The sequence below is a fragment of the Narcine bancroftii genome, chromosome 6 (genome assembly GCF_036971445.1).
Source record: "Narcine bancroftii isolate sNarBan1 chromosome 6, sNarBan1.hap1, whole genome shotgun sequence".
In the NCBI taxonomy this organism is placed as follows: domain Eukaryota; kingdom Metazoa; phylum Chordata; class Chondrichthyes; order Torpediniformes; family Narcinidae; genus Narcine; species Narcine bancroftii.
In genome coordinates, this window is record NC_091474.1 from 157,597,448 (window position 1) to 157,717,746 (window position 120,299).

Below are 120,299 nucleotides of genomic sequence, written 5' to 3' on the forward strand. Positions count from 1 at the left end.
GAGATATTACAGCATGTCTTCTTCATGTAAGTGATTGTGTCGAGCTTCTCCACATCAACAAAGAACCACCTAGTGATTTATGTCACCTTTTACAGGCTGATTTGGAACAACCAGGAACATAACCAGCTATGTTTGTGGCAGGAATGCTCACTATCTCTGTGCAAATTGAAAGTCAATTTGCTGGATTAAATTTCAAATAAATTATTTGCAAAGTGACAAATATTTTCACTTTCACAGTGGAAGCTGGAAACAGGAACAATCGATGGGATGTGCTTGAATTGCTCCTTTGCACAAATAGACACATCTCGGCATTGTCACCAGCCAAGAATTTACTGCAATAGCTATTCATCCATTTTTGCATAACTGAATATTTTTGACTGCATTCGGGTTTCCTGGTAGTGGCTATGATGCATTCACTCAGTTCCCAACCCATCCCCTGACCCCTACATTCACTCTTCAAATAGATGATCAGGTGAGAGGCAATTTGCTTGAGGACCAAGTGTAACATTCTGGCTAACTCATGCCTCCTTATAAGATCCTAACCACTGACATTGAACTTGCCTACTCCACAAGTCACACAATAGCAAGGGTTTCAATGTAACACAGGCCTTTCTGGCATCAGGGACTTAAAACAACATAACCAAATGCATTATGCATTAAATACTTGTCTCTCTTAGCTGTCTTTTGGAGATTGATTATAATTCTTTTTTTCCTTCATGTCGATTTTTTTTCAAGATCAGGTAGCAATGCTAAAGAGTAACATAATTAATCAGTGATATTGTCATTGTGAGATGGCTCCAAGCCTAGCACCAGCACACATGCTTGTACCAAGAGTATATGTAGTGAAGTTGATGTACAAATAGAGGGGTTTTTTTTGTTGAATTATTGCAGGAATGAGGGATTGAGATGAGGATTAAAAAAAAACTTAAGTATGGCAGGGTTTGAATTTCCTATCATGTAATTGCACAAGCAATGGTTATAAAATGTGCTAGGATTTAGGGAAGAAAAGCTATTTGCAAAATCCTTTGAATTCAGTCAAAAGGAGCTTTTTTGTCGCCTGTCTGGAAGTCTAAAGCTCTGAAATACTTAAGTGTGAGAGCCTTATAAAAATGCAACAAGGCATAAAAGAATAATGAAGACAATTTTCCTAATAAACATTACCTGTGTAAAATCAAAATGCAAAAGGGAGCAACATTATCTAAAGAATTAGTCATTTTAGTTAAAATTAGTATTTTAAAAATTTTAATTTAGACACGGTAACAGACCTGTCTGGCCCACGCCATGGGCCTGTGCCACCCAAATACACCGATTAACCTACAACCCATGTACGTTTTTGAAAGGTGGGAGGAAACATGGGGAGAACATACAAACTCCTTACAATGTTGGATTCTAACCCAGGTCACAAGTTCTGCACTAATCATGTCACTCAATAGCTTGTTATGATTGCAGTACATTGAATGATACACTCTTTAAAAATATTCAAGTTTATATGATTACACATGTGCGTATACAACAAAACAATGTACTTCTGGACCATAGTGCACACACACAGTACACATAAACAACATATATACATAACGATCCAAAATAAATATATAGAAAAATAATTTATGGTTTTCTAGGATTGCCCATCAATCTCACTGGCTGCAGGAAGAAGCTGTTTCCCAGCCTGGCAGTTCTGGTTTTTATGCTCCTGTACCTCTTTCTTGAAGGTAATGTCTCAAAATTTAGTTTAGTTTGGTTAAGTTTAAATGTGCTACATAAATAAAGTGCTGTACAGATCATAAATTATGTCTTAACTTAAGCAGCTATTTAAAATGCAATATAAAACCAGTACTAGTGGTTTAGAGTTGTACATACAACATGTAACAATCAGCAATCACTTCCAAATACCTGCGAGTAAAAGTACAACTTAAGCCTGGATTTAAGAGTTAAAGGAAGGGGCTGATTTGATGGAGGGAGGAATGTTGTTCCACAGTTTGGGGGCTGCAATAGTGAAGGCGTGATCTCCCCTGAGTTTGTGATTTGAGAGTGGAACAAACAAGCGCCCTAAATCGGCCTATCTGAGGGGTCTTGAAGTGGAGTAGGGCATTAGGAGATTGGTACTGTAGAAGGGGGCTAGTTCATTAAGAGCTTTGTTAGCAAACTGGAGAACTTTACTTTGAGCTGTACTGGCAGCCAGTGAAGTGAGGCAAGAATATGGGGTGATATGGACCCTCTTGGCTCCTGTCAGGAACCTTGCTGTCGCATTCTGAACCAGTTGCAGATGGATAATGACGATTGACTAATTCCCGTATAAAGAGAATTAGAGTAGTCTAAATGGGAGAAAATGAGGGCTTGGATAATTTTTTCAAGGTCTTTCAGCACCAGGAATGATTTGATTTTGGCAATGGTGCGGAGCTGGAGAAAGCTAACTTTTACTACTGCATTGACTTGTTTGAAGGTGGAATTGAATATCACACCAAGGGATTTGACATGTGGTTTAATGAGGGTGGATAAGTTATCAAGGGTATTGGAGATCATTTTGGTGGAGTTGGGGGGGGCCAAATAGGATTATCTCAGATTTGCATTCATTTAGCTGCAGGAGATTTTGAGCCATCTAGCACTTTGAGGCTGGTCATCTTTGCTTGATCATTGGGCTTCATGGGGAAGTGGAGCTCAGCATCACCAGTGTAGCAGTGGAAGGAGATGCCGTGGTTTTAGATGATATGGCCGAAGAGAATGGGGCCCAGAATAGACCCTTGTGGGCCCTCACAGGAAAGGGTAGCAGATGAGGCTGAAAATTTGCCCATGTTGACTGAGAAAGTCCTCTCACTGAGATAAGATTTAAACCAGTTCAGGGCTGTACATCGACACCGACCCTCTGCTGAATGCGATCCATTAAAATAGTGTGGTCCACAGTATTGAACGCTGCACTAAGGTCCAGGAGAATTAGAATGGCGAAGCTCCCTGAGTCAGTGGCGAGGAGCAAGTCATTGTATACTCTTAGTAAGGCTGATTCTGTGCTGTGGTAGGCCTTATAACCTGACTGGAATCTTTTGGATATGTAATTTTGATGTAGGTAGGGCAACAATTGGCTAAGAACAACTTTTTCGAGACCTTAGACAGGAATGGAAGTTTGGAAACAGGTCTGCAATTTAATTCAGATACTGTGGACTGGATAGTAAGGATCCTTGATGATTCTGAGCTCTATTTAAGCACTGTTCCCTGTAGATATAATCTATAGAGGGAAAGGCAACCCCTGTGACCGCCTCAGCAGTTTCAATTACCCTCTGAGTTGATGCTTTGCAGCTACCATACCTCACAATAATGCAGCCAGCCAGTCACACTGTTAGAACGTTAAACGTAAAACGTTAGAATGGTTGCCCTCCTCAACCTCCTGAGAAAGTGTAGGTAGTAAGTTCCTTACTAATAAGGAAGTGTTGTGGATCCAGGAAAGATCAACCTTTAAATGGATGCCAAGAAACTTTGTGCTCCCTATTCTCTCAACAATGGAGCCATTGATATGTAGTGGGGAATGATCCTTCAGCCTCCTGAAGTTCCTAATCAACTCCTTTGTCTTGTCCGTGTTGAGACTGAGATTGTTGCTCTTGCACCAATGTACAAGCCTTCCAACCTCCTCTCTGTAAGCCAAATTATCATTGTTGCCAATGAGACCAACTACCATTGCGTCATTCACAAACTTGATGATTCTGTCAGAGAAGAACCTGGCAGTATAGTCATCAGTGAGCAGCATGCACAGTAGTGGGCTGACAACTCAGGCCTGAGGCACAGTGTGATGAGGCTTGAGGTTTTGCTGCCAACCCAGAAAGAATGTGGACTTTCATTCAAGAAGTTCAGGATCCATTTGCAGAGAAGGGCATTGAATCCCAGTGAAGACAGTTTATCCACCAGCCTCTGAGGTATGATTGTGTTGATTGCTGAGCTGGTCAATGACAACACCCGGGCATATGAGTCATCCTTTTGGTGGATCAGAACAGATTGGAGGGTCAGTTTGGCCGATAGGCAAACTTGAATGAGTCCATTGTTGCTGCTAGGTGTGCTTTGATACACTCCAGTACCAGTTGCTCCATACACTTCGTGATCATGGAGGTCAGTGACACTGTTAGTAAATCTTCCTTTCAAAATAGGAGTTGTAAAAGGGACGTCAAATTGCTACAAAATTTTCACAATGCATCATGAATTTTATGTTCAATTTGAAGTCTTGATTTTCAAGCACTCTTTTTCTTCGACAAAGGTTGTGCTAGCAAATTGAAAACAATAAATAATGTCATAATCAAGGTGTACTGTTTGATCCATGTTTCCAAGGTCTCTTGTATTTTTCCTTTTCAAAGGAATTGCTTCAGATTTAACATAATTATTATTTCATTAATGACATGTGAATTAAGAGTTTTGTATTATTGTCAGAATTTAATTTCCTTGTAGCAACGATAATCTTGCATATTTGATTCATTCCTCAGCCTGGACATTTATTCAGTCCTGGAACAAGGGCCCATTCTTGTTCTTGTGTTCAAGACAAAGGTTCCAATGCTTGTGTAGGGGTGAAGGAAGACTCGCACACCAAGGTGTCCTGGGTAAACTTGTACCTCTCACTTTATTCATTTTAGATTGGTCACAGTGTTTGAGCGACCGAAAGAAAACAGACACACACACCGAGAGCACTTCAGTTTAAACAAGTCTTTATTACTAAATCTAAAGCTGAATTCAAACTACAATATGCAAGCCCTTCCCAATTATACTTATCAACGCCTGGACTGGTCCCAACTGCCAAAGCGAGGCAACGACTGTACACTTGTAGTAGGTTGTCTGGGTGCCGGTAGCAGCTTCTCCACCTCCCCCAACTAGGACGTTGGTTGGAGTCTAGAAGTTCTTCTTGCTGAGATGTTGCCACCTCTCGGAGAGTCTCAAACTTCAGCAGTGGGACCATGGCTTATATTACTCAAAAGTTGTTTACTTCATAGCTTATCTCTTTGAATAAATTAATTACCTTCAAGGTCTCCTGACAGTCTGCAACCAACAAAAGACAACTGCATCCCTGGGCCCCATGGTGGAATTTAGATTGTTTTCTGATGCAACTGCATCCCTTCTTGCATAAGCTGGTCTAAATCCTCCATTACACAAGGGTGTGTAATCGACACTGACTTTATTGCACTGCAGCTCTGCCTTTTATAGGCAGCCGGTTGTGTCACCACCGGGGCATGGCTTGAGCCAGGCCAGCTGCTGATTGGGCGGACCCAGATTGGACCCCCGCAATCTGTTGGCTGTGATTGGCTGATTTGACCACTATTCCTGTGGCCTATAGGAGTGGGTGTCTCATCCTGCGCCCTGTTTGCCTGATTGTCATGTTTGACGACTGATTGTTGTGTCGGCTTGTGAGCGCACCCCCCCCCCCCCACCCCGAACCAGCGATCAGGACAGTCTTTTGGCAGCCAACCCCTGCACCATGGGGTTGGGTGAGTAACTGGCTGGTTAACATCCAAATGGGCTGGGTTTCAGCCGGTCGAGTATGAAGGTCACCTCCCTGCCGCCAATGTCCAATATACAGGTGGAGCCATTGTGTCTGCTGATGTGGTATGGCTCTTCATGATGCCGTTAAAGGGGTGGCCAATGGGCCCCAAATCGGATGAAAACATAGTGACAGTCTGCACAATTTTTTGGGACTAAGGTGTTGGCTTATCCATGAGCTCTGGGCTTAACTGGGGCTAGTGAGACCAGACACTCACACAGATGTCAGATGTTAAGTGTTCATGGACCCTGAAACGTGCCACCAAAGTGTTCAGTAATCCCGTGCACATATCACAGAGATTTCAGTTGGCGGGACAGCCTCTGGCTATCTGGTCGACCACAGTCATAGATAATGTGCACCTATGGATACAGGTAAGGGCCCCACAATGTCCATATGCACGTTGCTCAAATGGTGGTGTGCTGGTTCGAAAGGCTGTGGAGGGACTTTAATGTGGGTCTGGACCTTGGATTCCTGGCACTGAGTACATGTTTTGGTTTACTCAGTGACCTCTTTATAGAGATCGTGCCAGACATACCTGTTGGCCACCATTCTCTGTAGTCCTGATAGCGGGGTGAGTCAAATTGTGAACTGAATCGAAAACTCTCCTCCTCCATGTGACCGGAATGACAGGGTGTAGTTTACCAATTGAGGTGTTGCAGAGCAGCGTGTGGTTACCCGGGGTAATCTGGATGTCTGCCAGTTGCAGGCAGGTAAGTACTATTCAGTACGCCTATATGTCAGTGTCTGCTTGTTGCACATCTGCCAGGGCCGCATAATCAATACCCGGGCGGGGTCGTGTACTGCTAGGATAGCAGGATGGGATAGGGCATAGACTACCACATTTGACTTGCCAGCGATATGTTCAATGTCCATCAAAAATTCAGATATGTAGGACAGATGCCACTGTTGCCTGGCCTGACACCTTGCTGAAAGCAAAGGTAAGTGGTTTGTGATCTGTGTAAACTTTGAACTTCCTGCCCTCCAAGAAGTAACGGAAATGCTGAATTGCCAGGTAGAGGGCTAACAGCTCCCTATCAAAGGCACTGTACTTGAGCTCTGGTGGTCTGAGATATTTTCTGAAAAAGGCCAGCAGTTGCCATATCTGTTAACCAGTTGCTCAAGTACACCCCCGACCGCTATGCTAGAGGTGTCTACCGTGAGGGTGGTTGGGGTGACAGTCCTGGGATGCACAAAGAGGGTGGCTTTAGCTAGGGCGTCTTTGGTTGCTTGGAAAGCCTCGGTCACCTTCTGTGTCCATTGAATGTCTTTACTGGGCCCTGCCATGAGGGGAAATAACGAACTCATGATGCGGGCTGCTGCAGGTATGAAGCAATGATAAAAATTGACCATACCTGCAAACTCTTGCAGTCACTTCAAAATCATTAGTCTGGGAAATGAACGAATAGTGCCCACTTTAGTGGGTAATGGCCTAGCCCCCATGTTGGTCAGTGCAATGGCGCAGGAAGTCAATTCTCTTGGCCAAATTGGCACAGCCCGATTGATGGTTAAACCGAACTCACTTAGCCTGAAGAACAATAGTCATAAGTGAGTGATGGTGTGGCTGGCTATTAAAATGTCAGAGGTAGATGAAGGTGAAGTGCAGATCCCAGCCCACTATGTCCATCGACCTCTGGAAAATTTGAGCCACATTTTTCAGCCTGAATGGCATGCGGAGGTATTCAAACAATCCAAAGGTAATTATGACGGCAATTTTGGGATAATCATCGGGGTGAACTGGATCTGATGATAACCCCTGATGAGGCCCACCTTAGAGAATATCCATGCCCCTTGCAGGGTAGCCGTGATGTCCAGGATATGGGCCACGGGATATCTGTTGGGCATGGTGGCCTCATTAAGGTGGTGATAGTGTCTGCACAGCCTCCAACTTCCAGCTACCTTAGGTACCATATGGAGGGGGAAGGCTCATGGCCTATCGGAGCACCACACAATGCCAAATTCCTCCATTTTTCGAAACACTTCACTAGCCAGGTTGTTTCTTGGTGGGGGGGTGGGGGGAAAGACACTGTGCATGGAGGGGAGGGCCCTCAATAAAACTTGGTGTCTCACCCTGTGTTTGGTTTCTGCTGAGCTGAAATGGGAGATAGTGACGGAGGGGAATTCCCCTAAGACTCAAGCGAATTTGTTGTCGGCAGTACTCACAGAGTGCAGATGGGGGTTGTAAGTTCAGGGCTCTTGAGCAAGATGTCTGAAATGTCCAGTCATGTACCAGCCGACGTCCCTTAATGTCCACCAGTAGCAAGTTGGTTCTCAGGAAATTGGCACCCAATAACAGTTGTACATCCAGGTGAATTGTCTGTCCCCAAAGTGGAGGGGAATTGTACGGGTGCCAAATGTCCGAATGCTGGAGCCGTTTGCCGCTTGAAGCTCTCGGTCCACTGTGCCATTGTGGGCTTCTTGGCTGGATGGGGAAGGACGCTGTACTGTGCTATGGTGGCCACCAAGAAATATTGGCCCAGTTGGGAGACTTGGATGTGGAGGAGGCTATGCAGTTGGCCGGTCATCACAGTCATCAATGATGGCTAGCCTTGGCTTTTCCCTGGAATGTGCAGGGGGAGCAGCATCAGTGTCTCAATACCCCACCGACGGGAGGCATCGATCAGGTGGTCAGTCGGTTGATGGGCTTCCTGGCCAGGCAATGCTGATGAGGTGGCATCACCTGTTCAAGCGAAATGCAGGTGCCCCTCATCACTGCCCATGGCATGTCTGCTCAGGCAGCCACCCTCCTCGTGTTGTCAAAGTCTTCCTCTGCAATGAGCAGCCAGATGTATTCAGGCAGTTGCTCAGAAAAATCTGCTGGAACAGCGGACAAGAGGTATGGCCATCGTTGAGAGTCAGCATGTCGCTCATGAGGGTGGAAGAGACACTGTCCCCCAAACTGTTAATATGCAGCAGTTGGGCCGTACCCAACACCCATCCCTGCATTCTGTGACTCACTGTAACCGCACACCCTGCACTCTGTGACTCACTGTAGCCCTGCACTCTGTGACTCACTGTAACCCTGCACTCTGTGACTCACTGTAACCCTGCACTCTGTGACTCACTGTAACCCTGCACTCTGTGACTCACTGTAACGCTGCACTCTGTGACTCACTGTAACCCTGCACTCTGTGACTCACTGTGACCCTGCACTCTGTGACTCACTGTGACCCTGCACTCTGTGACTCACTGTAACCCTGCACTCTGTGACTCACTGTAACCCTGCACTCTGTGACTCACTGTAACCCTGCACTCTGTGACTCACTGTAACGCTGCACTCTGTGACTCACTGTAACCCTGCACTCTGTGGCTCACTGTGACCCTGCACTCTGTGACTCACTGTAACCCTGCACTCTGTGACTCACTGTAACCCTGCACTCTGTGACTCACTGTAACCCTGCACTCTGTGACTCACTGTAACGCTGCACTCTGTGACTCACTGTAACGCTGCACTCTGTGACTCCCTGTAACCCTGCACTCTGTGACTCACTGTGACCCTGCACTCTGTGACTCCCTGTGACCCTGCACTCTGTGACTCACTGTAACCCTGCACTCTGTGACTCACTGTAACCCTGCACTCTGTGACTCACTGTAACCCTGCACTCTGTGACTCACTGTGACCCTGCACTCTGTGACTCACTGTGACCCTGCACTCTGTGACTCACTGTAACCCTGCACTCTGTGACTCACTGTAACCCTGCACTCTGTGACTCACTGTAACGCTGCACTCTGTGACTCCCTGTAACGCTGCACTCTGTGACTCACTGTAACGCTGCACTCTGTGACTCACTGTAACGCTGCACTCTGTGACTCACTGTAACGCTGCACTCTGTGACTCACTGTTACGCTGCACTCTGTGACTCACTGTAACCCTGCACTCTGTGACTCACTGTAATCCTGCACTCTGTGACTCACTGCGACCCTGCACTCTGTGACTCACTGCGACCCTGCACTCTGTGACTCACTGTGACCCTGCACTCTGTGACTCACTGTAACCCTGCACTCTGTGACTCACTGTAACCCTGCACTCTGTGACTCACTGTAACCCTGCACTCTGTGACTCACTGTGACCCTGCACTCTGTGACTCACTGTGACCCTGCACTCTGTGACTCACTGTGACCCTGCACTCTGTGACTCACTGTGACCCTGCACTCTGTGACTCACTGTGACCCTGCACTCTGTGACTCACTGTGACCCTGCACTCGGTGACTCACTGTGACCCTGCACTCGGTGACTCACTGTGACCCTGCACTCGGTGACTCACTGTGACCCTGCACTCTGTGACTCACTGTGACCCTGCACTCGGTGACTCACTGTGACCCTGCACTCGGTGACTCACTGTGACCCTGCACTCGGTGACTCACTGTGACCCTGCACTCGGTGACTCACTGTGACCCTGCACTCGGTGTCTCACTGTGACCCTGCACTCGGTGACTCACTGTGACCCTGCACCCTGACTCACTGTGACCCTGCACTCTGTGACTCACTGTAACCCTGCACTCTGTGACTCACTGTAACCCTGCACTCTGTGACTCACTGTAACCCTGCACTCTGTGACTCACTGTAACCCTGCACTCTGTGACTCACTGTAACCCTGCACTCTGTGACTCACTGTAACCCTGCACTCTGTGACTCACTGTAACCCTGCACTCTGTGACTCACTGTAACCCTGCACTCTGTGACTCACTGTAACCCTGCACTCTGTGACTCACTGTAACCCTGCACTCTGTGACTCACTGTAACCCTGCACTCTGTGACTCACTGTAACCCTGCACTCTGTGACTCACTGTAACCCTGCACTCTGTGACTCACTGTAACCCTGCACTCTGTGACTCACTGTAACCCTGCACTCTGTGACTCACTGTAACCCTGCACTCTGTGACTCACTGTAACCCTGCACTCTGTGACTCACTGTAACCCTGCACTCTGTGATCACTGTAACCCTGCACTCTGTGACTCACTGTAACCCTGCACTCTGTGACTCACTGTAACCCTGCACTCTGTGACTCACTGTAACCCTGCACTCTGTGACTCACTGTAACCCTGCACACTGTGACTCACTGTAACACCCACCCTGCATTCCGTGTTAATTTGTAAAAAAAATTGTGGTCTGAAGCTGGAATAGATAAAGGAATGCAAAATAATGGTGGCAAACCAAGGATTAGTCTGCTGCTAAAATAAGGGACATGATTGATTGAACAAGCAAGTTTGGAATTTAACATAAAAAGCAGATGCATGCTGTGATCAGTGGGCAGTCATTTTTGATTGCCTCAGCTTTTGTTTGCAAATAAAGGCTTTAAAGATTTTTGAAGAAATCTCTGCATTTCCTGACTAATTTTTGGGCATCAAAAAACCACAACATCCTTGGCCTCAAGATGGCTGGCCTCAACCCTTCATAGTATCGTTTGCCTGGGAAGATGATGTTTGGAGTGCAGTCCAAAATGGCGGCCCACATAATTTGCACATGGCATCACTGGAGTGCAGTGAAGATGGCGCCAATTGCGCTGCCTAGAGTGGCAAATGTCCTCTTGTGGAGCTGCTAGATCTCGTGGATGGTTTGGACTGGCAAACTCCAGCATCCTTGGCAGGGCAGCGTTTCCTTGGATGCTGACCTTGCCTACAAAAGTAGCACTTAGAGAAATTGCCCGCAATAGCAGCCAAGGTCAGAGCACTAGAGTAATGGGACAGTGGAGGGGACCAGTCTCTCACAGGTGGGATGATGCCCCATCCCAGGATAGCGACACCTGTGGCATCTGAGTTCTGTAGGGCCACTTCCAGGTGGAAAAAGGGGTATTACTCCAAAGTTTGCCAGTCCAAACCATCCGCGAGATCTAGCAGCATCGCGAGAGGACATTTGCCTCTCTGGGCAACGCGATTGGCGCCATCTTCGCTGCACTCCAGTGATGCCCTTTACAGAATGAGAACTTTTTGCACCAATAGCCATTGTTGTATGTACCCAGAGCGGACACTAGCCACGTATGCATCTCTGATGTGGTCCTCTGCCAGGGCCTTACAGTTGCACGCTCTCTGCAGGATCTGGAGAGTCCACAGGTACTTGGCGCTTGACTCACCAGGTCACTGTTTTCTGGTGGTCCAGGAGATGCCTGGTGTAGACCTCATTAACCTTCCTGTGACACTGGGCCTTGAGGTCTCCATAGCTGCTTGGTTTGAGCTGGCTTCGGTGATCATCGGGAACACTCGGGGCCCGACACATGATAGTAGTAGTCTCAGTCGATTAGCGTTTGTGGTGATGGCGTCCGCGGCCACCACCAGGAGGTTTTCAAAGCAGAAGAGTCAAAGTTTGAACATGTTCGGAGTGTCTGGCGTCTGGGGTCGATGCCAACGTTCTCAGGTTTCAGATACTGTTCCATGCTTGTTTTTGAACTTTGTAGTTGATAAAATTGATATACCATCAATAATCACAAAAGGCTGATGTTGTGAAACTTACCACAATATTAACAACTAAAGACTGGAACAGCCATCAACTTCATTGACTGATTGAAGCCAAGTGAAAGGGTAACACGCAAAGGACAAAGGGGAGGCTCAGTCTCAGGAGGCGTGTCCGGCCGGCAGCAGCCTTCCACCCTGCACACAGCATGTTGCAGCCGCTCCCAGTGGGGAAGAGATGCAGGCGTATCAGAGACAGTTTCAGGTCGGAAGCGCTGCCAGAGCTGACCAAGGAAGAATGGATGGAAGGGAGCGCACGGCATGAAGTGGCGAGCTCCGGAATGATGACACAATTTCGCCCCGCGCGACCCGAAGCAGGAACCGGCCCATCGCTGGATCTCCCCAATCCCAGTGACGGTGGGTGACGAAATTGAAATGAATGTGTGACGTCATGAAGGGCGGGGCGCCTGCACTGTCATCCCATTGGTCGGCTCCTGTGGATGCCCTCCGTCGCGCTGGGATTGGAGGAGGCGGGCTGCCAATCGGGTGACGTTTTGGTGTGCCCAGTCAGGTGGCGGAGAGAGGCTGTGGGTGGCAGGCGGCGAACGGGATCAGTGATGGCGCTGAAGACGGCCGGTGGTCGTTTTTACAGTACTCGCTGCTGCGTCTTCTGCCATGTCCGCACCGGGACCATCATTCTCGGGGCCTGGTATATGGTGAGTGAGCGGCGTGTGCGGGGGCGGGAGGAAAGGTCTCCTCGTCGGCCGAGTCTCTCAGGCCCGGGCCGCTGATTCTGCCTGGAGGAGGCGGGCCCGATTGGAGCTCGACTCATTTCGATGTTCAAGGCAGTGTGGCTTCTTTCTCAGTGTCTTGCCCCTTCTGACGCAGCGCAGTGGTTTGGTTATGTCTGCATCTCGGTGAATCCGAATCTGGCACCCATAATGGCTTCAGAGTTCCCCTTATTTTGAGAGTCCCTGGTTCTCTTCCTTTTGAATGATAAGATTGCACCTAATTTTAAATTTGGGTAGCCATACTTAAGTTTGGCGTTTGGTTCTCTACTGCTTATGTAGTGAATGAAAGTAACTGATTAAAAAAAATATACATTTAAAAGTACTTGTGTCTGCATTTTTTTGTTTGTTGCTATGCTGGTCCCACATACCTACTTGCTATTATTGATTTCTTTTTTTTAAACCCCCCCCCCCCCTTCTCTTGGGTTTGCAGTTGTTTTATCTGACTTGGGAAATGTGCGCTTTGTGACAGATTATGTTGCGTTTGCATCGTATATGTTTTTGGGAGATAAATTGGGGCAGGTTTTTTTTGAGTAGGTCACATGCAAACACTTTAAAACAGATTTTATTTAAAATACTGGAGCTCTGCTCATGCGAGATGTGTCGGCCCCCAAGCCTTTGCAAAAGCTTTGGAGGGTGCCCAAGAGACTTCGCTGATGGATTGTTGTTTACAAAAAGGCAACCGGTGAAAGAACTTGTCAGAGATGCCATCTGTCTGCAGTGGAACTTGTTGTTCTAAGAGGGTCATGTGGTCAGGGAGGGAGAGAGAGAGACACACACACACACACCCACAGAGATCAGTTCTGCAGTTTTACGGTCAGCAGCAGCAGCTGACACTGGAACAAGACAAGCTGGCAAGCTTGTGGAAAACCTCATTTGGAAGACAGGTGGTGAGTGCTTCGTTCAGCCTGGTCAAATCCCTTGTGGTTCATGCAAGAGGAGAGGACTGGCTGTCGAATGTTTCACTTGAAATAAGAGAAAAAAAAACTCTGGTGACCTGAAAGAAAGAGGTTATTACTGGAGAACCCTGAGGGGGGGGGGGGGTGTTTCTTTGGCAAGACACTGAAGTGGGTGATTTAAAAAGGAATGTCCAGCGAACAACAAATCTCTCTCTGAAAACCAACAAGAACCTTCCTGAGTGGTAACCATTTACCTTTCAAGCCTCAAAGTGTGGTGAACTTTTTAAATGTTAAATTATATTCACAGTGTAAGACAGGGGTGGCCAAACTTGCTTAATGTAAGAGCCACAAACAATAAAGCTCAGATGTTTGAGAGCCACAGGACAAGAACAAAATTCACACATACGTTTTTATTGTTACATACACATTTTGTAACAAATTTTAAGAAATGCATATTAAATTCAATAATATTTATTCATGCATGCCGTTTTTAAACTGTTAATTTGTATTAGTTTCAATTATCACAAAGACACAAATATGTAAAAGTTGGCCAAAAGATGAGATATTTTAATCAAATTTCCACCTTAGTCTTATTATAATTATATTTTTTATGACTAAAATACAATGCTACAAATATCAGGCTATTAAAGACACGAGTCGGGCTGACGAGGGAGAGAGACTGGCAGTGTCTGGCGGGCAGGAACGGGGGAGAGACCGGCAGTGCGAGTCGGGCAGGCGAATGGGGGAGACTGGCAGCACGAGATGGGCGGGTGAATGGGAGAGGCCGGCAGCGAGCCGCATATTAAAGGTCAAAGAGCTGCATGTGGCTCGTGAGCCGCGGTTTGGCCACCCTGGTATAAGAATTGCCTGCAACCAGTGAACTTGGAGGAATGAGAAGTGAGATTGAACTGGGAGTCAAAAAACTTTTCTGAACTTACACACACATGTGTGCTTAGAATTAGAAGAGGGTTAAGTTAGTTAAGTCAATAGTGATAAGTTAAAGTGTGATTCTGTTTTCATGTTTAAAGATAATTAAAAACAACTTTTGTTTAAGTAACCATTTGTCTTGGTGAATATCTATTGCTGCTGGGTTTTGGGGTCCTCTGGGCTCGTAATAACCTTCAACAGGTTTGTTTAAGAAATGAGGACAATAGAAGGTCTATCAATTGGAAAGATCATGCTGGATCCTTTACCTCTGCTTAATTCCTTCACTAATCCCGTTATCATTTAATGGTTAAAAATAAACATGATTTTGAATATATTTGGCAACTGTGCATCACACCCCTCTTTAGAAAAATAGTTCCACAGATTGACTTTTTTTTGAGACTATGATCTCTAATTAAAGAAAAATATCAGCTCCACATCCACCTGTCAAGTTATTAAGAATTTTGTAATTTTTAGCATAACACTCTGGATTTTAAAAGAATAAAGTTACACGCCTAGTTTGTTTAAACTCTTCTGAAAAATCTGTTGTCCTCTGAGCCAACTTTGTGAATCTTGGTTTGTGCTTTATCTTGAACACATTCTGTAGTCGGGAGACCAGACCTGTAAACAATTTTCCAGAATGAATATCCCTGGGGCTTCATGATTAATGTAAAACATCTCTACTAATGTTCTCAAATTCTCTTGTAACAAAAATTGTATTTACTTTAACTGCTTGCTGAACCAGTGAATAGATCTATTTTTTCACTTGCCTTGTGCATAATGTTTGGAAAATTTGGCCTAAAATTTGTTTTTTTTGAATATTGATGATGCTTTTTGATGTTTTTATTCTATTACCATCAAATCACCATTTTAACAGCATCATGTGGACATAGAAAAAGTAATTTAATCTAAACTTTGGCTGGTATACTGCACTAGCATTATTTGTCATGCCATATTGGGTATTGATACTTTGCAACTGTTATTTACATTACTATGGATTTGTTTCTCATGGTGGAATACTATGCAGCATTTTTAATGTTTGTGATTAAAATGTCCCAAAGACTTGATCCACTAAGATTTAAAATGCAAGCAAAGTTTAGTTTGTCACAGAATACCTAATACAGTGAGAAGGGTTCTTTTGAAAACAGATGATCTCTTGCAGGAGGATGAAAGCTGATCTTGTAGTGGTGTACAAAAGTATGAGAGGACTAAATTGGGTGAATACATTCTCTTACTCAGAATAGAGGAAATGGTAACTAGGTGACATCAATTTAAGGTGAGATGGGGAAGAGATTTACCAGGAACTGAGGACCAGTTTTTAAAAAAAAACACACAAAGTGGAGGGTGTATGAAACTGGCTGTTGGAGTGGGTGGTTGAAGCAAGAAATATTTCACAGTTTAAGAAAAAAAAATTGGATGGATCCAATTTTAGACGGATATGGGCCAAATCTAGAGAAGTGTGATGACTTGGTGGAACATTTTGGTGGGCGTTGGGCTAAAGGGCCTGTTTCCATGCTCAATGACAAAAATGAAAAGTTGTGTATAGAGTGCAATTTCAATGTAGGAATACAATGAAAAGGATCAAGTTACACCAAGCAAGGGCAGAATGAGAGCAAAGTTATAGGGTTCATTCAGAATCCTGATTGTGGCAGAGAAGAAACTATTAAACGTCCTTCCCAGAAGAGAAGGTTTAAATGTGTATCTGGCGTGTGATGAGTCTTTCAGTATGTTAACTGCCTTTCCTAGGCAGCTAGAGATGTAGATAGGGGAGGGGAGGACAAGTTTTGTTATGTTCTGAGCTACATTCACTATCTCTGTAGTTTCTTCCAATCTTGAGCAGAGCCACAATTTACCTATACCACACCATGATGCATCTACTAAATATACTTTGATGGTCCACCTGTAGAAGTTGTTGAGGGACAGGGGGGAACATGCTGAACTTCCTTGGTCTTCAGAAACGTGGATGCATTAGTGCCAGATGTGCTTGTCCCAGGTCAGGTCATTGAAGTTATTTATTCTAAGATTGAAGCTGTTGACTCTTTTTGACATTGTGGTGTGGACTCTGCATCTTATCCAAAAGTGAATGATCATCTCCTTACTGATGTGGAGAGGGTTTTTTTTTGGCATAATGTCACTGGATTTTCAATCACTTTCCTGCATCATGACTCATTATTTTATACCTGGGCCCCGTCTATGGTATTGTTGGCAAATTTAAAAATGGGATTGAAATGGTATTTTGCTGTGCAGATGCATGTTGAGGGAGTATAATGGGGTGCTGAGTACACAATCTTGAGGAGCTCTGGTGTTGAGTGTGATCATGGAGGAGAGGAGATGTTGCTCATCTGGTGAGACAGGAGGTTGAGAATCCAGTTGCGATTTTAGGGGGGGGGGGGGTGAGGGGAGGAATGCCGAGGCCTAGATCCTGAAATATAGTGTTGTCAAAAATCAGTTCATAATTGGGTAGTCAGGTACCAGATAAGTGAAGTTTTATGGGCCATTTTTTTAAAAATGTGAATTTAAGCATTGGTTTTTCTGATAATTGTCTGTTTTTCTCCATATCAAGATGTGAGTATCTTTGGAGGTGTGCTCCTTGTAATATGTGAACAATTTACAATTGATTTGCAAAATTGAATGTTGTATCACTGAATGTTTCAGGGCTAAGCATTTAAATGTAGCATCACTTTGCAATGCATAATATGGTAATTTTGCCAAATGTAACATTAATTTTATAATACACTTGTGTTACATTGCTCTTTTGTAGAATCATTAAAAGAAGAGGTTAAATGGTAACTGTCTTACCCTGGGTAGTGTAATATACATGGTATTAATGCTTTCCTCCTCTATGCAAAGCTTTCTGATAGCCTTTCATCCTTGACAGATCTATGCTCAAACTCCATTCCTCTTTATTGAATGAAATGTTACACTCTAAAGTAAATATTGCTGAGCTCCATGAGTAAATTTCTGCTCTGTCAGCCAACATTTCAAAATTTTCATTTGTTTTTTTCTTTACTGTAATTATATTTTTTGAATAGGTGGTGAATTTGCTGATGGGCATTTTGCTGACTGTGGCAGTAACTCATCCAGAAACTGTGCCCCCACTGGATATACAGTATGAAGTTATTGGAAACTACTATTCCTCAGAGAGGGTAACAGGTATGGAAAATGTTAACTGTTATGATCTTCATTAGATCCATACAAGATGATTCAAAATACAAATCAAGTTATCATGCCCTTTTCCTCCTTGTGATTAAGCAATTGGGAATGTCCTCCTTTTCCATCAATTGCCAAAGCAATTCTTGTTCCAGATGCTCATTCTTGTCATTGGGAGACCCTGCTCTCTTGAGGAGAGTGAAAATCCAATTCATGAACTTTTTTTGAAGAAGAAAAATCCACATTTTGCTAATTTGGGGATTGTGTGTGGGGGGGGGTATTTTCATTTGCATGGACTGACTTTAAGGTGAATTTCATTACCAGGCAAAATAGTTTTTCTAATCTGTTTTAAATGCAAATTAAATTGGTCACCAATCCTCTGAACTCTTATGGGAAATGTAGTTCAAATCCATGGATCTACCAAGTTGAAATAATTAATTGAAAATACTCAAAGTAGTTGGTCAAAATAGTTTACCTGCAACAATTGCATCAGTGAGTTTGAGGAATATTTATTAATACATTTTGCTCCAGCAGAATTCATTTGCATTTAAATTTCCTTAAGCATGCATTAGGAAGTCAGTAGCGCCATTGCGCATGTTTGTAAAAAGTTTCCCCAAGCAGTTCATAATATGGACATATTCAACATAATCAACATATAAAATTTTTGCCAGAGAAAGATATAAATTGAAGTATGTTAGTTTCAGACCAAAATCAATGGCATTTGGATTATATTATTACGTAGGAGACTTACAAGCCTGAAAAAAAGTCATTTGATTTCTGTTGCACCAGAGTAATGAGATTTTCTATACAGAGGATTTGACGTGTCCAAAGGCACAGTACATCCACAACCCCACCCCTTGAATTTCTCCAAGTTGACCTTACAATTGTAACTTAGTAGTCCTTTGTCTAGAGTACATGCATTAATAAATAGTGGTTGGGGGGGCGGGAGGAATAGGAGAAACAGGCATATGCTTATTTTGTTTTGACTTCTGATAAACGGGCAAGATAAAAAGCTGCTTTGAACTGTTAAAGTTGCTGTTATACATCTTATGGGCGAGTGCTTAAATTCCACCTCAAGGATGAAAATCCCAGGTAGTTTGGATCTAAAGGTACTAAGGATAAAGTTTCACCTTTGGAGGTGCCCTATAATCAAATTAGATGCCAATTTAAGGATCTATCCCTTCTGATGCACAAGGAAGTCGATATTCATCCTTGGGCAAATAATCACAGGGTAAAAACATAATACTTCACCATCGTTATATTGTTTGTAGAACTTGGCACACAAGTTCCCTGTCATGTACTCCAAACTGCACGTTTCAATACAGTTTGTCTCAAGACGATTTAAATACAAATGGGAAAGTTACACATCATGTACTGAAGATTTGATTTTGGGAACTAGGTTCAGTTCAGACCACGACTTGTAGGTGAAAATGTTATGAGCCCAGCAACCCCAAAACCCAGCAACAATAGATATTCACCAAGACAAATGGTTACTTAAACAAAAGTTGCTTTTAATTATCTTTAAACATGAAAACAGAATCACACTTTAACTTAACTAACCTAACAACCCCCTTCTAATTCTAAGCGGATGTGTGTGTAAGTTCGGAAAAGTTCTTTAGTTCACAATCCAATTTCACTTCTCATTCCTCCAAGTTCACTTGTTGCACGCAATTCTTACACTGAGCACGGAATTTAACATTTATAAAGTTTACCAGGCTTTGGTGCTTGAAAGGTAAATGGTTACTGCTCAGGAAAGTTCTTGTCGGTTTTCAGAGAGAGATTTGTTGTTCAGGGACATCCACAACTGATGTACATCCATCAGCCACTTCAGTGTCTTGCTGTTGAAACTTGACCCTTCAGAATTCTCCAGATGATAACCTCTTTCTTTCAGGTCACCACAGAGTGCCTTTTTGTTTCTCTTATTCCAAGTGAAACCTTAGACAGCCAGTCCTCTGCTCTTGCATGAACCACAAGGGCTTTGACCAGGCCGTCTTCCAAATGGGTCTTTCCACAAGCTTGTCAGCTTGTCCTGTTCCAGTCCCTGCTGCTGTTGCCAACTGTAACACTGCAGGACTGATTTCTCCCTCCTTCTGAGAGAAAGCCTGTTTGACTCTTTCTGCTTGCAAAAGCACATGACCCTCTTAGAACATCTCCAGACAATCTGTGGCTCCAACAAGATCTTGCATCTGTTGCCTTTTGTAAACAACAATCCATTAGTGAAGTTTCTTGAGCACTCTCCAAAGCTCTTGCAAAAGCTGTGGAGCTGATATGTCTAGCATTAGCAGAGCTCCAGTATTTCAAATAAGATCTGTTTTAAAGTGTTTCTATGTAAACTAACAAACCTTTCCCAATTATCTCCCAAGAACATATCTATATACTCTGTAACAATACAAATGCAAAAGAAAATAACAAGTATATCAGAATTAAAATAATTAAATTCAGACAAGGGATTGAACTTTTTACATACATACGCAATGGCAATGCTGACTTACTAATGCATGCTTAAGGAAATTTTAAATGCCATTGAATTCTGCTAGAGCAAAATGTATTAATAAATTTTCCTCAAACTCGTTGTTGCAGTAAACTATTTTGACCAATTACTTTGAGTATTTTCAATTAATTATTTCACCTTGGTAGATGCACAAACCTGGTGCAAAATCTATTTCAAAAACGTGCATCTTTGTACAAACTTCATTTTGTAAGTTGGACATAACTCGGGGATGGATATTCAAGTGAATGACCAAGATACTGGAGGGTAGTTGGTATTGGAAAAATTTTGAGATGAGAATGAAAATCCACAAGTTACATCAGGTATCATAGGACCAATTTTCATGTTAGTGGTGCTATTTGCATTTGGGATTCTTTTATTTGCTTATTACTGTTTCAGATAAATAACTTGCTTAAAATAGAGAAAGGTATAAATACCATATAGTTCGACGAATAAGACGACCTTCCGATGTCAGGTCCCTAATTTCAGCCTGAATTTCATTGTTTTAATCGTATCGGGTGCAAAGATGACCTCCCAAATATGTGTGTTGTTTGAGCTATCGGGTGTGGCTGGAAGGTGGATGTTATGGAACCTCCAGCAAAATGAAGAAAGCATGAAGCAAGTTTTAAGTTAGAAGCCATTGAAATGGCCAAGGAATCGACCAACTGAGCTGCTCTGAGGACATTTGACGTAACTGAGAAGATGGCAAGAGAGTGGAGAAAGAATGGAGATGTTGTAAGAAAAATACCGAAGAAACAGTGTTTGATGAGAAGAGGAAACATTCGTTGGCCAGAGTTAGAAAATCACGTTGAATGGACAATGTGTGGAGCAGGCGGTATACGCAAGGAATGGAGCTGGTTGGACTGGGATATGTTTTGCAACCATTTAACTGATAACACTAAAAATAGATTATACCACTAAATAATGCTGTGATTGCTGTTGGACCAGATGGTTTGACTTCTCTATTGCACTTCTAGATATCTGCTTGAACAAGCCATTTAAAGATCATGTGTGTAAAGAATGGAATAATTGGATGACGAGGTTTAAAAAATTTTTTGCAATGTGTGCTGCATCACTTGGTGTGCTTGATTATTGTGATCAAAGCATGGGATAAAGTGAAAGTAGAGGCTAATAAAATTTTTCCAAGTGCGGTATCTCTAGTGCAATGGGTGGTACGAACGCTGATGAAGAAGCGGAAGCTGACTCATTAGATTCAGACTGGGACCCGTGTGATGACTGTGTAAACAGTGAGAAATTGTGTAAGGATTAATATTTTAACCAGAATACAGGTACACGATCCTTTATCTGGACATCTAAAATCCGGTAAGTGGGGAGAGACACGGCAGCGCGAGTCGGGTGGACGAGGGGTGGACACCGGCTGCGCAAGTTGGGCAGCTGAGAGACCGGTAGAGCGAGTCGGGTGGGTGGTAGACTGGCAGCGCGAATCGGGTGGGCGAGGGGATGGGAGACTGGCAGCGCAAGTCAGGCGGCCAAGAGACTGGTAGACCGAGTCGGTCAGGCGAATGAGGGTAGACCAGCAGCACGAGTCAGGCGGGCGAGAGACCAGCAGCGCGAGTCAGGGGGAGGAGATCGGCAGCAAAAGTCAGGCGGGCAAAGGGGGGTGGGGGGGAGATGGCAAGGCGACTGGAAGGAAGTGGGGGGTGGATACGGTGGGCTTTAATCTGGGTTTCCGAAATCTGTAAAAATCTGAAATTCAGAACATAATGTCCCCCAAAGGTTCCGGATAAAGGATCCTGTACCTGTACAATACCTTTTTCAATCGATTCCAATTCCTTAATTTTTTTTAAAGAATTAGATGCTTGTGTTAGGAATTTTTTATGGCGAGTTTTTTTGAAGAAATTGTGGGAGGTGGATTATTATCTGGAAAAATACCATTATTTCTGAATGGATTGATTCCATTTTCCTTGGAAAATAAGTTTTTAAATATTTGGCAGTGTCAGGGAATTAAGAAGATAGAAGACATTTTTGAAGCAGGGAAATTTGTTTATTTTAATAGAATGAAGGAGATTTTCCAAATACCTGAAAATACTAGATTTTGTTATTATCAAGTTATGAAACTTCTTCATAAAAATTATGGTCAATAGCCATCATTACCAGTAGATATGAAATTAGAATTATTATTGCATGATGGAAATATAGAGATATTTATTTCAATGATGTATAGATTAATTCAAAAAAGAGCCTGAGAAATGGGGCTTCATAATTCTGGACAAAGATGGAAAGTAGATTTGAATAAACAAATAGATGAAGGGGATTGGGATATGTAGAGAAAATAGGATAAGTACAATAAATGTGAGATACGAAATGGTTCAATATAATTCATCAGTTATATGATTCAATTAAAAATTGAATCAGACTTGGATTTATATTTTAGTTCTAGACAGGAAATTGGTACCTTTTTCCATTCTACTTGGCAGTATCCTAAATTTAAATAATTTTGGTTAGAAATGGGTAAATTATTGGAACGAATAATGCGGATTAAATTCCCACAGGATCCAATATTATTTTTATTGAGTGATATTAAGAATATTGAACTTGTTAGATTTGAATATGTATCAAAAGAAGTTTTTTCAAATTGCTTTAGCAATATTACCATAACTTGGAAGTCTGATACAGATTTGGCTATAGAAAGATAGCATGCTGAATATGGAGTTGTATACCACTTGAGAAAATTATTTATAATTTAGGAAACAAATATATATTTTGGAAGAACTGGTGTCCTTACTTACAAAATATGGGTGTTAATATTTAAATGAAGCTCTGACATTCCCTTCTGCTTAAGGTCTCTGTATATTATAAAAGACTCTAAAGTAGTAGGAGGCACTCCTGTTGAGGGTCTCTTGTCCTATTCTTAGACTTTTTTTCTTCTTTCGTAGAGGATGGGGGGAGGGAGGATTGTATATGAGAGGGGGGGCTTTCTTACTTCATTTTATGTACCACATATATTTGTATTGTTTTGAATTATCTTTAATTATGTGTTTTTATTGTGTGCTTTTAAACTAATAAATATTTTTTTTTTAAATGTAAACAGAGAGATTCCGAATGTCCTTGCCGAGTTCTTTGCCTCAGATGATGATCGTAATTTTTTTGGAAGGATTTTAGATTTTTTTTCTTACAATAAAAATGTCTTTCTAATATACTGACATCTTAAAATTTGTTGTAGGGTGGGGTCTGAGTGGGTTATGGAACCAATCGAATGGTATTTTGAGTAGAATTTTATGGTCACGTTTTTACATCTGGTCTATAAGATGACTCATTTTTGGCAGCTTTGGGTGCTTTAAGGATCGTCTTGTACACTGAAATATACGGTAATTAGCATTGTCAATCCTAGAAAATTGGGTTCCAAATATAATAAATTAATTTCCATCCCTGGATGTTGTCAGTGAATGTATAAAGGATCTTTGAGGAGAAATACTTATTTATTCTTTCTAGTTATGTTTTTTTTTTGGGTTGTGCTCAAACTTTGCAGCCTATTTTTTTTTGTTGTTGTTAATGCCACCTCATCCCCCAATCATACTAATGTTCCCTCCTTTTCAAATGCTGTTTTGGCAATTAAATGATGCCTCTATGCATGCATTACATTGAAATTACAAACCTGACAGTTTTTCTAAATAATTCCTACAGACCAAATGTATTAAATCTTTAGAATAAATTATCATTTCATGAATTTGTTTCATTTTTAAAATTTTCTTTTTGTTTAGAAAATGCTTGTGTTGGGTTTACCATCTCTCTTTTGATGTTTACTATCAGTGCCATGTTGGTGTATGGTGCTGTCACTGTAAGTATTTTAATGCTAAGCTTTTTGTCCAAATATAACCTTGTTGTCATTATAATTGCAAATTCTATTGAATTTCTCTCATGGTTTCCTCTTGATCTAGCATCGTGGAGGATGGCTGATTCCATTCTTCTGCTACTTATTGTTCAATTTTGCCCTCTCTTGCCTTGTTGCCGTCAGCTCACTCACTTATGTGCCCAGGATCAAGGACTACCTTGACCAGTTGGTAAGTCGAAAATTTATTTAAAGGTGCATTTTAGTTTTGTTACATTTAGCAAGGCATGTCCCAATACCAGCAATGCTCATCATATCTATAACTCCCATGATCCAGCACGTTTAGGTATCCGTTGTCCTTTTGGACAACGTCCAACCGCATATGCATCCGTTGTCCCATAGCTATTCAGCTACTGAGAGCAAGACCACAGCAAGTTAGAAAAAGCGATCGCTAGCTATAGGAAATTGCATGCTGTATACCCAAACTGATCAGACTGCCCTGCTCTCTCCGCACAGCCCCATGTTGATTCCCACACTGATCCCACTGTCTCACTCTCTCCCCACAGTTCAGTTTCAGTCCCCACACTGATCACTACTTACAAATAAAAAGCTTACATGTACATTAGGGTATCTTGTATAGCTTTGCTAAGTAAACAGTATGTTTGCACAACATCAACATTGCATAATGCCCAATTTCACAAAACGTATATGGACGTTCAGCAGCGCCTAACTGGTACAAAGACCTTACAGTGTTGGACTCAAACCCTAGTCCTGATCGATGGCGCTGTAAAGGTTGAATCTGCCACCATTAGTACAAACTTCTTACAGACAGCGCAGGACTCAAACCCTGGTTCCGATTGCTTGCGCTGTAAAGGCATTGAGTTAACATTGCCGCCCCACAGTATTATTTCCTGCTATAAGCTTTGTTCTACCTTTGATTTGTTTACATAGGGGGTTCCCTTAGGGGTCATTTTCTGTTTGCTGGCATTTTCTGTGGTCCGGCAATGACCAGGTCCAAAAATCACCAGTTTAAAGAGTTATAACCTGTATTGTGATTAAATATAGACTCCTTAGCTTTGTAAAGTAGAAATACAGTAAAACCTTTAGTATCTAGAATTCAAGTAAGTGGCAAGAAAATCCAACAAAAATATATATGGGTAAATCAAATTTAAGATAAATAAGAATAAATAAAAATGTAAATAAAATTTAAAATTGTAAATGTTCTCTGAAATAACACATTAACCTTTTGAAGATGGGAGCAAATATTCAGCCAGTGGAGTGCCTTGGGTGTGCTTTGCTCATAGCCCCTGTTGGGGGGGGGGGGGGGGGGGGGAAGTTGCAATTGAATAAAATGGTTGCCCAGGATAAAGAGCTGGTTTGTGCTGCTTGCCGTTAGGGTGATTCTCTTAGTGTTTTCTTATCCCTGCTTAGTAAGAGTTCCCCCGGTCAGATTACAGATTATTTCAGATTATTCCCCTGGTCAGATTAAGGATGTGGTTTTGGGTGGGGGGGGGGTGAAATGGATGGTAATTATCTGTAATGTTATTGCTATTGTTCATCTTTCGGATGGCTCCCTAGAGAGGGAGGAACCTACAGATGCAGTGACTGCTGAAGGTTTTCAAAGTATGACTGGAAAATAAAATAAAATGCTTTAAGGTTTATGTATTCATGCAAGTGAAGTTTGTTCAGTGCAAATATAGTATTTTTGTCTTTTAAACTGTTTATTCTTAATGCAGATGTATTAGTTAAGCATTTTAAGAGTAGCATTGCAAGCAACTGGAAACTACACTTAGTTTCCAGTTTCCAGAAACTACCAATCCCAATAGGGGTTTTACTGTATATATTCCAAATTCTTACTATTGTGTTAATTAAAATGGAAAATAACTTTGCATACTTTATTAACCAAATGTCAGCTTTCACTGACGTGTTTGTGGACCATTATTTTCTAAAATGACTATTTTGTGGGCTTTTTTTAACCAGTTGTTCCTTACTTTATTCAATAATTATTAATTTTATGATTCTAATAGTGGCTTTATTTTTACTATCAAATGGTCAAAAATTATTTGTCCAAAAATGAACTGAATATTATTAACAATAGATTTGTATTTTTGATTTTGTTTTTCAATGAGTGCATGCAAATATGATATGATAAATGCCAAATTAAAATCTAATTGTGTACTCAGAATATAGCCCTCCACTTTGGAAAGAGGAGAATTTTTTCTATTTTTCTTCCTTGAAATGCTTGTATTTGAATACTATACTTTGCATCTTTAAGGACTTTTCTGGAATTTTACAGCCAAGGAAGTACTTTTAAAATGTTGCAATGCAAGAAACATATTTAACTTGATTGCAGGAATGTTGTTCATCGTACCAGTATGTTTTTTCTTCTAATATGTAAACTTTCATCTGCAATTGATTGTAATACTGAATATGTGCTAAAATGTAGACTACTGGTAGTATATAATATAATAACTGGTTGCAATGCATTTTATCTATTGCAGCCTGATTTTCCTTACAAGGATGATCTCCTGGCTTTGGATTCGAGTTGCCTTCTGCTGATAGTTCTGCTTTCCTTTACCATTATTATAACTATTAAGGTAAGGTACTAGAAGCAAAGCCACAGTAGAGTAGTTTATATTGTATTTCATTAAATAATACATAATTGATCAGACAAGATCAAGCTTTAAACACAGATCTTAAAGGTTACTGTAGCAAAAGAGCTATTAAATGGAAAACATGCTTTGGAAAACGTAACGTAGCCATTTTCAAAGTACAGTATTTTCCAGCCAAATGACTCTGCCATTTTGGAGCATTCAGATATTTGTTTCATGCACTAAGGTTTGCTCTCACATGCCCTTTAACACCCTCCCCTGATTCCCCCTCCACTTACCTACACTGTGGATAATTTGCAATAGCTATTTAACCTATTAATCAGGGTCTCTGGGTGTAGGGATGAACCCTAACTACTATAGCACTGTGGACTTGATTGATCATCTTTTGTTTGTCTGCTTAATAGTTGGCCTCAGTCTATTTTGTTCCTCATCAGAAATGACTGCAGCAGCTGGAATTGTGAAAATGCAAAAAGTTGAGAACACAAAAATGTTTTTTTTTCTACATAGAAACTTGAATATTTCTAGTATTTTCTGTTTTCATGATGCTTCTAATTCTCTCATATTTCTTTGATCTTTTAGCAGTTCCTACATTGCATTCTATGGCAATTAGCTCTTCCAGGATCCCGCAGTATAGAGAAACATTACTAGTCCTCTTGTTTACACCTACTCCAGCATTCATTCATTCAACGTTTATCCAAATGCCTTTTGAGTTGCATCTTTAAAATTGTATTACCAGTCTTTGCTTATCTGATTTGTTTTTGATTGTTGTTTTAGTTTTGATTCATTATTCATCTTGAGTAAACAGAACAGCTCATAGTCTAGTGCATACCTTTGCTGTTGTCTTGCAGGCTTACTTCATTAACTGTGTTTGGAATTGTTACAAGTACATCAACAATAGGAACACACCTGAGATAGCTGTGTATCCAGCTTTCGAAACACCTGTACAGGTAGGCAAAAACACAATAGGTTGTTCTACTCTTAACATTTTCTTCAATGTTAATGTCCTCTTTATATGTGAGCTAGCTTTTCACTAACATGAATTCTTCGCTCAGAGGCCAAGAAAGAAGATTATCTACGTCATCATGGGGGTTATTTTAAGAACATTAACAGATTGTGAAATATACTTGTGCCTGTTATTCAGCAGTCACTCACTCTCTCACTGAGGCCCTGTATTTTTTTTTAAACTGCATCTCAGCTGAGATTTAAAGCCTCTGAAGTGAACCTTATCTAGTCTATAAGCCAGGAAAGAAGGGTTTTTGGATTTTCCTCTTTGCACTTTTCAGGTAGAGTATCTCCAAGGTTTGTTTAAATCTCTATTCTGTTTGAGGATATATTTTGAAAGAACAGTGGTAAATTAAGAGCAGTAAATGATGAAGCAATAACTTGTTGGAGTTTGCAAAAAATGCTTAAGTTTATTCAGTGGACTAATGTTAAAATGTGAAGTAATAAATAAACAAATGGATGAAAATTTTGCTCCAAGACAAAGTGAGTAAAAGGTAGGTACTCGGAGAAGAAGGGAATACTGTTTCATAACAAGCAGGCCAGGGATAACTACTGCTCACCATTTACATTAATGTTTGAACTTTGGAATCAAAACAACTTCTATGGATGGCTAGTTGGTACAAAGGACTGCAGCAAGTTAACTGATCATCTTGATAGTTTAATAATAAACAACTAGGATATGACACAAGTATGAGTCAGTACATTTTCAAATGGAAGAAATAGAAACGGTGCTCATTGCTAGGAAAATTAGTCCAGTGGAATAGAGGAACAGGGAAATTTGGATAGAACAATTATTAACAGCTTCAGTATAGGTTTGTAAGGCTATAATGAAAGCAAACCAAGCATGAGGATGTATTTCTTGAAGGATGCTATTGAAAAATGTACACTGATTAGATCTAACCTTTTGGAAGGTATAAAAGGCCATCCATTAATTGGAATGATTGTACAATAAGAATTTGTTTTGGAGTTGATTGGGTTAGACAAAGTATTAATGTTTGGCTTGGATGTTCATGACTTTTCATTTTGTTTAGTTTCTGATTGACTGAAAAATATACTGAATGTTGGTGGTATGCCTCACGGCTGCTTTAATAGTTGGGAAAATGTCAGCCCACTATTGACCTCTTTTTTTATGACCCCAAGCTCTGTTTCAATTTTTAATTTGTGTATTCATCCCTGCAGAGTTCCATTGGGGACTTTGCATCTCTCATGGCAAAAAATTGAAATGCTACTCTTCAATATTTTATTCTACTTGTCTTCACTTTTTAAAAAATGTAACTGTTGTTTAACTGGACACCAGTGCACTTCAGCTTTTTGGTTATGAATCTTCTCCCACCACTTCTCAGACTCAATCTTGTCACTGCAAATAGTGGTAAACAACTGAGGTTTTCTTGGATATGTCTGATGCCAAGACATCCTGGCTAACTTGTTTTTATCAGGCATGATTATATCTTGTGAAATCTTGTTTAAAATGCTTACTATTTACACAATTCAAAATGTTATAACTGTATCTTTTAACATAGGATTCAGTGTCCTTGTTAATGCAAATTATGAAGAATAGCTCAAGAAATGTCACTAAAGTTTTGTTTGTATTTGCTCCACATTATTTGGGAATTGTTTTAGAACCAGTCATATCTGATAATCTAGATGAGATATTTTTGGGCTTCAAGAGCAATGATGTGTTAAAAGAATGCAGAGCTGCTTTTGGATCACTTTAGATTTTACAGATTGCCTATTGTGAAGATGTTATTTGTTGGCTTTGCTTATGTAACCAAATGCCAGTTAAGTATGCCCTAATGTCGAAGTACTCGAGATGGCAGAGGCCGACAGCATCGAGTCCACGCTGCTGAAGATCCAGCTGCGCTGGGTGGGTCACGTCTCCAGAATGGAGGACCATCTCCTTCCCAAGATCGTGTTATATGGCGAGCTCTCCACTGGCCACCGTGACAGAGGTGCACCAAAGAAGAAGTACAAGGACTGCCTAAAGAAATCTCTTGGTGCCTGCCACATTGACCACCGCCAGTGGACTGATAATCGCCTCAAACCGTGCATCTTGGCGCCTTACAGTTCGGCGGGCAGCAACCTCCTTTGAAGAAGACCGCAGAGCCCACCTCACTGACAAAAGACAAAGGAGGAAAAACCCAACACCCAACCCCAACCAACCAATTTTCCCCTGCAACGGTGTCTGCCTGTCCCGCATCGGACTTGTCAGCCACAAACGAGCCTGCAGCTGACGTGGACATTTACCCCCTCCATAAATCTTCGTCCGCGAAGCCAAGCCAAAGAAAGAGATTATGAATCCAAGGAATAGAATTTTAACTTGGTTAGTTGTTTTTTTCTTTGATCTGAATACATTAATTATAATTAATCATGATGTTGCAGCAATTGTACAAAAACTAGAATTAACAATCAAGTGACATATTGATCTTGCAATGGGGTTTCAATGCAATTTCATAGAAGTGTGCTGTTTGGTACATGATTTGTTTTTGCCTTGTGTAAGTTTAAAAGTCTTGATACAAAAAAATAGGCAACTTGCTTACAGAAAAACAAGTGTTAACATTTTTGTAACTCATTTTGCTTTTTGTCGCATGTTTTTTTTAAATCAATCAAACGGTTTTTCTGAATTGTTTTGGCATTTCAGGTAATGTTTTGATCTGTCACTGAAATATTACTGATTTCAAACTGAAATGGATGTACAATTTAAAACTAAGCTGATTATTACATCAAATGTTTGGTAAGGTACGGTGTCAATATTTGTTAGCATATTTTGGAACATGTTCTCGAGTCAATTAGTAATATTATGGAAATTGAGTCCACTGGTTCTCTTCATCTTCCTTTCCCCATCAGCTTTCAGCCCAATAAGAATGTTATATCAGTCAATGATTTGCCACAGGCTGATGGTTTGGAGTTGGATCCTACTTTTAAAATCTTGGTGATGGCATTAAGCAAAAATCCTGTTGATATTATGTCTTGTTCAATGTCATCTGTTCTCATCTGTAGTTTCCTCATTGGCTTCATTAGCCAGCTTTACATCCAGGTGAAAGGAAATCTTCCTTGATCCTGAGGATTGGCATGTGACTAGCCTGAAGCACGACATTCTAATTCTGTTCAGATAAATCAAGATCTGTTGAAAACTATGATAGTAATTTGAAGGTAGTTAACTGGAGCATATTGGGATGCAGAGTTGAGTTCTGCTCAATCAAATGTTGTCTCTACAGACTAATTATTCTGGCTTAAGCAGGTTCTGAAAGTCGTCTGAGATTTCCAGCCAATGAATTTTCAAATTGCAATTTGAAAAATGGAAGGAAAATGAACTTAAATGATTCTAAATATATGGCATTGAAAGTTCTTTATTTATAACAATTAGTGATTATGCCACACAAAGGAAATATCAGTAGTTGTGCAGTGGAGAAATGGACTTCCAGCCTATCACATCCAGGTTGATCACTTTGCTGATTTACACTCATCCTATTTGTCTGCATTTCATTTCTTGTCCCATTTTACCTATGAAGTGCTTGTGTAAATGTCTCTTTTGGAGGATAATTGTATTTGATTCTACTACCACCTCCTCTGATGAAAAGGTCCAGATATCAACCACCCTGCTTTAATTTAAAAAAAAAGAACATTACTTTTTAAGGCTCCTCCCTAGGGTGAGGTGGGGGAGAAGAATTCTGGTTATCTACCCTATCATTGTCTATGTACTTCTGTGGCTACTTCTTGGCCTCCTTTGATCCAGAGGAAATGAAACCAACCTATCCAGTCTCTTAATAAATCAACATCCTCCAAACAACAAGGGTGGGAAAACTTGAATAATTTTCAAAATGTGTTTCAACCGTTCACATTGAGTCAGGACGCCAAAACCAGAACCTGCTTAAACCAGAACAAATGGTCTATTAAGGTAACATTTGATTGGGTGGAACTTCCATTCTCTATCCCAGTAACTTTCTACCTCTATCTTATGAAGAATCTATCACTTATTAAACATATTTAGAGGCTGTTGATAACACTCTTCAGCAAGAGGCTCTAAAGAACCATGGTCCTCAGGAACATCACTTGCTCTTAATCAATAATCCCTTGATTCTTTTTGTAGTGACCTCCAAATGATCATAACTAACAAGGGAGCCAGCAGGTACATCACTGGTCACAGACATCCAAATATAAATCAACCTTCCAACACCATCTTCTACCTCATCACTGGCTAATTTTGGATTAGATTAACCAGTAAAATCAGATTATCCAGTAAAACACAGCTAGCTGACACTGTGGGACCTCATCACATTGCCTTGCTAAACTCAATTTAAATAGCATTTACTGACTGTCCTCATCACTTCTTGGTTACCTCCACAAAAACAAATTGCATTGGTAAGATTTCCCTTGCACAAAGTCATTCATTCTCACCATCTCTCATCAGCCCCTGCCTATCCAAATGTGCATAAATCATATCCCTTAATTTTTCCCCAGTAATTCAGCATGTAGTTACCTGCCATCCCTGCTGCCCTTAAAGAAACAATAGTACTATCCTACATGCTCCATGCTATCAATATTCAACTTCCTGAACTTGGTATCTTTCAAGTCCTTCTCTGTGAATGCAGGTAAGAAGTATTGATTTAGGACCTTGGCCACATTTCTTACTCCATGTACAGGTTACCCCTATTTTCATGTTCATGCCATCTCAAAACAGTAATGCAACCTCTTCCTATTTTCTAGCTGTAAGTCTGGTCATAACTTTTTTTTAAATCAGATTTTGACAGTATTTAAATGTTAAGATTTCAGCCTCTTCAGTGCATTCAGCAGAAGTTCTACATGCACCCCATTCTTTTTGTGCTCTCTCCCGTTCCAATCCTATTAACAATTACTGTGTCTTTGTGGCCCCCTTCAAAAGATGAGGGACTCTTTATGACAACATTTGCATCAATTGAATTTTCCCTGTAATCTGAAGAACCTTTCCACAAAAGTTAAATTCCCCAGTCCTGAGAATAGTAACTTTAACATTATTTATTGAAGGAAAATAGCATGTATTTCACTATCCTTGGGTTCAAATGTACTATCACATCATATCTGGTATGATGAGTTTGTTTTGTGAACAGTCCAGCAAGTCAATTCTAACATGCATACAGTAGTCCAAAGTAGAAAAGCAAGAGCCTATCACAGTCAGAGTTAGAAAAGTCAATTGGTGGAGGGCGTGGCAAGATGGTGTAAGGATCAGACGTGCCTTCCAGTCCTCTCCTGTCTCTATCTTATTGTTTTGTCTAGAAATGCCCGTTAAAATTCTTTAAAAGTTTAGATAATTTCAGTGCTGTTAATTTAACTTATGATGGTACAATTGGTGGAAAGGAGCAAAAAAAAAACGACATCAGATCATCAAAAAACTACATTTTCCAAAAGTTCAAGTTTTGGAGCCTACCTACAGGAAAGACACCGGGACTCAGCATGAAATGGATCCCAGGAGAGAGGTACAGTGTTCGGATGTAGAGCTCTATGTTACATCAGTAGAGCCCCCTAAAGAGGGAGCCAAACAGCCTTTAGAACAAAGAGTTACTCAAAGGCATTTGTCATCTGTAGAGGTGGTGCTGCAAACTGCATCTTTTGAGATACAAGAACCTATACAACTTGATGTACTGGGAGAATTTAATACATTATGGACTGGGGAAAACCCCGGCCAGCGTCCTCCAGTCATTGCTGGAGAGGCTGTGGCTGGGGTTTCCACACGCAGTCATACTGCAAGGAAGGCAAGCAGAATGAAGGAAGGAATAGAAGATCTTTTGGAGAAGAAGCAGGAATCTGTTGAGCCAAAATCTCTTCCAATTGAAAAGATTTTTGTGAATCTTGAATCTAAATTATCTTATACAATGCAGGGATTATTCAAGATTATGACTGAACTTGGTACTAGGTTTAATACTTTGGTGAAAATACATTCTCAACAGATGGCTGAGTTTGGAGCTTTTAAGCTTGAAGTGAGAGATAAATTTAATTCGTGTGAAGAAGATATAGACGAAATACGGGATCAAGTTTTTGATGTGACCAAAATGGTCGAAGACTTACAAATTCAAAATAAAAATTTGGTGAAAAAGATTGATTATTTGGAAAACCAATCAAGACAGAACAATATAAAGATTATTGGTTTGCCGGAAGGTATGGCGAGACCAGACCCAAGAAAATTTTTTACTGAATGGATTCCGCAGGTGCTGGGTCAAGAACATTTCCCGGAAGGTATAATACTGGAACGTGCTCACAGCCTTGCGTAGAAGACCTATTTCAGGTCAAAGTCCAAGACCTGTTTTGGTTCGTTGCTTGAATTATTACAACAGAGAAATAATTTTACGAGTGGCTATTAGAAATGCACAACAGAGAAAATCACCCTTGATGATTCAAAATAATCGAGTTTTCTTCTATGCGGATTTGAGTCAAGAAGTTATGTTCCAATGACGGGAATTCAATCCTGCTAAAGAGTTGTTGTGGAAGAAAGGTTACAAGGCAACCTTTAGATATCTAGCTGTTTTGAAGGTTTTTCAAGATGGTTGCTAACCAAAGTTCTTTGATTCTCCAAAGGAAGCTATAGCATTTGCTCAAGAGCTGCCAATTACTCAGTTTCAAAAGAGACATAGTCCGCCGCGATCTCTAAGGAGACAAGAGATGGAAGAAAAGAGCCGTGCTCCAAAAGAAGGAATGGTTGTAATGGTGACTCGGCAGTTGGAGCTGATTAAAAGAAGAGTTGTCCTTTTTTTTAATGTTTTTTTTAAAAAAAGGGATATTAAATAATGAGGATGTTAGTTTAAGATGAAGTGAGAGTTAGGGGAGAGAACTGGATAGGCACTATTTCCTGAAAGTCATCTGCTACGTGTGAGTTATCTCACACCCATTTTTTTTTGGGGAGTTACCCCATTGCACAGTTTAGACGGGAGGGGGTATTTTTAACCTCCTACCTGTTTTTTTTTCCTTTTTGTATTGTTAAATTAAAGAGTGAAGGGTTTTGTTTTTTTTTTGTTTATATATTAAAAAAAGCTTAAGAAAGTATTTGATTGTTTAATAAACTAAAAATTGATGTGGTTTTTGTAAAGTTTATTCAGTAGATAAGGAATATCTGAAATTTAAATGTGAATGGGATGGATAAGTTTTTTTTTAAAATATTTTTTCTTTAACTTTAAGGTGAAAGGAGTGGTAATTCTGGTGTATATTTTTTTGCTATTTTAGTTATAGAACGAAGGGAATAATGGTGAAAGTTATAAATTGAATTGTACAATTCTTAATGAGGCTTGAATTTTGTTTGTGGTTTATGCTCCATTTGTTGAAGATATAGATTTTGTTGTAGATGTGTTTTTATTATTTGGATATCTGAATTTTAACGTAATGATTGGGGATATTTAAATGTGGTATTGGAGCTTTTATTGGATAACTATTCAAGAGTAAAAGGGAAAAATGGTGGAAGTGTAATAAAATTGAATTGTACAATGCTTAATGAGGTTTGAATTTTGTTTTAAGATGGTGGTTTATGTGACTAATATGATGATAGATGTGAAGTTAGTTGATATTTGGTGAAGGTTTATCTATAGAGAAAGTTTTTTTTTCATCTTTTTTTTCATGCTACAATTTTTTTTAAAGAATTGATTATTGTTTAAGAATTTTTGATAGATAATGTTACTAAATTTACTAATTTTTTTATATTAAGTTTGAGTTAAATATATGTTTCATCTTAACTCCGTTTGTTAAATATATGCATTTAAGTTTGATTTAAATATGTTTTTTAAGTCTGATATCTTAGTATTAATTACTTTTTTTGTTAGTATTTTAATCGGTTATATTTTTGTCTTTTTTTTGTAAAGTGGGTTTTTTTCTCATATATTATTAACTTTATTAATTCTTCACTCTTTATTTTGGGGGGGAAAAGGGGGGTTGGACTAATTTGAGTTGGGTTATTAATGTGTAATAATTATTGGGGAGGGTATAGTTTATTTAGATTACTGATATTGTATTGTAATTTTTTTATTTTATTCTTAATTTTTAATGTAATCCTATATGTTATTCATGTTATAAAATCTTAAATAAAGTTTTTTAAAAAAAGAAAAGTCAATTGGTACATAGCATGGGCAGCATATCTGTTGTAAGGTTCATTTGGAACCTGATGGCCTATGGGGAAGAAACTGTCTTTGAATCTGTTGGTGTGCAATTTCACTCTTTTTTTTAGTCCTGTATGCTTGTTTTTATTCCTTGTTTGCTCTCCCCAAATGTCAAATTGTATTATTTTTTAAAAATCTTTGATTCTGTTCAGTGCTGTTTTCTTGGGTAGGGGCATGACGCTGGTAGGATTTTTTTGTATGCAGGTGGTAGATTCTTATTACAGTACCCTTTTAACCAATGTGAAGTGTCTCCTTCGTACGTCATAGCTTATTTGATCTGTTTGAAATCTATTATTAACTTAAATTCTATACTCTTGGTTCATGTGCTAAATGTACTTTTAGATATTGTTGAAATTGTACAATTGATGATTGTTTTGACAATTATCTTTTTTAGTATGTGCTGCCAACCTATGAAATGGCCATGAAGATGCCAGAGAAGGAGCCTCCACCTCCATACATGCCAGCTTGAACACAATGTAAATCAAACGCAATTTGAGCTTTTCTTAAAATTTGAACTTGTTTATCTTGCATTTAAGCTTTGAAACTTTGTAAGGGTACTACTGTGTTTAAATAAACCCTTGAGTATCCAGGAGATTATATTTTATACGTAGACATGATTAAAACTAAAAATCTTGAATGTTGAATTTTTAAAATAGTTCTTGTGAATTAGCTGGGTAAGTGTATTGATCCTTTTGCTTCAGAACAAGATTTTCATTTGAATTAATCTTCATTCAGAATTGCTTGAAAATAGTTTTGGATTTATCTTGTAACTTTGAGTGGCAAGTTGATTGCTTTATGAATTAATCAAGGATCAAACAATCACTAACTTGAAGCTTTGCACGACATGAGCAATAAAAGCTTTTGCTGGAAGATGCAGAACTTGAAATTACATTACTTAGTTCTACCACTAGAGGTTCTAAGTGATCCAATATTAAATATTGATCCAACTTTCCTGAGACAGAAATGTGTATGATGCAAAATTTCTACTGATCCATCCAACTTTCTGTAAGTTTAAGATTTCAATTGGCACTTCCAATTTTGATTTAATGAATTTTCAGTCAGGAAATCTACTGTTGAATGTATGGATCAAATGTATTTGTGCAAGTCTTTGTGGTTCCAACTTGTTTTATTTAACATTCCTTTCAATATAATTTGGGTCATCTTAAGTGTGAGAAAACAAAGGCACATTTGCTGTTTTATGCATTGTATGACTGATAGTCTAAACTGTGTTTAATTTTAAAGGCTGTATTGTATGGCTTTGTCATTTTTGATTTACAAAACAATAAATGGTTCAATTTATGTTGCAGTTGAATTTCACTAAGCTAATTTAAAGAACGATGTCTCTCCACATACCTAATAAACAGGTTGACTGTGGAATAAACCTAATCATATATAACCATAGTTAAAAAGCTTGAGCTCTTTCTTGACCCAACTCGGCAAAAAGCATTTGGGTCTGTAAGAAAGTGCCCTCAAGCAGTTTTGAAGATGTTAAACAAATTGATTAGTTACATTTTTTTACAGGTTTTTCATGCTGTATTGTGTATTTTAAATAAATATATATTCCCCTTATGTTCTAGTTGAACCTCTTCATTTTGATCTACATGGTCTTTTGTGATCTTGTTTCTCCAGATTACAAAATGATGCTTATTGGGGAAGCATAACTTAACATTTGATCAGTGGTTTTAAAGGAAAATTGTAGAAGCAAAGGGGATTTGGATGGATGTTCCAGGCACTCAGTGCCTGTACACCGCCAAAACTGAAACACACAGGAAATGCATATGAAGAAACCAAAATTAAAACACAAAATTCTGTGGGTTCTGTAGTTGAGGTTTAAAAAAAAACAAGATGCTGGAGAAACTCAGCAAGTCAAACAGTGACGTTTCAGGCTCGAGCCGTCCATCGAAGTATAAGAAAATGCTAGTGAGCATCAGAATATGGGTAGAAGGGGGAGGGATGGCAGGACAGGAAATGATGGGAGTTGAAGGGAGGGAGGGGACAGCAGCACTAAGTGGGGGGAAGGCAGGGCTGTGTGGGTGAATGAACTGGAAAAGCAGGAAATGGGGGAGGGGGAAGAAAAGACAAGCAGGTTTAATGGAAAGCAATGAAGTCAATGTTCATGCCATGTCGCTGGTTGTTGTTCCTCCATTCTGCAGGTGGTCAGGGTGTGACATTACATAAGGTCATAGACAGATATGTGAGCACAGGAGTATAGCCCGGAATTGAAATGGTTGGCCATTCTGTGGTGCGGACAGAGAGGAGGTGCTGAGTGAAATGTTCTCCCAGTCTGACCAGACTCTTCAATGTAGAGAATGCCACAAAGAGTGCACTGGATGCCATAAATAAGTCCTCTGGATGTACAGGTGAAGTGTTGATCCACATGAAAGGCCTGTTTCTTCCCCCTCCCCCATTTCCTTCCTTTCCAGTTCTTTCACCTACACACTCCTGCCTTTTCTCCCACCTCCCCCCTCAGTACTGCTGCCCCCTCCCTCCCTTCTCCACCTATCATCTCCTGCCCTGCCACCCTCTTTCCCCCTCCCACTCTTTTATTCTGACATTCACCAGCATTTTCTCATACTTTGATGAAGGGCTCAAGCCCAAAATGTCAGTTGTGTATCTCTGCCTTTGCTACATAAAGGATACTGTTTGACCTGCTGAGTTTCTCCTAGGGAACAAAAATGGGGAGGAAAAAGCCCAAGGAAAGGATTTGGATATCCTGGATATTTGTGTGGAACAGTTGGGGAGCCAGTGTAGGTCAGTGAACAATGATTAGATAAACAAGATTTGGATGGTATACTAAATCAGAATTTAATGGAGTTTATTAACATCTGTTGTTCTCATCTGATTAAAATTTTTGGCTCTTTAATAGATTTCTTGCACCCTTTAATCTTTGAATTTGAATGATTGAGATGTATCAGAAATGCCCTCCATCTTTTGGGCAATCAATTCTGCCATTTTGATTTGTGGGATGAATGGTTGTATAGACTAAGAATTTCAAGTAAAAATATCCATTGTAATACCACATTTTACTCAATCTGTACCACACATCAATAACCCATTTATACAATCTTTTATGCTCTGTACATTCCCTTGAACTTCTCTCCCCACCCTCCCATGCCAAGCTTTACCACTTGCTTAGACAATGGGCCCATCAACTACATGCCTTGATCAGGTGTCACTGACTTCATCAAGACCTGCGTGGACAAGTATGTCCCCAAGTGCACATACCATGTGTTCCCCAACCAGAAGCTTTGGATGAATCTGAGGATTTGCAACCTGCTGAGGGCAAGATCAAGGATGTTTAAGGCCGGGGATGTAGATATCTACAAGAAGTCCAGGTACGACCTGCAGAAGGCCATCTCTGAACCAAAGTGACAATTCTGGAGGAAGCTAGAGACATGCTAGCTATGGCAGGGAGTGCAGCCATTTGTCTACAAAGTGAAGGCGAACGCCATAGATGGCTGTGATACTTAATTACCCAATAAACAACACCTATGCCCTCTTTGAGAAAGAAAACCAAAAAGTGCCTACTAGAATCCCTGCTAAGGCCGAGGACCCTGTGATATCCCTCTCTGAGAATGATGTCAGAATATCATTCAAGAGGGTGAATCCTTGCAAGGCTTCAGGCCCTGACAGCGTACCTGGCAAGGTACTGAAAATCTGCACCAACCAACTAACCAGGAGTTCACAGACTTTTTCAACCTTTCGTTACTGCAGTCTGAGGTTCACACCTGCTTCAAAAGGGCATCAATCAACCCAGAGCCCAAGAAGGGCATCGTGAGCTGCCTCAACAATTATCGCACAGTAGCACCAACTTCTGTGATGAAATGCTTTGAGAGGTTGGTCATGGCCAGAATTAACACTTTCCTGAGCAAAGGGCTGGACCCCCTGATATTTGCCTATCATCACAATCGCTCCACAGCAGATGCAATATCATTGCTCTGCACTCAGCTCTGGATCACCTCAAAAACAGCAATTTGTACATACAGCTGCTCTTCATTGACTACAGCTCAGCTTTCAACACCATTATTCCCTCCGTGCTGGTGAAGGAGCTACAAACTCTGGCTTCTGTACCCCTCTCTGAAACTGGATCCTTGACTCTTGAATATTTTATTCAATATGTATAATGTCAAAAATTAAGAATATTATACCATAAGTACATGATATTAAATGTATGCTAAAACTAAAATCTAAAAACTAAAAAAACTGCAAAAAAAATCTAATCCCCTATTAGCCCACCCTCTACCTTTAAACTAATCCAAAAACTAAAATACAAGATATTTCTTATAAAATGATTATATTAATTCAGATTGTGTGTGTCAGTTGGCAATCAAAGACCTCAAAAACATCATAGTTGTTATACTTTTAGGGAAAATTTCACTGACCAAAAATAATTAATAAAATTGTAATTTTAATTTAATCATTTTAGCATACTGACCCCAAGTTTGCAAAAATAAAGAATATCCTTTAAATTATACGTAATTTTTTTCTACTGGAATACAGCTTTGAATCTCAGCATGCCATCTATTTAATGTTAATGAAATATCGATTTCCATGTTAGTGACATATTTCCTTTTTTTCAAACTATTTATTTGAAAATTTATTAGTAATCGTACAAAATACAGGCAATGACATATATATAAATAATTTGTAAAAAGAAAGAAAATGAAAAAGAAAAAAATTAAATTTTTCAAATTTAAATTCCCACTCCCACCCCTTCAGCCAGCTCTTTTAAGCAGAGCCAAAAACATTAAAGAAAAATTAAAAATAAAATAAATCAAAGTACATCTAAATGCATATAATCCAAATATATTTTCTTTGGCTTGGCTTCACGGATGAAGATTTATGAAGGGGTATGTCCACTTCTGCTGCAGGATCGTTGGTGACTGACAAGTCCAATGCGGGACAGGCAGGCACAGTTGCAGTGGTTACAAGGGAAAATTGGTTGGTTGGGTGTTGGGTTTTTCCTCCTTTGTCTTTTGTCATTGAGGTGGGCTCTGCGGTCTTCTTCAAAGGAGGTTGCTGCCCACCGAACTGTGAGGCGCCAAGATGCATGGTTGGAGGCGATATCAGCCCACTGGCGGTGGTCAATATGGCAGGCACCAAGAGATTTCTTTAAGCAGTCCTTGTACCTCTTCTTTGGTGCACCTCTGTCTTGGTGGCTAGTGGAGAGCTCGCCATATAACACGATCTTGGGAAGGCGATGGTCATCCATTCTGGAGACGTGACCCACCCAGCACAGTTGGGTCTTCAGCAGCATGGATTCGACGCTTGCGGACACTGCCAGCTCAAGTACTTTGATGTTGGTGATGAAGTCATTCCAATGAATGTTGAGGATGGAGCAGAGACAGTGCTGATGGAAGCGTTCTAGGAGCCGTAGGTCATGCCGGTAGAGGACCCATGATTCAGAGCCGAACAGGACCGTGGGTATGACAACGGCTCTGTACACGCTGATCTTTGTGTGTTTCTTCAGGTGATTGTTTTTCCTTCTTTTGTGTAGTCTTCCAAAGGCACTATTTGCCTTGGCGAGTCTGTTGTCTATCTCTTTGTCGATCCTTGCATCAGATGAAATGGTGCAGCCGAGGTAGGTAAACTGGTTGACTGTTTTGAGTTCAGTCTGCCCGATGGAGATGTGGGGGAGGGGGGGGGGTTGCTGATGGAGGACCTCAGTTTTCTTCAGGCTGACTTCCAGGCCAAACATTTTGGCAGTTTCTGCCAAACATTTTGGCAGTTTCTGCAAAACAGGATGTCATGCGCAGGAGAGCTGGCTCTGAATGGGCAACTAAAGCGGCATCGTCTGCAAAGAGTAGTTCACGGACAAGTTGCTCTTGTGTCTTGGTGTGAGCTTGCAGGCGCCTTAGATTGAAGAGACTGCCATCCATGCGGTACCGGATGTAAACAGCGTCTTCATTATTGAGGTCTTTCATGGCTTGTTTCAGCATCGTGCTGAAGAAGATAGTAAAGAGGGTTGGTGCGAGGACGCAGCCTTGCTTAAAGAAAAATTAAAAATAAAATAAATCAAAGTACATCTAAATGCATATAATCCAAATATGGTAACATTAACAAAAAAAGTAATTATCATGCAAAACATGTAATTTTTTCCATAACAATACAAGCTTTCATTTCATTATACCATCGCATTATATTAATTACTGTATTATCTTTCCATGTACTTGCTATACATTTTTGAGCTACGGACAATGCTAAATATACAAATGCAATTTGAAATTTATCCAACCCCAATCTCTTTAAAGGAATCACATAACCCATTTTAAAAATGGATGGATCTAATGGTAACTTAAACTTATATAATTTTTCCAAAATTAACTTGATTTCTTCCCAAAATGGTTGCAAATACATACAGGACCAAACAGCATGTAAAAAAAAAAAGTCCAACACATGTACCACATCTAAGCAGGAATCTGACTACTAAAGCCACATTTTTTCAATTTCTCAGGAGTTAAATATAACTGATGCAAAAAATTGTAATTAACCATTCCATATCATCCATTTGTCAATCTAGTAACACTATCATAACACATATCTTCAGGAAAAACAAAAGTTGTAATTTTCCCATTTAAGCTTAGATTTCTCCCATTTCGACTTATCCATATTATCTTGTAGTACTTGATACATAACAGAAATATAGCCCTTTTTTGGTATAGAAGAAATCAAAGACTCAAATTCCGACAATACACGTAAATCATCTCTCTACCATACATATTTTTTTACCAATGATTGAAGTTGATAGTAAACAAACATAATTTTCTGCGATATTAAACGTTCTTTCAATTGATTAAAAGAAAGAAATTGTCTTTCTACAAAGCAATCCTATAATGTTTTTATACCCTTAAAATCCCAATTCTTCAAATCTCAATTAAATAATGAAAAAGGAATAAGCTGATTATTATATAATGGTGTTAAAATAGATAATTTACTTTTTGATCCTATAATCTTAATTTTTGTTCATAACATCAATAAATGTTTTAATATTGGCATATTATACTCCCATAATAAATTTATATTCCACCAAAATATGAATTGATGTATTGCAGTTTCAGAAATACATGGCATCTCAACTTTAGCCCAACTTGGAGGCTGATCCAAATCCATCAAACCACTAATAAATTTAAGTTGGGCTGCTTCATAATCGTTCTGAAAATGAGGTAATTGTAATCCAGCTAATGCATACTTCCAGGTAAGTTTATTTAATGCTACCCTTGGTAGTTTACCTTTCCATAAAAATTCCCTAGTGATTTTATTTAAGTCTTGAAAAAAGTTCTTTGTAAGAAAACAATTAAGTGGAAAAAAATATTCATTTTAATACAATTAGCATGGCCAATTAGAGTTAACGGAAGGTCCTTCCACTTAATTAAATCTGCTTTAATCTTTTTCAATAATGGAACATAATTTAATTTGTATAAAGATTGATACTCAGTATTCACAATTATTCCTAAATATTTAATTTTATCCAACCATTTAAAATTAGTAACATTTTTATAAACTGAATAATCTCCTTCACCAACCGGCAAAATTTCACTTTTATCTCAATTAACTTTATATCCAGATAATGATCCCTACTGTAATAAACATTCCTGTAAGTGTGGCAAGGATTGTTCTGGGTTTGTTAAATATATCAAAACATTGTCTGCAAATAAATTAATCTTATATTTTTCATCTTGAATTCTTATCCCTTGTATCTGTTCATTTTGCCTTTTTAATTGAGCTAATGATTCAATGGCCAATGCAAACAAGGCTGGTGACAATGGACAACCTTGTTGGGTAGAACGTGTCAATTTAAACAACAATGAAACTTGTCCACTTGTCACCACCCTAGCAGTCAGGTTTGTATATAAAGCTTTAACCCAACCAATAAAAAAGGGGCCAAATTTAAACTTTTCCAAAACCTTAAATAAAAAATTCCATTCGACCCTATCAAAAGTTTTTTCCGCATCAAGTGCAACCATCATTGGATGATTGGGTTGCTGCCGGTATGCATTGACCAAGCTAATTAATTGAAGAATATTATCTGAAGCATGTCTATTTTTAATAAAACCCATTTGGTCTACATGTATCAATTTAGGCAAATATTTAGCAAGTAGATTTGCTAACATTTTAGCTATTATTTTTATAGTCCACATTTAATAAAGAAATAGGTCTATATGAAGACATCGTTAACGGATCTCTATCTTTCTTTGGAATTACAGTAATTAAAGTACTAGAACAAGATTCTGGTAACTCGTAATGTTCAGTCACTTGTTGTAGTATCTCCCAAAACACCGAGGATAAATGCTCATAAAAAAGCTTTATAAAATTCCACCGAAAACCCGTCATCACCTGGTGACTTGCCATTAGGCATTTCCAACATAGTAGTCTTAATTTCTAGATCTGTAAACGGAACTTCCAAATCTATAATGTCCTCTTCTAATGCTGATAACGTTAATGTAGATAAAAAAAGAATCAATAGATCCATTATCCCGTCTCCCCTCAGAAGTATATAATTTTTTATAAAATGAATAAAACTGGTCATTGATTTCCTGAGGTTTATAGGTAACTATTGAATTCTTTTTAACAGCATTAATAACCCTTGAAGTCTGTTCCTTCTTTAACTGCCATGCAAGTACTTTGTGTGCCTTCTCACCCCACTCATAATATCGTTGCTTAGACCGATTAAGTAAACATTCAAATTGATAAGTCTGTAACTTACTATATCGCAGTTTCAATTTAGTCAAAGCTATTTTCTGATCTTCTGTCACTCTCTTCTGAAATTCCTTCTCCAGTTCATCAATTTGCTTTTCTAATTTAAGACTTTCAGCCATATATCCTTTCTTAACTTTAGTAGTATAACTAATTATTTGCACTCTTAAATAAGCTTTTAATGCATCCCATAATACAAAATGACTTTTAACTGAATTAGCATTCACAGTTAAGAAAAAAATCAATCTGTTCTTTAACAAAAGTAACAACTCAGGTTTTTTCAACAACATTGTATTAAATCTCCATCTATAGCAGGGGTGTCAAACTCAAATTCATGGAGGGCCAAAATTAAAAACTTGGACTAAGTCGAGGGCCGAACTAAATATTTATTGAAAATTTTCAACAACATCTGCATGTTTTCTCTTCTTTCAACATATATAATGTTAAACTTTAGGATATAACTTTAGGAGGATAATGTTACAGGTCAGGAGTAGGTAGCTCAAGTTCACCCTTTGCTTGACCTGAGGGAAACATATTTGGTCCCTGTGGAGATGTAGTCAGCATTCACAGGCTGTGTCCATTTTGGCCTGCATCAGGACTCAGCATTTCCTGCTCACTCCTCAGGCTCTAGGCCTCTATTCACCCTCAACCCACCATCCCTCTACCTAACCAGTCCTTTACCCAACCTCTACTCACCCCTCACTCCACTCGCTCTGCCTCTACCCACCCCATCCTATAAACGCCCCTCTACTGCCTCTCCCCTCAACCTGTTCCTCCCTCTACCCATCTCTCACCCTCTAATCACCCCTCCCCTACTTGCCCTGCCCCTCCCCTTTTACCTCTTCCCTATCCACCCCTCCTTCTACTCATCCAACTGCCCCTCGCACCACCATAACTTCCCCTGCCCATTACTCCTCACCTACACCCTCTGCCCACCCCTGCTTACCCATCCACTCAGGCCCAGCGCGCTGCCGATCAGCCTTTGTGGAACAGCGGGGGCCGTGCGCAGCCTGCCATGTCCGTCGTGCCGACAGGAAATCACAGGCGCTCGCCAATCCGCAGCACCGCTCGACAGGTGGGAGAAGTGACTGGTTGTGCGGGGAGCCTTCCAACTGTCTTGCCGGCTGATGACATCGACAGACTTCTTGTGTTACAATTTTGTTTTCCCCGTTCTCAAAGTTTGCACGGTCAACCTGCAACACTCTTGCTCCCTCCGCGTCCCGTGGATCTGATGCCCGGGTGTTGTTAGGATTCCCATCAGAAGGTTTGTGGAACTTTACCATTCTGGATTCCTTTTTGAGAATATTCTGACCATCTTTTAAGGGGGGTGGTTTTAGGGGGGAGGGGATAGTTAGTGGGTGGGGAAGGATGTGCAATGAAGGGGGAGGATGGTGGGGGTGACATTACCAAAAAACAGCATCGGCTCTCGCTGCAGGGCAGGCCACCTCTAATACATTTTTGAAATGATCTTGCGGGCCAAATATAATTATATCGCGGGCCAAATTTGGCCAGCGGGCCAGAGTTTGACATGTGTGATCTATAGGATGAATGTACTACCTCTGAACTTTCATAAGAAAAAAAATAATAAAAAACCATCTGATATAACTCTACCCTTATATTCTGCCTGAAATGCCTTTCCTTGTAAATGTGCCGATATTTTTTAAAAAATCTAATCTAGAAAAGGAATCATATCGAGAAGAATGAAAAGAAAAATCTTTCTCTGTAGGATTAATTCTTCTCCAATATAAATCTTTCATTAAAGCCCCAATTTGTATCGCCATCTTTGATTTTCTAATACATTTTGGGGATTTATCCATCAAAGGATCCAAAACACAATTAAAATCCCCCCCCCCCACTAAAATATTTTCATTAGCTTGACTTAATAACAAAAAAGTGTCTGAAATAAAACATCATCTACATTAGGTGCATAGATATTAAGTAAAGTCCAAAGTTCATTAAAGATTTTACAGTCCACTTTTAAAACCCTCCCAGCATTCCCCTCTACAACTCTGCAACTCAGAAGATAAATTCTTATGAAGTAAAATCGCTATGCCTTTTGCCTTAGAATTAAATGAAGAAAAAACATGACCAACCAATCTCTTTTCAATTTTAAATGCTCTTTTTCAGTCAAATGTGTTTCTTGTAAAAAAGCAATATCAATTTTCTTTTTTTTGATATAAGATAAAACTTGCTTTTGCTTAATCGGATTATTTAATCCCAGAACATTAAAAATGTTGGAAATTTCAAACTAGACATTTTAACAAACTAACAATATAATCACTTAATACAAAATATCACTACTACTAATAAATGAAATCCACTCTCCCTCCCCTAATATTATAGAAAAAGTTTATGTAAAAAGGAATACAATTAATTCCCCCAAAAAAGAAAAAAAAACACCCAAAGGTAGTAACTCCCTAAAAAAATGGGTGTGGTAAACCTCACCAGTGGCAGTGCCATCCACCTCCCCCCCCCCCAGCCAGAAATACAATATATATATAATAATGTAATTCAACATCATCATCAGCCCAGCGACTTCAGTCTCAGTGATTGGTTCAAATCTTCAACATCAATAATACTGTGTGTCATAATTTCCTTCTTTCCTATTTTTTCCATTCTGTCAATTTCCATTTCCATTGGCCCTTCTTTTAGACGATGACGGCAATACTCTTCCCTGACCACATAGATCCGGCAATGAATTAGTAAAAACAAATGCATCATGATCATTCTCAAAAAATTGAGATTGCTAATTGCCATTTTTTAAAAAAAAACCTTCATTAAAACTGCTTGTGATGGCTGTCCCGGTAATGGTTTCTTCCTTAGTGCTCTATGTGCCCTCTCCAATACTAAACCACCCAGAAAGAACTTTTTACCCAACATCTCAGGGATCCAGTCCTTAAAAAATGGTATTGGATCTGCTTCTTTAATATATTCTGGAAGGCCCACAATTTTTACATTGTTTCTCTGACTTTGATTTTCCAATGAATCAATCTTTTTCAATAAATCTCTCTTCTGAGAAGAGGTGGAGATTCAAATCTTCCACTTTCTCTATTTTATCATTACTTGCTCTTTACATTCAGAGAAAGCTGTCTCAAGTTTTTAAAAATTTTCCTGAAGTAAGGCATTTATTAACATCTCTCTTAAGTGTGGATATTATCTTCAGACACATTAAACATTGTAGTTTGCATTTGGGTCATTTGGTGAGACATATTATCCATATGACAGGCATCCCTTCCAAAACAGTAAAAATAGAGTTCAGTCCAGATTCCAGTACCACATCTTGGGACCCACCTTGCGGAGTTCCCTGTGGCTTGGAAGTTCCTGACGGCAACCCCATGGTTCCAGCTGGACAGGTAGGCCTCAGTTCTTCAGCACTTTTAAAGAGTAGTTTTTTTCTGTAGTTGAGTCTTAGATTTTTTAATATTAGCCGCCATTATAGACAAATAATGTAATTAGAAGTAGAAATAAAGCGTTTATATACTGTAATGGAAGATTCTAACCTGCCTGTTTTTTTTTAATTTGCAGCTCTTGGTTCTGCAAGGCTGAGAACTTGCTTGTTTTAGAATCATGAGAACCTGCTTGTTTTTAGAATCAGCAGACATAAGCTAAGTTCCACCGAGGGGCCAGAGATGCTGATATCTGAAGAAAGGACATCTGTGTACCAAGAACATTTAATCTTCCTGCTTGTTTTGGTCACAGACTGTCAGAGGCCTAGCCTTGATGCAAAAGAAACCATTGTATTCAAAGTGATAAGCTGAAAATTATGTTATTCGATAGAAGCCTAGCATGCTAGCTTGCTCGCTTATTTTTCTTGCTGTGCTAGGAATAGGTGCTTGGGTAATCAGTTTTTGGGTTATATAAGCTATGGTCCCGCTGCTGAAGTTTGAGTCTCTCCGAGAGATGGCAACATCTCTCAGCAAAAAGAAGAACTTCTAGAGTCCAGCCAATGTCCTGGTCAGAGGAGATGGAGAAGCTGCTACCGGTGCCCTGACAACCTACTACAAGTGTGCAGTCATTGCCTCACTTCGGCAGTTGGGACCAGTCCAAGCGTTAATAAGAATAGTTGGGAAGGGCTTGCATATTGTAGTGTGAAATCAGCTTTTGAATTTGTAATAAACATTTGTATAATCTGAACTGCTCTCGGTGTGTGTGTCTATTTTCTTTCGGTAGCTCAAACACTGTGACCAATCTAAAATGAACAAAGTGAGAGGTACAAGTTTACCCAAGACATATACTTAAAGTTTAAAAACACGTGTTTTAAAAAAACTGGCTGGGGAGGAGTAGGACCACACGTCTGTCCTCTACGCCATCTTGCCACCACCCCCCCCCCTCCACATTTCCTTGCTATTACTAAAACCACTTAACAAATTTTAATTGGGAATTAACACTTTCAAAATTTCCTAACAAAAAGAATTCAGGATTTAAAGGAAAATTCACTCCTGTTATCCATTGTAGAAATTTACTAATAGAAACCCAAAAAGGGTTAACTTGGGCAAGACCATGTAGAATGAAAAGTTTCAATTATTATTCGACATTTAAATCAATAATCCAATAAATTTGATCTCAATTTATTCAATTTCTGAGAAGTAACATACAATCAAAGTAAAAAATTATAATGAAGTAATCTATTGTATATTAATAGTCTTTGTCATAACCTCTACACAAATTTTGCCAAATTTGTTGATCCATTATCGTGTCCAAATCCCATTCCCATCTTTCTTTTGAATTAAACAAACCTACTTTAGTTGTCGGTTTTTGTAATATATGCAATTGAAATAATTTTTTTAAATCATTCCATCAACCATAATTTGTTCCAAATTTGAAAGATCTTTTAAAATCATTTCTGGTCCTATTTTCTCTCTTAAATAAGCCTTCAATTGAAATTAACAATAAGACTGTAGGTTTAGCATATTTAATCATTAATTGATCAAAATACATCAATCTATTATTATCATAATGATCCCCCAAATTAGAGATTCCCTTGCGATACCATAGTTTTAAAAAAGGATCATTTTTTGAAAAAAGCAATAAGGGACTAATTAATGGTGTTTTTAATGAAAGAATATATCTATCAGTTTCTAATTTAACTTTATTCCAGATAGTCAACAAATGTTTTAGTATCAGCACTTCCTTATATATTACATTAGATTTTAAATCCCATTTATAAATAAACTCATCTGATTTAATTTCTATCTTATTTAGTACAATATCCACCCATGATGGTCTAATTTTAACGAACACAAAAACTAAAAATCTTAATTGTGTTGCTCTGTAATCATTCTTAAAATTGGAAAGTTGTAGTCCTTGTTCATATTTCCATGTTAATTTTTCTAATTACTTTCTTGCCATCTTCCCTTTCCACAGAAATTTCCTAACTTATTTATAGGTAAAATTTGGAATAAATATTGAAGTCATGGAAAAGTATTCATCTTAATACAATTAATTCTCCCGATTAACATAATCGACAAACTTGCCCATGTCTTTAAATCTTCTTCAACTTTTTAAGTAATGGAATATAATTTAATTTGTATAACTTTTTCAAATTATTATCGATATATATACCTAAATATTTAATCTTATCTGTCCATTTAAAACAAACCACTTGTCTATATTTGAATAATCTCCTTTTACAAGTTCCATTACTTTTATCCCAATTTATCTTGTATAATGAAATTTTCCCATAATCTAACAAATTACTATAAAGTCTTGGTAATGATATTTGTGGTTGAGTTAAATAAACTAATACATCATCAGCAAATAAACTAATTTTATGTTATATCTGATTTATCTTATTAATTATTGATCATCTCTAATTTTTTTGTGCAAGTGGTTCTATAGCTAAAGCAAACAAAGCTGGCGATAAAGGACACCCCTGCTTACTAGACCTATTTAAAAGATTGAGGTATCTGTCCATTAGTAATCACTTTAGCTTTGGGACTTCTATACAAGGCCTTAATCCAATTTATAAAGTTAATACCAAAACCAAATTTGCTTAACACCTTAAATAAAAAATCCCACTCTAACCTATCAAAAGCATTTTGCATATCTAAAGCTACAATAAGACCATTTTTTTTTCTGAGCTAAATGAATTATACTTAATAAACTTGCTATATTCTCTGAAGTTTGTCTATTTTTAACAAAGTCCTTATGTATTAAATCAGGAAGATATTCATTTATCCTATTCGCCAATACTTTTGGTAGAATTTTATAATCTACATTTAGCAAAGATAGGTCTATAAGAAGTAGGTGTTAATGGGTCTTTTGTTTTAGGAATAACTATCACCATAGAGAAAGTTTCTGGAAGACAATATATGTTCTATTACATACATAAATAATGGAATCAATAAATCTTTAAAATCTTAATAAAATTCAACTGGAAACCCATCTTCACCCAGAGACTTATTATTATGTAAACTAGTTAGTGCATCATAAATATCCTGTTCAGCAAAAGGAATCTCAAATTTATCTGAACTTTCTTGAGTCAAAGATGGTAATGTTAATTGTGAAAAATAATTATCTATAGCTTCTTCATCTTGTAGGGAATCAGATATATATAACTTCTTGTAAAATTCCTTAAATGCATCATTAATTCTTTGTGGCTTGTTCGTCATTTCATCATTATCCAGTTGTATAGCATTAATTGTTATAGAAGATTGTTCCACTTTTAATTGCTGAGCCAAAACTTTGTGATCTTTCCCCAACTCATAAGATTTTTGCTTAAATTGTAATATTATTTTCTCTGTTCTATATGTTAACATTGTAATTTTTCGGTACTAAAGTTCTATATTTATCCTCAGAAGATGATTTTTTAATTTCTTTTTCCAATAAAGTTGTCTCCTTTTCCAATTTGTCTATATATTGTTTTAAAGATTAACTTATCATTTGACCTTGTTAATAAGCTTTCAATGTAACCCAAATAACAAACATATTCTCTACTGAATGTAAGTTAGTTTCACAAAACAATTGAATATGTTGCCTTATAAATAAACAAAAATCTGGTCTCTTCAATAATAAAGACTTCAATCTCCATCTATAAACGAAATGTTTTTCTGGAAATTCTAATTCAATTAAATAGGAGAATGCTCAGATCATCTAGGCTTGTAATCCACAGCAATCACTCTTGATTGATTTTGAGCAGAAAGCAAGAAAAAAAATCAATTCTACAATATGTATCAAACCTCCTAGAATGAAAAGAATAATCCCGATCCTTTGGGTGCATTCTTCTCTATGTACCAATTAAATTAAAATATTTCATTAAAGATAACAATGTTTTAGTGGCCCTTGATGTCACTATATTTTTTGAAGGTTTCTCCAATATAGGTTCTAAACAAAAATTAAAAATGCCACCCACCAAAATATTTTTGTGTACATTCACTAAGTTTTAAAAAGTATCCTGTACAAATTTCTGATCATCTAAATTCGGCACATAAATATTCAATAAAGTCAACAATTTAGTATAAGGTACCTTCCTGCCGGATCTGTAATTACATCTTGAATTTTATCTTAAATTTTAAATAAAATTACCACTCCCCTAGTTTTATAATTAAATATAGAGAAAGCTACTTGACCTACCCAATCTCTTTTCAATGTTAAGTGATCACTTTCAGTTAAATATGTCTCTTGTAAAAAAAAAAATATTTACTCATAATTTCTTGATATACAATAATACCTACTTTCTTTTTATGGGTCCATTAATCCATTAAAACTCAATATCTTAACTGTTTTACCCATCATTTTTCAAACTATTACCATGCATTCCTATCCAGGAAGATTTCCTATAAATCAAATTGGTCTGCAATCCAAAAACACTGAACTTATTCAAAATAAAAATATTATGGAAAAGTGTTAAATTAAGAAACAAATAAAAACCTTCCATCCCCAAAATGCCAGAAAGACCAGCGTTTCCACCCTCTATTTTATGAGTCATTGGAAAATAACAAACACAATTCCTAACTCTTGGGGCGGGAAAAAATAAAAATATAGAAAAATCATTTGAACAAGTCCTCCTTTGGTCGGCGAGCCATGGGCATATCTTTAACAAAATCTTCAGGCCTGGATTTTGATTATGAAGAAGACATTCTGCTGATCTGGAATAAAAACTTTCAAAGTAGCTGGATATCCCAATACAAATCTGTAACCTTTAACCAAATTAAAATCTTTTTCTCTTCAAAAGAGCTTGATTCAGATCTGGATTTTTTTAAAAAGATCTTGTCACCCTCGTAATTCAGAGGTCCATGTTCTTTAGCTCTTCTCATTCCCAAACCAAGTATCTTCTCTCTATCTTGATAATTTAAAAATATGATCCAAATACACTGAGGTTTTTGATTTGTTCCCGGTTTTTGGTCGGAGAGCTTTATGGGGTCTCAATCAAAATTTTCTCATCCAAATATTTGCAGTATCCAATATTGAAAAAAGAAAATTACATCTTGGCCTTATTTTATCTTCAGACATTCCAACAATTTTAAGATTATTCTTTCTACTATAATTTTCCAAGATAACAACCTTCTCCAACAATTTTTTATTCATAGAAACCAAAACAGTGACTGAGTCCTCATTAACATTTGTTCTTTCTGCAATGTGTTGAACTTCTTTACGGTCATCTTGAATTCTTTCTTCTAATTTATCAACCCTTTGTGAAACATTATTTATTGATTTATTTAGATCAATTTTAGCTTGTATTTCTCCAGTTAAAAATTTAAAGTTATTCTCCATTGCATCCACAAGATTATCAGTTTTAGCCTCAATTTTATCTTAAAAACCTTTGCCTTGCCTTTGAATTCTTCTTCTTCTTCTGTGGTTGTATCTTCATCTTATAGAATCACTAGAATTATTTTCCATACAAGGTAAGTCTTCCTGCAGGCCTGGAGCGCTGGACTGGCCCTTGCAGAAGTGTGAAGAATTTCTTCCCTTTAATCTTTTCACCCATACTGTGCATGCGACTCCTTGGGCATGTGCAGTGTGGAAGTAACTTTTGGGATGGCACCATCTTTGTGTATAGCCGCAGTGATGGCTCCGTGAGATGGTCCCTCTCCAGGGCTGTCTCCAGTGGGTTCAGGAGGAACTCCAATGGTCAGCTTCATTGAAGAGGTAGGCCCAGGTTCTTTTTCTATCCTTGGTTTGCATTTTTCTTTCAGTGTAGTTTTTGGAGTTTTTTCTTTTTTTAATTAAAGTTGTCAGTACTTTAAAAAGACTTTCAGCTAACTTTAATGGTAAAAATTTTACTTAATTAATGCTTTTTAAATTAAAATCCACAGAAGTCGTAAGGGAGCGCTGCATTCCCTACAGCATCACGTGACCTTCGCCCCCCCCACTCCCGAATCCTTGACTTTCTCATCAAAAGACTACAGTCAGCATGAATTGGAAACACTGTCCATCAACATAGGTGCACCTCAAGGATGCATGCTTAGCCCACTGCTCTACTCATTATACACCCATGACTGTGGCCAGGCACAAATCCAATGCTATCTACAAATTTGCCATTGACACCACAATTGTCGACAAATTCACAAGTGGCAATGAGGAAACGTACAGGAGGGAGATTGATCAGCTCGTTGAGTGGTGTCATGCCAACAACCTTGTGCTCAATGTAAGGAAAACCAAGGAGATGATTTTTGTGGACTTCAGGAGGAAGTCAGGGGAACACATCCCAGTCCTCATTGAGGGTGCAGTAGTGGAGAGGGACAAGAAGTTCAAATTCCTGCGTGTCAACATCTCCAAGGATCTGTCCTGGAGCTTCCATGTCAATGCAATCACTAAGAAAGCTCACCAGCAGCTTTTTGAGGTGATTCAGTATGCCATTGAAGACTCTCAGAAACTTATACAGGTGTACTATGGAGAGCATTCTAGCTGGTTGTGTCACTGTCTGGCATGGAGCTATAAACTCTCAGGACCAGAAGAAAAGTTCAGAGAGTTGTTAACTCAGCCTGTGACATTACAGGCACCTCTTCAACGAAGCCAGCTGTTGGAGTACCTCCTTGACCCGCTGGAGACAGTCCTGGAGAGGGACCATCTCACCGATCCATCCCTGTGGCTGTCTGCAAAGATGGTGCTGTCCTGAAAGTTACCTCCGCACTGCACATGCGCGAGGAGTCGTATGTGCAGTGTGGGTGAAAAAATTAAAGGGATAAAAATCTTCACCCCCCTGCAAGGGCCAGTCCAGCGCTCCAGGCCTGCAGGAAGAAGACTTCAAGAGGCAGCATCTTTAAAAAGGCAGTTTCTATCCTCAAAACCCCACCCAGGCCATGCCCACTTCACACTATTGCCATCAGTAGGGGAAAAAGGTACTGGAGCCTAAAGACGAGCACTCAGCGGCACTGAGTGGCACTGCCTTTAGATTCCTGAATAATCAATGAACCAAAGACACTGCCTTACTTTTTAAAATTTATTTATTGTTGTCAGGTGGTGTTTATGAATATTTTCACTGTGATGCTGCCACAAAAGACCACATTTCTGATTCTTTTAGTTGTGTGAGGAAACTCAAACCTGTAAGGATATCACACACAAAAGAATGTGTAGACTCCATACAGTCAATAGTACTGTGTAAGCTAGTGTACTTTATATTAGCAAAGAGGTGTAAAATTCCAAGTTGGTAAATATGTGGTGCATAGCTGCACTAAGTCTCTAAGGAACCTCCAGTGTGGAAAGCGGGAAGCTAAACTATGGCTGATAAAGGTTGGTACTTGGTAGTTAGTTTAACATACTGCTGAATCATAAAAGGATAAGGGTGTATTTTTTTGGTTTATGAAACAAAATCATTCAGAAGTATGAAATCTGAAATGTATGAGCCTACTGAAAATGCTCAGCAAGTAATGCCATAATTTGGAATGAAAAAAATATTTCGAGTCCTGACATCTCATCAGCATTTAAAAAAATATCAGTTTTAAAACGCGTTAAGCAAGTACTGTGGCAAGGAAAAGTAAATAGAGTTGTGATGGTTCAAGGAAGGAGTTAAATGGAAAGACAATATTAGTTGAGCAAAAGAAGTAAACGCAGCAACATCATTTAATATATCAAGACATTTTTTTAAAGCTTGTTGAGATAAAATTATAAAATGTTTAGAAAAATGGATGAAAAGCAAATCTAGAGTTTATGGGGTTGCAGATTTTTTGAGCACCATCTGGTCAAGCCCTTTAGGGAAAAGGCAATTCTGGATATGTGCTATGAATCCGATTTGAATAGGGAGTTTAAGGAAATGAAATTCTTGGGAGGCAATGATCACAATGTTGAAATTCACCCTGCATTTTAAGAGGGAGAAGGCTAAAATCTGATGTATCAGTATTCAAGTCAAAGTAACTACAGCAAACATGAGAGAATAATTGGCCAAAGTTGAAGAGCAGCAATAGAAGTAGTTCCTTGGGATAATTTGGAAGGTGCAGGATTGCTTGGTTCCAAACATTCTAAAGGGAGGATGACAAGGGAAACGGAGGACAGCATTAAAAACGAGAGGGAACATACAATATTGCAAAATTGATCAGGCAGCTATCGGATTGGAAGCCTTAAAAAAAGAATGACTTAAAAAAAGTAATCAGAGGAGAAAAGAAATGTGAAGGTAGTTAGCCAATAATGTAAGAGGATACAAAAAATATTTTCAGTTATCTAAAGAGATGGCATTGATCTGCTGGGAAATGATGCTGGGTAAGTGGTAATGGGGAGTGAAAAAATGACAGATGAACCAAATGAGTATTTTGGATCGGGCTCCACTGGATAAGCCAGAGGTTTAAGGGAGTCAGGGCAAAAGTGAGTGTAGTCACTCTGATATAAGAGAAGGTGCTTGGATAGCTGAAGGCAGTTAAGTCACCTGGATCAGATGGATTATGCCCCAGGATACTGAAAGAGATAGCTGAAGAGATTGTAGCAGAAAAGATAGTGATCTTTCAAGAATCACTATAGTCAGGAATGGTTCCAGAGGACTGGAATATTGTAAATGTCTTCCCACTCTTTAAGAAGAGAGGGAAAAGATGAGAAATTATAGGCTGGTTCACCAGACTTTAGTGGTTGGTAAGGATGAGGTTTGGGGGTACTTGAAGGAACATAATAAAGCAAGACTAAATCAGCATAGGGAAAATCTTTCTTGACATATCTGTTGGAATTCTTTGAGGAACTAATAGGTAGGACAGACAAAAGAGAGTGGATGTTGACACAGATTTTGAGATGGTGCTCCACAGAAGTGAGATTAGAGCCAATGGTACTACAGGAAAGATACTAGCATGGATAGAAGATCTCCTGAAGGCAAGGAGTTGAAATAAAAGTGGCCTTCACAGTTAGGCTGCTGGTGACTAGAGGTGCTCTGCAGGGGTTGGTGTTGGATCAACCACCTTTTGTTGATTTGAACGCAAATTTGATTGTTTTGCGGCCAAGTTTGTGGATGATGCATATAAGTATGGGGGAGGGGTGTTAGTGTTGAGGAAGCAAAAAATCTGCAGAAGGACTTGGGCAGGTTGGGAGAATGGGCAAAGAAATGTCAGATGGAATACAATATAGGCAAGTATATGGTCATGCACGCAAGTAGAAGGAATAAAGTGTAGACTACTTTCTTCATTGGAAGAGAATTCTAAGGCCCTATGGGAGTTGTGCAGGATTCCCCAAAAATTAACTTGGCGGTCAAGTTGATAGTAAGGAAGGCAAAACCAATGTTAGCATTTATTTTGCAAAGATTAGAATATAAAAGCAAGGATGTAATGCTGAGGCTTTATAAGGTGTTATACCACATTTGAAGGATTGTATGCAGTTTTGAGCCCCATATCTAGGAAAGGATATGCTAGTGTTGCAGAGGGTAGGTTTACAATAATGATCCCAGAGAAGAAAGGGTTAATGTATGAAAAGCCTTTGGCTCTGGGATGGTACCTGCTGGAGTTTCGAAAAGTTGAGAGAGGAGCTCTTTGAAATCTGAATTTTGTAAAGCTAGATATGAACCTGGACATGAAGCAGTTGTTTCCAGTGAAAGAGTCTAAAACGAGAGGGTGATGAGATGAGGGGGAATTTATTTCCAGAAGGTGTTGAATCTGTGGAATTCATTGCCACAGATGGCTGTGGAGGTCACGTCAATGGGTATATTTAAAAGTGATAGTTTTTAATTAGAGTGTCAAAGGCTCCAAGAAGGCAAGAGAAATGGGTTGAGAAGAAAAGTATAGCAGCCATAATTCAAATGGTGGAACATATTCAATGGGCCTAATTCTGCTCCTTGGTTTTCTGATGCCAATTAATCTATGAAGGTTCCAATTGACCTCAATAATTTATAATCGGAAGCAAGAACATTGGACTAATTTCCATTCCAAATAAAGTGCACAAAATGCATTTCTGTATTCCAACTTCAAACCTGCTGAACGAACCAAAGAGTCAAACCTTGAATCTTTTTGATCTGTGGTTTAGTCATATATCACTGTATACACAGGGTTAATAGGATATATTAAATAATGCAAGTTTCTTGGGGGATACAAGTGGATGAGCCTATAACTATTATAGTCAATTCTATGTAGTTGTGGAGAGAACAGGCTTAGAGGTTATAGGTTTTTGATGCTGTGTATTTTGAGAGTTTTTAAGTACTGGGTATACTTGCTATCACGTGATCGTGTTATTTTTGGATTTTTTTTGTTCCCAGTTGGAAGCCATTATTGTTTTATGTTTTAGATTTTTTTTAAATTCTGTTCATTTCACAGGAAGGCAAAAGCCTGTTTATCTTCCCAGCATGCCAATATGTGGTTGAACCTCCTGAGCGATTTGTATATTTTCACTGGATGTTGAATTGGTCATGGATTTAGATCTTTACTCCTTTCTGATGAAATATTTCAGGTAATTGAAGAGGAAGAATAAACTAAAATCTGACAGAATTCTTTACTTGATTTGTCACATCTAATTCCCTGTTTTTTTTTAAACACTTCAAATGCTTTGTTCCAAGGGAAGCCCACAGAGGCATGAGGAAGAATACATAAATCACTGTACAACAGTCCATTTCTAAAAATTATTTGTTAGAATTTGTGATTTTTTTCCCCCCTTGTGTTCTGTTGAAAGAATGGCTGATCCACAACCCCTAAGATCAAGTGTGAAGCATCTGGACTAAAAACAGCAGCTTCATGTTCAAATCCAAATATTTCTCTATTTTCATTAATTTCCGCTCCAAATCACGTGCATTCCATCTTCAATCATGCTGAAATAATCCAAAGAGTCAAAGTATAATGACCTTCTCTGCATGTGTGTGTTTTCTACAATATTTTAGAGAGCAACACCAGTACAATACAGTTGCATGTTTTTTTTCTGTCTAGAAAAGGAACCAAGGTGTGACATAAAGCTCTTCATATATTTAAAACCTCTGTGTAGAGTGTAGAGAAGGTTTCCACTTTGGAGAGAGAGCAAAAGGTGATTATATTAAGTTACTGGTTATCCAGTAAGGAAATCAGCAGATACTGTTTTACCACTTGAAATTTAACCAGACCTAATTTCAAACAAACTATACTTGTATCATAAATTTAAAAAATGAATGTCCAAAGAAAATTTAATTTTAAAAACATTTTGTAAAATTTCTCTAATCCTAGGCCAAAATTTTTAAAACTTTTTCACTGAATGCAAAAATGTTCCCTTCTCCTTATGACATCAGCAACATAAATTAGAAGATATCAAATTATATATTTTTAATCGTTCTAGGGTTAAATATAATTGATGTATAAAATTATAATAAACAAGTCTATATCTAACATTAATAATCTTAGTTATACTGTTCTTACAAATAGTTTATCAATGATCTATGCTAAATTCTACCCCTAAATCATTTTCCCATTTTCATCTTGACTTATGTAAATCTATTGTGATGGAATATTTGGAAATATTTTTGGGAGATAAATTGGTAAAATTAGAGTAGGCTACATACTACACACACTTTAAAACAAATCTTGTTTGAAACACTGAAGAATTCATATTCAGTGACTTTACAAAAACTATGGAGAATGCTATACACATTTTACATGTAGGTGCTAATTGAAATGATGCCATGAAATGAATGGACTGGAGTCAGGTGGTCTGTGTTGGACATTTTTGCAAGGCTTCTGACCTCTCTGCAAAGTGCTCACTCAAAGGTCATTGAGGGGTTTGTTTACCTAAAACAACAGGTGGACTAGAAGACTGACTCCTATTGTTTACTGGAGAAGGAAGGGGTTTTGCAAGTGAGAGAGAGAAGGACATGTGGCTGGCAGTTGGAATCTTAGATGGAGAAAGAGACACACAGCCGAAACAAGCAACAGAAGCTTGTTGGAACGGAAACAGAAGCTCCAGATTGGTGGATGGCTGGAAGTGCTATCTGTGTGATGTTTCTCTTGGAATAAAGGGTACAGAAAGGAACTCTGGTAGCCTGAAAGAAAGAAGTTATCATCTGGAGAACCCCGATGGGGCAAGTTTCATCAGCAAGACATTGAGGTGACTAATGGGGGTACCTCAGTTGTGGAAATTCTGGAACAACACATCTCCCTCTGCAAACCTACAAGAACCTTCCTGAGCGGTAAACGTTTACCTTTCGAGCACCAAAGCCAGGTGAACTTTGTACATGTTAAATTTTGTGCACAGTATAAGAATTGCCTGCAATCAATGAACTTGGAAAAATGAGGTGAGATTGAACTGTGAACCAAAGAACTTTTCTTAAATTTACACACACATTACATACACGTGCACTTAAAATTAGAAGGGGGTTAAGGTTGGGTAGTTAAGTTAATAGTGATAAGTTAAAATTTGATTCTGTTTTTATGTTTAAAGATAATTAAAAACAACTTTTGTTTAAGTAACTACTTGCCGTGGTGAATGTCTATTGCTGTTGGGTTTTGGGGTCCTGTGGGCTCGTAACACTATCTTCAGCATTTTTTTGTTGCAGTAATTTATAAATTTCAGATATAAATCCTTTCTTTCCACCTTCCCAAATTAACATTTCAAATTTTGATTCCTTTGAAGCTTCAAATTTCTCCCATAAATGTCATGCAAAAATTATTTAATTTGATAATAACAAAAAAGTGTTAGGGTTAGTATTTGATATCTCTTTCATTCTCTCAGATGAAAGATAATGACTCAATTCATAACAATTATTCACTGTCTTTTAATACCTTTCTGATCCCAAATTTTAAGAAGTTGATTATTAATCATAAATGATAAAATGCTGAATCTAATACAAAGGAGTATATCTAGATATTTTACCTTGAGTACCAATTTCCTTATTCACTTTTTCCCATATTCCTATCAAATGAGACAATATTGGCATCTTATGCAAATATGACAACTTTTTATTTCATTTATATAGAAATTGATCCCTTCTATTTTCATTAATTTGTTTTAAGTCTATATCTGCCCATATTAACAAATTATCAGAATCATACATTCTATTAATAAATTTTAATCGAGCAGCTTTAAAATAATTTTGAAATTTTGGAAGTTTTAAACCTCCTAATTCATATTTCCATGTTAATTTCTGAGTAGTTACCTTTACCATTTTGCCTTTCCATGAAATAAATTGGAAAATATATTGAAGTCATTTTAGTACAATTCACTCTGCCTATTAACGTTATTGGTAAGTCTTTCTATTTAATTAAGTCATTTTTAATTTTAGAAAATAATGGTAAATAACTTAAGGTGTATAAATGATTTATTTGTCTAAATTTTAATACCTAAATATTTAATTTGATCAGTTCATTTAAATTTTACAACATCTTTAAAAGAACAATGATCTGCATCAGACAATGGCATAAATTCACTTTTCTCCCAATTAACTTTGTACTCAGATAATTCCCCATATTCCCTTAATCTATCCTGTAAAACTTGCAACAACTTTCTTGGTTCTTTTAAATAAATCAACACATCATCAGCAAATAAATTAATCTTAAATTCATCCAGACCCATTGTAATACCCTTTATCTCACTTTCTTGTCTGATTAACTGTGCTGAAGGTTCTATTGTGACGGCCCGAAATTGCGGAGATCAGGCCAGCACATCGCGCAGCAGCAGACGTGGACAGAGATTGCTAAAGTGACTCCCAGGACAACAAATCGATGGGGGTAGAAGCTGGGGCAGCATCAGACCAACAGCCCTAAAATGGCATTGGTCAAGATGCCCAGCTAACTCAGCAGAAACAGGCTGGGGAAGAAGGGCATTCATATGCATGGATGTTCCCGCTGCTATTGTTATTCATATGGATGAACTCAGTTAATCAGCAAAAATTGTGGGAACTTGAACAGTATAAAAGCAGTCTTTCCAGCCCTAATAAAACAGTGAGCTTAACCTGCCACACTGTGTGTGTGTGTATGTTTCTTTGTAGCGGTTGGCTACACTATCACCAATGGAAATAATGCAGGTGACAAAGGACAACCTTGCTTAGTTGATCTCTCTAACCTAAAATATTCAGATAAAAGTCCATTTGTCACAACTCCAGCCATAGGCTGTTTATATATTGCCTTAATCCAATTTATAAATGTTGGTCCAAATTGAAATTTTTCCAATACCTTAAATTAAAAAAACACCATTCATCTCTATCAAATGCTTTCTCTGCTTCTAATGATAAAACTATTAATAAGTTGGATTAGCATTAGCAGTAGCAAAGAAGTGTATTGCAATTACATGGAAAGATCAAATGGATCTTACAAAGATGGCATTCAGAATTGAGATCTTGTATTCCTTTGGAGAAAATAACATATTTGAGAGATAAATATTTTGTTTTTAGGAAGGGTTGGAGGCCTTATTTGGATTTATATGGATTTAAAATTTTAAAGATCTGGACCTGTATGTGACAGGATATCCCCATCACACGATGATTAATACTTGTTATTTTTTGTTATTTTTCCAACTTTTATTTTTCTTTCCAGGGGTTAGTAGGGTTTTAGAGGTTAAGGGTTGGGATGTTGGTGTATAAGGGGTTGTGGATGTGTAGAGGGGAGGTTTTTTCTTCTTTTCTATTATATAAACCATGTTTTTTGAAGATATATTTTGTTTAATTTTTTGTATGATCATGGTTATTAAACTAATTAAAGTATTGAAAAAAGATACTGTTTTACCCAGAAAGTAGCTTGAAATGAAGGCACTCCCATTAATCCTTGAGACTGGTGAGCTAGGTAATGAGTGTAAAAGAGGGATATGTAGAATGATGGTAAAAGGTTGAAGTAGCTTGCTTCTACTTGAAGTAATGTATGAATCTGCTCATGCCATATTGAGGTTCATTGATGTATCCCAAAGCTTGGTGAGTAAATTTTTGTAATTTGCAGATTTGAGCAAACAGGGCACTGTGGAGATTCACAAATTAGAGCTACATTTTCACATAATTTTGTGGGAAGAAACTTAAGATTAATTTCCTAAAGCAGAAGCTTGATCTTCAGTACATCATGAGATTATCCTGCTTTGGTAAAGGTACAATACTAATCCAGCTCTATTTATGAAAAATGTGTTTATTATCACTGACCTGCCATTCATGGATCCTTCAAGACTGATACAAAAAGAGAATATGATTGGTTTAGAGAAATTTGACCAAAACAGTGCAGCTTCTTCTAACTTTCCTTCACTTGATGCTTTTCCCTGTTCCCTTCTTGAAAAAATAATCACATTTGCTGTCCAATTGTGATCTGGTACCACAGCTACTAAAAGTCTCATTCAGAGCCCCAGCAATCTCTTGCCTACCATTGCAGCCTTGGATTAATTTCATCTGACCATGGGAATTTATCCACATTTTTTTGAATATTTTATTTAAAATTTAAATAACCACATAATACAATTAATAGAAAATATGCCTTCAAAGCTAACATGGTTTATATATATATATATATATATATATATATATAAAACCATCTAAATCTTCCCCTATCCCCTTATACTAACATTACCCCCCACCCAACATCACAACCCTTATCTATAACCTCACTATGTCCTAAAAGAGAGAAAGAAAATGAGAAGAGGAGAAATAACCAAAAACAACAGTAACCAAACCATGTGATGGGGAGATCCTGCCACAACTAGGTTCAAATCTTTAAACTTTCCAATCCAAATAATCCATACAAGAGCTCCAAATCTTCCTAAAAGTAACGTATTTATCTCTCATGTTATACATTATTTTTTTCTAAAGGAATACAAGATCTTAATTCTGAATGCCATCTCTAAGTTCTATTTGGTCTTTCCATGTAATTGCAATACACTTCCTCGCTACTGCCAAAGCCAATCTTTAAAAAAGCTATTTGAAATTTGTCTAAACCATTTTTCAAACAGATTATACTTGTATCACCAATTAAGAAGACTTTTGGGTACAAAGAAAACTTAATTTTCAAAATATCTTGTAAAAATCCCTTAACCCGAGACAAAAAGGTTTAACTTTTTCACATAGCCATATTGAATGTAAAAAGGTCCCCTTATCCTTCTTACATTGAAAACATAAATCAGAAGAAACCAAATTATATCTTTTTAAATGTTCTGGGGTTAAATATAATTGATGTATCAAATTATAATGTACAAGTCTATATTGAACATTAATAATCTTTGTCATGCTATCTTTACAAATAGTTTTCCAAAGATCTATATGAAATTCAACTCCTAAATCCTTTTCCCATTTTAATCTGGACTTTTGTAAATTTATTTTAAACATTTTCTGTAGCAATAATTTATACATTTCAGTTATAAATCTTTTCTTTCCACCTTCCCAAATTATCATTTCAAATTTTGACTCCTTTAGAAGTTCCAAATTTTTCCCATAAGAATCATAAAACAACAATTTAATTTGATAATACCAGAGAAATAAATGGGTTGATATTTGATATCTTTCTTTCATTCTTTCAAACTAAAGATATTGATTTAATTCATAAGAATTATTCACTATGTTAATGCATTTCAAATCTCAAATTTTAAGATGATTACTAACCATAAAAGGAAAAAGTTTATTCTGATACAGAGGAATATATCTAGATATTTTACCTAGAGTACCAATTTCTTTATTCATCTTATCCCATATTTCTATCAAATGAGATAATATTGGCAACTTATATGGGCATAGCAATTTAGTATTCAATTTATAAACAAATTGATCCCTTCTATTTTCATTAGTTCTATTTAGTTCTATATCTGCCCAAGTCAACAAACTATCAGAATCAAACATTCTGTTAATGAATTTTAACTGAGCAGCTTTAAAATAATTTTGAAAATTTGAAAGTTGTAAATCTTAGTTTCTGAATGGGTACTCTTGTCATTTTATCCTTCCATAAAAACTTCCTAACTACTGTATTCAAATCTTTTAAAAAAAAAATTAAGGATTTTACATGGAATAGATTGAAAGATGTACTGAAGTCTTGGAAATATATTCATTTTAATACAATTTACTTCCCTATTAAAGTTATTGATAAGTCTTTCCATCTAACAAAATAATCTTTAATTTTAGAAAATAGAGGTAATTAATTTAAACCATGCAAATGATTTATATATCTATCTATTTTAATACATAAATATTTAATTTGATCTGTTCATTTAAACCATGCTACATCTTTCGAAGTTACTGTCTGAAACAATGCTATTGACTGCTTGGTCAGGAGAAAGAGGACTTGAAAGCGCTAATGCCTGTGTTCCTCTGGTGGGAAATGATGCAAGACGTCGTTTATATCCTGTAGCTGTAAGATGCTTCTTCGCTTTATAGTATATACTTGAGCGAAGAAATCCACGGGGTAACCATACCTTTGAACAGAACCCAGATACACCCTGCGGAATATCAAAGAATCCGGCATAGAAATGGAGATCGTACTGTGTTTGTTGGCAAATAAATACCTTGATAAAGGGCTCAAGACCGAAACATCGATTATGCATTTTTACTGTGGTTATATAAAAGGACGTTGTTTGACCCGCCGAGTTGTATTATTTTAATATAAAGTACGGCCACCGTTTAATGCATTCGGGCATAGTTTATATTTATATTTATAAGCATAGATAGGTCAGACAAGTGCGTGGTTGAGACACTACAAGTCACGTTCCTGGTTCGGTTTCTGGGAAAGATGGGACCTGTGCATGAAGGACCAGAACAAGATCAAGATCAATAACCCAGGAGAAGGGGAAAATCTGCATGGAGCTCGAGTCCAGAGGACCCCAGAAACCAGCAGCAATAGATATGCACCACAACACAGGGTCACTTAAACAAAAGTCATTTTTAATTACATTTGAACAAAAAAAAACTATTACTTAACCTACCTAACTACTTCTTAATTCCCCCCTCTAATACTAAGCACAGGTGTGGGTAATGTATATTTAAGATTAGAAAAGTTATTTGGATCACAGTCCAATCTCACTGGTTGCAGGCAATTCTTGTCCTGTGCACAAAAGTTAGCATTAACAAAGTTCAACAGTCTTCGGTGCTTAACAGGCAAATGATTACCACTCAGGAGGGTTCTTGCTGGTTTTCAGAGAGATTCCTTTTCCAGGACATCCGCAACTGATTCCTTCTCAATCAGTCTTGCTGGCGAAACTTGCCCCCTTCAGGGTTCTCCAGATGATCTTCTTTCTTTCAGGTCACCTTTCAAACTGCCAGTCTTCTCCTTTGACCAGGCAGCCTTCCAAAGTTTGCCAGCTTATCCCTCTGGAACTGTTTTCTGTGACTCTTTCTCTCTCTCTCTGTTTCACACCCTCCCTCTCTGCAAAACTATTCTCCCCTGCCTGCAAAGATCACATGCTCTCCCAGGCAAGCTGCTGAATGCTGCTACTTTGTTGTTCCTCTGCAAAAGTCCTGCAAATATTCTGTGTTTTAAAATGTGCAAGCTGCTCTAGCAATTCCTCCCATGCCACCTCTAAATACAACTGAATGAGGTCCTAAATGATGTTTTTTATTGGTATTCACTAATGAACTCTGTAGTTCGAGAATATAGAATAGTATGAGACCTTTGGACCATGATGTGGTGCCAACCCATGTAAACCTACTCCACATCCCTTCCCTCAGTCACAGTCCATAACCCTCCATTTTCTTCATGTACCTATTTAAGAGTCTTTTTATATATTGTATCAGCCTCTACCACCTCCTCCAGCAATACATTCCAGACACCTACCACTCTATGTGAAAATAAACTGCCTGGGACATCTCTAACTTTCCTCCACTAACCTTTAACTAACAGATGTCCTTGGACCTTGTCATCATGAGAGAGAAAAGAGCTGGCGGTTCACTCTATCTATGCCTTTCATAATCTTGTTTGCCTCATTAAGTCACCCTCATTCTCCTTGGCTTGCTCAACCATTTTTCTCATAAGAACTTGGTAGGGTAAGGTGCAGTAGGTCTCCACATATAAAGAGGTACTCAATGCCTCAACAGCCTTAAATGTGGATAAATTATTTCATGGGAGAAAAAGCATTTGATAGGGTTGAATGGTGTTTTTTTTTTGTTTAAAGTGCTGGAAATGTTTTGATTTGGACCAATGTTTATAAGTTGGATTAAGGCAAAATATAAATGCCCAAAGGCTAGAGTTGTGACAAATGGATTTTTATCTGAGTCTTTTAAGTTAAAAAGGTTGTCCTTTGTCATTACATTATTTGCATTGGTGATAAACCCTTTAGACAGTTAATAAGGCAGGATAGTGAAGAGACACACCATCCACATCTCACGGAAACATTCTATTCAGGGAAAAGTATCCACCAAAAATGTAACAGGAGCCTGTTCTACTCCCCGATTTAACAGGTAGTAGATACATTGATAGTTTGTTTAATTTTTTTTCTTATTTCAAGAGAACGAAGCAGTGTTGAATACAATGCCTAGATGTACAGGAAGACAGTCACCTGTCAATGGCACTCGAGAAGACGCAAACCCATGTCTTCGTTGAACCGAAAGAAACACACATAGCACCTGCCTTCTTGGCTGACAAAAAGTCCAACGCCCACCTGTAATTGCCTACACGTGTGTGTGTGTGTCTGTGGGGTGGGGGGGTAACCCTTACACAGGAAAACCTCACCACTCTCCCTTCTGCTTTCTCCCCTTCAGTGACAACACCCATCACCCTTAAAGTTCAGGCTGGGAGCTGGTCAATGATTTAAGGGGTAGGACCACTGCCCAGTTTCATAAACCAGCTGAACTCCTTTTATATTACCCCTTGCTTTCGAAAGAGTTGTTAGTGATTGGTTCAATATTTCACACGTGGTCCAGGCGATTCTAAGCTTCATGTTTGCCCAGACTGGCTGCATTTGGTGCGTGGAGTGCAAACCTCTCGCATCCTCGAGAGACAGACAAAGCGGCACGTCCACCATGAAGCTCCTGTGCGGCGGCGTGCTCTGCTGTGCCCTGGTAATCATCGTCCAAGTTCGTGGACATCATCAGCGATCTTACAGGTCTCCTACCCGGAGAATGTTGTCGCCGGCGATTAGATACACACAACCAGCTCTCGCACAACGCGCGGACATCGGACGAAGTATCTCAGCAAGTAAGAGAAAACTTCGCTCTTCCATCAACTATATACCGTAGTAGAAATTCTCTCCCCCCCCCCCCGGTTTATTGACTGTAGTAAAAAAGTTGGTTACGATTCTCTACGGAACGTATTTGATTCGATTATTATCATCTGGACACGATGAATGTTACACCCATCTGTATCTGGAATGATTGGAAAATGTAATGTGAATCTGAGAGGTCCATTGCGTTTTTCGACAAATTTTTATCTTCAATCAATTATACTCCTGGTAACGGGGAAATAATATTTCGTAGATTTATATAAAATGCATAATATATTTACTTTAAATATGTCCAATGACATATGAGAACATTGCAAAGAATCGAAGGGTAGAGTAATTGTAATAGTTTTGATGGATACTCCACTTCTGATCCACATCTTGCACTCAAATCCAGATTCAATAATCAAAGTCAACTCGTTGTTAATTTCTTTCCTGTCACATCCTGTTATTCTTCGTTTTCATTTGAGAAGCCTGAATTCTAGGAGTGAATTTTACTTTGGATAATCATGGTCTTTCATCAAAACTGAATCTTCATGCCTAAATTCGTTAATTTGACCCAGATAACAATTGTTGGGCCCCTTTTTGACATTTTAAGACGGTTCGTTTGATCACATGGGTTCTTTCTTAATTGCTAAGGGTAAAATATTCTGACCAGATTGATTGGGCATACTTCCATTATGCCAGAACCCACAATGTTTGAAGATTAAAGGTAAAGCAAATTCGTGCCAAATTATTTTGCACATTTTTGCTTGATAATGCAATCAAACGTCTAATTTAACCTCAGCAACGTTGCTATGAACAAAGAAAAGCTGGAGGAACTCAGCGGGGCAAGCAGCATCCACGGAGATCGACGTTTTGGGTCGAGACACCATCTGGCCCGGTGAATTCCTTCAGTTTCTCATTGTTCACTCAAGATTCCAGCATCAGCAGATCTCTAACGTTCTTGCAAAGTTGGCCTGTAGATTGTAGAATGGTCTGTTTCTGGGTCGCTGCTGTTCTTTTTCTTAATAAATTAGAGCACAGTTCTTAAACCCACATCTCCCAATGTGAAGAGTATCGATCCAGTTAATTATGTATACATGCCAAGTAATCGGTAAACTATATCGACTGCTCTTCACGGAATCCAGGTAATCATCCATTGAAAGATATCTTGCCAGCCGATGTTGAGCAGTTTAACAGTTTCAATATATTTTTATTAAAATACAAACTTTAACAATGGCAGTCAGTGGGTGAAAACAGAATTTCCTTCGAATGTTCCAGCTTCCAACTGATGCCACCCATGAATTATTGCCCAATAAGGGCAATGCTCAGAAGTTTTCTAGTTCATTGGCCTTGTCAGTAATACATGGGTTAAACTGTACTTTTAAATATACTCTCCTTACTGGGTGAAAACAGAATTTCCTTCGAATGTTCCAGCTTCCAACTGATGCCACCCATGAATTATTGCCCAATAAGGGCAATGCTCAGAAGTTTTCTAGTTCATTGGCCTTGTCAATAATACATGGATTAAACTGTACTTTTAAATATACTCTCCTTACTGGGTGAAAACAGAATTTCCTTCGAATGTTCCAGCTTCCAACTGATGCCACCCATGAATTATTGCCCAATAAGGGCAATGCTCAGAAGTTTTCTAGTTCATTGGCCTTGTCAATAATACATGGGTTAAACTGTACTTTTAAATATACTCTCCTTACTGGGTATTTGTATGATTGTGGAAATACTCTTAAATAAAATTGAATGCTAGTTGTGAGAAGGCTGGAAAAGGACATCAATGAGATTTGGACAAATTGGATGAGTGGGCAAATCCATAGCAGATACAGATGAATGTGGATAAATGTGAGGCTATTTGAACAGTGATAGATTGATAAAAAGAAAGGTGCAGAGTTCTTTATTTCTTTTGTACTTCAGTCGCTGAAAGCAAACATTTAATTTTAATTTATTTAATTTAGACTTACAGCATGTTAACTGGCCCTTCTGGACCACGAGCCTGTGCCGTCCAATTACACCCAATTATTCATGTGCAGTAAGCACCTAAGAAGTTAAATGGTGTTACTTATCACTGGAGAATTTTTACTGGAGTAAGAAAATCTTGCTGCATCTGCTCAGGGCTTTGTATGCAGCATCGGTCTCCTTGCCTGAAGTAGTTTGTTCTTGAAAAAAAGCTTTATTAGACTGATTTTTGAATGACCGGACAGACTGGGCTGATCCACTGGAACATGAGTGAGACCAGATAGAAAAATGGTGTTTCCTACAGCCATGACATCCAAAACAGGGGTAACAGCCCCCAGGTGAATGGTTGCTATTTACCACCGAGATCAGATTGTTCCATTCAGACCATGCAGAACCTCCCAAAGAAAGCAATGAAGGCCAAGTCTAAGGACCACACTATGTCATACTTTTTTTTTCATAGTTTCTGTTGTTTGGCAAAATGAAAGTTGAATTTTTTTTCCCCATTGCAGCACATCCTGGCATTAATACTGCCACTAAAAATAGAAGAAAGCCCAAAGTTGATCTTTGTTCACTTGAAAAACTGCAGGACCATTACACCATTTTTCGGTGTTTGTTTTACTGACTTTCCATAGTGATTCTTTTGTTCACTATCTATTTCTATAAAACATTCAGGTTAGAAACAAATGAGCTATTGATATATTTGATATGTCCATGGAATTCACACAAAATCACAGGAAAAGTATCAGCACATTGTGAAAATTAGTCTGCTGTTCTTTGCATATTTTAAAAAATTTCTTCCATTTCCTTTTTAATTCAACAGATATCTTTGGTTTATTAGCTCTCCCATTAGTTTTCTGATTGCTTTTTACTTTTTCAGTTCTATTTCTCCCTGCTATACCTTGACACTCACCTTAAGTGTGCCACCCTCCCCCCACCACTCCCATACTCTCCTATACTTCTTGATCAAGACTAGTATGCTGTCAAATTAATGACTTGATTATTCTGCCACACTAACTCATAAGGAAATAAATTCTGAAACAATCTTATTATTTCTTGCAAGACTTGTAAGGATGACAAATTAAACCAATGTCCCAAAGATAAAAGTCTGTGATTCATTTGCAGGTAGGCATAATGCAATTACATTCATGTCAACGATAGAAATCTGTGTAACTATTTAAAGCCTGCAATTATGGAGTACTTTGTAGAACTTGTCAATCATCGTGGTGTTTTCTGGTTGAACTTTAAACATGCATTTTCTGTTGAAATGTAGGAAGAACAGAAACTAATATGTGAATGGTAAACCCTGCCCCTCTCACTGCCCCCCCCCCCTTCCACCCCTGTCAAAGACAGAAATGTGATAATAAATAATATTTTTAAACCTGTTGATTGAAGCATAAGTATTTACCAAGATGCTGGGGTAAATTTTATTCTCTTCAAAATAGTTCCACATACCAGAAATTTTTTGTGTCCATCCATGAGCTTTAATAACTCATGAGAAAGGTAGGTTCATATTTTATCACTACAGTGATTGGAATTATGTAAAATAAATATTGATAAAGGAAGACAGCCAAATATGCTCATGTTAGTGGAAGTAGCTACCATCGTTAGGGAAACTTATCAATGAAAATTAATTTACAGTTACAAATAAAAAAAGTACAATTGTCTAGTGACTTTGGCACAAAACTCTTGTCTCCATCTGAAAAAAGCAGAATCTCCCAATTGAGAAATTTTGCAAAGTTTTTGGCAGAAGAGTTGTAGAAGTTCAATGAAAGGATGAATATAAACAATTTTGTGAATCTGCCATTAAAGATATTGCAGATGTTTCAAAACACCCACAGAAATTCACCTCAGTGCCTCAAGGAGCCTCAGAAATATGTTTCTTCACCTGGCCAGATTCTTATGATAACGATGAAGGAACAGTGCTCTCCATTCTTCTTGTTGGCAGGTGACAGCGTAGTTTTGCTGAGAATGGAAACTACTTGCTGTCTGGTACCTATTTTCAGTCTAATGACATCACCAAAGGATCTGAGGGCAGAGAAAAATGCAATAGACCTCTTCAATCAGACTGAAAAATCTAAACAAAGAACCTAAAATGAGGATTCATCTGGCTGGGATGTTACTTCCTGGAATGAAGGAGTCACACTCATCATTCTCCTTGCTGACAGCTGCCCATAGAATTTTTATGAGCTGATGAGCAGAGATTTTCCCTAACTTAGTGTTTGTTTTAATTTTATGTCTCAATGTGGTGTACATGAAATAACCAAATAACATTGAGGTTCTTCAATAAATCAGACAGTAAAATCCATAGTAAATCTGAAGAATAACTGAAAATCCAATCAGGTGCAAGATATAAAATATTATTTTGGATAGATAGACCAGATTAGAAAGATATACATATAAAAGAGACAAAAATTATATTTCAAGGATAGTTTCCATTAAAGAGTGTGAGATTCCAAACTTGTACCATAAATTGTTCAGTGATATGAGAAGCAAAGTACAGAAACCCCCAACGGCAGGTTCTGGATTTTCACATTAAGATGAGCAAACTAAAAGCTACTGTCAGTATAACAGTGGTATTAATGGACCCTAATGCTTTATTTAATGGACACTACTGCTTTACTTGACATTATTATCACAATAACCTCAGGCCAATGTTGTTTTACATGCCCTTTTAAAAAATCTTTTATGTCACTAGCACATGGAGTTTTACAAAGACAAAAACTATACATTGTAAAATTGAAACAGGACTGCTATTTGTCCTCGTGTTTAAAAAAAAATCAACAAAACATATGATTAGCTCAGTGGTTCTCAACCTTTTTCTTTCCACTCACATACTACTTTGGGTATCTCTGTGCCATAGGTGCTCAGATTGCTTAGGGTGGGATTGGGTTGAAAGAAAAAGTTTGAAAACCACTGTTTTAATCTTACCACATTGACTTGTTATGTGTACGGTTTCATAACTCCAAAGGAAATGGGCCAATGACCATTTTTCTCAAGCAAAATATTTCAGTAACAATTAGGTCTAGAGCAGTGATTCTCAACCTTCCCTTCCCACCCACATACCAGTTTAAGTAATCCCTTACTAATCACAGAGAACCAATGGCATAGAGATTACTAAAGTGGTATGTGAGTGGAAAGAAAAAGGTTAAGAACCATTGGATTAGCCTCTGAGAAGAAAGGTGAAGACATATGCCTTTTTCTCCGTGGTACAAATCAGTGGTCACATTAGAATCTGATGGTCACTGTTTTGCTGCTCTCACAAATGCACATTTTTACCACTCTATAACAAATCTCCAGTTAGCGTTCTATTCTCATCCAGTCTTCTTCAGCTCCTTCTGAACTCAAAATGAATCCCTGCATTTACAAATATTTTCATGGTCTTGCAGCAAGTGGGATTTTTGCTGAAAATACTCTCATGGGAAGAAGGAACCAGCTTGTTTAGCACGTCTGCTGCTAAATCCCTGAAATGAGAAAAAAACAAAGACACTTCTGGTGAATAAACGAAAAAAAAATGATAACGTTCCATTTAAGTTTAGGATGAAAGAATGGTTTTGTGTTCATTGTAAGATTAGATGTTGGAACACAGATGTAGCTAGCTGGTAATTGGAAAGTTTCAGGTTATGCTTTTTTTAATATATATAAAACGAGCCTGCAGCTGACGTGGACATTTACCCCTGCATAAATCTTCGTCCGCGAAGCCAAGCCAAAAGAAGAAAAAGAAAAAAAGTGTAATGTGAGGTTTTTGATTTTAATTTTTATATTGCACTTTAAATACAATTTTATTTAAAGAAATAATCTTACCAATTTGTATCTAGCTTTGGTCCACTAAATGCTTTCAGCCTGCTTACTGAGTGAATGGACAAATGGATGAGAGCGCACATGTTGAAGGCCCAGTTGTCAATTTTAAGTGGAACACTTACCCACACATTGCTAAGATTATTGGTATACTTCCTTCTACATTTGGCTATTGCTTTAAATAAAACTAAAGGTTTAGATTTAAATAGTTTTGGTCCTGACTTATGATAAGATGAGTTGGTTTGTCTTTGAAAATCTGAATGACTTTTATAATTTTTAAGTTTACCTTAATGACCTTTCAAACCACCCATGTTTATGAGGGACTGGTCAGCTATCATGAAAAGAACCAACAAAAATGTTGGATTCCAGATACGAATGTTTAACAGCACACCTGTTATGCTTTTAACATATTACACCTTCAAGTGAATAAATCTCACTCTTATTGTGCAATTAGTGTCATTCCAAATATACAGCACCAGCGACTGGGTCAGGGGTTCAAATCCCATGCTGTCTTTAAGGAGTTTTGACATTCTCCCATGTCTGCGTCGGTTTTCCCCAGGAACTCCGGTTTCCTCCCACCTTCCAAAATGCACCAGGGATTAGAGGTCGTTTAGGTGTAATTGGGCAGCACGGGCTTGTGGGCTGAAAGGGCTTATTACCATGCTATATGTCTAAATTTAAAAATAAGTTCATTTGTTATTTTATATCACTTTAAATCATCTTGATCATCCAGTAGCAAAACAAAAATTACATAAGTAGACATTTCCAATCTTTCAGGTTTCTATCATATCTAGCTAGTTCTAATGAAAGATCAGCCTGTCACATTAATTCAATTTTGTTCTTTTACTGAAGATGTTTGACTTGCTGAATGTTTCTAGCTTTCTCTTTCAGTGAAGAATCACAGTTATTTGTATCTCACAGTTCTAGCATTTCTTTCTCTCCCTCCTCCCTCCCCCATTCTCATTTATCATTTGTATACATTATCTTTGGACAGATCAACTGTGACGAATAAGCACTCACCACAGTCAAATAACTATTACCAGTACTATTTGTAAACATTCAGTTTATCTTGGTGTCACAAGTTCTCCCTTTATTTTTTTAACTTTTCCTGACATAAAGCAATAATTGTTTTTTTTTCCTCTCTCTCCATAGATTCGACCTGGCTTGCTGAGAATATCCTGAGTTTTAGAACATAGATATAACATTAAAGAGTTTAATATCTGGGGCCCATTTATGGAGTATTATCATAATTTAAATATGAAGAAAACTCCCAGAGCACCCCTGCCTGTCTGTTGTCCAGGAGCTGAAACTCTGTTCTTTACATATTATTCAATAGTGACCATGTTTAGTGGGAGGGTAGGATTAGAATGGGGGGAGGGGGGATTCTTTTTTCCTTTCATTTTCTTCTTTCTTTCTCTTCCTCTTTTTAAGTAGAAGAGATTACTCTAATTGGATAATTTACCATGAATAGATTGTAATATTAGAATATGAGGTGAATTTTTCTTAAGGGAATTTCCATTGTATCTGAGCATTGTATTCATATTGTATAATGTTGTGTGTTAGTTTGTGTTTAATATGTAAAATGTATTATTGTTCTCTTACAAATCAATAAAAATTATTAAAAATAAAAGAAAGAACATAGAACATTGCATCACAGTACAGGTCGCTCGGCACATAATGTTGTGACAACCTATATAGGACATAGAATATTACCACACAGTTTTCTAATTTTTATTTCCAATTTCTATCATCTGCAGTTATTTTATTTTTCAATTGAATTAACTGGCTATTCATCAGTCCAAGGTGGTTCATCCTCCTTTAACTCAATTCCATTTTTCTACTTCTAACTATAAAGCATCAGCCTCTATTTCCTTTTCTCTCTCTCTCTCTCTCTCTCTCTCTCTCTCTCTCTCTCAACTTCCTCTCAAATTCCATTCACCTCGATGATTACCTGCAATCACAAATTCCGTGTGTTTTAGCTAAATATGATCTTTCTGATTTTTCTATTTGATTCTTTAGCAATTTTCTCACATAGCTGAAGTCACTTTTTGCTCTTCACTTAAAAGTAACATTTTCTCTCGGTTTATTGTCAATGCTTATAACCAAGAAACCCACATTGATTCAGTGTAGGTTTGTTTTCCGCATGGGGCGTCTCCTCTACTTCCTCTTCAATGTTTGCTTATTACCCAGGCAGTCCCCAGGTTACAAACAAGTTCCATTACCTGGGTCTGTCCATTAGGTGAATTAGTACTTAAGGTGGAACAGGTACTTGCGGTTCTTATTTAGGATTGTTGAGGTAAAATTATGCACGTTATGTGCGTGTCCGATTTGGGGCAAAATGGGGATCAACCTGTTCATAAATAAGAGTTGTTTGTAACCTGGGAGCTGCCCGTATAGCATTTAATATTTGTATTTTTAAAATAATTTGCTTCAGCAATCTTTGTGGACCATAATGCTACATAATGTACTTTTGACCAAAGGAATTGTGATGCATTGTAGTGACAGTAAACAGACACAAGATTCAAAGACTGAACAATAGGCTTTATACTACTTAAAGTCTCTGCTGTAGTTAGCTGTAGCTCTGAGTGACTGACCTCAAGGGGCCGGATGTGGCTTATAGCCCAGCGGATGATTGGCAGCTACCGGGTGGGGCTTGGTCCATTCAGGTTGGCTGATTGACAGCCAGCCAGGTGTTGTCTTATCCTCCAGTTCTCTTCCTGGAGGTACACAGGTTGTCCCCTGCAGTAGGCTAGTGATGTATCACCACAGGTAAAATCATATAACAATTACAGTTTGGCTCTGACCCCTTCAGTCCCAATATAAAGCATGTTTTTGTGCCTTACCTCCAATTTACCTGAAGACCATTGTAGATACCGGTCGTTAATTGTAAGCTAATAAAAGCGTGTTTGTGCTTCTCACAAGTCTCCAAGTACTATCAATCACGTTATAATTTTATTAGCTTACTTTTGGAAACTGGGTGGAGGCACTATTGAAGCCAGGCATTCTCCAGGTTGACCCTCTGTCCCCAGAGGCTCCAGAAGAATTTGCCAACCGGTTGAAGTGTTTCTACTCTTTCCTGACAGCCACTCAATAAGTCTTCCACTCCGACAACCTCCGGAGATCGGCCCTCCTCTCCTGAGTCAGTCCCAAGGGATACATAGTCATCAAGGACTGCGTGACGTATGAGACAGTCATCGAAGGCCTGAAGGCCCACTACATGAGGCCCCAAAACGATGTGCTGGCAAGACACTGACTCTCTCAACGTCGGCAATGACCAGGTGAATTGCTGGATGACTATGTTCTGGAACTATGGACATTGATGAGAATGTGCCATTATGAACTGGTCTCAGCCCGGGTGAGAGAAGAACAAGTCCAGGATAAACTCATGGCAGGAGTGAGGTCGAGGTATGTGAGGCAGTGACTGCTAGAGTTGAGGAAGACGGACCTTGCCAGTATCCATGATCTGGCAAAATCTCATGAACAGGCCCAACTGGGAGCGGACAACCTCTCTAATGAAAGTGTGGCCTTCTCAGAAGACCAGGCCTGTGGAGAGCAGCCATCCTGGGTACAGACTACTGCAGCCACATTCAACCAGGGATGCTACTTCTGTGGTCAGGCCAAACACCCTCACGCCAAATGACCCATGAAGGATTCTATGTGTTTAGGATGTGGTAAGAGGGGTGAAGGTCTGTTGAGCCAAAGGGAACCCCAGGAAGGTGACCACGTGCATGACCCCCAAAAAGTTGTTTGCCCCGTGCTCAAGCCCAGAAATGAGGGTCCCTGTTTCTCCATGCTACTCACAGCCACCATCTCGCTGCGCCTCTTGGTGGAACCACTACCGGAAGTGAGGCAACAAGGAATCCGGAAGTGAAGGAATGGCAGCCATCTTGCCGCTCCTCGTGGTCGATGCCATCTTCCGGCCCTCGGATCAAGATGATGTCAACAGGGAGAGCAATGCAGCCTCCAGAGCCTTGGCATCAATTGTCATCAACCAGGTAAAAACCCACGAGATGAACAACTTGACTCTGGAGGAGAGGGTAAATGGTCTGTTTAATAAACACTGGTTCAACTGAGAGCTTTATAAACTTTGTGACTGCATGACGGTACAACTTAAAGGCTTACCCAACAGACTACCATATTTATCTAGCGTTGCAATCATATTTGGTGACTATTCAGGGGTATTGTACAGTACACTTAACTGTAAAAGGGGGGAAATTTGCAAGTTCCGACTGTATATATTGAAAGGTTTGTGTGTTTCTGTGTTGCTGGTCGTAGACTTCCTATGTCATCTTAAAAGCGTGACCTTGGTGTACTCAGGCCCATTCCCCCCAATCACAGTGTGGAATGGAAGATCCCAAAAGCCAGACACTACATGCGGTCTCTTAACGCTGAAACCCTGTTTCAGAACCTAACCCCCGACTGTAAGCCGATAGCCAAAAAGAGCAGGCGATGCATTGCAGGGGATTGAGAATTTATTAGAGCCAAAAAGCAGCAACTGCTTAAAGAAAAAAAATAATTGAACCAAGCAACAGCCCGAGGAGAGCCCAGGTGGTAGTCATGAAGGGCGAGAAAAGCCCAGACTAGTGATTGACTATAGCTAAACTATTAATTGCTTCACACTCCTGGATGCATACCCCCTCCCCCGAATCTTGCACATGGTGAGTGAAATTGGTTAGTACCGGGTCTATTCGACCATTGACCTGAAAGCTGCATATTCACCAGCTACCGATCCATTCCAAGGACTGTCCCTACACAGCATTCAAGGCAGATGGATGGCTTTATCAGTTCCTGAGGGTCCATTTTGATATTACGAATGGGGTCTCAGACTTCAAGAGGCAGATGGACAAAATGGTGGACAAGTCCTTCTCCTATCTCGACAACGTCACCATTTGCGGACACAATTTGGAGGACCATGATGCCAATCTCCAGAAGTTTCTGCACACAGCAAATCCCTGAACCTGATGTACAATGTCAGTAAGTGTGTGTTCCGGAATGGACTAAACCTCTAGCTATCCTGGACTATGTGGTGGAGAATGGTGTCATTGGCCCAGACTACGAGCGTATGTTCCCCCATTAGACCTCCCGATCCCAAGGACCATGAAAGCTTTAAAGAGGTGACTGGGCTTATTCTCATACTACACCCAGTGGGTACCTCATTAAGCTGACAAGGTCCAGCCCCTCTTAAAATCCACCTCTTTCCCATTGTCAGCTGAAGCCCAGGCAATCTTTAACTACGTCAGGAGCTATGTTGCGAAAGCCACCACGCATGTGGTGGATGAAAATGCACCATTCCAGGTGGAGAGCGATGTAGCTCTGGCTGTGACCCTTAGCCAGGCGGGCAGGCCAGTAGCTTTCTTTTCCCACACCCTACAAGGCCACAGCTCTGAAACCCATCAGTGGAGAAAGAGGCTCAAGCCATTGTGGAGGCCATCAGGCACTGGAGGTACTACATGACTGGCAGGAAATTTACATTGCTCACTGATCAGTGATCTGTAGCAATAATTTTTTTTTGAAAATTTTATTTAAGAATTTTACAAGATATTACAACAAAAGAAAATACAAGATACAAATACAGATAAATAAAAAAGAAGGAAAAGTATAAAAAATAATACTGGTGATGATAATAACCCCCCACCCCCCTCCCTCTACTAACTACATAATCTTGACTCCCTCCCTCACCCCTCGGAGCCTTAAAAAAAATTATACATTTAAAATTAATTAATCAACATGCCATCTCTTTACATAATTCTTACTTAAAATCAATAATCATACAATCCAAATATAAACTCCATGTTTTAATTTAAAAAATAATTATTTCGCAAATTTAAAGTTATTTTTTTCTAAATATAAACATGATTGCAATTCATTATGCCTTCTTTGTATATTCAATTCCACATCATTTTTCCAAGTTACATTTTCTTGCAACCACTAACCCTAACTGCAAAAATGCCAATTGTGGCTTGTCAACCAATCCCAAAGTAACAGCATTTATATATCCCAGTAAACACATTATTGAATCCATTTGCAAATCGATTGTAAATAAATCTCTCAAAAATTTAATAACTTTTCCCCAAAAAAGTTTAACTTTCTAACATGTCCATACACAATGCACAAAAGTACCTGTCTTTTCTCCACATCTAAAACACAAATCTGTTGGTCTAAATCCATATTTCTTCAACTTCTTAGGAGTCAAATATAATTGATGAATAAAATTATAATTGTCCATATATATCACTTTAATTAATTTTGTAACATTATCCATACACATATTTGACCATTCCTCCTAAGACAATTCAATATCTAAATCTTTCTCCCTTTTCTCTTTTATCCTATCTATCCCAACTTTATCCATCTTTTCTTGCAACAACCTATACATATCCAATATAAATCCTTTCATGTCCTTGCCAACCATAATAATCTCGAACTTAGATTGACTTGGTAAAATTAATTCCTTACCAAATTGTGTTTGCAAAAAATCTCTAACTTGATAATAAGCTAAAATAGAATTTGCAGAAATACAAAATTTCTCTTCTAATCTATTAAATGTAGAAAATTTACCTGCCTTAAAACAATCTTGTATAATACTAATTCCTTTCAATTTCCAATTTTTCAAAAAAGGATTATTTAAAGAAAATGGAATTAATTTATTCTGATACAACGGTGATTTAATTGAAATTTTCTCTTTAGAACCTATAAGTTGATCCCACATATACCATATATCCAATATATGTCTTAATACTGGTAAATTAGATTTTTGTAACAACAAAGGATTCCATTTATGGATAAATTAACTCATTTCTTTTTCAAGAATTTGATCCAACTCAACTTTAGCCCAGGCCAGTGATTGTTGAACATCAAACCTATTAATGAATTTCAACTGAGTCGGTTCATAATAATTTTGAAAATTTGGTAATTGAAGTCCTCCCCATTCATACCGCCACGTTAATTTATGCATAGAGACCCTAGATAATTTACCCTTCCATAAAAATAATTGAATTACTTTATTTAATTCTTTTAAAAACTTCTTCGGAATCCCACATGGAATAGATTGAAAAAGATATTGTATACAAGGATAAATATTCATTTTATACAATTTACTCTCCCAATTAAAGTTAATGGCAAATCTTTCCATTTCTGTAAATCAATTTTAATCTTATTCAACAAAGGTATATAATTCAAAATATATAAGTCCTGATAATCTTTATTAACTATATTTAATCTTATCAGACCATTTAAATTTAGTAATCTGTCTACAATCTAAATAATCCTCATTTGATATTGGCAATATTTCACTCTTCTCCCAGTTAACCTTATAACCTGACAGTATGCCATATTGATGTAATAAATTTTGCAGCATCCTCAAAGATTATTTATTATATGTTAAATATATTAAAACATAATCAGCAAACAAATTAATCTTATATTCTTGTTCACCTACTTTAATACCTTTAATATCCAAATTTTGCCTAACAGCTTGAGTAAAAGGTTTTATTACCAATGCAAACAACGCTGGTGAAAGAGGACAGTCTTGCCTAGTTGATCAAGATACTGTAAAAGCTGATGAAATCAGACCATTCATCATTATTTGTGGTGTAGGACTAATATATAAAGCTTTAACCCAAGTAGTGAAAATTGGTCCAAAATGAATTTTTTCTAAAACCTTAAATAAAAATTTCCACTCAAAGCATTCATGTTCAATAATACAATTAGGGGCAAAATAAAGAATGACAAGATAGCGAGGTGGAAGATCAAACTCTCCACCTATAACTATGAGATAGTGTATTGGCCAGGTACACTGAATGAACCTCCAGATGCTCTATCCCGAGGAAGCTGTGCAACCAGTGACTTGCGGTCAATTCACGACGAGCTCTGCCACCTGGTCATCCCCCCCCACCATCGTCTTTGTCAAGGTATGCAACCTGCCCTCTTCTATTGAAGACATCAGGGAGATGACCAGGCCATGCCTGGTCTGCACGGAGTGCAAACCGCATTTCTACTGCCCCGACAAAGCGCACATGATAAAAAGCTTCCCACCCCTTCACACAACTCAGCGTCGATTTCGAGGGGCCCCTTCCTTCCACCAATGGAAATGTATACTTAATATTATCGATGAGTACTTGCATTTTCCGTTCCCCTACACAGACACCTTCACCGCCACAGTCACCAGAACTCTGCACTCCATTTTCACCATGTTCAGGTATCCAAACTATATTCATAGTACACCAGGGCTCATCGTTTATCAGTGAAGAGTTACACCTATACTTGCTTGTAAGAGGCATCGCCTCAAGCAAGATGACTAGCTACAACCCCTGGGGAATGGACAAGTTGAAAAGGAGAACGCAACCATCTGGAAAGCTGTGAAATTAGCTCACCGGTCTAAAGGCCTTCCAGACTTATGCTGGCAAGAGGTTCTGCCCACAGCACTCCACTCCATAAAGTCGCTTCTCTGCACCATGACAATGTGACTCCTCACGAACTAATGTTTGTATTCCAAAGGAAATCCACATTGGGGATCACTCTTCCAGCATGGTTAACAACACCAGGACTGGTCCTCCCAAAAACGCACCATGTTGAGAAAGTGCACTTACTGCATGCAAACCCGATGTATGCCCATGTGGCATACCTGGATAGCAGAGAGGACACAGTCTTGAACAGAGACTTGGCACCTTCAGGAACTGAGTTCCCAATGCCCACAATAAGCCTGGAATCTCCAAATACCCTGCGCAGGATTCTGGGCGACATGGTTCCAACCACGCAACCATTGGATCTAGAACCCCTGAGTTCCCCTTTGAGTCCCAGTATCCAAGACCCACAGAAGGAACAGGAAGTTCTGGAAGAGCAAAGTCCACCAGTTATAAGGTGCTCAAGCAGAATAACTAGGCCCCCAGACAGACTCAACTTCTAAATAATTGTAAAAAGCTCATGTTGCTGAACATGGTCGCTGCTTTCACCTGTAGGTTCTCTTCTGAAGGAAGGGGTGAATGCAGTGAACTGAAATTCATGGCCTATGGATAGATAAGATGACCTCCTCTTGGCTCCGCCCCATTGGTCTCTATGAACCCTGTTTTCCTGCCTTACCTCCAATTTAGCTGAAGACCATTGTAGATACCAGCTGTTAATTGTAAGCTAATAAAAGTGTGTCTGTGCTCCACACAAGTCTCCGATTACTATCAATCATGTTACAAGCATTTCAAGCCACCTCATTATCTCCCATTTTTTTCAAATTACTGCTGGAACATAATGTTATTTGTGAAGTGTTAGAATTAATGTTCAGATTTTAAATTTGTATTTCTTTATCATTGTAAAGAAGCACGGAACATGGGATAAAATTGGGGTTAACAACTGAGAGGTTGAAATACATCAGAATTGCAGGTAGTTCTGGATGGGGCACCAAGGTATGAGAAAGGAGATAATGGTGCTGGAGCAGTTGCACAAGGTGATTCGCCCAGACCTGCCTGAACCTGCTTGTTTAGTTACAAGAAGAGAATGGAGAAGATGGGTCTATTGTCTCAGGAGTGGAGGAGGTTAAGTGAAGACCTGATAGAAGTATACAAAACTATGAGGGATACAGATAGGGTAGGCTGCAATATATGTTTTCCCATTTCAAAGGTACAAAATTAGAGAACATAATTTGGGGTAAATGGGATGAGATTTAGAGGGGATCTAAGTTGGACCTTCTTCACCCAGGTTGGTAAGTGCTTGGAATGTCTCGCCCAAGCAAGTGGTTAAAGCTGGATGGTTGATGGCATTTAACAAGTGTATGGATGGGTGGGTCACATCTCCAGAATGAAGGACCATTGCCTTCCCAAGATCGTGTTATATGGCAAGCTCTCCACTGGCCACCGAGACAGAGTTGCACCAAAGAAGAGGTACAAGGACTGCTTAAAGAAATCTCTTGGTGCCTGCCACATTGACCACCGCCAGTGGGCTGATATTGCCTCCAACCGTGCATCTTGGCGCCTCACAGTTCGGCGGGCAGCAACCTCCTTTGAAGAAGACTGCAGAGCCCACCTCACTGACAAAAGACAAAGAAGAAAAAACCCAACACCCAACCCCAACCCACCAATTTTCCCTTGCAACCACTGCAACCGTGCCTGCCTGTCCCGCAAAGAGCCTGCAGCAGACGTGGACATACCCCTCCATAAATCCTCGTCCGCAAAGCCAAGCTAAAGAAGAAGAAGGATGAACACTTGAATTGTTTAGGCATGGTCATGGGATTAACAGGTCGCAGGGATGATTTGGCCTGAATCCCCTGCTTCTATTCTATATGATTCCTAGAAGTAACGATTTTAAGATAGGAATTTCAATTTTAAAAGTCCAAAGGTTGTAGGAGGAAATGTAGAGTGAAAGTAGAAAAAAGTCCACAATTTTAAGGACCTGGAAAAGAGAGAGATCAACTCGTCATAATTTCAAAAGAACAAGAGAACAGAAAAATAGAACATATCTCCATTTGTTTTAAGAAAAATGCATTAAACATGCATTTTCTATCCACAAATCTTGCCTCCTGTTGTTACGGTTTCACATATTGCTAATTTTGTTAATTTAACTTTTGAGAAGGCAGTCTCGCACTATAATGGTCAATTTTCACCAGCAGGTAGCTTATGTAGAGAAGCTCTGACATTTGCTTCTAATTCAGCTTACTATCTTGTTGTTAAAGACTCATTGGCGTTGTCATATGCCATTAATATTACTTTTATATGGAATATATAGGTATGTTTTGAAGAATATGTAAAAACTATATTTTAAGTAATTATTTCCATTGTACCTAAGATTTTTTTCTCTTCTTTTTTCAGAATCACAATGTAAAAGTCAACCCCATGATTTGGTTTTTATCATCGATAGCTCTCGTAGTGTTCGACCTCAGGAGTTTGAGAAAGTGAAAGTCTTCCTCATCCACATGGTTGATACACTAGATGTTGGACCTGATAAAACCCGAGTGGCAGTTATCAACTATGCAAGCACTGTGAAGTTTGAATTCATGCTCAATACTTATACTAACAAAAGAGACATGAAACATGCAATCTCTCATATTCAACCACTTTCAACTGGCACAATGACCGGTTTGGCCATCGAAGGAGCTATGGACAAGGCCTTCAAAGATATTGCAGGGGCAAGGCCAAAGGACCTTGGCATATCCAGAGTAGCCATTATTGTGACAGATGGACGGCCCCAGGATCAGGTGTCAGGAATATCTGCAAGGGCTCGGGCAGCTGGCATTGTGATCTATGCTGTTGGTGTGGACAGGGCCGACATGCAATCTCTCAGACTAATGGCCAGTGAGCCATTGGTTGATCACGTCTTCTACGTGGAGACGTATGGTGTGATTGAGAAGCTCACTTCCAGGTTCAAGGAGACATTTTGTGGTAAGCTGATGCTGGAGACATTAGAATATGCAGATGCAAATTGCATCTCAAGCTCATTTTCACTTTTAGGGAATCTTTTATTGTCCATGGTACTACCTCACATTTCGAGTAACGGAGTTTAGTCCTGCCCTGGGGGAATTGTCTGGGTGGAGTTTATACATGTTTTCTATGATGGGTTTCCTTCAAGTGCTTCAGCTTCTTCCACTTACTAAAGAGAGGTTGGTAGGATAACTGGCCACTGCAAATTACTTTCAGTGTTGGTAACAGTAATTGACCTGTAAAAAGAAAATGTCCTGATGCAAGTCTCAACCCAAAATGTTGACCATCCCTTTGCCTCCCACACAAGTTCCTCCAGCAACTTGTTTTTTTTTCTAATGCAGATTCTAGCATCTGCAGTATATTGTGCAGCTCCAATAATTTCATTGGACTCTTATCTTGTTGACCTACAAACAAGAAACTGAAAAGTACCCTTTACTTTCTCTGTACTTGTATTTCCATCTGATGTTAGTGTTTGTTTTGAAATACTTTTACACATTTTTCAGGTGACGATATGTGTGCCATTGGAAACCATGATTGTGAACAAATATGCGTGAGTACCACAACAGCCTTTTACTGCAAGTGCCGTCCAGGTTTTACTTTGAACAAAGACCGGAAGACTTGCTCAAGTACGTTACTTTGTGCTGCTGGATTTATCATGTAATAATATCATTGAATACAGATATCTTGCAGCTTTGTTTCCTAAGCTTTTCATTAGTAACTTTCACTGTTCCTTAGTTTTGAAAAATATCTAAATTGATTCATAAAAATATTAATAAAGATATTATTGGAGTATCTGAATGAAATGAATTTTCCTCTAGACTTGGAGTAAACAACAAAATTATATTTCAAAATAAATATCTGAATGAGGTTATGGTTCCTGAATTATAGGTTATTATAATTATTATAATTTGCAGGGTGTTTAAAGGAGATTTATCATCAAACCAAATGGAGAGATATTAGGAGACGTGACTTAAAACTTGAGGAATAAGATAAATTTAAGAAACCTTTTGAAATTGGAGAGCCTTCCCACATCTAATAGAGTTGATTCTAAATATCCTCCGATGTGGCCCATGAGTTGTACAAATACTTTCAGGATACTAATTGCTTCTTTGTTTACATTAACCACTTTAATGTTAATGTATTTTGTGAATATAAGATTTTTTTTGTGAATATTATCACCAATAAGCAACAAATGTATTTTCTTAAAATCAACTACGTTTCTTGAATAAGATCAATCTTAAAGTTAACAAAATTGTTTCAGGAGTGGATAATTGTTCTGCTGGAAACCATGATTGTGAGCAAATCTGTATGAACACAACAACAGGTTATAATTGCAAATGCCGTCCAGGTTTCAGGTTGAATGAAGACCAGAAAACCTGCTCCAGTAAGTCTTTTATTATTTTATCATAACAGAGGTGAGTGGATCCCTAACATAATATCCTGTATTATGTCACTGGCTGTATGAATGAGTATGTATGTATGTCTTTATGTTATGGAAATTAATTGTTGTGTATTCTTTCCTTCTTGAAAGACTTTTGGCAAAGTTGTCTATTTTTTTGTTCTAATACTGCGAGTTATCTCATTTGATGAAAGTCTTCAGCTAAACAAATGTCCAATAGTTTGCTTCAAAAAGGAATATTATTTTTATCCTTCTTATATTTGATATATGCTTTGTTCCAACATATGGAAAAATCAAGAAGTATAATTAGTTTATTTTATTTTATTTATATAGCACATTTAAAATGACTCGCATTGACCAAATTGCTGTACAGATCATAAATTAGATCTTAACTTAAGCAGCTATTTAAAGTGGAATATAAAACGGGATCTCGAGGTTCAGAATTGTACAGACAACATGGTAACAATCAATAATCACCTCAAAATGCTTGCGAGTAAAAATACAACTTCAACCTGGATTTAAAAGAGTTAAAAGAAGGGGCTGATTTAATGGAGGTGTTGCACAGTTTGGGGGCTCCTATCGCGAAGGCGCAGTCTCCCCAGAGTTTGCAATTTGAATATGGAACAACCAAGCACCCTTACTTGGCCGATCTGAGGGGTCTTGAAGTGGAGTAGGGTGTTAGGAGGTCAGTGATGTAGGAGGGGGCTAGTCCATTAATGGTTTTGTAAACAAACTGGAGAACTTTAAAATCTATTCTGAGCTTTACTGGCAGCCAGAATAGGAGGCAAGAATAGGATGAAAACAACACATGAAAATACAACAAATCCCAAAACTATTCATGCCATTAGAATTCAAAGTAATTCTAATGGCCTGAATAGTATTGGGATTTGTTGGAGTGAATTGTAAAGACAAATAAAGACCAGACAGAAAAGGTTGCATTGGGATGGATTCAATTTTATTTATTTATTATTTATAACTTCCTATTAATGAAACATGAGATTTTGGAAAAGTGGGCATTCACATTTGTTGTAGTTTCTTTTCCACAAGTAAATCAGGGGTGATTATATTATACTGTTGCAGCTGTTAGTACAGCAGCCTCACATCTTCTTCAAGCCACCTTCAATCCTGATTGCTAATGTTGAATGGATACCTGAATGTTTACCTCCTCCATGTGACTGCTTGGGTGTCTTAAGACCAATCTTTTTGATCATCTCATTTTCCAAGTCAACATAGAATGAAGTTGTCCAGTCTTTCCTGTCAAAGCCTGCTCACAAACCATTCCCACTTTTTTTCCCTGCAATCTATTCTTCCCCACGTCCATCTATTTTCTACTCTCTCCTGCTACCCACCTACGTGCGAGTAAACTTATAGTAGCTAATTAACCCACCAGCCATTTGTACTGAAACAACTCCAACCAATCTCTGCAGCTTTCAGAATTTATTTTGAAGAATTCTAATGTCTCTATAATTATCAACATAAAAATACCAGTTCCTGTTGATAATGTTGATAAACAGATGCACAATTGATTATTTGTTGTGATTCTTGTGGAAGAATTCAATGATGGAAACCTTGAAGATTATTTAAAATAAAAACGAGTGACCTTGAATCAGATTTCCCTGGGTCCATCGCACTGCCTCTATTTCTGTCTATTGATACCTCATTTCTCCAGCTGTAGAGGGCCAGACAAACTGACCCCTGCACCACTTAAGAATATCCTAATGGCCTTTGACAGTTTGCCACTGCTCAGGTCTTTTAAATTACTTTAATTGTCCCTGTTAAAGATATTTCAAAACTTCAAAAGATGTGAAAATATATCTTAAAAATTAGATGAAAATATAATTAAAAGTTATCAAAATTGAGTAATTCTCAATTAACCACACAGACTTAAATGCTCTTATGTTGTCCTGCAGGATTACAATCCCATGGGGGTCACTTTTGATTGGTCCTTGCTCATATAAAGCATGAACTGAAGTGCACTGGGACCTTCTCTTCAGCACACCAATGTTCTGATGGGCTCAATAGTGAGTCCTGGATCAGATGAGCTGATATCATCCTTCAGATGCTTATTTTCCTCCATTGTCTTCATTGCTTCTACTTTCCTCTTTGTATTCCACACACAAGGAAATCCAAGTGTTTAGGAACTACTAGCTGTCGGTCAACACAATTTGGGCAAAGGTAAACAATGCCTCTGCATTTGGGCACATCATTCGTGGACTGAAAACTGCTTAAGTGGTTAAAACCCATTGGTTCCATTCAATTAACCAGAATTAGTCACAAGGATCTCGCCCAGCACAATAGGCAATTATAATTATTACCAGAAGCTTGGTTCTAACAAATATCTTGAAAAGGATGAAAAAAGTAGCGAGTTATTTAAGATTTGGACACACACTCATAGTTGATTGTAATGCTCCAGTTTGCCCAGAAATGAATTTAGATCAGTAAATAAAAACAGAAAATGCTGGAAACAGCCAACAAATGAGAGTCAACATCTGTGAAAGGACAAAAAATATTTAGCATTTCATTCCTGGACTGTTAATCAGAACTGGGCCTGCATTTAAAATAGTTTTCTTTCCACAGACACTGCCTGGTCTGCTGCATGTTTCCAACATTTTCTGATTTGCTTTCAGATTCCCAGAATCTGCATTTAAAAAAAAATTCTGTGACAAATAATCTGTGAGACAATTTGCACTATTACCTAGGGAGAGTATTTAGATCTTTGCTCAAATCTACATACCTTCTTTTATTAAAATATCTTATGAATATTGTCACCATCAAAATACAGCATAACATGTCATTTATTTTTATTCACCAATTTTCATTGGAAAGATGCATTCAACTTATTTGATTGTTTCAGGAGTGGATCACTGTGCCACTGGAAATCACGACTGTGAGCAAATCTGCGTGAACACTACTAGAAGTTATTACTGTAGTTGCCACCCAGGTTTTATACTGAATGATGATCAGAAAACCTGCACAAGTAAGTCACATCATTAAGAATTTATCATGCCATGCTGTCATCAAGGCATAGTTTGTTGCATTGGTATTTACATGAACATTGGAATCTTAGGGTTTTACTCCATGGAAACAAGCCTCTTGGTCCAACTTGTCTAACTAAGCTAGTCAAATTTGCCCATCCTCAGTTCATATCTCCTGAATCCATGTATCTATCTAAAAGTATTTTATGCCCTACACTTGTACTTGGCTTTTTCCAATTTATCTTGCTTATATTGCCTTAGTCTTTGAGATATGAAAATTCATTATTATGTATTCTCTCTCTTGTATATAGCTTTTTGTCAAGTTTTTGCCCATCATGTATTCTTGTGCTCTGAAAATTGCTTCAGTTGTTGATAGGTTTCAAATTCTTTGTGTTGAATGGATTGCCCAAATAAAGAATGTATCTTGAGGCATTTTCTGTAGGATTTTGATTTTCCAGTAAGAGATATAAGAAACATTAAGTTTGTTTTCTCACTGATGCAGAAAACAAATCATATGGTGACAATTTCTAAGAATCAGAAGCCAATGAGAAAGATAAAAATGGCTTAAATGCATTCTTTCTGACCATAAAGTGAGAATATTTGTGTCTTCTTATTAATAATGCATATAGTTATGATTTTGTTTTGTACTCCATCTAAACTTTCACAGGCCATTCCATTTATCACCCCTACCCAATAAACAACAAAGACATAAAATCCATGCATTATGAATGAGTGCATCATTTCTGAAATTGAAATCCACAACTTCATGAATTTGAAGTAAAAACTGGAGCCAGTTTTGATTCTTAATAAAATTCAGTGATTCAGTAAATAAAACCACAAAACATTCCTGATAATTATGGATGACCATGTCTCTGCAGTCTTAAGGGAAATACAAAAGTGGATGTGGATGTTGTGTATTTGGATTTTCAGAAGGCCTTCTATAAGCTGCTTTATAAGATGAGAGCCCATGAAATTACAGAAAATATATTAGATTGGATGGAACATTGGCTGATAGGCAGAAAACAAAGGGTGGGAATAAAGGAATCCTATCCTGGTTGGTTGCCGGTTACTAGTGGTGTTCTACAGTTGTCAGTGTTGGGGCCGCTTCTTTTTACAATGAATATAGATGATTTAGATTATGGATTAAATGGTTTTGTGGCTAAGTTTGCAGATGACACCAAGATAGGTAGAGGAGCAGGAAGTGTTGAAGCAACCAAAAAGTTGCAGAGAGACTTGGACAGTTTAGGAGAGTGGGCAAAGAAATGGCAGATGAGATACAATGTTGAGAAATGTACATTTTGGAAGAGGAAAAAAAAACAGGCAGATTATTATTTGGATGTGGATAAAATTCAAAATTTGGAAGTGCTTAGGTACTTGGGGATCCTTGTGCAGGATACCCTAAAGGTTCACCACCAGGTTGGATCGGCAGTAAAGAAAGCGAATGCTATGTTGGCTTTCATTTCAAGAAGAATAGTGTATAAGAGTAAGAAGGAGTTGATAAAGGTCTATGAGGCACTGTTGATCCTCATTTGGAATACTGTGTGCAGTTTTGGACCCCTTATCTTGGAAGCGATGTACTGATGGCGCAGAGAATGCAGAGAAGATTTACGAGATTGATTCCTGGAATGCAAGGGCTAACATATGAGGAATATTTAGTGCCGCTTGGTCTATATTCATTGGAGTATAGAAGAATGAGAGGGGATCTCTTAGAACCATTTTGAATGCTGAAAGGATTGGACAGAGTAGATGTGAATAAGATATTTCCCTTGGTGGGTGAATCCAGGACAAGAGGGCACAGTCTTAGAATTAGAAGGTACCCATTTAAAATAGAGATGAGAAGAAATTTCTTTAGCCAGAGGGTTGTGGGTTTGTGGAATTCATTGCCACATGCAGCTGTGGAGGCCCGATCATTGAGGTAGTTTAAGTAAAGATTGATAGGTATCTAATTAGTCAGGGTATCAAGGGATATGGGGAAAAGGCCAGAAATCAGAACTAGATGTGAGAATGGTTTAGCTCATGGTGGAGTGGCAGATGCGACTCGATGAACCAAATGACCTACTTCTATTCCTTGATCTTGTGAAATGGAGTCACCTCCTTGAGAGACATCAATAAGTTCACAAAATATTGATATTCAGTAGTATCAACAACAATTTGTTGTGTAATACCTTTAATGTGGCAATTACATTACAATGCTTTATCAGAGACAAGCAAGACAAATATTAGTTGTTTGCTACACCGAGACCTGGCTATCAGAGAACACATTGGACACCTCTATCTCAGATTCTGGCAAAGAGAGAGGGGCTGGTGTGTGCTTTCTAGTTAATACTGGCTGGTGCATGGAGTCATGTTGATCTTCTGCCTTATAGAAAATCTTGAGAGTTCTCATCAGTGATTCTCACTGGAGTTTATATCACTCCTATTACTGATTATAAACAGATACTTACAGAGCTTCTTCATGTGGTCAGTAAACAAGAGACCGACCACCCTGATGGACTACAAATCATAGTCGCGACTTTAACCAGGCCTGTGTCAATAAAACCCTGCCCAACTTCAACCAGCATATAACCTGCTGCACCAGAGGTCCCAGCACACTTGATAACTGCTACATCAAGGTAAGGAAGGCCTACCATTCTTTCCTGAGACCACATTTTTGGCAAGTCAGATCACCTGGCTGTGCTCCTCATGCCTTCGTACAGACACAGCCTAAAAAAGAGAGGCTCCAGAGATCAGGACAGCTAGAAGATGGCCACAGAAGGCTGAAGATGGGTTACAGGACTTCCTCAAGTTAGTGGATTGGGTGGTGTTCAAAGACTTAGCTAAGGATCTGAACGATTACACCAGGGCTATCACAGTCTTCATCAAAACAGCTGTGGACGAGTGTGTCCCCACCAAATTGTTCAGGGTTTTTCCCAACCAGATGTCCTGGATGAACAATAAAATCCAGAACCTGCTGAGAGCCAGATCACAGACATTTAAGTCCAGAGATTCAGGTCACTTCCGAAGGAGCAGATACAACCTGCAGAAAGCCATCTTCTGGGCAAAGTGGAGTTCCTGGATGAAAATGGAAACAACCAAGGATACCTGGCAGCTGTGGCAGGGCCTAAATGATATAAACTGCTTAAAAACAAAAAAGTCTGGCTCAGTGGGAAATGCCAAATCTTCATTCCCAGACAAACTCCATGCCTTCTATACCTGATTCGATCACAAGAACAAGGAAGAACCACTGCTGCACACCCCCATGTCTTCTGTTTGAATCTGAGGATGATGTACGGCTGCCTTCAAGACAGTGAATATGAGGAAAGCATACAGCCTGAATGGAGTACTCCCCTGAGTATTAAAAACCTGTGCTGACCAACTTGCCAAAATGTTCGCGAATATCTTCAACATCCACCTGTTTCAAACAGTCATCAATCGTACCGGTGCTCAAGAAGAGTGTGGCAACCTGACTACTAACCAGAGGCCCTCACATCAACAGTGATGAAGTGTTTGAAAGAGCTGGTGTTGAAGCATATTAGCTCCTGTCTGAGCAGCGACATGAATCTGTTCTAATTTGTCTACCATAGCAAAAGATCTATGGTGGATACCATCTCACTGGCTCTACACAAAGCCCAGGAACACCTGGACAACAAAGATGCATTCATCAGGTTGCTTTTTATCAATTACGGTTCAGTATTCAACACCATCATCCCCTCAAATTTGATCAGTAAATTCCAAAACATGGAACTTAACACCTCACTGTGTAATTGGATCCTGGATTTCCTCACCTACAGACCACAATCAGTGACAATTGACAGGAAGATCTCCACAATCTCCATCAGTTCCGGACCACCACTCGGCTGCATTCTTAGGCCCCTGCTCTACTCGCTTTACACCTATGACTGTGTGGCTTGGTATGATAAACTATGCTATCTACAAATTTGCTGACGATATCACGGTAGTGGGTTGTATAAAAAGGAGTGATGAGTCAACATGCAGGAGGGTGATTGAAAACTTGGCTGAAACAAGCACTTCACACTCAACGTCACCAAAACCAAGGAGCTGATTGTTGACTTCAGGAAGGGAAAACCAGAGGTGTACGATCCAATGATCATGGGGGTGGTGGGGTGGGAATCAGAGGGGGAGTGATGCACTAAAATTACTCAAAAGACTATTGTAGAGAAAGCAATAGGTTTTTATTCACTTAAGAATACAAGTACATCCATACTGTTTGGTTGTCCTGCACTGAGCTGCAGAGGGTTACAGAACAGTCACCTTTATACAGGAGCCTGTGGGGAGGGGCCACAGTACAACCAGCCAATAGGCAATTTCAGATTCGGACAATTATATATAACAATGGTTTACCGCATGGAGAGGATGAGCAAATTTAAATTCCTGAGAGTCACTTTTCTGGGCCCAATGTGCGAATGTCATTGTGAAGTAAGCTCATCTGTACCTCTATTTTTTCAGGAGTTTGTGGAGGTTTGGTATGAGATTGAAAACCTTGGAAAACCTCTCAAATGTTTAATAGAAAGTGACCTGACTGGCTGCATCACAGCCTGGTATGGAGCACCAATACCTGAGCAGAAAGCCCTGCAAAAGATAGGTGTTATGTTGGGAAGAGTATCAGGTTCAGTGGGTTTGGAAAAGTATCAGGTTTGGTGGGTTCCCAGAGAGACAAGTCTGGACAGAAGTGTTACAATCACATGTAACTTTAATTAACGCATGGGAGACAAACGGGAGAATGTTAAACGGTACTCGATTACTTTTTCACTTGAGCAACAATATAGCCATTCACCTAGGATCTAGGTTGGACTCTGACAATAGTGAACCTATACTCGACATGCTCACACACTTGAGTACACACACCACAAACAAGGATGGTTGCACACACTCATTTCCCTGAACCAATGGTTGTGCCTCTCTGTAAGTATTGATCTATCGTAATAGTATGGCTCAGCTTCAATGTAGTGCATACCTTACCCATGACACTTCCAGCGATATCCACAGTAGTGACCTGGTGTGGAGCGATATCCAGGGCTTGGACCATGAGGCAGAGAGAAAGAATGTGCTGTGCATTGGTGCTTCTAGCCAATAATGACCATAGGTGATTTAAATTAGCCAACAGCAAGATGTGCACTAATTGGTGACTGAAATCCAACCTTGATTGACAGATGAAGTGACTTCTGAATAAGTTTCAGACAGGGAGGACACATGACCTCTTGCAATACACACATTTCAGACAGGCAGGGAGGCCATTTTTCCTCCACACAACAATAGGACACAACCCAGTGTATCACAGGCACACTCTCCCCATCATTGAGAACATCTATGTGGAATGCTGCCATTGGAGAGCAGAAGCAATCATCCGGTATCCACACCACCCAGGACTTTCATTGTTCTCATGGGTAACATCATGAAAGAGGTAGTTACCACAAGACTAACACCACTAGGTTCAGGAACAGATGCTAACTCCACCATCAGACACCTGAACAACAGGATTTTCTTCTTGTGTACACTTCTCTCTTTTGTATATGTACCTTTTCTCGTATAGGTTTTTTCCACTAATGACAAGTAGAAATTCTGCCTGGCCCACAGGATAAAGTTTTTCAGGGTTGTATGTAATGTCGTGCATATTCTTTGACAATAACTCTGAACTTGCCCTGCAAAAGGTATAGGACACAGCCCAGGACATCACAAGCAAAATGCTGCTCACCATCGAGAACATCAACAGGAAACACTGCTGTCGGAGAGCAACGGTAATCAGCAAAGATCCACATCACCCAGCACATGCTCTATTCTTGCTGATACCATCATGAAAGAGGTATAGGTGGTTGAAGATTCACACCACTCGGCTCAGGAAGAGTTTCTAACCCTCCGTCAACAAGAAACCCAATCGTGGACTCATTGAAGGACTCTTTTTTGCACTTTTATCTATTTTTTTTCTCTCTATATTGCGTAGTCAATTTATTTACATTTCTTTATTTATATGCATACCAATCTTTTTGAGTAAATTTTTTGCACTACCAATAAGTGGTAATTCTGCCACACCTGCAGGAAAAAAGAATTTCCTGGTTGTATGTGATGTCATGTATGTACTCTGACAATAAACCTGAATCTGAAATCTGAAGAATAACATCATCCGCAAAAGTATAATTATAAGTTACGACTGGCAATCAACAACTGGTCAAAGAGAATAAAGGGGAACAGATAAGAAGAGAGCCCTGATAAATGTCACATCATGAGATGAAATTTCACTCCAAATGCAGCTTGATAATGAAAGTGAGCAATTTATAAGAAGGCCCATTCTCTGACCACCTATTGCTCATGTTAACCTTGTAAGATAGTTGGAATGAAATCTAATATTTTGGCAATGTTAATATTTTGTTTGTGGATATTGATTCTATTAACATGTAACAAGACATTATACGTTATTTTTGTCCACAATATTATGAATAAGAACCAATCAATTCACTGTAATCTTTTAGGAGAGAATAAATGTGCCACTGGAAGCCATGACTGTGAGCAAATCTGCGTGACCACTGCAGCGGGCCATTACTGCAGGTGCTATCCGGGCTTTGTGCTAAATGAGGACCAAAAATCCTGCTCAAGTAAGTCATTCACCACCAAAAGTCCTTCATGATGGATGTGAGATGCTTTCACATGTATAGGTGAAAGATTTTGTCTGATCAGCATCTTTAGACTGGAGTTATACTTGCATGCTGAGTGTCCATATTGATAATTGTTTGAATTACGAGACAACAAAATCATTTATGAAGGCTCTATTTGGCCTGTGTTAAGAAAACCCTGCCTAACTACCACCAACATGTAACCTGCTGTATCAGCAGTCCTAGCACACTTGATCACTGCTACACCAAGATAAGGAAGGCCTACCGTCCTTTCCCAAAACCACACTTTGGTAAGTCTGATCACCTGGTTGTTCTCTCTCTGCCTTCATATAGACAGAACCTAAAAAGAGAGGTTCCAAAGATCAGGACAGCAAAAAGGTGGTCACAGGAGGCTGAAGAACAGTTACAAGACTTCCTCGAGTCAGCAGATTGGGCGGTGTTCAAGGACCCTGCTAAGAATCTGAATGAGGGTGTCACAGACTTTATCAAAACAGCTGTAGATGAGTGTGTCCCCATCAAATCATTCCCCAACCAGAAGCTCTGGATTAACAATGAAATCCAGAACCTGCTGAGAGCCAGATCACAGGCATTGAAGTCCGGAGATCCAGATCAGTACAGTAGGAGCAGGTATGACCTGCAGAAAACTATCTCCTGGGCAGTGGAGATTCTGGATGAAAGTGGAACCAACAATGGAAAATGGAACACCTGACAGCTGTGGCAGGGCCTAAATGCCATAACCTGTTACAAAACCAAATCCAGTGAAGTAGCAGATGGAAAAGCTTCACTCCCAAATGAATTCAATGCCTTATACACCCAAATTGACAACAGTAACAGAGAAGAACTACCCCTCTGCACCCCCATGTCCCCTGATGATTCCATTCTGTCTGTATCCAAGGATGACATGTGTGCTACCCTCAGGAGAGTGAATCCAAGGAAAGTAACTGGTCCGGATGGAGTACTTGACGGAGAATTAAAAATCTGTGCTGACCAACAAACCAAGCTATTCACAGATATCTTCAATATCTCCCTCCAGCAGGGCATGGTACCCACCTGTTTCAAACAGGCATCAATCATACCGGTGGCCAAGAAGAGTGCAATAACCTTCCTTAATGACTATCAGTGGCACTTGCATCAACAGTGATGGTGTTTTGAAAAGCGGGTGATGAAGCAGATCAGCTCCTGTCTGAGCGGTGACTTGGATACATTCCAGTTTGCCTATCGTAGTTACAGGTCTACGCCGAATGCCATCTCACTGCCTCTACTCAAAGCTTTGGAACACCTGGACAGCAAAGATAAATACATCGGACTCTTTATTGACTATAGTTCGGCATTTAACACAATCAACCCCTCAAACTGATCAGCAAACTTCAAGACTTGGGATACAACACCCCAGTGTGTAATTTGATCATGGATTTTCTCACCTGCAGACAACAATCAGTGAAGATTGGTAAGAAAATTTCCTCCACAATCTCTATCAATACCAGAGTATTGTGTTCTCAGCCTCTGCTCTATTCATTTTACACCTTGGCTTGGTACGACAATAACACCATCTACAAATTTGCTGACAATACCACGGTAGTGGTTTGTCTAAAGGAAGGGGATGAGTCAGTATACAGGATGGAGATTGAAAACTTAGCTGAATGGTACACTAACAACCTTGCACTCAATGTCACCTAAACTAAGGAGCTGATTGTTGACTTCAGCCAGATGTGTACAATCCAGTGATTTTTGGGGGATCAGAGGTAGAGAGGGTTAAGTTCTTGGGAGTCACCATCTTTGAGGATCTTTCCTGGACACAGCACACTAATGGCATTGTGAAGAAAGCACATCAGTGCCTCTATTTCCTCAGGAGTTGCGGAGGTTGGTCTGACACCAGAAACCCTGGAAAATTTCTACAGAGGGTGTGGTGGAAAGTGTGCTGACCAGCTGCATTATGATCTGGTATGGGAACACACCAATAATTGAGTGTAAAACCCTCCACCAACAGGTAGTGTACACAGCCCAGGCAATCACAGGCAAAACCCTCTCCACTACTGAGAGCATCTATAGGGAACATTACCATTGGAGAGCAGCAGCAATCATCAAAGACCCACAACACCCAGCACATGCTCTGTTCTCACTGCTGCCATCAGGAAAGAAGTATAGGTGCCACAAGACTTGCACCACCAGGTTCAGGAACAGCTGTTACCCCTCCACCATCCTCAACAACAAACTCAATCAGAGACAGACTTAAGGACTCTTACTTGCGCACTTTATTGATTTTATTTTTTATTCTCTCTGTAGGATATTTCAGGTGCATTCTTTGAAATTTATTTATAGTTACTCCATACATTCATTTCAAATTGACTTAGTATAATATTATATAATAGATACTAAATAATTTTCAAATTTTCACCCCCCCCCCCCACCTCCCCTAACCCCTTAGGAAACCACCTTGTGGTGGTTAATTCCCAAAAACCCAAATGGGTGTGGTATAAACCACAAGTGGCATATGACTTTCGGGAGAGAAGTACCACTCCCTCCCCCCCCACCAGGCAGACAAAATACACGTATAAACCGAAAAATCATCATTTCTTATATCCATAAAACCCCGGTCCATCAATTTAACCAATCTTATTCATAAACTCTTTTTTTTGAAAATCCAAACTTGATATTAAATTTTGCACCCTTTCCACCCTCCCAACACTGAGTTAAACATTGTTTACAATCAATAAAAGTTTTTTTTTTAATTTTTTTTCAAGTCTTCCTGAATTTCATCCACTGAATTAAAACACCTCTGAACATCCCAGTTCAACACCGAATCTTCCATTCTTCTCAGTCTCAAGTTGAATTTGTAGCTTACTTTCAAAAAAAGTTTTTTTCAAATCTTTTAAAATTTTCTTGAACATAATTCCTTCAGTCTTGATCTTCTAAAGCATCAATGTTATTCATAAGTTCTTTCTTCTGTGTTTCCCAATTTAATACCAAATTTTCCACTTTGTCAATCTTCTCAATATTAAGTTGAAATTATTGCTTATTTTCAAAAACTTATTCAAAATTTTTAACTCTTCTTGGACATTGCTCCTTCGACTTTAATTTTATAAATCATCAATCTTGTCCATAGTTTCTTTCTACTGAATTTCCAAATTTAATAATAAAGTTTCCGTTTTTTCCAATTTTCTCAATATTAAACTGATCTTGTTGTTTAGTTTAAAAAAAAACCTTTTCAAAACTATTAAAATCTGTTTGCAATGTATGCATACTCACAGATAATAAATTCACTCTTCCAATATTCCATCCAAAAAAAAATCACTGATAAACCTTATTGCAGGTCAAGGAGTTCCATATATATGTTTATCTTCAGAAAATATTTCAAATATTTCAAATCAACATTCGTCGCCATCTTTCAAAAAGGAGTCCGAAATCAACTTTAATAAGTTCTGTTCTTGAGAAAATTCCAGCACCAACTCCGGCTCTGTCTGGGCAAATAGGTCAAATTTCTTCCAAAGTCAAAGAATGTAATTTTGTTCTGTACTTATAGATAATAAATTCATCCTTCCGATATTCCATCCAAAAAAAATCACTAATAAACTTTAATGTTATCTGGATTTTTAAAACTCACGGGCAACCAATGCCAATTACTGCAATTTATCTTCATAAAACATTTCAAATCAATATTCATCACCATCTTTCAGAGGGGTGTCCAAGGCCAGCTTATCTGAAAGTCCAATTAATGAGCTCCGTTCTTAAGAAAATTCCAGCCTTGACTCCGTGGTTCTGTCTGGGCAAGTAAGCCGGGTTTCTTCCAAAGTCAGAGAGTGTAGTTTTGTTCTGTATTTGAACTCTATTTTCCTTAATCTTTGTTGCCATTTTAAACATCTTTCAGAGGGGTGTCCAAGGCCAGCTTATCCGACAGTCCAATTAATGAGCTCCGTTCTTAAGAAAATTCCAGCCTTGACTCCGTGGTTCTGTCTGAGCAAGTAGGCCGAGTTTCTTCCAAAGTCGGAGAGTGTAGTTTTGTTCTGTATTTGAACTCTATTTTCCTTAATCTTTGTTGCCATTTTAAACTAAAAACAATTGATAAACAAAACAAAGACTTTTAACAGAAAAGAAATATTCTTAAAACGGGTATGCCTGGGGGAGACCGGGAATGCACGTCCGCTCCCTACGCCATCCTGCCACGCCCCCCCTTTCAGGTGCATTCTACGCTAAGAATGCGCCTGAAGAAGCAGAAGCGGCCCTTTAAATTGCCATTCAGGTGGCAGCGTTTAAAGCACAACGCTGGCCACCTGAAGGACACAGCTGCACAGGATGCGGCACTGAGCACATTCCGGCTCTTGCCCAGTGTCAGCAGCCTGACCCTTTAACATCCGCTTTCAGCCAGCTGCATTCAGGTGGCTGGGGGAGCCACTGAGCTGAGCTGATTATCCCTCTCGGTGGAGGGTTACGTAGCTCACCTCCTGCACATTCAGGTGGCCTCAAAACAGCCGCATATTGCCTAAACATGCAGCTTTATATGTGGGGCAATTGGCCACCTGAAAGTGCCTTGTATTGCATAGTCAGTTTATTATGTTTACAGTTCTTTACTTGTTTACATGTATACACTGTGTACATTTTTTTGTTGCACTACTAATTAGTGGTAATTCTGCTGCGGCCACAGGAAAAATAATTTCAGGGCTGTATGTGACGTCATGTATGTTCTCTGACAATAAATCTGAAATTTGAATGCCTTCTTAATTACTAAACCCAAGAAAGGATATACTTGCCTTAGACAAATATCACAAGGGTTCACTTCATTAAGTTCTATGAATTTGAGGATTTTGAGTAGAATGGCCATATACACTCTGGAATATAAGCAAAATATGAAAGGTTGTTGCTTTTTCTTGTGGCGTAAGTATCTAGGCGTGAGTCACTATCTTACCATGGGTGATCTGCCATTTCAAGAGAGGAGAAGAGTTATCTTCTCGAAGAAGGTTCAGAAATTTAATTCCTTTTAATTGAAAACCTGTTTCTACTTGGTTAATAATCTTGAATGAGGCTGATTGGTGAAGTTTGGGTTGCAAGGAAGTCAAATGTCATGAAGGGGAAATTAAAGTTTTTGGAGAACAAGAATGAACTTTTTGAATGGCAGAGGAGGCTTGTGCAGCCAATAGAACTACCCCACTATGGTTACCTATGGGCTTATCTCAGTCTACTTTCAAGCCATCGGAATTGGCAACTTTGGTGTTTTTTTGGATCTAGAAGAGAAGACCAAGTGGTATAAACACAGTGAGTGAGGTGGCTCAAGAGATTCACTTCTTGATTTAATGTGAAGCAACCTTTAATTTGCAAATGTCTTCTCTTTTAAATTTCCCAGAGACTCTTTATTCCTCTTTTCAGCCCTGATATTGATATCTACATGTTCAAGAAATGGAAAGATGTATATGATTCTGAATGACCTCTGTTGTGGCCTAGAAAATAATGATAATGTATGTGTCATCTCCAAGAAGAACCATTACCCTCTTCTTGTGGGAACTAATTGAAGAGTTTCTCACAATGTCCATATCAATTATTTTCAATTTAATATGTTAACTCTATGTGACTATCACCGCCTTTAAAATACATCAGTGGTTTTTAGGTTGCTCTTCAATAAGTTTACAGTTATGTTACACTTAATGAATTATTTCAGGTGAGGATATGTGTGTCTCTGGAAGCCATGATTGTGAGCAAATCTGTGTGACAACTGCAACAGGCTATGACTGCATATGTCGTCCAGGTTTTATCTTAAATGAGGACCTAAAGACGTGCTCAAGTAAGTAATTTATCTCTGAAGTTGATTGTCTGGTCATTATGGATTTGAGTTCTTTGATCTTATCTCACATTGTAGAAGGCCGTAGGAACCTGAAAACTGTCCTTGCCTTCATGATATGCAAGATAATCCATTGATTCTTTACATCAAATAGAGCCCTTGATTAAATTATATGTTCATTTTGTGATTGTTGTTTGAATCTCAGTAAGATTCTGCACCAAACATGAATTGATTAAATTGCCCAAACAATGAAAGTCCAAAATAAATAAAAGAATAGGAATGGCTGGAACTAATCAAGAAGTCAGGCAGCTTCCATGAAAAGGAAACAGTTAATGGTTCATGACCCCTCATCAGAAGTGGAGAAGTATGATAAATGTGTTTAAAGTTTTGGAGAGAGGCAAGATAAAGGGAACAAAGGTCTGTGATAGGGTTGAGGTCAATATTGGAGGTTGTAGCATGGAAGATGAGGCCAACATGTTTGAGATCTCTGGCAACTATAGTGGGGTGAAGCCCCAGTTAAAGTATAATGAAGGCATCTCCAAAGCACTAGTGTGCAAAGTTTTGTGAATAGGATCATTACAACCGAGGGAGAGAAATCACCATCATTGAGAACATCTACAGAGAACGCTGACATTGGAGAGCTGCAGCAATCATCAAGGATCCACACCACCCAGCACACAGTTTGTTCACCTACTAATATCAGGAAAGAGGTATGGGTGCCACAAGACTCGCACCACCAGGTTCAGGCGCATCTGCTACCCTTCCACCATCAGACTCCTCAACAACCAATCAGAGATTCATTCAAGGACTCTTATTTTTGTACTTAATTGATTTTTTTTCTCTGTATTACACTGTTAATTTGTTTACACTTCTTTATTTGTTTATACATATATGTATCTTTTTAAGGACAGATTTTGCATTACAAATTAGTGGTAATCCTGCCTTGCCTGCAAGAAAATAATCTCAGGGTTGTATGTGAAGTCATCTATGTACTTTGACAATACATCTGAACTTTGAATTATATGGAGTCTTCATTGGATGAAAGTTAGAAGAAGATGCAATTCAATTAACTATGCAAGTCTGATGGCTATTGATTGTTAGTCTGGTAGCATGGAGCTAAGTTAAGAAAGGGAATGGAAAAAACAAAATGGACCATGCAAAAGTGAGAGCAGGGTGGGAAAATTGAGCAAAGGCAATAATATTTTTGAATTCTGTATGAGTGCAGGAAGTATCACCACTACAGTCATCAAACTCCAGCAAAAATGTTGAAGGAAAAACCTAAGCAGTACTGGAAGAAGGACTATTCCAGAAACCACACAAAAAAAGACAGGCAGACTTAAGAGTCCACATAAGTTCCCATTGCAACGCCGGTGACTTGGAGAAAATGAGGAGCTGAAGGAAAAATTATTCAAAGCATTAATGAATTGAGCAAAATGACTGAGGGTGGTGGGGAAAGGGAACTGACTTGGCCTTGATTCAAGAAACAAAATGCCCTCAGACTATCTGTTTTGATTTTTATTTCTGATTCCTAGCATTTGTATCTTTTGATTTTACATGAACAGGTTGGGATCAGGATGAGAGGAAATGTCAAAGTGGTGGAGAGAATCAGAGGTAACACAGTTTTAAAATGGAAGGGACTATAGAAGAGGAAAAGGAATTGAGTCTAATGAAAAAGAGCAGGTTGAAATGATGTGCCTACCTAAAGAGCCCTGTGAGTGGATAGAAGTCCCATGTTAATTATTGAGGCCATTTTTGAAATAAGTAATTATTTTTACCTCCCTTAAGGAAGAGTTTGAACAAGAGTTCCCTGGATTGGAATCTATGAAGACCGCTTGATTAGAATTGGTCTAAATTCACATTAGCTTTGAAGAATCAGATGTGTCCTCATTACAAAGAATAATATATATTTTTATGAATATTTTATTAACTTTTTTAAAGCCAAAAATGCAATCAACAAGAAAAAATAATATTTCAAATGCAGAAAAGAGCTAGTGATGATTATAATCCCTTATCCCACCCACCCCCACTCTTCCAAAGAAAAGAGAGAATTAGTAAAGAAAGAAGAAATCCCAAGTAAAAAGAAAGTTTTTTAAAAAAAAGAAAGAGGAATTGTTGGGGATCCGTCATCTATCCCACAGGCTTCAAATTTCCATGACTTACCTTGATCTCGAGGGCACGTTTTCGCAGGGCTTGACGGTGAGGGAGACACGGCTAAAGATTTGCACCCATATTTTGTAAATATGGCTGCCAATTTAAAAAAAAAACTGCCATACTTATTTCTTAGTTTATAGGTAATCTTCTCAAGGGGAACATAACTATGCATTTCTGCATTCCAATGAGCTATACCTAGATGGGAATCAGACCTTGAAGTAACCACTATACATTTCCTGGCCACCGCCAATGCGATCTTGACAAATTCTGTTTGATATTTGGACAGCCTCATTTTTGATCTTACGCCCACAATATTCCCCAGTAAAAACAGTTCTGGATTCTGTGAAAATTCAATTCCTATAATTTGCTCTCGGAAGTTCTCTTGATCCACCCAGAAGGGCCTCACCTTGGGACATGACCAGATTAAATGTAAAAAGGTTCCTATTTCCTTGCCACATCTGAAACATTGATTTGAAATATCTGATTTTAATTTATTTAATTTTTGCGGTGTGAGATATAACTGTATCTAATATTTATTGTGTTTGTCATAAATCGCACCAGTTTTCTTCAACAATTCTTGTATTTACGTCTGATTCCCATCTCAGTTTAGGGGTTCCCGTTTGAAATAAGAGCTACATTGCTGAAGTAAATTTCTTTGTGTTTCCCTTTCAAATCAGAGTCTCCACATCACTGGACTTTAGTAGAATCATTGTTGGGCCCAATTTGTCCCTTGAATAAGATCTTAGCTGAAAATAAGATTGATTTATTAACAATAACATACTTGTTTTTTAATTGATCAAATGACACAAGTTGCCCCTGCTCATAACAGTCCTCAATATACGTGATCCCTTTCCAGGACCAGGTATCCAAAATAATTATTATCCATTGTTAAAGGTATGAACCTATTTTGAGTCAGGGGTGCTTTTTGGAGATAACACCCCCCCTCCCCACCTAGTCCGGATCTGATCATGTATTTTGTACCAAATATTAATTATATATTTTAACAAGGAGGATTCTTTCTCAACAAATTTTAATTTTGAGTCCTTTTATATATAAAATCCTCTTCTATTCTCACTCCCACTTGATGCAGTTCTATTTTCACCCATAAAGGCTTGTCTCATCCCTCAAATAGGGAGGTGACAAATTTCATCTGGGCTGCCCAATAATAAATTTTTAAAGTTTGAAAGTTGTAAACCTCCCAGCTCATATTTCCGTGTTAATTTTTCTATGGAGATTCCAGACATCTTACCTTTTAAAAAAAAAATTCTTATTTATTTACTTAGATACTGAAAGAACCTCTGAGCCAATGGTATTGACAGTGTCTGAAAAAGATTATGTACTCCTAGAAATATGTTAAATTTTTCATAATTGATTCATAATTGATTGTTATTGGTAGAGCCATCCACTATTCAAATCCTCTTCAACCTTTTTAAGCAAGAGGAGGTAACTTAATTTATATAAATTCTGTAACTTATTATCTATTCTAATCTCTAAAGATTTTATCCCATTTAGCGGCCACTTAAATTGAGTATATATTTCACATTGGCTCTATTCCCTACCTGTAAGTGGCATAATTTTGCTTTTATCCTAATTTTTTTAATAATTTGAAACTTTCCCATAATCCTCTAGTTTTAAGTACAACTTTTGTAATGAAGTTACTGGTTCTGTCAAATATATCAGTACATCATCTGCAAATAAATCCACCAGATTGACTTTGAATCCCTTAATGTCTGGATCTCGCTGAATTGCTTCTGCTAATGGTTCTCTAGCCATAAAAAAGAGAGCTGGAGAGAATGGATGGACAAAGAATAATATTTTGAGGGAGCTTGAAGATGGTTTTGTTTGGCTAAAGAGTTTAGAATTATCAATCATAGTCACCTGAAAGATGATGTGCCAATTTTGTCTGAAATTAGAATATTCTTCTTTGCACAGAGAATTGTGAATCTTCATTCCTCTACAATGTTGATGCTCATTTGATTAGGAACTGAATTTGATTGCTATATTTAGATTGCAGAAAAACAAATCAAGTTCAGTGGAGTTAAAGTGGAGTTTCCAGAACAGCCACACTCATATTGAGCTTTTCTACTGTAATGGAAGATTTAAACCGTGTTTTTTACTTTTGCAACCTTTGCTTCTGCAAGGCTGAGAACCTGCTTGTTTTTTAGAATCAGCAGACATAAGTTAAATTCCACTGAGGGGCCAGAGATGCAGTTATCTGAAGAAAGGACATCTGTGTACCAAGAACATTGAATCTTCTTGCTTGTTTTGGTCACAGACTTATTTTGGTCAGAGGCCTAGCCTTGATGCAAAATAAACCATTGTATTCAAAGTGAAAATTATGTTATTCGATAGAAGCCTAGCATGCTAGCTTGCTCACTTATCTTTCTTGCTGTGCTGGGAATAGGTGTTTGGGTAAGCAGTTTTTGGGTAATATAAGCCATGGACCCGCTGCTGAAGTTTGAGACTCTCCGAGAGGTGGCAACATCTCTCAGCAAGAAGAAGAACTTCTAGAGCCCAGTCGGGGGAGGTGGAGAAGCTGCTACCGGCGCCCCGACAACCATCTACAAGTGTGCGGTCGTTGCCTCGCTTCGGCAGTTGGGACCAGTCCAGGCGTTGATAAGTATAATGGGGAAGGGCTTGCATATTGTAGTTTGAAATCAGCTTTTGAATTTGTAATAAAAATTTGTATAAACTGAACTGCTCTCGGTGTGTGTGTCTATTTTCTTTCGGTAGCTCGAACACTGTGACCAATCTAAAACGAACAAAGTGAGAGGTACAAGTTTACCCAGGACAGCTACATTTTCCTTTGGGTTTATCTTGCTCCTTCATTCAGGTCATTAGAAAATGACATCTTTGGTGACTTTTGGATATGAAGATAATTGGAAAGATTGAAATTTTATTTTGAGTAAATTAATGCTATTTCTCTCTTATTGTAATTATAAGTTTAAAGAAGGTTCTGGCTCTGAGTATAGACTTTGCTGACTTTATTTTATTCAATTTGACTGCATCTCTCAGTATCCTCAGGCCTCCCTACTTAGGAATTATATCAAATTTATGTTTCCTATCTTTGTATATCAGACCTACATTTGAAATCCATAAGTTCAGGGAATGTAATGATTTACAGGATTCTTTGTGGCTTCTGACAAGGCCTGGTAAACAAGTCTGCTTTATATGTTTACTGCACTGTCCCTATACATATTAAAGGGACTAATTACAGATTTTCTCACATTATTCACATTAATTATGTTTTAACATAATCTTTCATGTGAAGGATACTAACGATATGCAAGAATTGCCTCCATTAAAATCCAGCAATGTCTTAAGTATTTTTCCTCAACAATATCATGGTTATATTACTTTAATTGTTTCAGGAGTAGATATGTGTGCCACTGGAAACCATCTCTGCGAGCAAATCTGTGTGACAACGGCGACTGGTTATGACTGCAAATGTCATGCAGGTTTTACATTAAATGAGGACCAAAAAACCTGCTCAAGTAAGTCATTTCTCACCGTGTTGTGAATGATTTGAGTCATTCAATAAGCACACAGTTTATCATAATTTGTCTTTTCTCTCAAGATACGCAAAATCACCAAGTCCCATTTCTCTTCTACAACTCAAGGGAAGGTTTTAATAATACACTATTGTTTAAGTATCTCTTTGGTTTGGCATCAAACACAAATTGACTGAATTACTCAAATGCACTTTAGGATTGTTGCTCATCAAGTTCAACAAACCCATTAAATGTATGTTTCCTATTTTAGTACGTTAGTTTTGAAATCAATATCCATAGGGTCAGTAATTTAATCACCTGCATGACCCTTAGTGGCTTCTGACCTAGCCAATAAATATTTAATGTACATGTGATCTTTAAGAAATACGATTATTAATTGAAGCTTTTTAAATTTTGTTCATATAAGATATTTTTGATGTCAGATGTTAATGTAAGAAAAATTAACCTTGCAATATATTCTTTGATTGAAATGCAGCAGTCACTTTTAGGTGTTTTTCTTCAACAATTTTATGAATTGTTTCAGGAACGGATATGTGTGCTGCTGGATACCATGATTGTGAGCAAATCTGTGTGACAACTGCAACAGGTTATGATTGCAAATGTTATCCAGGTTTTGTATTAAATGAGGACGAGAAAACCTGCTCAAGTAAGTCATTACTCACTGGAATAATAACACTGCTATGAAAGATTTGGACTGTTAATTTTTTCTCTCAAGATATGCAAAATAATCAAAATGTTCCATTTCCCTTCTGCTGGGGAAGATTTCTAATTTGACACTATTGTTTGAGTATCTCTCAGGTTTTGCACCATCCATAAGTTACTCAGACAGATAAAAAAACTTATTTTTTTGTGTCAAACTTGGAGTAATGAATCCAGTTTTAGATGGAATCCTTACAAATAAATTGTAATTCCCATATATCACTGAATGTAACGGTAATAGGAGTGAGATAAACAACTAGCAAAGTTAAAATTAGACCTTTAAATTAAAATATCATACACACGGCCTAAATGTATTTACAAATACTAATTATCACAATATTGTAGCTAGAGCACCAGGAAATTTGACTAAGCAGTGACTATAAAAACACCAGCAGCAGCAAAAACAACAGCGTGTGCTTGTAGCACATGCAGACGAAACCATGTGATTAGAAACGTCATTGGTTAATTGGTTAATAACGACAGCTCTGACTGGAGCACATTAGAAGATTCAAAAATTAAATTAGCATAGAGTTTTAGCCTTGTAGATATATTGATACATGTAAACTGGGCTTATGAAAAATGTTTTTGTTGTTATAATGAACTACAGGGATATTTTTATAAAATTAATACATTTCAGCTTAAACACTGCTCAAAAATTTTATAGATGGTCCTTTTGGTGTCACACCCTCTGATTGTGTCACCAGGTGTGGTACGTGCACCCTCCCCCTACACCCCCCCCCCCCCCATTTACCCCTAGTGACACCAGTTGATCTCAATGATAAATAAAACAAAGGTATATTGAAGGTGGGGTGGAGGTTGGAATACTTAAGGATTATTGTAAAGAGGTCATTTCCAATGGCTCAAGAGTCTAAAATAGTGGATCTTAGTCATATCATAGGTGATCTTTGATATAAATGTGAGCTTACATTGGATGCAAAGAACTGGGCAAATGAGGTGGTTGAACCTATTTCTCCTCATTTCTATCTGATCACAATAAAATAGGTTCCAGAAAGGAGTATAGATTGCTTTCCTTATTGTATTGCATGGAAGTTTTAATTTGCCAATTTTTAACCAGAATTTATTAGGCCTTTTTTTTCTCAGGGTCAGCATCAGGTAAACAAAGTGATCAAATTTGTATTTTCTATCTTGGTACATTAGATTTGAAATCACTATCCAGAGGTTCAGGAATGAAGCCACATACATTATTCTTAGTGGCTTCTGATGTGACAAGTAAACATTCTATTGTATATGACATCTCCAAGAGGGACCATTATTAAGCTCTTGTGGGGACTAATTGAAGCATTTGTCAAATTGGCCATTTAAGATATTTTCAATATAAGATGTTAATGTAAGTGAAATGCAATAGGAATTTTAAGTTGCTCTTCATCAATTTTATCATTGGTTTCAAAAAGAATTTTTAAAGATCGTGTTGGCAGTTGTCAGGAAATGTATAGCTGTTTCATAGAAATTGGATATGGATTTGGTATTAGATAGATGGCATGGTGAAATGCAAAGTTGTAGACCGTTGGAAAAGATTACATATAATTTAAAGAACAAATATGATATTTTTTGAAAAGTCGGTTTCCATGTATGCAAAAGATTGGTGTTTTAACTTATACCAATTGGTAGAATTTGGTGCGAACTTTGTCAATCCCCAGCCTCACCTTAACGTATCTCATTTTATTAGATATTGCATGTGAGTTTTTTTTATATGTATACTTAATTTTGATTAAGTGTTGAATATTACACAGTAGTGTTTTATTTTCTTACATACTTTCTAATTAAAAGATATAATGGGAGTTGTAAGTATTGGAATAATTAGGTCATAATTTATACATAAGGTAATATCCAGTATTGCTTTAAAACGAGTCTCTTTTTTTCTTTCTTTTTCTGTTCTTTCTTGTTTCTTTCTTTCTTTGGGTTTTCTTTTTATATGTTGGAGGGAGCAGGTGGGGTTGGGGGGGGGTGGGTGGGTGAGAAAATAATTTAAAAATCCTGTATTGATTTTGATGTATAGAATTTTTGGCTCTGTATGCAATTTTGTTACATGTGCCAATAAAAATAAAATCTGGAAAAGAAAAGCAATTTGATCATTATGCTCCATTCAATTTAGCTGTTTCAGGAGGGGATATGTGTGCTGTTGGAAACCATGACTGCGAGCAAATCTGTGTGACAACTGCGACTGGTTATGACTGCAAGTGTCATCCAGGTTTTGTATTAAATGAGGACCAAAAAACCTGCTCAGGTAAGTCATTTCTCTCCAGGGCCGCCTGCCTTGTCAAGTTATACATGGGTTATTCGAAAATTTGTCAAAAATTTAGCAGTTTGACATCTGCCTTTGCTGTCAAGATGAGCAAAATAAACTAATTGCTCTAATAGTCTTTGGCAACTTCTTGCACGATTTCTATTGTCACACTATTGTTTGGGTATCTCTTGGGTCTGCCATCAAACATGAGCTGATTGAATTACCAAATTAAGAAGAAAAATTCCATGTTATTTATTGTGATCACACTTGGACTACTGTGTGCAATTTTATTTACCTTATCCAAGGGAAGGTTATATTCTATCTTGGAGAGTAGGATTATTTTCATTCAAATAAGATCTGCCATGACAGACTAGATCTACAAAGGCAACATGAGTGAAATATGCTGAAGCTTTCTTGAATCTGTAAGGATAAAAATAAAATGCAATCACAAGAGTGGCATTGATGGGATGCAGCTATTGATGGAGGGGATGGGGTGTTTGCAGTTGATTGCTGAGCTATTCCTTTAACATCAATTTATAATAATGTCTAAAAGTTGCATAGTAAGTGATGTGCCATTTATATCCGAAACTAGGAGAATCTTTTTCACTAAGAGCATAGTGAATCTTTATGTCTCCTCAGAAGAAGACTTTTAATGTTCAGCTATTGTTCACCGGGACTGCACCAGGTGACACCATCAGAGGGGTGACATCAAAATGAACGGTCTCTAAAAATATTTTGTGCATGTTTCAGCAGAAATTTATTATTTTATTAAAAATATCACTGTAGTTAGCTATAATAAAAAAAACATTTACCTACGAGTCTAAAACTGTATACTAATTTACTTTTTGAACCTTCCATAAAGCCTTCCAGTCAGAGCCCACACCCCCTTCCCCGCTCAGTGCCACCACTGCCATCCTGAACATACAAGGAACACACACCTGTTTTTGCTACACTCAGTACACTCGTGCACTCAATTCGTGGTGTGGAGGGGGGGGGGGGGGGTGACACCATGAGTTACCACACTGGGTGACGCCAACTCTAGTGATGCCATGTGATTCATGATTGAGATTGAATGATAGATTTTGTGTTCAAGGAAATCATGTTATGAAGGGAAAGTGGAGTTTAGTAGTACAACCACACTTCTATGAGGGCAAAGGAGACCTGAAGGGCTTTGTTCTACCCTTGTTACTGTTCCCTATAGTTTTATCTCAGCCTTCCATTTAGGCCTTTAGAAATGACATCTTTGATGGGGTTTTCGATCTTATGTTAATGGTAAATCAAATGTTTAAGTTTGATATTTAAAAATAAGCAGTAAATACAGTGGATTAAATGCTATTCCTAATTTCTAATTTATTATAATAATAGGATAATACAAGGAAATGGCATAGAATATTTACATAGAACATTTACATTGCTGTCTTTATTTTAAGCAACTTTTAATTTCCTAATGTGTGCTCAATTTTAAAAACTATTTTGATCTTCCCAATTATCTCCAGACCCAAGTAGCCTGAATGAAAGACTGAGATAAGACCATAGTGTCAAACGTACAGTCCCTAAAGTCTCCTCTGCCATTCAAAAGGAATGTGGTTATTCTACCAGAGTTCTGAGGCTTTTCTACTAAGGAATTAAACAAGATATCAACAAAATCCCCAGTTCCATGGTGAATCAGTCCTGAAATTGATATCTACATGTTTCTTGATATCTGTGAATGTACATGATTCTTTATAGCCTCTGACATGGCCTGGTAAAACAATTCTTAAGAAGTCTAATCCAAGATGTTCCCACATTATCCACATAAAAGATGCTTAACATAATCTTTTATATGGAGGATGTTAACTGTCTGCATATATTGGCAAATGAGCTTGGCAATGATTTTTAGGTAATTTTTTCTTCAATAATTTAATGATGATATTTTAATGAATTATTTCAGGTGAGGATATGTGTGCCACTGAAAACCATGATTGTGAGCAGATCTGTGTAACAACTGCAACAGGCTTTTATTGCAAGTGCCGTCCAGGTTTTATATTAAATGAGGACCAAAGGACCTGCTCAAGTAAGTCATTTATCACCAGGGCTAATAACAGTAAATGATGAACTTTGGTTGTTTTGCAAAATCACAGTATGTTTACAATGTAGAGCTCAAAAAATTATCTTTGTCCTTGCGATGCACAAAATAGCCCAAAATTTTAAATTTTAGTCATACAGCACAGTAACAAGCCCTTTTGGCCCACAAGCACATGCAACCCAATTACACCCAATTAACCTGCAACCTCTGGTACGTATCGAATGTTGGGAGGAAACCGGAGCCGCCGGGGAAAACCCATGCAGACATGGGGGGAATGGAACAACTCCTTATAGACAGTGTGAGATTCAAACTCTGGTCCTCATGCTGTTGCTGTAACAGGGTTGCCTTAACCATGCTGTCCTTGCATTCATTCTTTTGTCTGTTGCCTTTTGCAAGGATAAATTTATCTTTTCTAATGTACTGCATGTAAGTGTAGTGCGAGTAACTTGCTGTCAGATTTTACACTAAACTAAAGATGAATGAATTACACAAATACAAAACTATTTAAATGTTAAAAAAAATCAAGAAACATAACACTTGTAATGGAATATATATTTGAGAGATAACTGGTAAAATTAGAGTAGGTTACATACATACACACATTTTAAAACAAATCATATTTGAAATACTGAAAAATTCATATTCAATGGTCTTTACAGAAACTATGGAGAATGCTATGCACATTTCACAAGTAGGTGCTAATTGAAATGACGTCATGAAATGAATAGACCATTGTTTTGGACTGGAGACACTCTGGATGTTTGAAAATATCTTTAGTGCTCACAGAAAGGTCACTCTTGGGTTTTGTTTACTTAAAGCAACAGATGGGAGCAGAAGGTGACAAGTGGTTGCTGCAACACTGTTTCCCATTGCAGAGACTTACAGGTAGTCCCCGACTTATGACCTTTGTGACTTACGACCATCTGCACATATGACCACATTTTTAAAAATATATAAAATTTACGCCGCTTATGTTGTATTTCACAAACTATAACAGGGATACAGGGCATGTAAGAGCCAAAATATGCATACTTACCTTGTTAGTCAGCATCCTGTGGTCCCGGGGCTGGGCGCGGCCATAATGATTTCTGTGCTAATGCCCGAGTCTTCTGTAGGCACATGTGTGAGGGTTATGGATGCAAATTCAATATCGTCATTGCACTTAACTCTCGCACATGTGCCAACCAACCTCCAAAACCCACTGAAGGTTCACACATGCGCCAACCTGCTCACAGGAATCAAGATGGCCAAGCCCAGCCCTGGGACTCTGGAATGCTGAATAACAAGATAAGTATGGACCAGAATGTGGAATGGTTAGCCAAGGTTGATCATCAAATTCAAGAAGCCTTAAGTTGTTATCATTAAATGTACAATGAAAAAAAAAATTAATTAAAAAGTTTGCTTTAAGACTTTGGTACTCCACGGGCACAATTCCAACTTGTGTCCATTCCAAGATACGACCGATCCTGCAGTCCCAATTATGGTTGTAAGTTGGGGACTACCTATATATGATAGATCATAATCATATGATCAGTGGGTATGGACTGCCATTTCCAACCACAGTGGTGAGTCTCTATTTCACCAGGCAGGCTGTGAATCTTGATTTATTGCCTAATAGAAAACTGCTGGTGCTCATTTGATATGTATGTGACAATGATAAATCCAGTTTTGCAGAATCTTTTAACTGGAAGGTGATCTTAATGAATAGCAGAACATACTTGAGGGGGAATATAGCTGATGTTGTTGCTGTTCCAAATATTTTTATCCCAGTCTTCCATTCAGATCACTAAAATGGTATTTTTGTGTTTATATTTATCCGAATCTCAAGAAAAAAATCAAATAGTTTCAATGTGTCCTTGTGTGGAAGAAAAATCTGTTTTAATTTCTATCTCATGCAGTTGATATTATTTGAGATTCCAGGACTGAGCATAAATTTATTGTTTCCTTTTATTTTATTGAGCTATTTTTTGATTAATTTATTTATAAATTTTAAACCACAATATAATTACATTACACTCATAACATTTTTTTAAAAAATATTACATGTGGTAACATACTCCCATCCCCTCAACCCCCCCCACCCCTAAAAAAGGAAAAAGAAAAGAAAAAAAATGGAGAATGCCAAGAAATAAAACATTCATACATAAAAATCTATTGGAGGTTAACAATAAGTGAGGTCTTCAGAGAGTCGATCATATATGCAAACCAAAATTGTGTCAATGTGGGTTCCATATTTTCCAAAAATATGAAATTGACCTCACCTGTATACGATTACAAAGTTTTACATGCCAACTTCCCATACCTAAATCTATTTCTGACTTCCATGACATTGCTATACATTGCACAGCAACTGCTAAAGTAATTAGCACAAATTCAATTTGATAAATATTTAAATTTAATTTTGGTCTGATATCTTTAATATCAGTAAAAATAACATTGGGTCCTGTGGGAATTTGACCCCAGTAATTCATCCCAAAAAATTACGTACTCCTAATCAAAATTATCTAATTTTAGGACATTGCCAAATTGAATGAAAAACAGTTCCAATCTCAGATCTACATCTAAAACATAAATCTGATATAGCAGGATTTAATTTTTGCAGAGTAAAATATAACTGATGTAAAAAGTTATATTGAACTAACCTATATCTTACATTTATAAATGTAGTCATATTATTCTTACACAAATCCATCCAATCCTTTTCACTTATTCGAGTATTTAAACCTAATTCCCATCATAATCTTGATTTATGCAGCCCAATTTTGGTGGCCTTAGTTTGAAGTAAATTATACATTACAGAAATAAAATTTTTTGCAGTAATTTTAGAAATCAGCAATTCTAATTCACTTTGATTAGGTAACTTCAAAATAGAACCTATTTTGCCAGATAAAAAAGATTTAACTTGGTAATAACAAGATAAAGTATTACTCGGTATATTAAATTTTTTTTCCCTCATTCGTTCAAATGTTATAAATCTTCCATCCTCAAAATAATCTTCAATCCTCGTAATACCCTTCCATCTCCAAATCCTCAAGAATTGGTTATTCATTGAAAAATGAATAAGCCTATTTTGACAAAAAGGTGTTTTCCTAGATATTAAAAGTTTCATACTAATTAATTATCAATATTATTCCACAACTCAATCAAATGTTTCAAAATAAATGATTCTCTACTTCCAAATAACAGCTTAGAATTCCATTTATAAATAAAATCTTGGAGAATCATATCCCCTATTGCATCAAATTCAACAGAAGCCAAAGCTGGAATACTATCTAAGTTATTTATAAGTCTCTATTGAGATGTTTTATAATAATTCTTAAAAATTACCTAACTACCATATTTAAATCCTTAAAATGTTTTAATGGATTTGGAATGGGAATTGATTGAAAATGATATTGAATTCTATGAAAAAAGTTAATTTTAACACAGTTCACTCTACCAATTAAAGCAATAGGTTAATTATTCCATTTTTAAAAATCAGAAACAATTCTATTAAGCAAAAGTAAATAATTCAATTTATAAAATTTTTAAAATCATTACCAATTCTAATACCTACATATTTGATACCTATATCCGGCAACATGAATTTTGTAACTATTTTTCAATCTGTATAATCACCAAAGCTATGGGCATAATCTCACTTTTTTTTCCCATTAACCAGAAACTTCCATTTTATGGAACTTTTAATTTGCTAATGAAAGTTCTATTCTATTTGGCACACCACCAAAAACTAACAAAGTCATGAAATCCATGTTTTTTGGATTACTGCATCTGTTATGATATTGAAATTGGAAGAGGAACCACGTGTTGGATTCTAAATGGTCGCTAATGTGGTATAAAGCACAATTCTAATGCTAGAATGTACTTTCACTACCAATCCTCTAATCCTGCTTTGCCAATCAGTGAGATTATGCATGACCTTTTGATGTAAATCAACTTCAAAATATATCAAACATACTAACTGAAACTTTTCCCACAATAGCAATTCAATTATTTTTAATAAAACCTATTGTGTGGGGAATGTTAATATATTGGCCAAAAATATTCAACTATCCTTCCTGCTGAATTGCAAGAAAAATACAAAGTAACCTTGAATGAATTGTCAGGGGTGAACTTCCCTCTAGACCAGGAAATGTTTCTTCTTGGGAATTTAGCAGTTATAGAAGTTAACTTCTCCAGAAGTAAATCTAAATTTATTAAAATTGTGTTATCAAAAGCCAGAAAATGTATAGCGGTAACATGGAAATCTGATTCCCTACTTCACACTGATCATTGGAACATGGCAGTGCAAAGTTCTATTCCCCTTGAGAAGATTGCTCATAGTCTTCGGAATCGGTATAGTATGTTTGTCAAAGTTTGGTGACCTTATTTAGATTACTTAAATGCCCATATTGTATAATTTATTTTGATATTTATCCATTAGTATACTCCTTATTAGAAATTGAATACTTTTAAAATTATGTGACTCTGAGATGTCGAGCCTTACTCCTGTTGCTTTATCTTTTCTATTTTCTTTCTTTTTATCTCCCTCTATTCCCTGCTGTCTGTCCACTTTTCTTTTGAATCTGGGGAGGGGGTGCTGGGAGAAGAGGGAGTCTCCTTTTTATTTTATTTCAGACCTTATGACTGTTTTTCTAAGATTTTATATTCAATGTATTATTATTATTATTATTATTATTATATTAATTGAGTCCTATTCTGTATTTTCTTAAAACAAATAAAATATTCAAAAAAAAAACCTTGATCAGGTACTCCAAGATGAATCTGGAGAATCCTACCCAACCCTTGATAGCAAGAACAGATACAGTAATAAGGCCTTAAGTAAACAGCATCTTGGAAGTAGTGGTGAGAAATGGGGCAAGAGTGGGAGATCAGAACAAACTCCTCCCAAAAAAATCTGGGAAGAACATTTTGGCAGATGACTATTCTACATTCATCTTATTAGCTAGTTTATACAAACTCAAATGCTTCTGAATGTTTTTCTCATACAAAACGCTATTTAAAACTGTTCAAATTGTTAACAGGTTCATCCCTCTCCAAGAAAATTTAAAAAACCTTTAACTTAATTAAGCTATTGAAAATTATTCAAACATACCAATTTTTCAGTCCCTGGAAAGTTGTGACTAAGTAATAATTCCACGTACAACTGACACCAACTTGGAATTTCCATCTTCACACAGAAATCGTAAGTTTGCTGTCGATTCTGTGGGTAAATACGAATCACTGTAGCAGATGACAATTGATTTTTCTCTGAAGTCTGGACCTTTATAATTGTTATCTCCATTAAAATGCTGGAATATTTCTGACATATTTAAGGATAAGATTGATTCAGTTAAGTTCAATGTTACAGGGGCGAACATGTGTGCCAATGGAAACCATGATTGTGAGCAAATATGTGTGAGCACTCCCACAGACTATTACTGCCAGTGCCATTCTGGTTTTATGCTAAATGAGGATCAAAAAACATGTGCAAGTAAGTCATTTGACATTTGCAATACTTCATACTGATTTTTTTTTAAAACCAGCAATAGAAATGGATATTATAGTTGTGAAAAATCCTCAGTATTTACTGAAAAGATAGCTTCTTATCAAATGAGGATCGGATACTTTATAGTCATTATTTAAATAATGAAAATATTATTAAATAAATGTAAATTTGAAATTCATTTCAGTGCAGATAGACCAATAATTTATAGCTGCCACATGTATTGTTTTTCAGATTAGTGATTTTAATAAAAAAGTCAATTGCAAAAATGTTTTCTCAACTAATGCCATTTCTCATTTTAATGCATAAAGTGAATGCTAATGTGATATTGTATGGTACAGTATCTGAAACAGCTGATAGTTTTTGTTATGTTTTCTACTCGTGTTGTTACATGTGATTAAAGTACTTCCAAAGACAAAATTTGTTCTGATGTTAATAATTTTGCAAGTAATAAAACATGTTCAGTTGCATTTTATGGAAGCATCTAAATTCTTAATCACTTCACATGTTGAAATCTTAATTATGCTTAAACTCATAAATTCAAATTGTACTTTGCAGAAGAAGCTCAGAGAAAAGTCACTGTGAAAGATCCATGTGAGTGTGACGCTCTTCTTGATTTCCAGAGAAATGTTCAATCTATTTTTCAAACACTGACAAACAAACATATCCTTTTAATGTTTCATTTCTTATCACCCTTTAGTTTATTTGTTGTTGATTATTTGACAGTTTGCAGTAATTTTGTAAATCTATTCAATGCTGAAAATAGTTTTTGAGATGATGGTACTAAACAATGTTAGTAGATAATAAATGTAACAGATCATTGATTCTTCAGAAATTAGTTATTCCTAAAATTTGGTTCCCTAAATGGATGAGACGAACTGATAGTCATTCCCATGAGTATATCTTGATAGTGAAAGAATACCCAATTGATTCACATCTTTCTAATGAATTGCATTGTTTTAAGGGATGAAGTTAAAACTTAAGGACAGCTCATATCTTGTGTCATTCCACTTTGCACTTGTAAGGAGAGTTTAAAAAATAATTAAAATCAGAAGATGTGAAAGAAAACAAATATGCCATCTTCTGAGTGTTTTGTACGTATTGTAAGGTAAAACATCATGAGATGGGAATGTGTAAGGAGTTACCCTGTACAGGGCTGTAACAAGAAGGGGAGGTGTCCTTGTACTCCTGTTAGGTAAAACATCATGAGATGGGAATGTGCAGGGCTGTAACAAGATGTGAATGCATCCTTGTACTTACAAGATAAGAGAGACATTGATGGATTGAGAGGCAGGAAGCTAGCAGGGAAAGGATAGCAACAGTTTTAGTCATTGGACAAGTAATGATATGATGATGTTCTAAGCATGTATCCAAGGGTATAAAAAAATCACCATTTTGCTGATAACGGCAGAATGCATTCTCCGACTAACATGGTTAGTTGCAAGTGTTACAATCCGGTAATAAAGAACAAAGAGCCCTGATTTCGACTCAGCCTGGTGTTTGTCTCACTCATTCATGAACAAAGCAGACCTAACAGTATGCAATGAAATATTATGCTGAATCATATGTTTTACACAAGAAGTGGAGTTATTTTATAATCCAATGTAATTATCCTTAACTAGTTTATACTAGATCAAATAACAAAAAGGATGGAAACATTTGAAAATGAGCTGGGTCGATACTGAACATTGCATGTGCACTCTGTTTAAAGAGTGTATGCTATCTTCTCATAGCTGTTTAACTAACTATCCATTCTAGTAAATCCAAGCTCAAGTAAATTTTAAGAGATTTAATAAGCCATAGAAATTTAATGTATGCCAAGAAATTAATAGCAACTAGTGTATTTCCCAAATCTTTTTAACGGGTGTTACTACACACTGCATTGACTAAGTTAATGAAGGTGCTGATTTTACTACTGTGATACATTACTTAAGTGCTATATATTAGTGTTAGTCCTCACTGTATACAAGTAATAAATAAGTTTGTAGTTAATGACATGAATTAAGAGTAAACAAATGCTCACTATAGTATGTACACAAATAGCTACATTGTTTGGTTTGTTATAAACACGGTATTCCAACTAACAGTATTTTTGATCACTGATATAATGTGATGCTATTGAAAATAATAGCATAATGAAATGTTAAACATCTTGAAAATTTTAATTTTCAAGATCAATTCCATATACCTAACAGTAAAGGAGATAAACAAATTGTATGCTGTGTTTTATTCGCTAATGTAATTTAAAGCAAAATTATTCTTTATATTTCATCAAATGGAAGGTGTCCAATCGTAATGTAGGGTATGATCCCCTATCCTGCTCTTGCCTCCACACACCCCCACACACATTTTCCTTTCCCTCTCATGTATTAGAAAGAGTTCACCGTTCAGTAGTCGGTGTCACAACAAGCAACACGTGTGAGCTCTGAATAAAAGATCTGAATGGAAAAAAAACCACAAGTACAGGCAATTTAGGATGCAAAATGAAATAGCTCAATTT

The 120,299-nt window shown here is 38.0% G+C and overlaps 2 protein-coding genes and 1 long non-coding RNA gene across 3 annotated transcripts; all 3 read left to right on the forward strand.

Annotated features, from left to right (window-relative positions):
- Window positions 1–12,429: 12,429 nt before the first annotated feature.
- On the forward strand, window positions 12,430–37,224 carry laptm4a (lysosomal protein transmembrane 4 alpha). The gene is made up of 7 exons (XM_069886459.1): window positions 12,430–12,607; window positions 17,535–17,655; window positions 23,863–23,939; window positions 24,040–24,162; window positions 26,432–26,527; window positions 27,391–27,489; window positions 36,050–37,224. Exons 1-7 carry the CDS (start codon window positions 12,509–12,511, stop codon window positions 36,122–36,124), a joined length of 690 nt encoding a protein of 229 aa, XP_069742560.1. The 5' UTR covers window positions 12,430–12,508; the 3' UTR covers window positions 36,125–37,224.
- A 9,363-nt stretch (window positions 37,225–46,587) lies between these two features.
- LOC138737638 (uncharacterized) lies at window positions 46,588–48,483 on the forward strand. Its single transcript, XR_011341098.1, has 2 exons — window positions 46,588–47,702; window positions 47,875–48,483. It is a non-coding gene; the product is annotated as an uncharacterized lncRNA (long non-coding RNA).
- A 19,014-nt stretch (window positions 48,484–67,497) lies between these two features.
- LOC138736639 (matrilin-3-like) lies at window positions 67,498–120,011 on the forward strand. The gene is made up of 14 exons (XM_069886460.1): window positions 67,498–67,724; window positions 84,288–84,857; window positions 85,400–85,522; window positions 86,158–86,280; window positions 89,150–89,272; window positions 95,735–95,857; window positions 101,523–101,645; window positions 107,165–107,287; window positions 107,829–107,951; window positions 110,118–110,249; window positions 112,180–112,302; window positions 117,665–117,787; window positions 118,358–118,460; window positions 119,427–120,011. Exons 1-14 carry the CDS (start codon window positions 67,550–67,552, stop codon window positions 119,482–119,484), a joined length of 2,145 nt encoding a protein of 714 aa, XP_069742561.1. The 5' UTR covers window positions 67,498–67,549; the 3' UTR covers window positions 119,485–120,011.
- The last annotated feature ends 288 nt before the right edge of the window (window positions 120,012–120,299 follow it).

Coding starts and splice junctions, on each gene's coding strand:
- laptm4a (XM_069886459.1), top strand. CDS start 12,509: ATGGCGCTGAAGACGGCCGGTGGTCGTTTTTACAGTACTCGCTGCTGC. Junction 24,163..26,431: donor AGGACTACCTTGACCAGTTG/GTAAGTCGAAAA, acceptor TATCTATTGCAG/CCTGATTTTCCTTACAAGGA. Junction 27,490..36,049: donor CTTTCGAAACACCTGTACAG/GTAGGCAAAAAC, acceptor TATCTTTTTTAG/TATGTGCTGCCAACCTATGA.
- LOC138736639 (XM_069886460.1), top strand. CDS start 67,550: ATGAAGCTCCTGTGCGGCGGCGTGCTCTGCTGTGCCCTGGTAATCATC. Junction 95,858..101,522: donor GGACCAAAAATCCTGCTCAA/GTAAGTCATTCA, acceptor GAATTATTTCAG/GTGAGGATATGTGTGTCTCT. Junction 107,288..107,828: donor GGACCAAAAAACCTGCTCAA/GTAAGTCATTTC, acceptor GAATTGTTTCAG/GAACGGATATGTGTGCTGCT.